Source organism: Toxorhynchites rutilus, chromosome 1, assembly GCF_029784135.1.
Source record: "Toxorhynchites rutilus septentrionalis strain SRP chromosome 1, ASM2978413v1, whole genome shotgun sequence".
Classification (NCBI taxonomy): domain Eukaryota; kingdom Metazoa; phylum Arthropoda; class Insecta; order Diptera; family Culicidae; genus Toxorhynchites; species Toxorhynchites rutilus.
Genome location: NC_073744.1, coordinates 81,160,394 through 81,285,262, shown reverse-complemented (window position 1 = coordinate 81,285,262; position 124,869 = coordinate 81,160,394). Strand labels below are relative to the sequence as shown.

The 124,869-nt window shown below is 39.5% G+C and overlaps 2 protein-coding genes across 7 annotated transcripts; both read left to right on the top strand.

Moving 5' to 3' along the window:
* Window positions 1-5,449: 5,449 nt before the first annotated feature.
* On the top strand, window positions 5,450-7,019 carry LOC129779005 (uncharacterized). The gene is made up of 2 exons (XM_055786240.1): window positions 5,450-6,642; window positions 6,714-7,019. The coding sequence occupies exons 1-2, from the start codon at window positions 5,569-5,571 to the stop codon at window positions 6,720-6,722; spliced, it is 1,083 nt and encodes a 360-aa protein (XP_055642215.1). The 5' UTR covers window positions 5,450-5,568; the 3' UTR covers window positions 6,723-7,019.
* A 12,659-nt stretch (window positions 7,020-19,678) lies between these two features.
* Window positions 19,679-108,337, top strand: LOC129778972 (sialin). Of its 6 annotated transcripts, none has more exons than XM_055786196.1 (5): window positions 19,679-19,791; window positions 19,856-20,410; window positions 78,743-79,192; window positions 105,862-107,183; window positions 107,430-108,337. In XM_055786196.1, exons 3-5 carry the CDS (start codon window positions 79,114-79,116, stop codon window positions 107,700-107,702), a joined length of 1,674 nt encoding a protein of 557 aa, XP_055642171.1. In that variant the 5' UTR covers window positions 19,679-19,791; window positions 19,856-20,410; window positions 78,743-79,113; the 3' UTR covers window positions 107,703-108,337. The 6 variants fall into 6 exon arrangements, with proteins under 6 accessions (XP_055642171.1, XP_055642179.1, XP_055642163.1 ...); XM_055786204.1 differs by having other exon boundaries at window positions 19,769-20,121; window positions 20,228-20,410; XM_055786188.1 differs by having other exon boundaries at window positions 19,769-20,410.
* The last annotated feature ends 16,532 nt before the right edge of the window (window positions 108,338-124,869 follow it).

The following is a 124,869-nucleotide window of genomic DNA, read 5'->3' as shown; positions in this document are numbered from 1 at the left end:
CTTCTGGCGGGTCATCACAGATGTGTGAGGCCGAGCGTTGTCCTGGTGGAGAACAACACCATTCCTATTAATCATTTCTGGCCACTTCTGGTCAATCACCTGCTTCAAATGGTCAAGCTGCTCACAGTAGAGAACCGAGTTGTGGATGTGGCTATAGTTGAGCAGCTCATAGTGGATGGTTCCCTTCCAATCCCACCAAACACACAGTAACCTTCCTGGCCGTCAATCCGGGCGATGGTTTTGGGCCGGCTCACCGCGCTTTGACCACGACTTTTTGACGTAGGACTACGTCTAACCGGAAGATATAGGGGGTGAAATGGAAATCTAGGCACTGAACAAGTAGGAAAAAATGCAAGATTTGGAACGCTTATAACTCGAGCATTTCTCAATAGATCGCAAAGGTTTTTGCATCAATTGATAGGAAATATATCTACGCATCTATCATAACGAATAACATTTCATTTTTCTTGAGATAAATAATTGAAAAATTGTGAAATATCAAGCATTGTCCAAATGCACTATGTGCCCATTTTTGATTGGTCCATTTTGTGCTCCTCAAATCGTACCGACCAAAACGGGCAACCAGAGCAGCAGCGAAATAGAATGAAGCACGATTGGAAAGGAAAAAGAAAAAAAAAATGAACGAAACATTGGTCGCAGTCTCACACATGCGTAATTCTCGAGCCAGCCAGTACGCTTAAAAATCCCCGCTCCGCTGCCGTAACGATCATTCTCATTCAAACCGTACACCACATCGGTTCGCATCACAACACATCAACAAACCAACCCAAGCAGCCATGTCTGGACATGGTAAAGGAGGAAAAGTGAAGGGAAAGGCAAAATCCCGCTCGAACCGTGTTGATCTGGAGTTCCCCGCAAGGGTAGCTAGGCCGAGCGCGTTAGTACCAGTGCACCAGTCCACCTAGCCGGCGATATATAGTTTCGGCCGCCAAACTGATCGAGTTAGCTGGCAAAGCTGCTCGCGACGATAAGAAAATCCGCATTCAAAACAGAACACATTCGGTTCGGTGGACATCAAGACAACAGGCTGTTGCAGCGAGTGGCGAGTGGCAAACGCAATCGCAAAACGGCAGCTGGTAGCAGAAGAAAAAAGTTTGTTCTTTATATAAACTGCTTTGGTGGCAAATCCAGAACAAGGCGGCATCGAGGGCGTTCGAAATGGTTTTTTTCAAAACCAAGAGTACTAAGTTTTCTAAATTGGAACCATTCCATAAAACAAGGCGCTTTTCAGGGCCATTAAACATTCCAAAAAAGAGTTTACGAAAAACAGTTCAATGCTTTCTAAAACATTATCCAAAATAATAATAAACCACAAATTGATTTTTTCATAATTTGTTTGCCAGGATCTGATGAGTATGTGAATTTGGCAGTTGTTCTGAGCTTATTGATAGTTGGGGACTTTCCTGATTATTCAATTTTCACCAATTCTTAAATTGTTTCCAGATTGAAAGTACAATAATTTACAATTAGTTGGGCGTTCGAAATGGTTTTTTTCAAAACCAAGAGTACTAAGTTTTCTAAATTGGAACCATTCCATAAAACAAGGCGCTTTTCAGGGCCATTAAACCTTCCAAAAAAGAGTTTACGATATACAGTTCAATGCTTTCTAAAATAATATCCAAAATAATAATAAAACACAAATTGATTTTTTCATAATTTGTTTGCCAGGATATGATGAGTATGAAAATTTGGCAGTTGTGCTGAGCTTATTGAAGGTTGGGGACTTTCCCGATTATTAAATTTTCACCAATTCTTAAATTGCTTCTAGATTGAAAATACAGTAATTTATATTTAGCTCGACATTTAGATAATTGGATGGACCTGTAATGCGACATTTTTGTGACCATAGAGTTCGGGGTCCAAATTATGACCCCACATTGAAAGTCAACACTGTACCAGTGTCATCGGAAATGTTCAATTACAGGTTAAAATCGCCTCCAATGCGACACTGAGTGTTTCTCCGGCACGTCGCATTAAATGTAATTTACTGAACAACATGTCACAAGCTGGATGGGAAGAAATTTTCCAACTGTGAAAGCTGTGGCGAATGGCAAACGCAATAGCTAAACAGGAAGGTTTAACCGAACAAGATGGGAATATCGAGTGATAACAAAAACACAACACCACAGGTTCTCTTCAGAACCATCAACATGTTCATAAAGAGTAAACAGTAAACTAATCCATTATTCAGGTAGATAGGTAGGTATTCACGTAGGATAAGAAAATAAAACAATATATTTAAAATATATATTTAACAAAAGCTGTCCCCTTTGTATAGTCCTACGTCACTCCGGTTATGTCCCCGACATTACCCACCCGTCTTTTTTTCGCTTTAGGTTATCGTACGTGATCCACTTTTCATCACCAGTCACTATCTTTTTCAAAAATGGGCCGAGCTCGTTCCGTTTCAGCAGTGCATCGCAGGCGTTGATTCGGTCTAAAAGATTTTTTGTGTCGACCCAGCAAACATTAAATCGTATAATTTTGCACGTGCCAAGTCTTACAAGAAATCCGAATAAATCAGAATCGCATATAATATCTATCAAAGTATGTATCGTTTTATATACCATGATCAAATTAAGTCGCAATTCGGTATAATAAACATCAATTTTATGATGTATATTGTCGTAAAATATATTTAATCCGCATCATATGCGTATATTACGCTGATGCAGTTTATGTGTCGTATAAGCGTATAATTTTAATCGATTCAGTACTGTAGTAAATCGTGTTGCATGCTGAAGAAAATCATGGAACAGTAATCATATTAGATCCTAATAAAGAACATATTACATCATATTGAAATGTCAATGAAATGCTGATGCACTTGAAAGTTTTAGCCGCTGTTGTTTTCTATGTCTGTAATCAATCGTATATGAGTATGGTAAAAGTCGTATTTGGTGCTTTGACAATTCATGAATATATTCATATTAGATCGCAATTCAATTCCAACATAATCGCTATTATAGCCGGTCAAAGTTGCATATTCATCCAAACAAATTCGGTAAACATTTGCAATGTATGTATATGGCCTCCACTTTTGCATGCATATGCCAGTTAGGCGCATTCTATGCCAACCAAATTGTAGGGCATATGATGTTATATATACGCTTGTTATGCGATTTAATGTTTGCTGGGTACACCAGAACGAAATTGATCAAATCAACGCTGTGCTGTGCGAATCGTTACAGTATCGGGTCCATAAACTACACGAATTTTTTCGGCCGCCTTCGTTGCAGTTTTACCTCGCAGGTAGTAAAAACATAAAATATGGCGAATTTCTTGCTTGGGGGACTCCATCTTTGACGCGCTATTACTTGAGACTGAAAAGGACAACACTGTCAAAACGACACTTGTAGCACAGATTGTCGTCTTTAAATAGCCGTATAGTAGGACCAGATGCGATAAGTACAACACAAGATATGTTTAAGTGTTGCCATATATTGACAATATACGACATTTCCTTTTCCCCAACCCAATATCTTCACATATAATAGAAAAACAAAGTATTACAAGTATTTCAAAATTAAACTCATGTGAAATATTTGCTCTGTTTTTCTACTCATTTCTCTGCCATAAACCTCAATGTACCACAGCAAAGCGTGGCAGGATACAGCTAGTAAAATTTGAAACAAAATAAACTTAAATGGTGTTATGTTTATTATCGAATTACGGTGTAACAGCAGTGACGGATCCCTTGCATAAAAGGAAAGAATGGAAGAAAGAAAATGATTTGGAAAAACTCATTGTATACTAGAGAAGCGAAATAAACGGGAGCTATTTTATAATCGGGATTAAATTCAGTATTTTATTTAATGTAATATTGGCGATCGAGGATCGGATTTCGCAAACACGAAAACGTTTATTCGTGGATTAAATTCGTGGTCGAAAATCGAAGCTTAACGGTGCGCGGTTGTTAGGAAGAACGTAGAAGTTTTTGAGAAAATACTCCAAGCAGTGAAGACACCATTTAGTGATTTCCGTGATCTCCGTGATTTCAATGATTTCAATCCTCGTAAATGATATGTTAGTAAACAAATGACGCCATATTGATTTTGATTTTGGGTAGCCTATATTCAATTGATGTCTAACCCCTGGTGACAAGTTGACGTCGGAAAGAATTAAGTGCGATTCACATACAACATCCACGTTACGTCCACGTTCCGTCACGTCACGTTACGTCAGTTATTCTACCATGCATTTCTTATGGAAACATTCACATACACCGGCAACGTAAGGACCCGTATACGTTCATCGAAAACGACCGGCAGGATTTGTAGAAAAGAATAATTGACGGAGACGGACGGCTCGTTTGGTTTTGACGTAGGCCTACGTCTTTCATTTCTATACCGGGGTGTAAAATCAAAGTTTCGAAAACGAAAGCGTTACGCCGAAGACCGAGATTTTAAGCGTTAATAGCTCCTAAACAACTGAACGAAATGGTATGATAAACACTTCATTCGAAAGATAAAATGTCTACGCGTTATATACTTGTTACTTTCTGATCCAAAAACTTGTTTCAGTAGTCTTAAAATTGCTTTCAAAACAGGCTATTGAAATCACCAATCGGTATATAAGCGAGCGCCGCTCGGAAATCCACTCAGTTCAAATTGAACAGCGATGGGAGCATGTTATCGCTGTTGTGGTGAAGCTCTTCGTTTATCATGAAAGCGCTGATGAACGGTGTCACCAAGAGCCTGTTTGTGCACCTTAGGCCAGAAGGGAATCCATCAGGAGGAGAGTGATGCCACAAACGGTTCCCCGGGAAGATCTCGAAGCAGCCGCTACACACACACACACACACATACACGCGCGGAATTCTAATTCCGGAAAATAATCTGCCAGTTCCTCTGGGAATTTAAAAATACATTCATGTGAAAGAGTTTATTTTAATGTTTTCTATCCATGTAACACTGTGACCAAATACATTTGGTTTTGTGATTTTTCAATCAATCGCAATTAACAGGATAGTTTCTGAAGATTATTCTTCCCCATCAGTAGGATATTTCCGTATCCAATATTGGATGCATAAAACCTTGTGCCTCCAACGTAACGCTCTCGTTTTCGAAGTCCCCCAAATATTCATTCATTCAGAATGAATTCAGATTCAACTTCAAACAAATGATCTCTAAATCAACGATAGTCCTATGTCACCCTTGCGGTTATACCATAGATATAACCCACTTCCTGTTTTTGTCTGGGCTTTTGTTTTGATTTGGTTGTACAGTAATTTATATTGTAATATGATTTTATGGCCAGATTGCCAATTTGTATTCCGCGTGTATTCCGACTTATTCCGTTTACGACACCTTTCCGATGAGTGTGTATTCCGTGTGTTTTCGTGTTGTTTTCGTTCAATGTGGTTGCCGCTCTTTCGAAACGTCACCGGTGAAAAAAACCCAGATTGCATCATTCGTGTTCAGACAAGCCTACCTCGTGGACGGAAAATAAAACGTTTTAAAATTAAAAGTGTCAGTTCAATTATTCTTTGATATATTTGACCTCTTTACAATTCAGAAGTGGGATCAATTTCGCGCATTTACAATAATGAGTCGTTTAAGTCGCGATGAACTCATTGAGTGGCTGCAAGAAAATCAAGTGGAGTTTCCCCCGACTGCGACCGTGACACATCTGAGGACGCTGTATGAAAGCACCAGCGGGGCCCGGGGCGGAGCGCCCATCGACAAAAATCTCAACTCGCAGAAGCAGCTGCATGTGGTTCCTGAAGAAGAGCTTGATTTAGAATTACGTGCCCTGGAAAAACGAAGGAAGATCTTCGAATTACGTCGTCAGTTAGCGGAGGAGGAACGATTACTAAGAAAACAACCGGAAGTGAAGGATGTGATCGGTTCCGTTACGCGTTTTTCGAGCGGAGATACGTGTGATGCAACACGTTGGCTTGCTGAGTTCGAATCTGTGTGCGTAGATCAAGGAGGAGATGATGCATTTAAGCTTCGATGCATTCGCCAGCTAATGGAACCGGGAACCGAGGCAGAGTGGTTCCGTAGAGTGGATAATTCGCCCAACTACCAAGCATTCCGAAGAAATTTTTTGGATAATTTTGGTCATCGTTACTCGGTGGCAGAAATCATCGATAAATTGCGCAGGGCTATTTTCGACGGATCGAAGATGTCTGTTACGGGATACATACTGAGAATGCAAGAGATAGCATCGAGAGTCAATATCGAAGAAAATCAGGTCGTCCAGTTGATTGTTGATGGATTCCAGGACAGGTCAGCAAACATCGCGGTCCTTTACCCGGCCAGGAATTTGGCAGAGCTGAAACAGCTTTCGCGTCGATACATACAGCTGAGGGATATGCACTCCGTTCCAATCCAACAACTCAAAATTCCGAAAACAAAATTGGAAAGGAAAGACGATTCAGTGAGATGCTACAACTGTTCGGGCATCGGACATCTGTCTGCAGATTGCAAGGAGCCACGGAGAGTCAAAGGCTCATGCTTCCGTTGTGGATCAACTCAGCATCGGTTGAAGGACTGTCCTAAACCAGTGCCACGGAACAGCAACCAAGTGGCTTTAGCAGACGACTTCCGTCGGATTGCCAGAGGAGATTCTCTGCCAGTCGAAGAAGCGGCAGCTACACTGTCGGAACTTAACCTTGTAAGTATTGCTTTTTCATCTGATATTAAGCGACAATGTAACACTGTGGTTTCTTTATTTGACACTGGCAGTCCAATTAACTTCGTGCGTCGTTCAGTGGTTACTCCGTTGTACAGATTGAAAACACCAACAGATTCCGGATACAAAAGCATAGGTAATCATCCCTTACGCACCTATGGAACTGTTAGCGCGGTTGTGACATTCCGTGACCGAGAAACATCGATTAAAGTTCATGTAATACCCGATAATTTTATTTGCGTCCCCCTACTTTTAGGACGAAGTTTCTTAGAGAAAATCGGTGTGAAATTGGTTGACACTAAATTTATTAAATTTAACAGAGAGAAAAATAAAATTGAACTACGTGAAATTGAATTACTTAAAGATAAAATAAAAATTGATGAAAAAGTGTTACATTGTGCGCTTGATTTCTCGGTTGACACGATTGCACGGGACATGCCTATTCCGCCTTCTTCAGAATCTTCTGATAGAAAATTGCGAAAATGTAATCTTCAGACCTCAGAGTGTCGCGATACATCGAGTTCCGATTCGTTCCGTCAACAAAATTATTCTGCTCCGAGTAAACGTATTCCACCCATTCGAAATTTCGCAGTGCCTGACGTATTTCTAATTGATATAATTGATAATGTGCATGATTATAATATTGACCCGAGCTTAGATTGTCATACACGAGAAAAGATTTGTCAAATTATTGAACAAGATTATTCCGATTGGCAATCCATTCCGGCTGTAAAGCACAGTTACGAAATGAAACTTAGATTAACTTCCGATGTTCCGATTAGTTACGCTCCACGCCGACTTTCATATTCCGATGAAATAGAAGTCGATCGAATAGTCGATGGCCTTTTGGAGGAAAACATAATAAGACCTAGTGATTCTCCTTATTCATTTCCGATAGTATTAAGAACTAATAAATCAGGTGAAAAACGATTGTGTGTCGATTATAGAGCATTGAACAAAATAACCGTACGTGATAGTTTTCCGATTCCGCTTATTGATGATTGTTTAGAACGCTTAGAGGGCAAGAAGTATTTTACGGTCTTGGATTTCATCAGGTCAACGTTTCCGAAGATACTACTCCGTATACTTCTTTTGTGACACCAAGTGGACAGTACGAATATGTTAAGATGCCGTTTGGATTACGTAACGCTCCGGCGGTCTTCCAATGATTTATTAATAGAGTGTTCGAGCCTTTTCTGAAGGAAGGTTCCGTTACGGTTTATTTAGATGATGTAACGTTAGCAACGAATACTAATGAGGAACACCTTCAGCTCTTGAGACGAGTTATGCGACGTTTGGCAGAATATAGGTTGGAGATAAAGTTTAAGAAGTGTCTGTTTTGTTACACGGCAGTTGAGTTGCTAGGCTTCACTGTGAGTCAAAAGGGTATACGACCGAACAACACACATTTGGAAGCTATCAAGAACTTGCCGTTTCCGACAGACTCTAAGGAGGTGAGTAAGTGTTTAGGTCTGTTCTTGTATTTCCGCCGATTCGTCCCATCGTTTTCAAGTATTTCGCATCCACTACGTGAGTTGGTCAAACCTGGTGTAAAATTTCTCTTTGATGAGAAGTGCAAGAATGCTTTTCTGTATCTCCGCGATAAATTAGTTTCTTCTCCGATTCTGGCTCTGTACTGCCCTAATAAGGAAACAGAGTTGCATTGTGATGCCAGTGCCGAAGGTTTTGGTGGTATATTGCTACAGAAACAGGAAGACGGGAAATGGCACCCAGTTGCGTATTTTTCAAAGCGTACCTCTTCTGCTGAATACGTTATCATAGTTTTGAATTGGAAACTTTGGCTATCATATAATCACTCCGTAAATTCCGTATATACCTTGAAGGTATCCAATTTAGAATCATAATTGATTGTAATTCCCTAACTATGACATTGAACCGAAAGAGTGTTAATGCGAGAATAGCTCGTTGGGCTTTAGAATTAGAGAACTATCATTATACTATTCAACATCGTAGTGGTAAACTTATGACGCATGTCGATGCTCTAAGTCGGTATCCTTCATCTTCCGTTCAAACATGTGAGAATTCAGATCAAATAATTTCAGCTGTCAGCCCAGATGATATCCTCTTCCAGCTGCAAGTTACGCAAAATCGAGACGACCACATCGCCAAATTACGTAGTGAACTAGAGAAGGGCCCGGTGAAGGGTTTTACACTGGAGGATGGATTGGTATACAAACGGTCTGATGATGAAAATATTGATAAACTTTTACTTTATGTTCCGAGTGAAATGCAGAACAATGTAATACGCTTAGCTCACGAGAAGATATGTCACATGGGAACAACAAAATGCATTGACCAAATTAAGCTACATTATTGGGTCCCAAATATGAAAGACAAAGTCGCTCGATATATTCAGAATTGCATACGTTGCGTTATGTATTCCGGTTCACCTAGTAGTTCAGGTCGTAATTTATACAATATTTCCAAGAAGCCCACTCCATTCGATACGGTGCATGTTGATCATTTCGGGCCTCTTCCGTCTATTATATCGAAAAGAAAACATATATTAGTTGTTGTTGATGCATTCACGAAGCATGTAAAGTTGTATGCAGTTAATTCGACCAGCTCAAAGGAGGTACGTGCATGTCTTGACAAATATTTTGAGCACTACAGTCGGGCGAGAAGGATTATCAGTGATCGTGGAACATGCTTTACGTCATTAGAATTTAGTTCGTATCTCTTGGATAACAATATTGAACATGTCAAAATTGCTACTGGTTCCGCCCAAGCGAACGGGCAGGTTGAGAGGGTTAACAGAGTGATTAAGTCGATGCTTGCTAAACAGTCTGAACCCATTCAGCATTCTGACTAGTCGAAGTTGTTGGTTAACGTAGAATACGCGATAAACAACTCTGTTCATTCCGCTACTCGTCAGACACCCAGTATGCTATTATTTGGTGTGCATCAACGTGGTCGTGAATTAGATTTATTGTCCGAATTCTTAGAGGATACCCATTTTCCGGATTCCGCAAAAAACTTCGTTACGGAAATCTGCTTCCGAGAATATAAGAACATCTCAAGATAGGAATTCCGCTCAGTTTGAAAGAACTCATAGACCTCCCTTGAGTTACTCCGAAGGAGATTTTGTCGTAATCCGGAATATTGATACCTCCGAAATATAAGGGTCCCTATCGCATTCACAAAGTACTTCCGAATGACAGATACGTTGTGAGAGATATAGAGAACGGACAGATTTCCCAATTGCCATATGATGGTATCATCGAAGCCTCTCGGATGAAGCTATGGGTTGATTGGCGTTGATTGTACAGAAAATTCCGAGCAGTCGTGTCAACTACTACATTCCGACGTAGATTCTGATTGAAAAAGCAATACTCTTTGTGTGTATATGTACGTCTAGGTATGCGTCACTTCAGTGTTTGTGCTCTATCCTTTTTATTAATTGTACACTTACCTTCCCGAGTCGACCGCGGGATAAATACGGTCCCTTTTCCTTGTGTAATAATCTTTGTGTTTTGATACGTATCGAGTCGATCTAAAGTCAGGAATGACCGAGTTGTAATATGATTTTATGGCCAGATTGCCAATTTGTGTTCCGCGTGTATTCCGAATTATTCCGTTTACGACACCTTTCCGATGAGTGTGTATTCCGTGTGTTTTCGTGTTGTTTTCGTTCAATGTGGTTGCCGCTCTTTCGAAACGTCACCGGTGAAAAAAACCCAGATTGCATCATTCGTGTTCAGACAAGCCTACCTCGTGGACGGAAAATAAAACGTTTTAAAATTAAAAGTGTCAGTTCAATTATTTTTTGATATATTTGACCCCTTTACAATATCTAATTCGACATTAAGCTAATTGAACAGATCTGTGATGCAATACGTTTAATTGGAAATTTTTATCTCTTATTGGACATTTTTGTAAACATTGAGTTTGGAGCCCAAATTATGGCCCCACATTGAAAGTCGCCACCAGTCGCGAATGTCCAATTACTGGTCAAAATCGACTCCAATGCGACACTGAATGGTGCCTCAGCATATCGCATGATAAGTAACATACTGTACTTTTTATGCCAACATATCTCTTAGCTCCAAATTTCGGAGTGAAAATCAGTCGCGACTAGCTGAGAGAAATAGGCTATATACTATTATTGTTGAATAATGGTCGGGACTAGGGGGTTTAAGCATTTAAATAATTGAATTCAATGATTTTCATTGAATTTTTCAAAATTTAGAACTGATTAGAATTGTTGTAGTTGGTGACACCATGAGTAACATTAAATAAATCATTCGTTTGACATATGACGTAATGGTGCTGGTGCAAGCATTGACTGCATGTGTGAATTGGTGGAGACGTTGACGGAACGTAGACGTTCTTCTCCGTAACGTTCTATGTGAATCGCACATTAATGATGAATCCTGGGGCAGGAGTACCACCGTTTGATTCGGACTACACGACCAACATTAGTTCGAGGTGGAAAAGGTGGAAGCGAGCATTTGAAATATTTAAAGACGTGAATAATGTGGCGCTTGCCTCAAGAAAATAGGCATATCTGGTGCATTATGCTGGTGAAGGTGTGCAGGACATTCACGACAGTTTGGTGGGAAACGAAGAGCAGGAAGTACCGGTTGGAGGCTGTTAATGTATTGGATAAGCACTTTTTACCGATGAAGTGCTTGCCTCAGGAACGTCACATATTCCGGAATTTGCAGCAAGAATCTGATGAAAAAATTTCAAAACTCGCTCTGCGTTTAAGGGAGCAAGGTAAGAATGGCTCGATGAAAATATAAAAGAATAAATTTTCGAAAAAGGATCATCGGATGAACTTCGGGCAAAAATATTAACGAAACCAGGAATGACGTTGGAGGAGATCATCAAAGAAGGGCGTTCTCTAGAGACGATTGAGAAAGTTAGACGGCAGTTGTAGCAATCATCAGATATTAATAAACTTACAACATGCAAAAACAAGTGTTTCCGTCGTGGACGAGTAGGACATTTTGCCAACGATGATTGTTGTCCTGCGAAAGATAAAAAATGTGAGAAGTGTGGTCTGATTGGGAATTCCGGCGATGCTGTAAGACGAAGGAACATGATAAATATTTTTTTGGTGCACAACCTTAACGCCTGCTTCGCCATAACGTCAGTTTAATGCATTAATGCATTCTCAAAGGCACCAACGAAGCTCTTATGATGACGGTTATGAACAAACAATGTTAACTACTTGGAAAAAGACTGAACTATGCCGCACAGCTTGTACTCTGCTGTAACACCCATCGATGCGAATTCGCTGATGAGTTTGTCAAGAGCGACCGCCTTCACCACCAGCGGGGGGAGCTTGATTTTGGTTGCTGCCTGGGTAACGGCGTTTACATTTTCGACCGACGCGCCAAAGTCGCCTACTTCGCTGTTGTTCTATGCGGTGTCACACTCGCGAAGGCTTGGTTCAGTGCGAGCGCTTTTCACTGCACCAACATCGCGTGCATCATTAGATGACACTTGCCTCGAAATTTTATTGCCCCTGGCAATGCGTTCGATTTTTGCAGGGCTCGAGCCTGCCTTCCTCTTCTTCTTGCTCATCACACACTACGCGAAGCGTCCAATTTATGACGCGGATGGAAGAACACACGATACGAATAACTCGAAAAACGAACAGAAAAACCAAACGACGATATCCAAGTTGGATTACCACTGGTGGGGTCCAATCTTAGATGTAAGCGCAGCGAAAGCAAAGTGAACTGGATTGCTCAACAGTCCGATGCCGAATGAAAGTTTGCCTCGGCGAGATCCACTGTTTATACTCTAGGCAAGTATTCCCCTCCATTCTTCTACTTTTCCTTTGTTCACGGAGACTTTAAATCCTACGATTTCCCCTCCGTTGGTCGTCGATAAGTTGCTCGTTATTGACAGTTATTGAAAGCACACAAATGGACAGAACAAATGTATGGGAAAATGGAAACGCTTAAAGTTTTCATGAATTTTAACCATTTACAAACCAGGGGATTCTAATGTATATCATATTAAACAAATCTTACGGAATTTCCGATTCCTTTAGAATGTAAATCGACAAAATCCGTTCGCGACAAAAATAGTTATTAACGTTAACATGAATTTTAACCATTTACAAACCAGGGGATTCTAATGTATAGCACATTAAACAAATCTTACGGAATTTCCGATTCCTGTAGTATGTAAATCGACAAAATCCGTTCGCGACAAAAATAGTTATTAACGTTAACTTTATTTCATAAAAACGTGACCTGTTTTCTGATTTGGCACCCTTAATGAAAGACGTAGTTCTACGTCAAAACAAAATACAACTTTACTTTACTTAAATCATCGTCTCAGACGTCACCGTCATCAGCAGGGATATTTGGCGGAATATTGGCAGTCCTACGTTATTGTCAGCAACGGTGAAGGCAAAGACGGCATCTGGGTGCATACTGTCGCTCGATGGGGAATTCGAGTGCGACGTCACCATCGCTAGCAGTACGCGACGCGAGCTCATTCGTGTCACCGAGAAGCAGCTGCAGTTACTCGGATCGGATTTGTTTGACAGTTTCCTACGAACACCTTCTGTTGCCACGTGTCTGGATCGTCAGTGTCATCAAGTGTACTCAAGTCGTCTTTCCCAGGGATCTTCAGCGAGAAGATCGACTTGTGCATCAGAACAAAAGTGAAGTTGTGGCTAAAAGAAAACGTTCGACCCGTCTTCTGTCCGAAGCGTCTGGTAGCTTACGCTATGTGTGGCGTCGTTGATCGCGAGCTCGACCGGTTAAAGAAGTTTAAGATCATCAGCCCGGTCGATTATTCGTAGTGGGTCTTGGGACTACCATCATCCACAGGTACCCTGATGGCACCACCAAGGCGTCCAACACGCATCCAGGGTGTTCACGAAGGTAGTACAGGGTTTCAGTCAGTCCGATTGCGAAGGTTTAGTCATCACCTTCGCTTCACGAAGTTCCACAAAAAGTTCTTCGGACGGCACTTTTGGTTGCAGATCGATAATCGTCCTATGCTTCGTATCTTCGGTTTCAAGAAGGGAATTCCGGTGTACACAGCAAATTGCCTGCAACGCTTCGTCCGTTTCCATTGAGATATTAGGCAACGCAGACCTGCTCTCCCGGTTGATCCCATCAAACCTGAAGAGGACTACGTCATCGCGAGTCTCCATTTGGAAAAGGATCTTAGGTCAACTGTAACTAATACAATTAAAGTGTTGCGTCTCAATTTCAAAGTTATCGCGCAAAGTACACAAACAGATCCGCTGCTCATCCAAGTCCACCGCTACGTTCAGAACGGCTGGCCCAAGTAAACACCAGATGGGTCAGAGCTTCGCCGGTTCCACTCAAGGCAGGAATCGCTTTCTTTGGTGAATGGGTTTATTTTGTTTGCCAAACGATTCGTTATTCCGTCGCTGCATCGGAAACGGTGCCTCGAACAGCTACATGGTAGTCATCCGGACATGCAGCGAATGAAGGCTATCGCTAGGAGCTATGTATACTGGCCCAGCTTGGTTGCCGTCAAGCTTCGTCAAGGCGTGCCAACAGTGTGCGTAAGTTGCTAGATCACATCCTCACTCTCCACCGGTGCCGTGGCCCAAATCGAACGCTCCATGGCAACGCGTCCACGTCAACTTCGACGGTCTAATCGAAAGCGAATACTACTTGCTCGTTATTCTATTTGTTCTCTAAGTGGCCTGCGATCATCCGAACGACTCACATTACCTCTGCTGCGACCATCAGCATCTTGCATGGGATATTTGCGCAGCTTACGGGGCATACCCCGTAACCTTGGTCAATATCAACGGTACCCAGTTCACCAGCGTCGAATTAGCCGATTCCTGAGTTTCCAACGGTATCGAGCACCTTACACCGCACCGTTCCATCAAATGGCCAGGCAGAACGATTCGTGGATACCTTAAGCGGGTCGTCAAGGGAATCCGAGAAGGAAGAAGATCCACTGAGGAACCACTGGATGGTTTCTAGCTGATGTACCGAAGCACACCTAGTCCTGCTCTATCGGATCAGGAGTCGCCATCTGAGATTATGTTTGGTTGCAAAATCCGAGCGTGTCTCGAGCTTCTGTGTCCACCAACGTGTCCCAGTGCCAACGAACGATGACCGCAAGCAACCGAGGTCCTTCAACTTAAACAAGGTCGTGTGCGTCAAACTACATGGTCAAAACGGTTGGAAGTAGGCTCCCGATGGCGCCGTCGAGGTGATCAGAGTTATGTACAACGTGTGGGTCGAAGATCACTGATTGCTACGCTCGCATGTCCATCCAGCCAGCTTCGAAGTCGCCTTGCTGCTGGCACTACATCTAAGCACCCTGCTGAACATGCCACCTCGAACCAGCATTCGTTGCCGCTGGAGATTTTGCCGGGTGCCTGGAATCTCTCAAGCCAATCATCAGGTCCATCTTCACCCGCATCAGACTCTGTCTCCAGTACTGAGAGAACCATGGTAGGTTCCAGGCCTACTCGTGCGACGTCAACGCCACGTCACGAGATCTCGGCTGTGTTCCCTGTCATCAACATCATCATCATCATCAACAACAACGCCAACATCGACCCAGTTCGAGTCCGCTGTAGAAGTGAAATTGATTGTGAACATCCCAACGTGTACGAGCGTGTAAAGAGTGACAGTTGCATGATCTTGCAGATCTTCTAAAAATCTTCTATCTGTTTTCATTCAGAGTTTTCGTTTCAGCAGAAGAAGCTTTTGCGTTGCATCCCAACAGCTTCAAATCCGCGGATTGTACTCTGGTACTATTGCTCATGATGTTCAATAAAAACAGAAGTCATCATCCCCGGACTCACTACATGAATCGTCCGGGAAATATCTTCTTCATCTTCTTCAATGGCACTAACGTTCCTAGAGGAACTTCGCCGTCTCAACGTAGTATTACTTGCGTCATTTTTATTTGTACTTAGTTGAGATTTCTATGCCAAATAACACGCCTTGAATGCATTCTGAGTGGCAAGCTCTAGAATACGCGTGATCACAGTGCAAGTCGAAGGAATTTCTTTGACGAAAAATTCCCCCGACCAGAACGGGAATCGAACCCGAACACCCGGCATGTTAGTTATGACGCTAACCACTCGGCCAAGGGAGCACCCGGGAAATATGCTGTATGAATAAATTTAAGTATTTTGGCCTCTAGAAGTGCAAAGCACATACAATGTGTTTTCATATATTTATGTCTCGAAGAATTGCAATGGTTTGGTAATGATAGTAGCTATGACAAGTGTCCTGGGGTGAAATTGCGCATTTCGAAACTAGTGATTTTGGTTCGTTTCGACCACTTTGCTAACAACTTTTTTAAGCTTTATGGCGGGTTTACATTAGGGAGATCTATAGCTATAGATGGATTTATTCACGTGAAAATAGGTGTAAACGGGTGAGAATAAATATGATACACTTATTCGAGGTATATATAACTTGAATAAATCCAGCATATGTAAACGCTTGTGAATTTCTCACTGGTGAGAAATCACTAAAGTTGGATGCAGTTCTACTTTAGGTGAATAAATTCATCGAAAATATGAATATTTTCATTATAGAAGTTCATGCTAGTGTAAACGGTTGATGCGATTTCTATAAATCTCATCATATTTCTTCACATGAATATATCACTAGTCTAAACCCACCCTTAGCTTTGTTTACGAATCCAAAAATTTTACATTTCTCTACTAGACAAATTTTGCTCTAAATATAGTACACTGAAAATATTAACTTGAAAAACAAAAGTGAAGTTGGATACATAATACTAAAATCAATTCGATTTGAGTTTGAATTTTCTCGAAACGAGTTACTCGATGGAGATGATGCGCCGCAACGGTTTTGTGAGAGTATTAGTGTTTATGCGCTTTTGAAAGCTGTAAATGCAGTAAGACAATAAGAAATGTACTCTCAGGTGAGCCAATACGTGAAAACCACTCTGCGGTCATGTAGCTGCGGATACTCGAATTCCATCCAAATTGTCGAGAAATGCAATATTTCAGACGTTTGTGATCAACTTCTCTCTCCCTCTCGCTCAGATAAACATCCCCTCTTCCGTTTTCCACCATTCTGTCTTTATATACCACCCCTCTAATCCGCTTACTGTCCAAACAGTTGTACCTTGTACCATAGACTCGTCTTGCATCCGTCAAAAAATATAATAATGGCAGCTAGTGAAGCCGTCGAGAGCCGCTGAATGTGTTTTACATCAAGCTCCTGCTGCGACTCGTCATTGCGACAATCGCGCGGGTGAGCCGTCTAGTTTGTTCCCACGCTTATGGAAGAAAATAAGAGAGATAAAAAGTGAGAGAAAGAGTGGGAACAAAAACTATCCGCGAAAAACGAAATAAATGATGACGAATGCTGCTTGAGACAACTTTCTATTCGTTCAACTCCACTGCTTTCATTTGCTATCTGTCTTCGCTTACTCCCATCAAAATTATTATTCAAAAGCCTCTGTCCAACATGCATCACTCTTATTACGTTAATCTCTTCCTTTCATATATAAACACAGCATACTACTACTATAACTTCATTTTCTTTTGTCTCCTATTTTTATCTCTCTTATTGGAGAATGAATAATAATAAATAATAAATAAATAATGGAAACCTTTTTCACTTTCTGCGCAAACAACTTACGATAAAACACGACAATACGCCCATTAACCCTTTCCTGTACAACGTCGAGTGTCACTCGTGGTGTACTTGCATAACACAGGGCGCTAGAACGCTCAGCAGAGTAGTGAAATCACTTGATGCGATACATATTAAATACTACGGGAAGGGGTTAAACTCAATGAAACGTCACGAATTCCTTCGCGAACAAGAACAATTAAAATCGAAAAATAAATCTCGGACCAAATGTCCCCTAAAGAAACAATGGATTGGGCAAAGCTTAAGAGTGTCGAAATCAGACATGCATGCTTCCCACATCTACGACACTAATTCAAGCTATCAAAGCCATCACAAAATCTTCAATGCACGAGATCTGGCTGAAAATACCACTTTTTCTATCACATTTTCTTTCACGCATCCATACTCGATGACTGCTCACGCCCGGAGTTCTACAGGGTCTTTCAGATTAAACACTCACGCATCAAATTTTAATAACTTCTGCAAAAGTGAACCGATTTCTATTTTAAAAAACCAAAATAAAGCTTATTTTAGGACATCTTCGATGGTGGTCACCTTTTTTCGATAACGCGTTTTTAACGGTGAACAAAATTCTTCATGCATAATGTGCGATTCACATAGCACGTTACGGAGAAGAACGTCTACGCTCCGTCAACGTCTCCACCAATTCACACATGCAGTCAATGCTTCCACCAGCACCGTCACGTCAAATGCCAAACGAATGATTTATTTAATTTTATTCATGGTGTCGCCACCTACAACAATTTTAAATTGCAATGCCCTCTTTCAAATCAGCATGCCTAGAATCAGTTCTAAAATTTGAAAAATTCAATGAGAATAATTGAATTCAATTATTTAAATGCTTAAACCCCGTAGTCCGACCCTTATGCAATAATAATAATAAATAGAATAATTCTTTTAACTAGTCGCGAATGATTTTCACTCAGAAATTTGGAGCTAAGAGATATGTTAGCATAAAAAATACAGTAAGTTACTTATAAAGCGATATGCTGAGGCACCACTCAGTGTCGCATTGGAGTCGGTTTTGACCAGTAATTGGACATTTGCGACTGGGGGCGACTTTCAATGTGGGGCCATAATTTGGGCCCCGAACTCAATGTTTACAAAAATGTCCAATTAGAGGTAAAAATGTCTAATTAAACGTGTTGCATCACAGATCTGTTCAATTAGCTTAGTGTCGATGTAGATGTAAATTACTGTATAAACCAAATCAAAACAAAAGCCGAGACACAAAGCCCAGACAAAAACCAAACGAGCCGTCCGTCTCCGTCAATTATTCTTTTCTACAAACCCTGCCGGTCGTTTTCGTTGAACGTATGCTGACGGGTCGTTACGTTGCTGGTGTATGTGAATGTTTTCATGAGAATTGCATGGTAGAATCATTGACGTATCGTGACGTGACGGGACGTGAACGTGACGTGTATGTTGTATGTGATTCGCACTTAACTCTAACATTACGACTTCGATGCTGTTAAAAATCCGAGTTATTTTTTCTTCATGTTTCTCCAAATTTTGTGGCTTATTAACATAGCAACGGACCTTCACGTACCTAGAGACGAATGAACTGAAAAAGTTTAAAGTCTCTATAATACAATACCATTACCATTCACGTACCCCCAGAGGGAGTAATCGAAGACGAGAAATGTTGAAATTCTTACCATAAGAGGACAAAGTTCATTAAGGCTTTGGTTGCTCAAGTAATACGATTTCACTAAAAATACACGTTTTTGTATTATTAAATTGTACATTTTGACACTTAAAACCATCCGATCAGACTGAACGAGTAGCCGAATATTATTCTCCCGAAGTGGGGAATGCAGTGTCGCCATCGACGGAGCGAAAAAAAATTATAATGAGCCATTCTATTTTTTTTTGCGTTAGTGTTTAAACTGAAAGGCCCTGTATAATGGATTTCTCTTTTTTTCACTTTGTTCACCTATATAAAGTGGAACAAAATAACTATCCATAAGCGTTTGTCCCAAGACTTAAGAATTAAGAATTATTTGATCTACACATAACACGTCCCGTTCCCGTTAAGTCAACGTAAAGGAATGAAACATTAAATATTTTTTTACAACTTATTCAACATACTCACAACTTCGACGTTGGTAAAATAAGTCCAAGATAATATTTGACGGAACGGCGACGGTAGCGTTGTATGTGTATCGCAGTTTTTGTATATTTCCATACTTCCGCACCTGAAAGCATTGTTAATATCATTATTTCTGTAACTAAAACTAAAGTAAATGTCGCAAGGCGTTGAAAATTTAATGAAAATTCTATAAGTTCGAATTATGTTGGTTTTCGACGTTTTTGGCCAAACCCACTGTCAGCGATAACGTTTGCTGTGGTGGTATGTGTGTAAACGTCAGCAGCTGCCTGTGCTGTCATGATAAAGAAAGGCGGAAAAACATTTTGGGAAAACATCAACAAAACCACCCCTTTTGATAAAACTTATACGTGTATGGGTTGTGCAGTGCATTCATCTGTCAACAAATAGGTACTTTGCAGAAAAATACATATCCCTTTCTTGGTCCCACTCAATTTTTATCCACCGGTTTCAGCTGGTGTTATGCGAGATGTACCGTCAGTCTTGTATCATGACTAGTTAACTTAAGGTCGGGTTATTGTGTGATGTTGAAGAAAAGTTGTTAGTTTTACTATTCTTGTGCCATCTTTATAGTGGAGAAGAACCAACGAATGTATCTTTTCGATTAGTTTTTTATTCGATGCACAGGGTTAGAAGTTGTCCAGAATGTGAAATATTAATTGGTGATGAAAAGAGATTACTACTAGTGCCCGATGGAGCGTTATGAAACGGTGAACAGATGTAATCATTTCGTCCTAGTTTTAAAAATCAATATGCTATGGAGATATCGGTTCGCTGTTTGTATTCATTGTTAAATGTGTATTCTAATGATTTTCTTCGAGGGCAGTATTAGAAAATGACAGTGAAAAACTGCTGTAAAATCAAATCTTTTTCAAGGACATTTGAGTGGTTTGGCTCGGTGGATGGAAAAGGTCGAGCGAAATTTACCTCGTGATGTCCGGAAATTAGCGCAGTCGTTAACACATGTACAAACAGGAGTGTAAGAAACAACACAAATGAAGCAATAACGGTGAGTAATGCGAAAATATATTCAAGTACTGTGCGAATATTATTGTAAGATACTGGTTACGAACGATTACGTTTCATAATTGCATTTGATTTACTCAGTTTGGTTATACAGCTAACTGCACACCAGTTGCATTTGCTCAAAAAAAAAACTCAAAAACCATTGGAAACCTACAATTCCTAGGAAAATACGATGACTTTCTTTCATAACTGGATCGATTACGGCAAAGTGATTTTTCACGCAGTTACATATTTAATTAACACTAGCTAACCCGGCAAACTTCGTCCCGCCCATTTACTTGATTAATTCTCGAGTAATGCAGAAATTTGTGTTTTATTTGTATGGCAGCCACCCCTAAGAGAGGGGGGGAGGGGTATCTAACCACCATAGAAACATTCATTGCACCCTAAAGTTTCCATATGCCTAATTTGGTTTAATTTGCTTGATTAATTCTCGGGTAATGCAAAAATTTGTGTTTCATTTGTACGGCAGCCCCCTCTAAGAGAGGGGGAAGGAGTATCTTAACACCATAGAAACATTTATTGCATCCTAAAACCTCCACATGCCAAATTTGGTTTCATTTGCTCGATTAATTCTCGAGTAATGCAGAAATTTGTGTTTCATTTGTATGGCAAACCCCCCCCCCCCTTGAGTGGGGGAACGACTGTCTAACCATCATAGAAACATTTATTGCACCCTAAAACTTTCACATGCCAACTTTGGTTTCGTTTGATTGATTAATTTCCGAGTAATGCAAAAAATTGTGTTTCATTTGTATGGCAGCCCCCTCCAAGAGAGGGGGAAGGAGTATCTTATCACCATAGAAACATTTATTGCATCCTAAAACCTCCACATGCCAAATTTGGTTTCATTTGCTTGATTAATTCTCGAGTAATGCAGAAATTTGTGTTTCATTTGTATGGTAGCCCCCCCTTTGAGTGGGGGAAGGACTGTCTAACCATCATAGAAACATTTATTGCACCCTAAAACTTTCACATGCCAACTTTGGTTTCGTTTGCTTGGTTAATTTCCGAGTAATGCAGAAATTTGTGTTTCATTTGTATGGCAGCCCCCCCTTAGAGAGGGGGGAGGGGTCTCAAAATATCACGAAAACCTTCCCCGGCCCCAAAAACCCCTACATACCAATTTTCATGTCGATCGGTTCAGTAGTTTCCGAGTCTATAAGAATCAGACAGACAGACAGACATCACTCCATTTTTATATATAGATAGTTTCCACCCACAAATGTTAGATGATGATGTAAACAGTTCTAGTAGCCATTATTAACGCATCTGGTATTTCATTTTATTTTTCACATTTCATGAATAACATTCAGTCGGCATACACAATTATTTGCGTTCACAACTTTTTTTTGTTGCAGAGGCCGAAATGTTAGCACATTTCAGGTCGTGGGTTCGGATTCGATACCGTTCTGGTCGGGAGCATCAGGCTCCGGCTAAGAAAATACGATCCACGAATCAAGATTGTGTCGTCAATTTACCTGCCATTTGCCATCGATCGAGACGATTCTATGGTTCATGGTGCGACTGTTTGGTTGATAAGTATGTTAGGGAAGCGGTATATGAAAGCAGTACAGAAGCAACCTTTATTCGAAGATAAACGTTTTGCGTATAAAAAAGACGGAACGTTTGCAAATGTCGTATTGAATACAGTTCACAAAACCGTGAATAATCGTATTGTGTTTTGTGTACAAAAAATACTATATTTTAAAGATTGCTGGAGAGGGTTTTGATATATTGGCCCACCTTGTACAGTAAACATTCACTAACTGGGCAATAAGGGAAGACCAGTTATCGAAATTCGCGTTTTCACTGGTCCGGCATGTTAAACGTCAAATAAAATCGAGGGGAACTTCAATGAATTGCTTGATTCGCGTTGTTCATGTAATTGTATAAAAAAAGGATTCCATTGTATTTTCGCATTGAGTGCGACAACAGGTATGAAATAAAATTTGAGAAAATTATTTTTCTGTAGTTTAATCAATGTTTTTGTCATGCGAAAGTAATGTCAATTTTCATAACATTTCAAATTACATTCGAATGCCCCTCACAGCAAATCTTCCATTTGAATATGACGTCGATTGTTTACGAAATTCTGCTTTTTAGCTGGTCCGTGGTGGTGGTTTTCATGGCCACCACGGGCACGCTTGCAGAAGTCCAGACGCTGAACCCTGACGCTGAATTTTCGACGGCATAAATCGAACGATACTGCTGCAATCACGTTCGATATTCGTACGAAGTTCGTCGCTGGACTCTTGGCATAGACCATAGACTTGACGTAGCCCCACAGGAAATAGTCTAACGGCGTCAAATCGCACGACCGAGGCGGCCAATTGACTGGGCCATTTCGTGAGATAACACGCTCACCAATCATGATTTTCAATAAATCGATTGTTAAATTCGCTGTGTGGCTTGTGGTGCCGTCCTGTTGAAACTACATATTATTCAAGTCCACATCATCCATATCATCCAATGTTCGGTTATCATTGAGCGGTAGCGATTCCCATTCACAGTAACGTGCTGGTCTTGATAATCACGGAAGAAGTACGGCCCAATTACGCCGCCGGACCATAAACCGCACCAAACCTTATTTTTTTCGGGATGCAATGGTGACTCATGGAGTACGTGTATATTGCTGCCGGACTAATAACGCATATTTTGTTTATTGGCGGAGACATTCAGCCAGGAATGAAACTCATCGCTGAAGATGATTTAGTTTCTTAAAGTTGAGGTCATTGACTCCGAATTTCGGTAGTAAATTTGTTGTTGGATCGTATATCTTTCCATTGTGAAATGGCAAACCTTACTGAATAGAAATGTCAATGGGCGAGAAAAAATGTGACGTCGTTTGCTGTCCTTATCGGTCTACTTTTGTAGCGTCCCTATTGAAATACCCGTTATATGGATGCTCCAAGGGTAGGGGGCATAGAAAACTCAATTCGGTATGAGAATGATGCAAGTAATACTATGTTGAAACTGTGTACGAGAGCAGTCCGATAAGTGATGCCTACAAAAAAACATTTTTTTTGGAAAAGTGGCGATTTATTTCTCAACATAGTCTCCTTTTAGCTCGATACACTTGACCCAGCGATGCTCCCACTTCTTCAATCCATCTGAAAAATACGTTTTCTCGAGGTCTGCAAAGTAGGCCTCCTTGGCGGCGATGATCTCCTCATTCCACTCAAATGTCTGCCCGGCGAGAGACTTTCATGGAGGCACAAGGTTTTGAGCCTTAAATCAAGATTGTCGTTTACTTTGTGCACAACGTCGTCGAACAACTTGTGTGTAGCGAAGGCAAAATTTTCGGAAAAAGATGCAGTCACGCAAAAGTAGTGCGAAATTTATTCCTCGCTTTCTCATGTTTGCCTTAAGCCGGGTTTAGACGGTGCGAATCGGTCTAGTCAGTTACTGCAGTACAGCTACTCACACCGTGTGAACACATCATGCCAGTTAGTGTCATGTGTGATTCGGCGTGCGAGCTACTTCAAAGTTTTTTTAATTAACTCGCACTCGCATCCCTCAAAACGTCAAAAACAGAATTTAGCGCTCGAATCAGGGATGCCAAATCTTTACATTGTCTTTGCATGTCTCTACTTTTAAGATATTTGAAAATATGCGAAGATACTTATAGACTTGAAAATTATTGGAAAAACAAATAAAACCCTCATAGTTTCTAAGCGGAATCGTTGTTATTAAACGGTTTTATTTAGCTTGCCCTGTAATCTGTTTGTATGTTTGTATATTTGTATGTTTGTAACATGTTTGTCTGTAGCGCTGACCCACATTAATAGAAATTTGACCCCCTTCCTGTTGACCGATTGATCTGAAATTTGGAACACACCTTTATCTCTGTAGTCATTACAAAACTGCGTATTTCATGATCTTGAAAATCCAAGATGGCGGCCGCTACAAAATGGCGGATCTCTTTCTTCTTCAAAACCTCATCAATGTGGGTTTTCCAAAACCCCATCAATATGGGTAACAAATGAAAGGGCTTGACTAGCAGAATACGGTTTAAGAAAAATGCAAATCCGAGATGGCTGCCACTACAAAATGGCGGACTACATATTTTCTCAAAACTTCATTAATATGGGTATCAAATGAAAGGGATTGACTAGTAGAATACGGTTATTTATGATAAATGTGCATCCAAGATGGCTGCCACTACAAAATGGCGGACTACATATTTTCTAAAAACCCTATTATTATGGGTATCAAATGAAAGGACTTGACTAGTAGAACACGGTTATTTATGAAAAATGCAAAACCATCAAAATTCTACCAAATGGTGGACTACATATTATGTCAAAACACCATTAATATGGGTATCAAATGGAAAGGCTTGAATAGTAGATCACAGTAGATCATGAAAAATTAAAACCCAAGATGGCCGCAATCACAAAATAGCAAATTACTTCATTAAACGGTTTTATTAGGCTGTCAAAAAAGTCCTGCGGTATTTCCGCGAGGTGTCGTTGTAAGCGCGTAGTTCTAGTTGTATTCATTGTATCGAGTCATACTATAGCTTGTTGGAGAGGTATTTTTGCGCGCTATAACAGTGTTTTGTTTGGTTAAGTCGTTCGTGAGTTATAGTGTCGCAAATATGGAGCAAAATAAAGAGAAAATCCGACATATTTTACACTACTACTATGACAAAAGCAAAAATTGCATCTCAAGCTGCCAATAAAATTTGTGCAGTTTATGGACCCGATACAGTTTCCATTTCCACCGCACAACGATGGTTTCAACGTTTTCGTTCTGGTGTAGAGGTCGTCGAAGATGCGCCACGCTCCGGAAGGCCTGTCGTCGAAAATTGCGACAAAATCGCTGAATTAGCCGAGAAAGACCGGCATAGTAGCAGCCGTAGCATCGGCCAAGAGCTGGGGATATGTCATCAAACCGTTGTTAACCATTTGAAGAAGCTTGGATTCAAAAAGAAGCTCGATGTATGGGTGCCACACACGTTGACGCAAAAAAACATCTTTGACCGTATCGACGCATGTGAATCGCTGCTGAATCGCAACAAAATCGACCCGTTTCTGAAGCGGATGGTGACTGGCGATGAAAAGTGGGTCACTGGTGGCCAAGCCCTCATTAACGGCCAGGAAGGTTCTGCTGTGTGTTTGGTGGGATTGTCAAGGAATAATCTATTATGAGCTGCTTCCCTATGGCCAAACGCTCAATTCGGACCTGTACTACCAGCAACTGGACCGCTTGAAGGTAGCACTCATGAAGAAGAGGCCATCTTTGATAAACAGAGGCCGCATTGTCTTCCATCAGGACAACGCCAGGCCACACACTTCTTTGGTGACGCGCCAGAAGCTCCGGGAGCTCGGATGGGAGGTTCTTTTGCATCCGCCGATTTTATGAACAAATGAAAATTCAAAAAAAAATACCGCAGGACTTTTTTGACAGCCTAATATTTAGCTTGACCTGTTCGATGTATGTTTGTATGTCTGTAGGATTGTCCCACATTAATAAAAATTTGACCAATAGGAACTGACCGAATTTATAAAATACCTTTATCTCTGCTATCATTTTAAAACTGCTTATCTTGAAAAATCCAATTTGGTCGCCGCTACAAAATAGCTGATTCCATATCATCTCAAAAAAAAACAGGTTGATTGAGATATGTATATCAAACCAACGAACTTGACTTAGAGAATACACTATGTATTTTCTGCAATCCACTCAATATCGGTATCAAATGAAATTTTTTGACTGATAGAATACAGTACAATGCCTTTATTGTAGAGAAATATTCTAATGAAACTGATAATGTACTAAAAACTAGAAAATAAAATGAGTTAAAAAAAGACTTTTTAAATTAAACGGTTTATTTGTGATTAAACATAATAATGTACTAAAAGCTAGAAAATAATTAGGCAAGTAGCAGTTAGAAGTTATAACACCTCTCCTTCATTAGTCTAGGGTATTGATAAGACTAAAATAAAATCGTGGGGCACGTTGGATTTCCATTATCCACAATTAGTAACTTCATCATATGTCCCACGATTTTATTTTAGTCTTATCAATGCCCTAGACTAATGAAGGAGAGGTGTTATAACTTCTAACTGCTACTTGCCCAATTATTTTCTCTAGCTTTTAGTACATTATTATGCTTAATCACAAATAAACCGTTTAACTTAAAAAGTTTTTTTTTACTCATTTTATTTTGTTTTGCACGCTGGTGGGGCACGTTTTCTTTTTGAGATAGTTTTCTTGGGATTCTAAATATAAAATCATTATCGGGCACAATTTTCATTCAAAATTCACTCACAACTTGCAAAAAAAGTATTGTTCTAAGAAACAGAATACATATTCGATTTAAAAAAGGAGATTTTCATTCATTTTTTTTTTGTTTTTGAGGCGTATTTATTCCTCCTGCAAATCTACTATCATTTTCATTTCACAAATTGGTACACGAAGCTGCTGTCAAGGCGAAATAAATCAAATATTGAAAAATCTTTTAGACTGCCATTTGTAGCACCACATACTTTCGGAATTATTTTAGCTATGAATGCTTTCGAGATTCTAAAAAAATATCGACAATAATCTGAACGATATTCCAGAAGAAAGGCACAACATTTCTAGTTTCACTAATGTAGGTATAGCATCCCTTATGAGTGTATCTTGCGTTGTATTTGTGGAGAAATTAAATCCAACAGTTTTTTCACTTTTTCAGGTGTTATTCTCAACACTGCTCTGTACTCTCGGGGATCATCATCATAGAGTTACTTCAATTTTGTATTAGTTGCTCGTTTTCTTTGCATCCAATTCCTGGCCCGAATCCTTTTTTCTTTCTGCTTTTTCCAGATAGTACCTTCAGTTCAAAGAAATTCAGCACAAAGTATTTTTAAACACGGCCAGCGTGTGTTTCGCGATAAAATTGTGTAATGATAAATTCAACTGAAAACCTAAGACGAAAACTGGGAATAAAGAAGTCGATTTCGGATCAATCATCTGACAAATTTGGATCTGATTGCTGTTTCTGACTATTTGATGGACATTTGAAAAATCACCTGGCATCGCTGGAAACCCTTTGCCGTAGTATCTTGTTTCTTGCCAGCAGCTCACATTGTGTGAACGGACAATGCGAGTCAACCATTTGTCAAGCAAGTTCACCGGGTCAGTAGTTGCTCATTGTGAAGTCAGCTACTAGCAACGTATAAATGGGCCTTTATACACAATACATTGCTTGTTACCAAGGCGCCTCTATATATACCAGGTGAAACAATCATATGAAATGCACTTTCAGCCATATTGGAATTGCTGTCGGTATTGTTTACAAACAGCTCTGGTAAAAATCTCTACCCGGTCGGAAGAACAGTTTAATAATCAGAACGCTGCCGGCGGCTCTCTACAAACTGCTACGACGCTTATTCGAACGATGCCTACTATGTTCGGCTTTCGCGAATTTATGTGAAAAAAAAGGAATGATTTTGTAGAATTTCATTCTCATTTCCACTACTCTCGCATGTGGAAATGCAAAAATGGCGTATCCTAGCAATAACAAAACAAACAACCCCCGCTTCACAAACCGTAATCCCTTTTTTTAAAATTTTATTTATTTCGCCTTGCCAGCAGCTTCGTGTACCAATTTGTGAAATGAAAATGATAGTAGATTTGCAGGTGGAAGAAATACGCGTCAAAAATTAAAATAATGAATTAAAATGGACTTTCTTGAATCGAATATGTATTCTGTTTATTAGAACAATACTTTTTTTTTGCAAGTTGTGAGTAATATTCGAATGAAAATTGTGTCTGATAATGATTCTACATTAGAGATTCTCAAGAAAACTATCTCAAAAAGAAAGCATACCCAGCCAGCGTGCAAAACAAAATAACAACGATTTCGTTTAGAAACTATGAGAGTTTTGTTTGTTTTTCCAATAATTTTAAAGTGTACAAATATCTTCGCATATTTTCAAATATCTTAAAAATAGAGACATTTCTTTACATTTGGCATCCCTGATTCGAACGTTAAATTCTGTTTTTGCCGTTTTGAGGGATGCAAGTGCGAGTAAATTCATAAAACTTTGAAGTAGCTCGCACGCCGGAACACATATGACACTAACTGGCATTATGTGTTCACACGGGTAGTAGTAGCTGCATTGCACTGCAGTAACTGACTAAACCGATTCGTATGCTTACTCGCACCGTCTGAACCCAGCTTAATTCTCAAAATCATTTCCCCCTTGGAGTGTGATAAAATTTGTATATTATTTCCATTAGACAACATATCTTTCAGTCTACATAAATGTTGCATTCGCTTTTCCAAGCGGGAGCCCAACATCTGCACGGAGCACCGGCATTTTTAATCAATTTTTTTTAATCTGTTTGTATTGATATCACTCAACTGAGAACAACTCTATTTTGGTTACGCGTATCAGTTACATGACATCTAACCTGGAGAAAACAAAATAAATCCCTATATTCCCAGTGAAATTGAATTGAAGATTTTTTTTTCAAGGTGGGTTTTCAAGTGGGAGCATCCATACCTCTCACGCAGTTCAATTCTCACTCCCGACATTCTTCCAAAAATGGAAGTAAAAGTGACGAACCAGCCGAAATGTGTTGAAAATCACTATAATAGAAAAAAAACGAAAGAGCGATTCAAAAGTGAACTGCTTTGCTCAACTTTTATCCATGGTCTGGTTCCATTATTCGTTCTTATATGTTTGTTCGTGACAGACAAGATGAGTATTAAGAATCGTTATATATTTTCCGATAGCAACACTTATCAGAATCAAAGGAGAGGAGATGGCTTGTATTCAGAGAATATAGAAAATCTTTAGAAGGTTTCTGTTAATTGCACATGATAAAAAAATTCAAAACAAAATGTACGAGAGCAGTCCGATAAGTACTTAGGCAACAAAAAAACAAATTTTGGGAAAGTGGCAATTTATTTCTCAACATAGTCTTCCTTTAGCTCGATACACTTGACCCAGCGATGCTCCAACATCTTTAATCCATCCGAAAAATACGTTTTCTCGAGGTCTGCGAAGTAGGCCTCTTTGGCGGCGATGACCTCCTCATTCGATTCAAATTTCTGCCCGGCGAGTGCCTTTTTCAAGTTTTGAAACAAAAAAAAAATTGTAAGGCGTTGTATCTAGGACACGACCGCATGTTTTTGACGCAGAACTACGCAATTATATTATACAATCCACTTGTTCACCACTTCGATTATTTTAGAATGCATCAAAATTTTTGTAATTGATTATGTTCTTCGTTACAAATAAATTTGATGAATGTCCTTTCACATTTGATATGATGCCTGGGACTATCAAAATAGGTGAACGGAAAAATTGTCAATCGACATTTCATTTTTAGACGAAAATCCAAACCTCTTAACGTCATTCGCATCTCAAAAGAGTTGACACAGAAATTTTCCGAAGTTACCGAGATTACTCGGATGGGGCCAGACAAATTACGAGTTGTCGTCTCCAGCAGAACCCAAGCGAATGAAATAACGCGCTGTGATCTCTTTGCGATTGAGTATCGCGTATACGTACCCTGTTGCAACGTTGAAATAGACGGTGTAATAAACGAAAAGGGTTTGACTCGAAAAGAGATACTCGATGGTGTCGGTCGCTTCAAGAACTCTTCACTTAAAAGTGTGAAGATTCTTGCATGCGATCGACTGAAATCTGTGTCACTTAAAAATGACAAAAGAGTTCTCAATCGGACAAACTCTTTTCGTGTGACATTTGAGGGTTCCGCCCTTCCAAACTACGTTGCAATAGGTGCACTTCGTTTACCTGTTCGGTTGTTTGTACCCCGGGTAATGAAATGCAACAAATGTATGCAACTCGGTCACACGGCCGCCTATTGTTGCAACAAAAAACGTTGCGCAGATTGTGGAGAGAGCCATTATGAGAATCCTTGCCCGAAAGAGCGCAAATGTTTTCATTGCGGCGGGACTCCTCATGATCTTACTCAATGCCCGGTGTACATACAACGAGGGGAAAAAATCAAGCGTTCCTTAAAAGAACGTTCCAAGCGGACTTATGCAGAAATGCTTAAGAGTCCCGTTCCAACGACTCAGGACAATCCCTACTCCATTCTGCAGAACGACGAGCCTGTTGCTGACGCTCCCAATGCAGGAAGTTCCGATATATCGCAGGGTGCCATCAGGAAAAGAAAAATTACTTCTTTTCCATCACTCCCCAGAAAGAAAACCGAAACTTCCCAAGTTGGAATGAAAACTCGAATAGAACGTGCTGAGAATAGACCGAAGCAAGTACCTCCTGGTTTAAGCGGTTCTTCTACGCACCAGGGGTCCTCAGCACTTCCCGGAGCAGCACCCAACTCCTCGTCTGCTCCTTTTTCGCGGTCGAGGCAACAGCCACAATCTGGCTTGCTTGCGCTTTCTGACCTGGTGGACAACATTTTAAATGCTTTAAATATAAACGACCCTCTTAAAAGCATAGTATTATGTTTGCTTCCGATTGTGAGAACATTTTTGAAAGAAAAATGTGGTTTTTTGGCAGCGTTCATTTCCCTCGATGCCTGATTCAGTGCAAGAGGTCAAGGATTTTTTTTTTATTTAAATCGTTTATTTTTACAGTCTCAGTTACATAGGTTTGAAGAAGCCGAACTCCTTACTGTATTGTTACTAGTATATAAACATTTTTCCTTAATTCTAATGTTAATAATATAGGAAACCGATTACTCGCGGTCGACTCGAGTTTAGAAGGGTTACATATTTTCTTCAGGAAAAGGAGGGGATATGAGGATATATTGACAATGATCACACTCACACTCTCAATCACACTCATCACACTCAATTCTTAAACCTATCTTATATCTAATATGTATTTACATTTCATCTTATTCTTAAGAAGGGATCCGATCTCTCACAAAGGAAAAGGAAAAGGAAAAACTAAGGGTGTAAGGACAATCACACACGAAGATCGATAGCTTTAAGGAATACATATATTTGGGACATGTAATCAAGGTCTAACCGAGCCAACACGTCTCTCACCGGCATCATGGGCTGCCTTCCTCGGGCCCGAAGGGTGACTACTAAATTCGATCTGGCGACAAGATACAGCTCGCACGACCAAACAACGTGCTCGATGTCGTGGTAACCTTGGCCACAAACACAAAGATTGTTGTCGGCAAGATTAATATGAAAGAGTAGCGCATCTAACGAACAGTGATTGGACATGAGTCGGGAGAAGGTGCGAATAAAGTCCCGACTCAAGTCCAGACTTTTGAACCATGGTTTGAGGCTAACCTTAGGGATAATCGAGTGGAGCCACCGGCCCAATTCATCTTCGTTCCATTTGCGTTGCCAGTTAACTATGGTATTTTTGCGGACTAAAGAATAAAATTCATTGAAGGCGATTTGACGCTGATAAATATCGCCTTCAATTGCACCTACCTTTGCTAATGAGTCAGCCCTCTCATTACCCGAAATTGAGCAATGTGAAGGGACCCAGACAAAGGTAATGACATAACAGCGTCTAGTTAAAGCACTCAAAATTTCTCGTATTCTCTCAAGGAAGTACGGCGAGTGCTTTTCCGGCCTCACTGAACGGATAGCTTCGACAGAGCTAAGACTATCCGTTACAATGTAATAGTGTTCAACAGGTCGTGAGGCGACGCTGTCCAGCGCCCAGTGTATCGCTGCCAATTCAGCAATATACACTGAGCAAGGATTCTGAAGACTGTGTGAGGTGCTAAAAAATTCGTTGAACACTCCAAATCCTGTGGACTCATTCATAGAGGACCCATCAGTAAAGTACATATTATCACAATTGATATCCCCATACTTTGCATCGAAGATCGTTGGAACGATCCTCGATCGAAGATAGTCTGATGTTCCATGGATATCCTGCTTCATGGACAGAGCAAAATGCACAGAGGAATTGATGTAGTCAGGAAAACAAACACGGTTGGGAATATACGAAGAAGGATTAACCTGCATGGAGACGAATTCATGATATGAGCTCATGAATCCAGAATGAAAATTTAGCTCGATCAGCTGCTCAAAATTTCCGATCACCAATGGGTTCATAACCTTACACCGGATGAGGAACCGAAGAGATAATAAATTGAAGCGATCTTTTAGTGGGAGTAGGCCTGCCAAAACCTCGAGGCTCATGGTATGTGTTGAGGGCATACATCCCAACGCAATACGGAGACAAAGATACTGAATTCGCTCGAGTTTAATGAGGTGTGTTTTGGCAGCTGATTGAAAACAGAAACTGCCATATTCCATCACTGAGAGAATAGTTGTTCGATACAACATTATAAGATCTTCGGGATGGGCTCCCCACCAGGTGCCGGTAATTGTACGGAGAAAGTTTATTCTTTGTTGACATTTTTTACTCAGATACCTAATATGGGCCCCCCAAGTACATTTAGAGTCGAACCAGACCCCAAGATACTTGAATGACATAGCATGAGTGATCGGTTTACCCAAAAGTTGAAGCTTTGGTTTTGCTGGTCTATGCTTCCTAGAAAAAACCACCATCTCTGTTTTCTCCGTGGAGAACTCGATCCCTAGCCCAATGGCCCAGGTTGAAAAATTGTTCAAAGTATCTTGTAAGGATTCTTGCAGGTCGGACTCGTTTGATCCTACGACAGACACCACTCCATCATCTGCAAGTTGTCTTAGGCTGCAATTTTGTGTAAGGCAATTGTCAATGTCGCTTACGTAGAAGTTGTACAAAAGGGGGCTTAAACATGAGCCCTGGGGGAGTCCCATGTAAGAGACCCGACTTACTGCCGAATCTCCGTGAGAAAAGTTCAAATGTTTCTCACAAAGCAAGTTATATAACATATTATTCAATAGAGGCGGCAGACCCCGAGAGTGTAATTTGTCTGACAAAACCTCTATTGAAACTGAATCAAAGGCCCCCTTTATGTCCAAGGGTCAAGGATTTGACCACTGTAATACAGTGGAATTGCAGAAGCATCATTCCTAAACTAGATCAGTTTAAATTTTTAGTTCACAGCTCTAACTGTGATGTATTTTCTCTCTGTGAAACATGGCTTTCTTCAGCCGATGAGCTGAATTTTCACGATTTCAACATTATTCGCCTCGATCGAAATGACTCGTTTGGTGGCGTACTATTGGGGATTAAAAAATGTTACTCCTTCTATAGAGTCACTCTCCCACCGATGACAGGCATTGAAGTTGTTGCTTGCCAGACACAAATCAATGGCAAAGACCTCTGCATTGCTTCGATATATATCCCTCCCAGAACTACGGTAGGCCGCCATCAGTTCGTTGATACTATCGAGGCAATGCCGGAGCCGCGGGTAATCTTAGGTGATTTTAACTCCCATGGAACAGCATGGGGATCACTCTACGATGACAACCGTGCCACTTTGATTTATGATCTGTGCGACAACTTCAAATTGACAGTTTTGAATACTGGGGAAGCAACCAGAACAGCCAACCCTCCTGCACGGGCAAGCCTGCTAGACATATCTCTATGCTTTTCTTCGTTATCCCTGGATTGCATGTGGAAGGTAATCCAAGATCCCCACGGTAGTGATCACCTACCAATAATTTTATCGATCGCTAATGAATCAAGCTCTCGTGAGTCAGTCAATATTTCGTATGACCTCACGAAGAATATTGACTGGAGAACATTTGCGGAAATAATATCTGAAGCAATTGTTTCAATGCATGAACTTCCTCCACTCGAAGAGTATAACTTTATATCGAGTTTGATTTATGAAAGCGCACTTCAAGCTCAAAAGAAACGTGTACCGGCTACCACTTTCCGACGTCGTCCTCCATCACTTTGGTGGGACAAGGAATGTTCAATGGTCTACCTTGAAAAATCATCCGCTTTCAAAAAATTCAGGAAAACTGGATTAGTGGAATGGTTTCTGAAGTACCAAGCTCTAGAATCCAAACTAAAAGGTTTGATTAAAGCAAAAAAGCGTGGATATTGGCGGAAGTTCGTCAATGGTTTGTCAAGGGTGACAGCTATGAGCACTCTTTGGAATACGGCTAGGAAAATGCGTGGCTGGAACCATACAAACGAAAGTGAGGAATACTCTGACTGTTGGATTTTTAACTTTGCAAGGAAGGTTTGTCCCGACACCGTTCCTGCACAAAACGTCGTACGCGACATTCCACTTCAAAGCGATTATGAGAATTTTTCGATGGTGGAATTCTCAATTGCCCTTCTCTCATGTAACAATTCAGCTCCGGGGTCGGACAAGATTAAATTCAACTTGTTGAAGAATCTTCCCGACTTGGCAAAACAGCGTTTTCTGAACTTGTTCAACAAGTTCCTGGAGCTGAATATTGTCCCGCATGACTGGAGACAAGTGAGAGTGATAGCCATACGGAAACCCAACAAGCCGGCTTGCGATCACAACTCGTATAGGCCGATTGCAATGTTATCCTGTATTCGTAAATTGTTAGAGAAAATGATTCTACTTCGTTTGGACAAGTGGGTTGAAGCGAACAATTTGCTGTCAAATACGCAGTTTGGCTTCCGCCGAGGTAAAGGGACGAACAATTGTCTCGCGCTGCTATCATCTGAAATCCAAATCGCATTTGCTCGCAAAGAACAAATGGCTTCCGTTTTTCTCGATATCAAAGGGGCATTTGATTCAGTTTCCATGGAAATTCTCTCAGAGAAGCTTCATAATCGTGGACTTTCACCAATTCTTAACAATTTCCTGTACAATTTACTGTCAGAAAAACACATGATTTTCTCTCATGGCAGCTCGAAATCTTCTCGTTACAGTTTTATGGGCCTACCACAAGGCTCCTGCCTAAGCCCCCTCTTGTACAGTTTTTACGTCAATGATATGGATGATTGTCTAACTAGAGACTGCACGCTGAGACAACTTGCAGACGATGGAGTTATTTCCATCACGGGTACTAATACCGTCGTTCTGCAAAAGTCGTTGCAAGATACCCTGAACAATCTGTTCACGTGGGCCCTCAAGCTGGGTATCGAATTCTCTACGGAGAAAACTGAAATGGTCGTTTTTTCTAGGAAGCACGAACCCGCCCAATTCCAGCTTCACCTATCCGGCAAAACGATCCAACACTCTATGTTTTTCAAATACCTGGGTGTATATTTTGATTCTAAGTGTACCTGAAGGAGACACATTGCGTGTTTGAAACAGAAATGCCAGCAAAGAATCAATTTTCTCCAAACAATTACCGGAACATGGTGGTGTGCCCATCCAGGAGACCTCATTCAGTTGTACAAAACAACGATATTATCAGTGTTAGAATATGGCAGTTTTTGCTTCCGATCAGCTGCCAGGATTCATATTCTCAAGCTGGAGAGAATACAATATCGTTGCTTGCGTATAGCCATGGGGTGTTTGCATTCGACACATACGATGAGTCTCGAAGTTTGGCAGGAGTACCCCCGCTTACTCTTCGGTTCACAGAATTATCCTACAGATTTCTCATCCGTTGCAAGATCATGAATCCATTGGTGATTGATAACTTCGAAAATCTACTCCAGCTGACTCCTCAGTCAAGTTTTATGTCTTTATACCATGAGTACCTTACCCACGACGTGCACCGTTCACCAGGCATCTCCAACCAAGTTTGCTTCCCATACTTCTGCAATTCCTCTGTCATTTTTGATCTGTCCATGCGACAAAAAATCCATGGAATCCCAGATCACCTACGCTCCGATTCTATTCCGCCGATATTTTCGGCAGAATATGGGAAAGTTGGATCTGATAAAATGTTCTTTACTGACGGTTCATTCATAAACGGGTCCACTGGCTTCGGCATCTTCAATGAAAATTCCAGTGCCTCTTTCAAACTCAAAGATCCTAGTTCCGTGTATGTCGCTGAACTGGGTGCGATATATTACGCATTAGGGATCATTGAAACATTGCCCATCGACCACTATTTTATTTTTTCAGACAGTCTCAGCTCAATAGAGGCAATCCGCTCAATGAAAGTTGATAAACGCTCATCTTATTTCCTAACAAGAATAAGACAACTATTGAGTGTTTTGGTCGAAAAATTATTCAAGATTACCTTAGCATGGGTTCCCTCTCATTGCTCGATTCCGGGGAATGAGAAACCCACGACATCGAGCATGTTGTCTGGTCGTGTATCCGGTTCCATGCTGCTCGCTCTCAGCTCTCTAGAGTACTGAGAGCACAAGGCAGACAATCGGATATCCCCGTCCGGGATATCTTAGGTGGCCGGGATCCTGACCTTCTGCTTCATCTATACCTGTTCCTCAGAAACACCGATGTCAACGTTTAATGATGTTTCCTTCGTTGTGTCCCCGTTTCATATCCCTCCTATCCGATCGATAAACTTTTACTTAGTCGCGGCAATACATACACACACTCTTTACAGATGCACGGGCCGAAGGTTGAGCAGTCCACTGATCATTCAACAAGAGCCAAAGGTTGTACCGCTCATGACAACTCTACACGAGCTGATGATTGCGCCGGCTAGTGACCATTCTATCCTGGATTCCTCGAGTCGAGAAAGACGCACCACGCCAGATATGGGCTACAGACTAGGGGGGCGTTGCTGATTAATGGTCAGCTGCATCCCAATAGGAAGTATCCCGTGTCGGGCACACGTACAGAACATCGAAGACCGCGACATACCAATTATGAGAACACTTGTAATACTAACCTCGAGTCAACCGCGAGTAATCGGTTACATATTACTAACATAGTTGTAAGCAAACATTGTCAAAATATTGAACTCCCGGCCCCGTTAGTCTGACGCCATATGAGCCTTAATAAAATATATATTTTGGATAAAAAAAAAAACGATGACATTCATCGGTTTCTTCTAGGCGGGTATCACCAAACGACTTCGCATCGCGGATCATCCCCCCGCGGTTAATCTAGGTTCTACTGTACATTCTTTTTGTAACTTCTTCGATCAAGTGCGATAAACGTAATATCACGTCATTCGGAAACTTATTAGGGATACAAAGGATCTTGAGAAAAAGAATTCATTCCCGCTCAACGCTCGCCGGTAAACGATGTTCACTCAACAAATTCTCAAATAGGAAGTGGCTGTTGTGAGGAACATTCAATTGTCTGCTTAGACAGGACTTTTTTTCAATAACTGGGGGAAGAATATCTAGGAGCTACATGATTGTTACTTAATGATTGCTGAGCCAAGTCCAACGTCCTCTTTGCGGTTATATCGCAGAACCCACTAGTTTTTAAGAGGCTTTTAACATTGCAGTTCTCTGTTGGAGATTTTCAGAAGGAAGTGGTTCGATGTGAGGGTTTCTCCACTACTAGCCCTTAGGGGCAATACCGTTGTGGAATCACTCCAAAGAGCGCACTGCTTCACTTTAACGGTGCTACTTTCCATGACCTATGCCATCAAACGGTGCACCAAACCCGCTGTTTGCAATTCCGAAATTGAAACCACCTCCAGATTTGATCGCTCTGAAGTAAGCCGCCGTGGAGAACGCAGCTTTACTCGCATCGACGAGGACGTGGATTTGAATGTGTTTATAGCTGGTGAACTGGAGGAACAAAATTTAGCAACGTCCATCAGGAAGGTTAACAAAAGCTCTGTTTGGTCGATCCTTCTTAAGAATCTCTGTGAATGACGATCATGCTGAGCTGATCCGGGCCATTAAGCAACATGCAATTTTGGGATATTCCATCTATTTCAGCCGCAGCATCCCGAATCAATGCGGATTCGTCACTGTACTCAGTGACGATTCTCCTCGTACTAGCTTTTTCTCGGTCGCATGATGCGCATAATCTTTTAGCCAGCTCGGGATCTCGAACCATTCTCAACTCCTGTGCATCCTGTGCTCCAGACACGCGAAACGCTTAATTGCCACGCCGTAGCTATCCGAAAATTCTACGTGATCGTACCTCCACAGCATTCCTGTTCCAACTATGTTTCCCATCTGACGAGTAGTTTCTTCCATAATTCAGCTGACAGACCCTGGAGATAACGTTAACGTTGAGCAAGACCTTCGTTGTCAGACATTGACTAGGTAGAGTGAGTTCTTTTACGGTTCGAACGTCATTAAGGGAGAAGTGTTTCTTGCTATTCGTCCCTTTAATTGTAACTCAAACATATTTCGACTCCGATTTAAATCTGATGACATTTCCTGGTCACTCGATATTACTGGTGGCATACGCGTTGTGCAGGAGTTGGTAGCACAAAGACCGTCGACGTGTTAATGCAGTCTGCCTCGACAGAATCGACTTGAAACACATGCGAATCGCAAATGGGCGTTTCTTTGTCAGCTCAGCTGTTCGTACTATGAAAATGGGCTCTAATGCCTAGTTTATATCTAGTTTCGCCAGGCGTATGGAAGATTATAAAAGAGAGTATGAAAAGTAAATGCTTTGTTTTCTATGCTAGCCTCACTTCATGCAACAAGCTTTCAACGGCTATTACAGCGGTCCTCACAAGTCGCTGTGTATTTTATAAACTTTTCTCTATTTTATGTAGTTCTCATGGTGGACAACGAAATTGGCGATCCTCTGAACTCGCTTTTATGAGCACAATAAACTTATCCAATTATTTAGCACTTTGAAGCTAACTCCTTTTTCTTGTAGATGTCAATGAATGAATAAATAAATCAATAAATAAATAAATAAATAAATAAATAAATAAATAAATAAATAAATCAAATTTTTGAGAGTCGTTAGAAGCTTGACGGTACAACGAAATCCAGAGTGAAGCACTCCTGAGAAAATAGAGCATTGTCGTATCAATATTTTATGAAATGATATGTGCTGAGGGCTTTCTACTAATCGTAGGGAAATACTAAATTGCAGAAAAAAATAAGTCAATGCAAACTTGAAAACTATACAAACCTAATATGATTCTTTACTCTCCCGTTATTTCGCGTCTATAATATTTATAATCTTTATATATAAAAGAAGGATTTTCTCACGTACGTGTAATATATCATCATGGGAGAACGGCTGATCAGATCTGCACGGTTCATATATTTTTTTGAGTTTGTCTTCACCCAAATTAGAATGATGGAGTACATTGGAAAATATTTGAGATGATTAGAAAAATTCGAAAAATTGGCTATGCATATCTTTATATATAAAAGAAGTATATTTAAAATAAAAAGGGGAAATTCGAAAATGAGAGATACGCATGTGTATGTTTCGCTGTGGAAATCATCATTTAGATCAATTTTACAGATCCGAACGATAACATACAAACTCTCTTGAAATATATTCGTTATTTTTACTAACCAAAATATTATCTAGAAATAAATTATATGGCAGAACAACGTTTGCAGGGTCAGCTAGTATCTAATAAATTCCCTTTATTTATTTACAATGATTTAACATCCCATTGAGAGATTAAATCTGATTCACAACTTTTCGCCAATGAAACCGATTCATGGCTGCAGTTCCCCAACTCCAGGGCGCGCCGATTCTTGCCAAGTCCTGCTTACCTTAGCATGGGTTCCCTCTCATTGCTCGATTCCGGGGAATGAGAAAGCGGACTCGCTAGCTAAGGTGGGCGCTTTAGAAGGCACACTTTTTGAAAGGCAAATTGCTTATAATGAATTTTTCCACATTCCTCGTCAGTATACGCTCGTAAGTTGGCAACGCATGTGGAGTGGTGAGCGGTGAGTGGTGATCGGTCGTTGGTTACACACGATTATCCCTAAGGTCTCGACGAGTGCATGGTTCAAGGGATTGAATGTAGGTCGTGATTTCATTCGCGTGATATCTCGGCTTATGTCCAATCACTACAACCTAAACGCGCATCTCTATCGCATTGGGCTCGCAGCAAACAATCTTTGTGATTGTGGCGATGGCTACCACGACATCGAGCATGTTGTCTGGTCGTGTATCCGGTTCCATGCTGCTCGCTCTCAGCTCTCTAGAGTACTGAGAGCACAAGGCAGACAATCGGATATCCCCGTCCGGGATATCTTAGGTGGCCGGGATCCTGATCTTCTGCTTCATCTATACCTGTTCCTCAGAAACACCGATGTCAACGTTTAATGATGTTTCCTTCGTTGTGTCCCCGTTTCATATCCCTCCTATCCGATCGATAAACTTTTACTTAGTCGCGGCAATACATACACACACTCTTTACAGATGCACGGGCCGAAGGTTGAGCAGTCCACTGATCATTCAACAAGAGCCAAAGGTTGTACCGCTCATGACAACTCTACACGAGCTGATGATTGCGCCGGCTAGTGACCATTCTATCCTGGATTCCTCGAGTCGAGAAAGACGCACCACGCCAGATATGGGCTACAGACTAGGGGGGCGTTGCTGATTAATGGTCAGCTGCATCCCAATAGGAAGTATCCCGTGTCGGGCACACGTACAGAACATCGAAGACCGCGACATACCAATTATGAGAACACTTGTAATACTAACCTCGAGTCAACCGTGAGTAATCGGTTACATATTACTAACATAGTTGTAAGCAAACATTGTCAAAATATTGAACTCCCGGCCCCGTTAGGCTGACGCCATATGAGCCTTAATAAAATATATATTTTGGATAAAAAAAAAAACGATGACATTCATCGGTTTCTTCTAGGCGGGTATCCCCAAACGACTTCGCATCGCGGATCATCCTCCCGCGGTTAATCGAGGTTCTACTGTACATTCTTTTTGTAACTTCTTCGATCAAGTGCGATAAACGTAATATCACGTCATTCGGAAACTTATTAGGGATACAAAGGATCTTGAGAAAAAGAATTCATTCCCGCTCAACGCTCGCCGGTAAACGATGTTCACTCAACAAATTCTCAAATAGGAAGTGGCTGTTGTGAGGAACATTCAATTGTCTGCTTAGACAGGACTTTTTTTCAATTACTGGGGGAAGAATATCTAGGAGCTACATGATTGTTACTTAATGATTGCTGAGCCAAGTCCAACGTCCTCTTTGCGGTTATATCGCAGAACCCACTAGTTTTTAAGAGGCTTTTAACATTGCAGTTCTCTGTTGGAGATTTTCAGAAGGAAGTGGTTCGATGTGAGGGTTTCTCCACTACTAGCCCTTAGGGGCAATACCGTTGTGGAATCACTCCAAAGAACGCACTGCTTCACTTTAACGGTGCTACTTTCCATGACCTATGCCATCAAACGGTGCACCAAACCCGCTGTTTGCAATTCCGAAATTGAAATCACCTCCAGATTTGATCGCTCTGAAGTAAGCCGCCGTGGAGAACGCAGCTTTACTCGCATCGACGAGGACGTGGATTTGAATGTGTTTATAGCTGGTGAACTGAAGGAACAAAATTTAGCAACGTCCATCAGGAAGGTTAACAAAAGCTCTGTTTGGTCGATCCTTCTTAAGAATCTCTGTGAATGACGATCATGCTGAGCTGATCCGGGCCATTAAGCAACATGCAATTTTGGGATATTCCATCTATTTCAGCCGCAGCATCCCGAATCAATGCGGATTCGTCACTGTACTCAGTGACGATTCTCCTCGTACTAGCTTTTTCTCGGTCGCATGATGCGCATAATCTTTTAGCCAGCTCGGGATCTCGAACCATTCTCAACTCCTGTGCATCCTGTGCTCCAGACACGCGAAACGCTTAATTGCCACGCCGTAGCTATCCGAAAATTCTACGTGATCGTACCTCCACAGCATTCCTGTTCCAAATATGTTTCCCATCTGACGAGTAGTTTCTTCCATAATTCAGCTGACAGACCCTGGAGATAACGTTAACGTTGAGCAAGACCTTCGTTGTCAGACATTGACTAGGTAGAGTGAGTTCTTTTACGGTTCGAACGTCATTAAGGGAGAAGTGTTTCTTGCTATTCGTCCCTTTAATTGTAACTCAAACATATTTCGACTCCGATTTAAATCTGATGACATTTCCTGGTCACTCGATATTACTGGTGGCATACGCGTTGTGCAGGAGTTGGTAGCACAAAGACCGTCGACGTGTTAATGCAGTCTGCCTCGACAGAATCGACTTGAAACACATGCGAATCGCAAATGGGCGTTTCTTTGTCAGTTCAGCTGTTCGTACTATGAAAATGGGCTCTAATGCCTAGTTTATATCTAGTTTCGCCAGGCGTATGGAAGATTATAAAAGAGAGTATGAAAAGTAAATGCTTTGTTTTCTATGCTAGCCTCACTTCATGCAACAAGCATTCAACGGTTATTACAGCGGTCCTCACAAGTCGCTGTGTATTTTATAAACTTTTCTCTATTTTATGTAGTTCTCATGGTGGACAACGAAATTGGCGATCCTCTGAACTCGCTTTTATGAGCACAATAAACTTATCCAATTATTTAGCACTTTGAAGCTAACTCCTTTTTCTTGTAGATGTCAATGAATGAATAAATAAATAAATAAATAAATAAATAAATAAATCAAATTTTTGAGAGTCGTTAGAAGCTTGACGGTACAACGAAATCCAGAGTGAAGCACTCCTGAGAAAATAGAGCATTGTCGTATCAATATTTTATGAAATGAATAAATAATAGCGCCTGATGACGGTGTCCCTTGTCTCTCAAGCCGGTTCTTCAGCTTGCAGCTTGAAGCACATTTTTCAATAAATCAATGAATTCGTGTGAGATAATCCGTACAAATGGCAATTTCCTTGTCTTGCAACAGGCACATGTTTTCTATGTGGATGTGCTGAGGGCTTTCTACTAATCGTAGGGAAATACTAAATTGCAGAAAAAAATAAGTCAATGCAAACTTGAAAACTATACAAACCTAATATGATTCTTTACTCTCCCGTTATTTCGCGTCTATAATATTTATAATCTTTATATATAAAAGAAGGATTTTCTCACGTACGTGTAATATATCATCATGGGAGAACGGCTGATCAGATCTGCACGGTTCATATATTTTTTTGAGTTTGTCTTCACCCAAATTAGAATGATGGAGTACATTGGAAAATATTTGAGATGATTAGAAAAATTCGAAAAATTGGCTATGCATATCTTTATATATAAAAGAAGTATATTTAAAATAAAAAGGGGAAATTCGAAAATGAGAGATACGCATGTGTATGTTTCGCTGTGAAAATCATCATTTAGATCAATTTTACAGATCCGAACGATAACATACAAACTCTCTTGAAATATATTCGTTATTTTTACTAACCAAAATATTATCTAGAAATAAATTATATGGCAGAACAACGTTTGCAGGGTCAGCTAGTATCTAATAAATTCCCTTTATTTATTTACAATGATTTAACATCCCATTGAGAGATTAAATCTGATTCACAACTTTTCGCCAATGAAACCGATTCATGGCTGCAGTTCCCCAACTCCAGGGCGCGCCGATTCTTGCCAAGTCCTGCTTACCTTAGCATGGGTTCCCTCTCATTGCTCGATTCCGGGGAATGAGAAAGCGGACTCGCTAGCTAAGGTGGGCGCTTTAGAAGGCACACTTTTTGAAAGGCAAATTGCTTATAATGAATTTTTCCACATTCCTCGTCAGTATACGCTCGTAAGTTGGCAACGCATGTGGAGTGGTGAGCGGTGAGTGGTGATCGGTCGTTGGTTACACACGATTATCCCTAAGGTCTCGACGAGTGCATGGTTCAAGGGATTGAATGTAGGTCGTGATTTCATTCGCGTGATATCTCGGCTTATGTCCAATCACTACAACCTAAACGCGCATCTCTATCGCATTGGGCTCGCAGCAAACAATCTTTGTGATTGTGGCGATGGCTACCACGACATCGAGCATGTTGTCTGGTCGTGTATCCGGTTCCATGCTGCTCGCTCTCAGCTCTCTAGAGTACTGAGAGCACAAGGCAGACAATCGGATATCCCCGTCCGGGATATCTTAGGTGGCCGGGATCCTGATCTTCTGCTTCATCTATACCTGTTCCTCAGAAACACCGATGTCAACGTTTAATGATGTTTCCTTCGTTGTGTCCCCGTTTCATATCCCTCCTATCCGATCGATAAACTTTTACTTAGTCGCGGCAATACATACACACACTCTTTACAGATGCACGGGCCGAAGGTTGAGCAGTCCACTGATCATTCAACAAGAGCCAAAGGTTGTACCGCTCATGACAACTCTACACGAGCTGATGATTGCGCCGGCTAGTGACCATTCTATCCTGGATTCCTCGAGTCGAGAAAGACGCACCACGCCAGATATGGGCTACAGACTAGGGGGGCGTTGCTGATTAATGGTCAGCTGCATCCCAATAGGAAGTATCCCGTGTCGGGCACACGTACAGAACATCGAAGACCGCGACATACCAATTATGAGAACACTTGTAATACTAACCTCGAGTCAACCGTGAGTAATCGGTTACATATTACTAACATAGTTGTAAGCAAACATTGTCAAAATATTGAACTCCCGGCCCCGTTAGGCTGACGCCATATGAGCCTTAATAAAATATATATTTTGGATAAAAAAAAAAACGATGACATTCATCGGTTTCTTCTAGGCGGGTATCCCCAAACGACTTCGCATCGCGGATCATCCTCCCGCGGTTAATCGAGGTTCTACTGTACATTCTTTTTGTAACTTCTTCGATCAAGTGCGATAAACGTAATATCACGTCATTCGGAAACTTATTAGGGATACAAAGGATCTTGAGAAAAAGAATTCATTCCCGCTCAACGCTCGCCGGTAAACGATGTTCACTCAACAAATTCTCAAATAGGAAGTGGCTGTTGTGAGGAACATTCAATTGTCTGCTTAGACAGGACTTTTTTTCAATTACTGGGGGAAGAATATCTAGGAGCTACATGATTGTTACTTAATGATTGCTGAGCCAAGTCCAACGTCCTCTTTGCGGTTATATCGCAGAACCCACTAGTTTTTAAGAGGCTTTTAACATTGCAGTTCTCTGTTGGAGATTTTCAGAAGGAAGTGGTTCGATGTGAGGGTTTCTCCACTACTAGCCCTTAGGGGCAATACCGTTGTGGAATCACTCCAAAGAACGCACTGCTTCACTTTAACGGTGCTACTTTCCATGACCTATGCCATCAAACGGTGCACCAAACCCGCTGTTTGCAATTCCGAAATTGAAATCACCTCCAGATTTGATCGCTCTGAAGTAAGCCGCCGTGGAGAACGCAGCTTTACTCGCATCGACGAGGACGTGGATTTGAATGTGTTTATAGCTGGTGAACTGAAGGAACAAAATTTAGCAACGTCCATCAGGAAGGTTAACAAAAGCTCTGTTTGGTCGATCCTTCTTAAGAATCTCTGTGAATGACGATCATGCTGAGCTGATCCGGGCCATTAAGCAACATGCAATTTTGGGATATTCCATCTATTTCAGCCGCAGCATCCCGAATCAATGCGGATTCGTCACTGTACTCAGTGACGATTCTCCTCGTACTAGCTTTTTCTCGGTCGCATGATGCGCATAATCTTTTAGCCAGCTCGGGATCTCGAACCATTCTCAACTCCTGTGCATCCTGTGCTCCAGACACGCGAAACGCTTAATTGCCACGCCGTAGCTATCCGAAAATTCTACGTGATCGTACCTCCACAGCATTCCTGTTCCAAATATGTTTCCCATCTGACGAGTAGTTTCTTCCATAATTCAGCTGACAGACCCTGGAGATAACGTTAACGTTGAGCAAGACCTTCGTTGTCAGACATTGACTAGGTAGAGTGAGTTCTTTTACGGTTCGAACGTCATTAAGGGAGAAGTGTTTCTTGCTATTCGTCCCTTTAATTGTAACTCAAACATATTTCGACTCCGATTTAAATCTGATGACATTTCCTGGTCACTCGATATTACTGGTGGCATACGCGTTGTGCAGGAGTTGGTAGCACAAAGACCGTCGACGTGTTAATGCAGTCTGCCTCGACAGAATCGACTTGAAACACATGCGAATCGCAAATGGGCGTTTCTTTGTCAGTTCAGCTGTTCGTACTATGAAAATGGGCTCTAATGCCTAGTTTATATCTAGTTTCGCCAGGCGTATGGAAGATTATAAAAGAGAGTATGAAAAGTAAATGCTTTGTTTTCTATGCTAGCCTCACTTCATGCAACAAGCATTCAACGGTTATTACAGCGGTCCTCACAAGTCGCTGTGTATTTTATAAACTTTTCTCTTTTTTTTTTGTAGTTCTCATGGTGGACAACGAAATTGGCGATCCTCTGAACTCGCTTTTATGAGCACAATAAACTTATCCAATTATTTAGCACTTTGAAGCTAACTCCTTTTTCTTGTAGATGTCAATGAATGAATAAATAAATAAATAAATAAATAAATAAATAAATCAAATTTTTGAGAGTCGTTAGAAGCTTGACGGTACAACGAAATCCAGAGTGAAGCACTCCTGAGAAAATAGAGCATTGTCGTATCAATATTTTATGAAATGAATAAATAATAGCGCCTGATGACGGTGTCCCTTGTCTCTCAAGCCGGTTCTTCAGCTTGCAGCTTGAAGCACATTTTTCAATAAATCAATGAATTCGTGTGAGATAATCCGTACAAATGGCAATTTCCTTGTCTTGCAACAGGCACATGTTTTCTATGTGGATGTGCTGAGGGCTTTCTACTAATCGTAGGGAAATACTAAATTGCAGAAAAAAATAAGTCAATGCAAACTTGAAAACTATACAAACCTAATATGATTCTTTACTCTCCCGTTATTTCGCGTCTATAATATTTATAATCTTTATATATAAAAGAAGGATTTTCTCACGTACGTGTAAAATATCATCACGGGAGAACGGCTGATCAGATCTGCACGGTTCATATATTTTTTTGAGTTTGTCTTCACCCAAATTAGAATGATGGAGTACATTGGAAAATATTTGAGATGATTAGAAAAATTCGAAAAATTGGCTATGCATATCTTTATATATAAAAGAAGTATATTTAAAATAAAAAGGGGAAATTCGAAAATAAGAGATACGCATGTGTATGTTTCGCTGTGAAAATCATCATTTAGATCAATTTTACAGATCCGAACGATAACATACAAACTCTCTTGAAATATATTCGTTATTTTTACTAACCAAAATATTATCTAGAAATAAATTATATGGCAGAACAACGTTTGCAGGGTCAGCTAGTATCTAATAAATTCCCTTTATTTATTTACAATGATTCAACATCCCATTGAGAGATTAAATCTGATTCACAACTTTTCGCCAATGAAACCGATTCATGGCTGCAGTTCCCCAACTCCAGGGCGCGCCGATTCTTGCCAAGTCCTGCTCCACCTGGTCCAACCACCTCGCTCACTGGGCTCCTTCTAGTTCCTACCGGGTTCGATGCGAACACCTTTTTTTGCAGGGCTGCTGTCCGACAATCTTGCAACATGCCTTCTCCATACTCCGTTTTCCTGTACACCGACGAATATTGTTCTGAGCACTCGGCGTTCGAAAACAGTGCTGGTGAGTCCTCTTCAACTATCGTCCGTGGTTCGTGCCCATAGAGAACAATCGGTCGAATTACGGATTTATAAATGGTACACTTCGTACGGAGTCGAAGTTTGTTGGACCTTAAGGATTTGCGGAGCTCATAATAGACACGACTTCCATTGACTATACGTTTTCGAATTTCACGGCTGTTGTTGTTGTCAGTTGTTATCAACGAGCCATGGTAGACAAATTCTTCTACCACCTCGAGGTCGTCGCCGTCGATCGCAACACTACTGCCAAAAAGAATTCTGTTGTGATCAGTCCCTTCTGCTCGCATGTATTTAGTTTTGGACGCATTGATCCCAAGCCCAATCCACCTTGCTTCGTGTTTCAGTCGGGTATACAAGTCGTTTACTGTCGCATGTGATCTTCCGATTATGTCCACGTCGTTGGTGAAGCAGATAAACTGACTGCATGTTGGAGCCCGCTCTCCGCATAAAACCTTCCAGCGCCACGTTGAAGAGCAGACAAGAGAGTCCATCGCCTTGTCTAAGTCCTCTGTGAGTCTAAAATGATTCCGACAGCTCACCGTTCATCGTTGCCTGAATTAGTCTTGTCAGCTTTCGGGGAATTGTATCATATCCTTGAAGTCAACGAAGATGTTGTGCGTAGAGACCTGGTACTTGCGGCACTTTTGGAGGATCTGCCGCAGTGTAAAAATTTGGTCCGTCGTCGAGCAACCGGGCATGAATCCGGCCTGATAACTTCCCATAAATCTACTTACTATTGACGATAGGCGGCGAAAGGGGATCTGAGACAGAATTTTATAGGCACCATTCAGGATTGTGATGGCACGATAGTTACCACAATCCAGCTTGTCACCTTTTTGACGTAGGATTACGTCTTTCGGGAACATATTGGGGTACAAACTGAAAACCAAAAATCGAGCACATCGTGAAAATTGTCCAATTTCAAACGCTTATTGCTTATTATTCAGTGAGAGTAGCAGCGCTTTTCCGCTATTCCGCTGTAACTACTCCTCATAACCTAATGTGAGTACAATGAACCAGCCAGGATGATTTTTGTTCCTTCCCCTCCACAATAAAAGGAAATAAGAACATTATTAACTAACCTCGAGCCAACCGCGAGCAATCGGTTACATATTACTAACATAGTTGTAAGCAAACATTGTCGAAATATTGAACTCCCGGCCCCGTTAGGCTGACGCCATATGAGCCTGAATAAAAATATATATTTTGGATAAAAAAAAGAGCATTATGTCATCTTCAACGCACGGATTCCTCTCCCCTTTCCTGAGCCATGACTCTGGGACATCCTTGCCATCTGGTCCAGCATATTGTTAAATTATGTTTTCAACATGTTTTATCATGTGTTCAATTGTTGAGTTTTTTTCTAGTTCAAATTTTGATGTAGGACTACGTCTAACCGGAAGATATGATGGGTTAAATGTAAATCTAGGCACTGAACATGTGGGAAATAATGCAAGATCTCGCAAGCTTATAACTCGACCGTTTCTTAACAGATCGCAAAGATGTTTTCATCAATTGATAAGGCATATCTCCACGCATCAATCACAATTAAAACTAGTGGGTTATATCTTTCATATAACCGCAAGGTGGACGTAGGACTAACGTTGACTTAGCAACAATAAGTAACAAGCATGAAAATCTTAGACGTTTCATCTTTCGAATAAAGTGATTATCATACAACTTCGTTTAGCCGGAAAAGAATTATTAACGGTCAAAGGGGGAATCGATTTCTCCTCAGAAATACCCAGCACAAATAGTCCCATTCCCCAAGCCCCGATAATTGGAATCATCTTTGATCCGAAGCAGGATTATTAGCGCTTGTGAAGGAATGGATTCCTCCTCGAAATTACACAGAGAAAATAAGACCCCCTTCCCAACAATTTAAACTTCCCAATAACGACGATCGATTGCAGCATTCGTAAACAAAAAAAAATTATAACGCTGCTTGTGATTTGATTTTTTCGGTATGTAATATAACATCCACTTCGATCATATCCACTACACCGTATCATACCATATCGAATCCATAGTCAATCCGAGTACAATAGTAACCGCTGCTTGTATCTAATTTGCAATGCAAATATCCGCTGGCTCCATGGTTTTGAAATCTGTGTTAGGGAAACATTCCAATTTGCAGAAACGCAAACGAGTACGAAAGTACCCGCCGCTCACATCTATTTTGCAATGCCGATTTCCCCAGGCTGCATGATTTTGAAGTCTGTGTAAGGGAAACATTCCAATTTGCAGAAACACAAACGAGTACAAAAGTACCCGCTGCTTGCATCTAATTTAGAGATGTGCCATCCGCTCATGAGCTGTTCATTCGAATCGCTTCATCATAGTGAGCGGATTCGGATCGGCTCGCAATCAAAAAAACGCAGCTCATCAGCTCATTACGGAGCTGGAGCTGATGAGCTGATGAGCTGCTGAGCTGATGAGCTGTTGAGCTGTTGAGCTGTTGAGCTGATGAGCTGTTGAGCTGTTGAGCTGATGAGCTGCTGAGCTGTTGAGCTGAAGAGCTGTTGAGCTGTTGAGCTGTTGAGCTGTTGAGCTGTTGAGCAGTTGAGCTGTTGAGCTGTTGAGCTGTTGAGCTGTTGATCTATTGAGCTGCTGAGCTGTTGAGCTGTTGAGCTGCATAGCTGTGGAGCGCAAAAGCTGCAGAGAGTGAATTGCGAGACGCGAAAGGATTTTTCGTCTCCCGCGCTTCATGGCATGACGTCAGTTTGTTTTCGTGTATCCCTCTTCGTACTTTAGCTTTAGCAGAGATGCCAGATAGGAAAAAAGGTTTTTGTTTCGAAGATATTCAATCGTTCGTTACATCATTAAATTTTTCTTATATGGCCAAACAAAATAATAAACATTATTATATGTTTGTACATAAATTTTATATATTACATTGTTATTTAAACATTACTGTGGAAACACATACATTTATTTCCGCGTGCTGAATCAAAACAATTCAGAAAACCACCCGGCATAAATGTTGTTGATTGATACTGGTCCTTTTGTTACCTTTGTGATCGTGAATAATTATTTCTCGTTGCACCTATTAGTGGATTTATTTTTATATCCTTGGATGCAAAAAAAAATCTCGATGGTTTTTTCAAAAAACGTTGTCTCGGCTAATATTCCTGGAGGCATTTTATTTGGCTACTGCTGGTTTTTCTGTTGTTTAAGTTCAGCATATCCTAAGCATCTTCTATGTTGGATTTCAGCATTCAGTATTTGTTGTATATTATATTATTAGAATTCATATCAGTTCTAGTTTTTGTACTATTACAAATTAAATTCGTTTATGTTTTGCTTTCCGTCTATTAAGAAAATGCACACTATGCAATGTCCCATGGTGATTACGTTTCATATGCAATTGTGTGGACAACTGCAAAATTCAACTGAGCTCAAGAGCTGTTCCAAATGAACAGCTCACTTGTATGAGCTGAACGGCTCTGAGCCGCTCACCATGATGAGCTGATTTGCCCATCTCTAATCTAATTTGCTATGCTAATTTCCCCTGGCTCCATGGTTTTGAAGTCTGTGTTAGGGAAACATCCATCCGTTCCAGCGATCGTACCTCAATCGTTGCGCAATTATAACTGAGTGGATTTCCGAGCAGCACTCGCTTATATACCGATTGGTGTGATTTCAATAGCTTGTTTTGAAAGCAATTTTAGGGCTATTGAAACAAATTTTTGGAGCAAAAAGTAACAAGCATATAACGCGTAGACATTTTATCTTTCGAATGAAGTGTTTATCATACTATTTCGTTCAGTTGTTTAGGAGCTATTAACGCTCAAAATCTCGTTCTCCGGCGTAACGCTTTCGTTTTCGAAAGTTTGAACTTACACCCCAGTATAGAGATGAAAGACGTAGTCCTACGTCAAAATTTTTTTTTCTTGAGATAAACATTTGAATAACTGTGAAATTTCAAGCCTAAACTCGCTAAATCCCACGTTTTGATTATCCCGATTTGTGCTCCTTAAATTGTATCGACCAAAAGTAGCAACTAGAGTAATAGCGGAATATGACTCCCCCAACACAGACTTCAAAAACAAGGAGCCTGGAGAAATCGGCATTGCAAATACATGCAAGCCGAGGGCACTTCTGTTGATAACCTTTTGCTGCGCTAGCGTGGATTGATTCTTCAAAAATCATTCAACGTACATGGTAAACCGAAACTGGGTGCCTGAAGCTCGTCAAATCAAACGAACAGATGTAAAAACTTCAGAGGGAAATGTAAACTACAATGATCGTTTGACAGTTCTTCCGTTCACACATTTTGGAAGTGATGTGGAAGATGAATTAATGGAATGAACAAGGTATTATGCCATACGTAAAAGGATAACGGACTGTCAGACTTATTCATTAAATTTACTAGCAACGAAGAACGTAATCTATCAAAATGCATGAATTGACCTAACATGTGATTTGTTCAAATTCCTTATTTACAATGTAAATATGTTGAGTTCAATTGCAACATATTTACATATTTGTTAATTGCCAATAATTTGACTATTCCAAAAATTATTTTTTGTCATTTTTCTTGAACATGATTCCCGGAATATGTCCAATCTGGAAGTCCAATTTTCGATTACTTTGTGCAACGATGAAAGACGTACATCAGTGATAACGTGGCGAATGTTTTGTACCAAAGCGTCGATCATCTGCGGCATATCCACGTAGACCAGAGACTTCACATAGCCCCACAAAGAAGGCTACAGTTTCAAATCGTATCTTGCAGGAAAATTCATTTCAATTTACAGTTCTCTATATTAAAACACTGTGCGCACAAGATCGTATGTGTGGTACCATTTACTATGAATAATCCAAACAATAGTAATAAAGTTACATATAGCCTATTGAATTCCTGAAGCTTGGTTGCATAATTTCAATCTACTAAAATGACATATATATGCAATCGACTTTTATTGGTTTATTTTCACATCATAGATTATACTTATCATCGTAACAAAAGTTGATAAGAACAAAGTTACGACAGCAAGAAACTTTAGCATTATCACTTTGCCTTCTGCTATAAAATACTCTTCCACAGCTATTGTGCAATGCAATTAAATGCTACACGCCCCCACGCAGAATATCAGTCAGCATACTATCTCTCAAGGCTGTTGAATTCGAACTGGAAGCTATATCCGTCATTGCCATCCTCATAAACGATGGATAAGTAGAATTCCATTAGTTGTTAAAAGTTGAACACGAGATAAAACTGGTTCGATGATTTAGTTAGAGTAAACATATACCTTTAAGTTTTTTTTTCTCTAGTGTTATTTTCCAATTGTTAAATCATAGTTGCAGCATTATTTCTTACCATAGCTCATTGCTGGAATTTTTCCCCGATTTTTTCTCCGGACTATTGACTGGATTCCACTTCTTGAGAACCGCAGTGACGCCATTGTCTTCTTACCACTGTATCATCCTGGCAACAATTGCATGATGCGATTCTCACTCTTAACGAAATACAGGGTGTCACGCAACCGATTTGCCCAAAAAAAATGTCTCATGATACAAAATCTTTATTCTCAAATAGAAAACAATACGAATTCGATAACTGAACCGCTTAGGAACCAACAACAGCTTGATAGTTGCAGCGCGATCGTAATTTTTTTTGTCAGAGAGCGTTGCGTGACTTATGCGCCACCCTGTATAGTGACGTTTCGAAAATTTGTACTCATAAAATAAACCGTCGGCAGCATTTTTGGTGAGTCCGGATTTTTTCGTGCTCAACCTTTACGTCACAAGCAAGAATCCCTTTCCACACTTCTATAAAATGTGCGATGTCACGCTGCGGAACTGTATTTTTTTTTGTTTTTAGCGGAACTGTATGTTCAACGTATAAATAGTCTAATTGCATTTTTTATTTCGTAACTTTTTAAAAGTTTTAGTGAACTTGAATAAATGCGTCACCTAGTTTATCTCACTTACATCCCAGCCCCGATAAGATAGAGGACACCTGCTTCCTACTGAATTGAGGTAAATAAAGCGAAACGTGGTTCGAGCCATGGTAGGTCAATGATGTTATCGTTTTTATTTTCAATTGATAACGCAAATCGACGACGACGACCAGAGTTGACTTGAGAATGACAAACATGGGGCAGCTTGGAATGAGAGATGGGGAAATATAAATAAATACATAAATTGGAAGGACATGCCCTCGTTTATTGATGAATGAGTGGGAAATTCCAATAGCTATTGTACGATATGTTGTTACTCTGCTCAGGACAATGTAAACGCTTGACATCAAGAGTTCCATAGTAAATCTATAGGTCTTCCCGAAATTTGTCAATGAGTGATAGGCTCATGTTCTTTTGTTTTGGTCATGGCTTTCGCATTATGTGGCCACTGATGTACACGTTCTTACATATGAATGTTTTAATCAGTTTGAGGCTTAGGCATTCCATTCCTAAGCCTCAAAACTAATAAAAAATTAAACATCTCAAACATACAATCAACATAGTTTTGTAGAGCAGACAGAGTTCTATCGAATGAATACTTCAAACAAATCGTTGTGAAATAAAAGAAATATGAAAACGCTATGAACTTATTCCCCAACACAATACATGTTTTTCATTATTTCTTCTTCTTCTTATATGGCACTAACGTTCCTAGAGGAACTCCGCCGTCTCAACGTAGCATTACTTGCGTCATTTTCATTAGTACTTAGTTGAGATTAGTACTTAGTTGAGATTTCTATGCCAAATAACACGCCTTGAATGCATTCTGAGTGGCAAGCTCTAGAATACGCGTGACCACAGTGCAAGTCAGAGGAAATTTCTTTGAAGAAAAATTTCCCCGACCAGAACGGGAATCGAACCCGAACCCCCGGCATGTTAGGTTTGACGCTAACCACTCGGCCACGGGAGCACATTCATTATTTACGTATTTGAAATTTTAGTTTCGGTTATAGTGCTAAAAGTTATATTTGAGCCAAGAACATGGTGTATTCATTGTATTAGGCCCAAATTGAGAACAAAAATCATTACAACTAATCGTGATTTGCGAATAATGACCGGCCCTCTCAATAATTACTCTTTAGCACTCTATGTACCGGTTAAATGTGTTGGTCAGAACTAGCACCGACGATCATTACGAATTCAAAGCTATTTCATTTACATTGTTCATAATGGGTAGCCGAGTACTAGAAGTTTTGATGTAGAATTACGTCTTTCATTAAGGGTGCCAAATCAGAAAACAGGTCACGCTTTTACGAAATAAAGTTAACGTTAATAACTATTTTCGCCGCAAACGGATTTTGGCGATTCACATACCAAACGAATCGGAAATTCACTAAGATTTGTTTGATATGATATACATTATAATCCTATAGTCTGTATATAGTTGAAATTAATGAAAATTGGAAGCATTCCCATTTCCTCATACATTTGTTCTGTCCATTTGTGTGCTTTCCCGAACAGAGTTGTCTATAACGAGCAACTTATCGACGATCAACGAAGGGGAAATCGTAAGATGTAAAGTCTCGGTGAACAAATGAAAAGAAAAAGAATGAAGGGAAATATTTGCGTAGAGTATAAACAGTGGATCTCGCTGAGGCAAACTTTCATTCTTCGTGAGGAAATCTACTGAACAACATCGTTGCTGGGCGAGCTGGACGGCGAGGGATCGAAAGCCTTTCTCAAGGCAATGGGGTGGAGGAGTAATATGATGGATAAAGTAAAGTTTTCCAAGGGCCTCTTTGAAGGTTACAGACGAATGAACTGAGGAAGCTAAAAGTATCAAGCAAGGAAGGAAGGCAAACTTTCAGTATCGTCCTGTATTTAAAGTAATGAATATCGCTTGTTCTTCCGTGGACGTGACCAAATTACTCACTCGTTGATGTCTCTGGCATTGCAATCATTGCATCAAACTGACGCCATTGCATTAAGGTTTTGAGCTACAAAATTGTGTGGGGAATCATCAAGCTAGGCTCCCCAAGAAAATAATAGTTCTGGAATTTTGTTTGTGTATTGGTTCCACATGACAGTAGCAAAACTCCCCACAATGACAGCTAAGCTAATCTAGACTGGCAATATTAACAGAAAGGGCTTCTGTTGAGAAGAGCGCAAAACGGAGATAAGTGTGTGTATATATAATTGCTTCAAGCCATCGATATATGGATGTTTGTATGCATACATGCGTGCTTCATAACCCGTACGTAAAAATAGTGCATCTTCGCTACGCTGAAACCCCATTTGTATCTGCTCCCGTGTGCATTGGACCTGTAGTGCAAATCGCCTATTTTTTTATGCTATGATTGATGATTGTTTGGTGTTGCAAATTATGCAGTCGTAATGATAAATATAAACAAGTAGGGGAGATAGCGGAAGGGAAATATTCAGGCTAGGGTATTTGTAATGAATCTCTGCTGAGGCAAACATTCAGCTTTTTTCGAAGCAGTTAACATTGTTTGTTTTCTGTCATCAATGCATTGAACTGACGCAATCGTGAAGCAGGTGTTAAGGTTGTGCACCAAAAAATTATTTGGGGAATACCAAGTTATTCAATAAGTTATATTACAGGGTGTCGATTACCTTGAAAATCCTTGAAAATCAGGGAATATCAGGGAATTCGAATAATGTCAGGGAAAGTCAGGGAATATCAGGGAATTGAAATTCCGTCAATTAGAAAGTTAATGATACCAAAAAAGTTGTGTTTGACTAGCTCGACTCTCTGTAGGTTTTTCAGTATATGTTGTTTGCTTTTGCCTGTAGGTGAACTTAGTTCTTTCGAAGGGTAAACAGCGCAAAAGTAGACGGCTTTTACATTCGCGATGTTTTACTGGCATTTTTGGCATCAGTATCTGCCGCTCAGCTTCAACCCATTCCCTTCCTTTTCTTCTTCGAAAACTAACGATAATTTAATGCTTGAAAATCATACTATGAAAGTTGAGCTCCTGTGGTGCCTGGAAACAGTTATGTAGCACAAATCACTCCACACTGCTGAAAAATACATTATTGTATTGAGAGGAATGTTTCGTGACAACCAGGAAGCTGAGAAGGTCTAACTAGGGCGTGATAAAATGAGCTTTATGACGAATTTTGGTTCGATGAAACTATGTAAGCTATACATTGTCTTTGGTTTCGGCGAGTCTTTGAAAAAGACTGCAAAGAGGATACAGATGGATCTGAATGTCAGATTTTGGTATGAAAATGAGAAGGATTTTGTAAATCTTGCAGCTTTTGAAGAAGGCATGGGAATTATATATTTGAACAAACTTCCTTTTATGTCGATGGTATAAACGTGAATTGGTCATATTACGCGAGCTGCAACTGGTTTTTCAAAATGAACATAATAAGCTCTTTTGATAGCTTTGAATTGCATATTTTACATGGTTCATCGAAGGATTAAAAAAAAAACTCGTCAAAATTTTACGACTGACAAATCTTGAATTTTCGTCTGAGATGCGAAGCACTGCGTTGATGTATCCTTGATCTTTCCATCATTGATTCCGATAAAAAATGGAGGAAAAACGATTCGAGAAGCTTTTGACTATTGACTTTTTGATATTTGACGGACTTTGGTCGTATCATTGGAGCTCCAACAGATTTATTATTGAAACAATATTGCTAGCAACATAAACAAGTTTGCTTACTATGATCCGAAAAATGAACGACTGAACCATTTTTGAAAAGGACAGGTTTACAGAAGTTTTACCCAAAGCGGTCTTCTATCTCTCATTAGAAACCCCAACGTTGAGAGGGCTTTTCCATTAGCGAATGTTGTTATAAAAAAAATATGTGGGAGGAAACGGTTGTGCTATGCGACAAGTTTATGATGCTATACTTCACTTTGGAAGGATAGCAGCAATGAGCTCTCTTTATCGTCATATGAATCAAAGTTAATAAAACGGCTACGGGAAAAAGAAGTGGAATCTCTGGAGGTAAAACGGAAAAAAATTTGGAAGACGTGCAGAAGGAAACCAAGACATTGCGAGATAAAGCATTTCGTTAAAATCGTAACAGTTTCATGAAATTGGTCCAAATCAAAATGAAAATGTCTCATTCTGTACTAGTATTTGAGACTCCTTCAAGATAACTTTGAACTGTATTAGTGAATCAATTTTTTTTAAATCTTTTAGGACCCTTATCAGTCGTCGTTAAACTCAATTAAAAATCACAAACAACTTATTTATTGTAGACTATCGACATACGTTCTTAAATTTCATTGTTTAAGCTAACTAAATGTTTTAGGAGCTACAGCTAAAGTACTTTTAGAGAATTTGATTACTAGTCTACACCTGGAATTTTTCTGAAAAATTACTGAAAAATCAGGGAATATCAGGGAATTTATTTTCGGATATTGAGTAGACACCCTTTATTAGGTTATTAAATTATTTGGGCTCGCCAGTCGCAAAACGCTATCAACTTGGATTGCACAAACAAAATTGTGTGAAGTTCACTTCAGCGCTTTCTCATTCAGGTCTGTAGATTATACATTTGCCCTAATCTTAATCATAATGAAGCAGTACTACTCTTTACGATATTGTTGAGATTAACAGATAGAGTTTATTTCGTTTATTTAGTCACCAAGAAAGTAAATGTCGTTCTGAAATGTTGTATGTGATTTGGTTTCGCTTGCCAGTAGCAAAACTTTCTCCACTAAGGATGACAGCTGCGCTTATCTCGAGCATAAGAATGAATCATCAAACAATTATCGTCAAATGATTCTACATTAAAAAACATTTCAGGGCGACCAAACTGGTAGAATGGTTATTTCAAAATTTTCGTTGCATAAAAAAATAATATCCGCAGTTATAAACAAGCGACTTGAATTAAACTACATCGTAGTTCTACGTTAACAATGCGGTCGTGTTTTGAACACAACCTCTCATATTTTTTTTTCTCCCGAACATGGAGGCTTTCAATAAATCTGTTTACAGTCTCGAGAGTATACAGTTGTTTCCGTGTATTTTAGGATGCTATTGTTTTCACCTCACATAATGATGATTACATAAGGTTGGCAAGAAAGTGTTATACTGATGAGAACTATATCTTCTATCTATATCTATAAAAATGGATTTCTGTCTGTCTGATTCTTATGCACTCGGAAACTATTGAACCGATCAACATTTTTCTCTAAGGTGGGGCTGACAAACAAATGGAACATAAATTTCCGCATTACTCAAAAATTAATCAAGCAAACGAAACCCAATTTGGCATGTGGAGGTTTTAGGGTGCAATAAATGTTTCTATGGTGGTTAGACATTCATCATCAATTTCTGCATAACATGAAAACTAATCAATAAAATGGAGCCAAATTTGGCATGTGAACATGGGGCACGAAACGTTTCTATGATGAGTAGACACTCCTCCCCCATCTCTAAGCAGGGGCTGCCATACAAATGAGGCAAGAATTTCTCCGTAACTCAAGAACTAATCAAGCAAATAGAGCCAAATATAGCATGTGAAGGTTTTAGGGGACAAGAAACGTTTCTATGGTGGTTGGACACTCTTCCCCCATCTCTAAGAGGAGTGGTATGTCATACAAATGAAGCATAAATTTCTGAATAACTCAAGAACTAATCAGCCAAACAGAACCAAATTTGGTATGTGGAGGTTTTAGGGGGCAATAAATGTTTCTATGGCGATTTGACACTCTTCCCCCTCTGTAAAGGGGAGGGACTGAATAATTCCAGAACTAATCAAGCAAATGGAATCAAACTTGGCATATAAAGGTTTTACAAGTGCACCCGTGGTCGAGTGGTTAGCGTTTCACTTTATATTGTCTGGTGTTTGGGTTCGATTCCCGTTCTGGCCGGGGGATTTTTCGTCAGAGAAATTTCCTTCTACTTGCACTGTGGTCACTCGTATTCTAGAGCTTGCCCCTCGGAATACATTCAAGACGTCTTATTTGGCTTAAGAAATCTGATGAACGTTTCTATGGTGGTTCGGCCCTCTTTAATCGGAGGCTACCATACAAATGAAACATAAATTTCTGCATAACTCGAAAAGTTATCAATCAAATAGAACCAAATTTGGCATGTTAAGGTTATAGGGCGCACGAAACGTTTCTATGGTGAATAGACGCTCCAGGACTGAATAACTCCAGAACTAATCAAGCAAATGGAATCAAACTTGGCATATAGAGGTTTTAGGGATCGATAAACGTCTCCATGGTGGTTCGACACTCCTCCCCCTCTCTAAGGAGAAGCTACCATAAAAATGAAACACAAATTTCTGCGTAACTCGAGAACCAATCGAGCAAATCGAGCCAAATTTGGCATGTGGAGGTTTTAGGGGACACAAAACGTGTCTATGGTGAATTGACATTCTTCCCCCCTCTCTAGAAGTGGGCTGCCATACAAATGAAACCCAAATTTCTGTATAGCTCGAAAACTAATCAAGCAAATAGAACCAAATTTGGCATGTGGAGGTTTCAGGGTGCAATAAATGTTTCTATGGTTGTTACATACCCCTCCCCTCCTCTCTACGTGGAAGGCTGCCATACAAATGAAAAAAAATCTGCATAACTCTGCCTTTTTCTCGCATGGTAAAACTTCCTGAGTGATAAGAAATTGGGATTAAGACAAGATTGTAGAAATCGATTACTAGAGTTATTCGCCAATATGGACCAAAACTTTTATGATAGAGGCTCATTTAGAATGGAACAATTATTACAACAAAACGGTGCATGTTTGATCCAAATCGGATAATTCGAATCATTCTAAATAAAGTTTTGAATTGAACGCAAAAATAATGGATTTATTTTTCCCTAACCTAATATATATGTAAGTATGACATTATGTCCTTCAGTATTTTTTGTAAAACTTAAATCGATACCTTATGTGTCAATTATTTTTACGTACATTTCCGGTGCGTTAGAACTCTGCTATTGCCAGCTTTTCACACGCTGACAGTAAACGATCCTTAAGCACGAGCCGCCAGTCGCGTTACCCTCTTAGCTGTCGATCTATCAGTTGAGCGTTGCAACTCTCCGAGACTTGACGACGTTTGAAAGTGACACTCATTGGAGACGATGTTCTCACCCGTTGTCCCACATTCTGTAGCGCGTTACGACGAGGTGAGAGTATCACCGGCGAACCCGGTATAATTCAGTGTCGTTTCCAACGCGACGCTAGTTTGTGACACGAGAGTGATTAAACAAAAGTACTTGTGTGGTTTAGTATAAAAATAAGACCAATGGCTAGCACTGTGTGACCGTTTAGTCGTTTGACATTATCCGTTTGATGTGGTGCTCCGTCGGTTAGTTGTTTATGTTTTGTGATCTTGAAATATGCAACTCATACTGTGTAGTCCGACATTCAGCTAACAACACGTGTGCTTATTCGTTTGTGTTTTGTTTTGAACTAATGATAAGCATATTGCTGCTCACGTTATGCTGTGCATTTTTATCTGTTCATGGAAGTAACGATAAATTATGATGAAATCGACGATATAGTTCACATTTTTTGTGCTGCATCACTGTTTCCTGAAGGGCTGAATGCGCCAATATGCTGCCCTCAATTGTGTTGTGTGTGAATGTGAAAACCAATTAATTCGTTCGGTCATCGGTTTCATCGGAGTGTGATGTATACAACTTTAATTTCTGCCTCGTTTCCTTGGCATGAGTGGGATGTAATGTTTGGGAGAAATGAGAAATAAAGAAATTCCAAAGAACAGCACGTGATGAATTTTGTGTTTTGTGAGTCGAGCATACAGCGCAAGAATTGTTATTACATTCGAATGGATTAGTCTTCTTCCAGTATGGGCAGTATTCATTTGTTCTTTCATGTTTCCGAAGTTTATTCTTCACATGAATGAAGAATATTAGAGATTGGGTGTATCTATTTTAAGGGTAAGTAATAATGCTGAAGATTATTTGATGTGTAATGCATATGCTGGATGCAAAATAATGCTTTGCAGATCATTCCTACTTTCCGTTTTCTATTGGGTGTTTGTATGTGACTCCGTTTTTTTTTGTGAATGTAACAATTTAACTAATTTGGAATGAAAGATATATTCATCCTTCATGCTACGGACGCTACTGTCAAGTTAAACCTGAATGTTTTCGTCGGTAGCTCTCCCTGTTTTTTGCTTCCTGAGGAACGTCTTGTAAACGTTTGACATTGATTGATCTATATTTTCTGTTACTGTTCCTGCGATTTTGTTTGACTGTAACTAATAATTCTTTTAATTCATAAATTTAAAATTTTTGGGTTTATGTTTTGACCTCATTGTTAAAATTATTAGTTTTTGTATCGTCGAAACTGTTTATGGAATGTTGACTTTGGTGAAGTACTATAATCTTTAGGAGGATATTCAAGTATTTCGAAACAAATTTCGGACCTTTTTTCGAGCTCTTAATACGATAGACCCCCGATTATTCGCAGAATAGCCGGGCTAGGTCACCGCGTGTAACGAAAATCGCGGATAACACATGAAGTGTACTATATATATATATATATATATATATATATATATATATATATATATATATATATATATATATATATATATATATATATATATATATATATATATATATATATATATATATATATATATATATATATATATATAAAGTTATATAAGTTTGTCGTAAAGTAGAAAAAATGAAATATAGAAAATCAATATTTATTGCTGTCTCCTTGTTAGAAAATACGTGCATGTGATTTTCAACATGGCTTAGTTTATAACAGCTTGGTCTCGTTCATAAATTGGAAAACAGTGATACGCCAGCTAACTTCAATCGGCCTGTTTGGAATCGCGTTATTTTATCGTTGTCATTCAATCGAGTATTCACATCGGTTATTTAAGTTTGAAACACAGCCATATTGCTTCCTTTATTCATGGATGTTTTTATTACTCTTCACCGATTTTTTTTTATATAAATCGTTTATTTTTACAGGCTCAGTTACATTAGTTTAAAGGAGCCGAATTTTTAAATATATGTTTTAAAACTATACATAAATAATTTTCCTAACACTATGGTTAGTAAGGTGGAAAACCGATTACTCGCGGTTTACTCGAGTTTAGAGGGTGACATCTTTCAGGAAAGGGATGGGATATAAGGGAATTGTTACAATGTTGATGATCACACTCGATTCTTAAATCTATTCGTATATCTATTGTATATTTACATTTCAACTTATTTTACTGTTTATACCAAGGGGGCCAATTGCTCGCAATGGATGAAAAGGAGGGTATAAGGACATAGGTACAATCACACACGAAGATCGATAGCTTTAAGGAAAACATATATTTGGGTCATGTAATCAAGGTCTAACCGAGCCAACACATCTCTCACCGGCACATTGGGCTGTCTTCCACGGGCCCGAAGGGAGTTTTCTAAATTCGATCTGGCGACAAGATACACCTCGCACGACCAAACAACATGCTCGATGTCGTGATAACCTTGACCACAGACGCAGAGATTGTTGCTGGCAAGATTGAAACGAAAGAGAAGCGCATCTAACGAACAGTGATTGGACATGAGTCGGGAGAAGGTGCGAATAAAGTCCCGACTCAAGTCCAGACTTTTGAACCACGGTTTGAGGCTAACCTTAGGGATAATCGAGTGAAACCACCGGCCCAATTCATCTTCGTTCCATTTGCGTTGCCAGTTAGCGATGGTATTTTTACGGACTAAAGAAAAAAAATTCATTGAAGGCGATTTGACGCTGGTAAATGTCGCCTTCAATCGCACCTACCTTTGCTAATGAGTCAGCCCTCTCATTACCCGGAATTGAGCAATGTGAAGGGACCCAGACAAAGGTAATGACATAACAGCGTCTGGATAAAGCACTCAAAATTTCTCGTATTCTCTCAAGGAAGTACGGCGAGTGCTTTTCCGGCCTCACTGAAAGGATAGCTTCGACAGAGCTAAGACTATCCGTTACAATGTAATAGTGTTCAACAGGTCGTGAGGCGACGCTGTCCAGCGCCCAGTATATCGCTGCCAATTCAGCAATATACACTGAGCAAGGATTCTGAAGACTGTGGGAGGTGCTAAAAATTTCGTTGAACACTCCAAATCCTGTGGAATCATTCATAGAGGACCCATCAGTAAAGTACATATTATCACAATTGATACCCCCATACTTTGAATCGAAGATCGTTGGAGCGATCTTCGATCGTAGGTAATCTGAATATCCATGGATATCTTGCTTCATGGACAGATAAAAATGCACAGAGGAATTGATGTAGTCAGGAAAACAAACACGGTTGGGAATATACGAAGAAGGATCAACCTGCATGGAGACGAATTCATGATATGAGCTCATGAATCCAGAATGAAAATTTAGCTCGATCAGCTCAAAATTTCCGATCACCAATGGGTTCATAACCTTACACCGGATGAGGAACCGAAGAGATAATAAATTGAAGCGATCTTTTAGTGGGAGTACGCCTGCCAAAACCTCGAGGCTCATGGTATGCGTTGAGGGCATACATCCCAACGCAATACGGAGACAAAGATACTGAATTCGTTCGAGTTTAATGAGGTGTGTTTTGGCAGCTGATTGAAAACAGAAACTGCCATACTCCATCACTGAGAGAATAGTTGTTCGATACAACATTATAAGATCTTCGGGATGGGCTCCCCACCAGGTGCCGGTAATTGTACGGAGAAAGTTTATTCTTTGTTGACATTTTTTACTCAGATACCTAATATGGGCCCCCCAAGTACATTTGGAGTCGAACCAGACCCCAAGATACTTGAATGACATAGCATGAGTGATCGGTTTACCCAAAAGTTGAAGCTTTGGTTTTGCTGGTTTATGCTTCCTAGAAAAAACCACCATCTCTGTTTTCTCCGTGGAGAATTCGATCCCTAGCCCAATGGCCCAGGTTGAAAAATTGTTCAACGTATCTTGTAAGGGTTCTTGCAGGTCGGATTCGTTTGATCCTACGACAGACACCACTCCATCATCTGCAAGTTGTCTTAGGCTGCAATTTTGTGTAAGGCAATTGTCACTGTCGCTTACGTAGAAGTTGTACATAAGGGGGCTTAAACATGAGCCCTGGGGGAGGCCCATGTAAGAGACCCGACTTACTGCCGAATCTCCGTGAGAAAAGTTCAAATGTTTCTCACAAAGCAAGTTATATAACATATTATTCAATAGAGGCGGCAGACCCCGAGAGTGAAATTTGTCTGACAAAACCTCTATTGAAACAGAATCAAAGGCCCCCTTTATGTCCAAGAATACTGAAGCCATTTGTTTTTTTTTCGGCGTAAGTCATTTGAATTTCTGAAGAAAGCAACGCAAGACAATCATTCGTCCCCTTGCCCCTGCGGAACCCATATTGTGTATCTGAGAGTAAGGCATTCGTTTCAACCCAACGATCAAGGCGAAACAAGATCATTTTCTCCAACAATTTCCGTATACAAGACAGCATTGCTATTGGGCGGTACGAATTGAAGTCGGACGCGGGTTTTTGAATAGCTATAACTCGTACTTGTCTCCAATCATCCGGAACAACATTATGCTCCAGAAACTTATTGAATAAATTCAACAAGCGATGTTTGGCCACATCGGGGAGGTTTTTCAACAAGTTGAACTTAATTCTATCCGATCCTGGAGCCGAATTGTTACTTGAAAGGAGAGCTAGAGAGAATTCTACCATCGAAAACTCGGAATCAAGATCGCACCTATCTTGTGGTATATCTCGAACAATTCTTTGCACGGGAGCTAAATCGGGACAAACCTTTCGTGCAAAATTAAAAATCCATCGATGTGAATGTTCCTCGCTTTAATTCGATGAAGAGCGATTTCTCATGTTTCGAGCCACTTTCCATAATTTTTTCATTGACGTTTCTCGTGACAAACCTCCCACGAAATTTCGCCAATAAGCACGTTTTTTACCTTTGATCAAGTTTTTAAATTGATTTTCAAGGTCTAAATACGTTTGAAAATTGTCAATGGTTTCTCGTTTCCGAAAAGCTTTAAATGCATTCGATTTTTCTACATAAAGCTTTGAACATTGGCTATCCCACCATGGATTGGGAGGCCTTCGGTGAATGGTGGAACCTGGGATGGGTTTCGTTTGAGCGCGAACCGCGCTGTCATGGATCAAGTCATGGATGTCATGGATGGATGGAGGTAAACCATCTCTGGAATTGATGGCTAGAGTAATCGCGTCCGCATATTTTTTCCAGTCAATGTGTCTTGTGAGGTCATATGCCATGTTTATAGATTCAGAAGAATTCGACCCAATGGTGATGGAAATTTTGATTGGCAAGTGATCACTACCGTTGGGATCCTGTATTACATTCCACTTGCAATCTTCTTCTTCTTCTCCAATGGCACTAACGTTCCTAGAGGAACTTCACCGTCTCAACGTAGTATTACTTGCGTCATTTTTATTAGTACTTAGTTGAGATTTCTATGCCAAATAACACGCCTTGAATGCATTCTGAGTGGCAAGCTCTAGAATACGCGTGATCACAGTGCAAGTCGGAGGAAATTTCTTTGACGAAAAATTCCCCCGACCAGAACGGGAATCGAATCCGAACACCCGGCATGTTAGTCCACTTGCAATCTAATGATAGTGAATTCGAGCAAAGCGAGAGGTCAAGAGCACTTGGGTTAGCAGGAGGTTTAGGCACACGTGTTGTTTCCCCAGTGTTCAAAACGGTCATATTGAAGCTGTTACAAAGGTCATATATCAACAATGAACGATTGTCATCGTACGGTTCCCCCCAGGCAGTTCCATGAGAGTTGAAGTCTCCCAAGATCAATCGTGGCTCAGGAAGGAGTGAGCACATGTCAATAAGTTGCTTGCGGCTAGCTGTAGCTCTCGGAGGCAAATACAAGCTGACAATACAGAGGTCTTTGCCTCTGATGTTTGCATGACAAGCAACAGCTTCGATCCCTCCAATAGGTGGAAGGTCATTTCGAAAAAATGAGTGGCACTTATTGATCCCCAATAGCACCCCTCCGTATCTGTCATCACGGTTCAAGCGTATAATATTAAAATCGTGGAAAGAGAGATCATCTCGCGAAGAAAGCCAAGTTTCGGACAGAGCAAAAACATCACAATTGAACTTATAAATTAAAAATTTGAATGTATCCAATTTAGGGATAAGACTACGACAATTCCACTGTAAAACAGTGATATCTTCGACCTCTCTATTTGAATTAGACATCAAGAGAGATGATCATTGCAAGGAGGGCCATGTTTGCATCAATTGCTGCAAAATTGTCTTTAGTACTGGAAGCATTGAGATGACAATGGTTCTGATGGAATCGGAAACATTAAAACACGTGAAGATTTGATCCACAAGGTCAGTCAACTTTATAAATCCCGATTGGGAAGTTGAGCTGGACGCAAAAAAAGGGACAGTTGGGGTTTTTGATGTCCCCTCGAGTGCTGGGTCGTTCGAAGGTGAACTATTCCCACGGAAGCCAGGAGGAACCTGATTTTGCTTGTCCGCTGCACTCGATATTTTAGGCAAGCTAACATGGGGTACCACCGATGGGACTTGTCGTTGAACTTTGGGAGTGGACACATTTTTGCGCCAGGAATTCCCTTTGAAAATAAACGGTGTGCCCTCGTTAGCTGTATCCGCTTCCAATTCGTCAACTGGCAGTGAAGCAAAGACATTGTTTGTTGGTAATGGTTGTTGTTGAGCCAGTGGGGGAGCGCCCTTTAAAATATCCGCGAAAGTTCATTTCGAGCGTTCCTTCAAAGAGCGTTTTTGTTTATCCCAGCGACTCTTGTAAGTTTCACAAGCTGAGAGCACGTGTGGGGATCCCCCGCAATATGGACATTTATGCTCAGTCGCACTGCAGGATTTCCCCTCATGTTGCTCTCCGCAAGTGGCACAGCGCTCCTTGTTGGCGCAATAAGCTGCTGTATGACCAACTGACTTGCATTTGTTGCAAGTCATGGGCTTTGGCACGAAGAGTCGCACCGGCAGCCTCAATTTGTCCACCATAACGTAGTCAGGGAGGGCGGCACCAGCAAAAGTGACTCGAAACGAGTCGTACGGCGTAAATTTCTTTTCTACTCCTTCCTGGGTAACTTTTCCAAGTTGGCGACATTCCAAGATTTTGACTTCCATCGAAGGAAGCCTCTTGAACCTGCCAACTCCCATACTTTCTATAGTTTTGCACGTCATACCCGTTTCAGATATAACGCCCCCAATTTCTACGTTATGGGAGGGAATAATAACTCGATATTCGAGGATGAAATGCTTATCAGCAACAATATCGTTCGCGTCCTTTCGGTTAGTCACGACAACTCGCAGTTTGTTCGGTCTTACTTTGCAAATTTCGGAAACAGAGGTGTATCTTTTCAGATCTGTCATAATCTGTACGACCCTCAAGGCTTTACCATTAGGTTTGGGCCGGAAAAAAACAACCCAAGGACCAGCGCCAGGCGCATCGTCCGGATAAACCCTGACACGGGGAGCGGATACAATAGGAGAGGAATTCGAGGACAAGGTTTGAGTGGGGACAGTAACATCAGAGGGGGGAAGGGATGTCGATGATTGGGTGGAAGTATTGGAGGAATCAGGGGAAAGGTTTGCAATCTTTTTTTTGGAGGGGGGCTTGGTAGTGTGAGTTGACTCGTCCCCAGAAGAAGAATCTTCGGGCATAGGAGTCCGTTTAAGGGACTTACTACACCCTGCTTGAGCAAGCGAGGGGGAGTCTGAAATGTCCATGTCTAGACCCCCACCCTCCTCCATTCTTAGAACGAACGATTATTAGCTTTACAATTTTTTTATCTCACTTGTAAAAAAAAATAAAAAAAAACTTAAATAAAATTAAAATAATCACATAAATTTGTTGTTCCGATATGCGCTCTGTTACCCTATTAAGGGAGACACAAAAGTCACGCGCTACGGAGACAACACAATAGCAGAAGTTTTTGTTGTACTCAACTGAGCGTCAACCACGTGTTGACGATGCCGTTATGGTTATTGGTCCACTACAGACGCCGATCCAGACCACTGCAGAGGCGCTGCTTCCTCGGTTCTGGCTGCTTTGGGCACTTTGGGCACTAATTCACCACAGAACACACGAGAAAAAAAAACCAACTCGTTGGGGAGAAGAGAAAAAAAAACTTCGAGAACAAAGCTTGAGGAGTGATGAATAGCACATCCAGCTCCATCAAGTTGTTAGCGAGGAATGAAGTCTTCACCGATTTGTAGAACTCAATATTCATATATGCATATGAGTGATCGGATTTACGGATTTTACAATCGACTTTTACACTCCTCAATTCATTCGCCTTGTCGCGAAACAATGGTCAAAATAAGTCATCCGTATTTGTGGTTCAATTTACTCTCTATCTGATCGGCATAATTCCGGAAATAATTCTAAATTGTTGAAATTTGAATGAAAATTATTATTCGATTTCTTTTTTTTTTTTTTTATCTGTATTTGAGTGACTTTCAACACATTTGGCTGGTTCGTCACTTTGCTTCCATTTTTGGAAGAATGTCGGGAGTGAGAATTGAACTCGTGACCTTTAGCGTGAGAAGTATGAATGTTACCACTACGCCAGATCGCCTCCATTATTCGATTTCGATTGGATGCTAAATTTGTTTTGAATGTGTTTGAATGCTAAATTTTGCGCGTTTATTCCACCCGAAAAACCATTATTATTTTTGCTTCATAGAAATGGAACATGGAGACCAATGTTGTTTACGTCGAATTGCGTGGCAAGGTTGTCACATTTGCTCAACTCGATTGGACTTGAGCTTGAACAGAATGCAAAATTGCGCTTTTTCCATTCAACAGAATACAACCAACAATATGTGGGGAAGAATACGATCGAACTTCATTTTGTGTTTGAACACACGCGCAATGTCATGACAATGTATTGCGCTTTGGCCTGGCTATAACTAAAGCTGTGTCGGCGTTGCTCATGATAGTGTCTCGCAAGTGAATGTATTATTCCTCGTACCGCTTTTGTTGATTGTGTAGTAAGAATTGCAGTCGTTCAATCTCTACCTTCGCGTATATGTCAACCATAAATTGTTGGCACAGCTTACGATATCTTGAATTGGCGTTTCTTGACCATGACAAATCACCATATGATAAACATAAAAATCCTTCGAGAGCGCCCTCTGTTTGTTTCGTCGCATGTTCATAAATATTAAATCAAAATGAGAAATGATGTTCATAATGATTTAGTATCTGTGACGGGGTTTCGTTGGTCTAATATTTATGCAAGAGATTTTTCGTTAAAGAAAACCTTCTGACTTGCACTGTAGTCACGCGTATTCTTGGGCTTGCCACTTCAAATACACTCAAGGCGTATTGTTCGTCATCGAAATCTCAACTATTTACTAACAAAAATGACGCAACTAGTACTACGTTGAGAAGGCAAACCTTGGGAACGTTAGTGCCATTGAAGAAGAACATAGCGAGGGTCGTATGAACGGTGTGTGTCAACGATGAATTCCAGATTATTGTTTTGACGTAGAACTACGTCTTTCATTAAGGGTGCCAAATCAGGAAACAGGTCACGTTTTTATGAAATAAAGTCAACGTTAATAACTATTTTTGCCGTGAATGGATTCTGGCGATTTACATACCAAACGAATCAGAAATTCCCTAAGATTTGTTTGATATGCTATACATTACAATCCCATAGTCTGTATATGATTTGAATTGATGAAAATTGGAAGCATTTCCATTTCCCCATATATTTGTTGTGTTCATTTGTGTGCTTTCCCGAAGAGAGTTGTCATTAACGAGCAACTTAACGACGAGCAACGAAGGGGAAATCGTTAGATGTAAAGTCTCCGCGAAGAAAGGAAAAGAAGAAGAACGAAGGGGAATATTTTCCTAGAGTATAAACAGTGGATCTTGCTGAGGCAAACTTCATTCTCCGTGAGGACACCGAGGGATCGAATGGTTTTCTCAAGGCAATGGGGGTGGAGGAGTAATATGAGGAAAGAGTAGAGATTTCCAAGAGCATTTTTGAAGGCTAGAGGCGAATGAACTGAAGAAGTTCAAAGTCTTTTAAAGTCAACAAGGAAAGGAAGGAAAGTCAAACTTTAAATATCGTTCTAGATACGAAACAATGAACATCGCTTGTTCTTCCTTGCTTTGCGCCATCATATGTCTTCGTTTCGAACTGAGCTGTGGACGCGACCAAATTACTGATGTCTCTGGCATTGCTATCATTGCATCAAACTGACGCCATTGCATTAATGTTTTGAGCAACACAATTTGTCAGTGATTTGGTTTCGCATGACGTTAGGAAGACTCTCTTCACAAAGGATGACAGCTAAGCTAATCTAGACTGGCAATATTAACAGAACGGGCTTCTGTTGAGAATTGCGCAAAACACAGATAGGTATGTGTATATTTAGATGCTTCAAGCCTTCGATATATGGATATTTGTATGCGTACGTGCGTGCTTCATAACCCGTACGTAAAAATAGTACATCTTCGCTACGCTGAAACCCCATTTGTAATGATAAATATAAACAAGGAGAGGAGATAGCGGGAGGGAATTATTTACACTAGGGTATTAATAATGAATCTCTGCTGAGGCAGGTGTTAAAGTTGTGCACCAAAAAATTATTTGGGAAATACCAAGTTATTTAATAAGTTATAATAAGTCATTAATTTATTTGGGTTCGCGTGCAGATAGAGTTTATTTCGCTTATTTAGTCTCCAATAAAGTAAATGTTGTTCTGGAATTTTGTATGTGATTTGGTTTCGCTTGCCAGTAGCAAAACTTTCTCCGCTAAGGATGACAGTTGCGCTTATCTCGAGCATATATTGTTCTGCGAGCACAAGAATGAATCATCACACAATTTTCGTCAAATGATTCTACAAATGAAAAAAACATTTCAGGTCGACCTGGAAGAATGGTTATTTCAAAATTTTCGTAGCATTATAAAATAATACCCGCAGTTATAAACAAGCGACTTGAATCAAACTACAGCGTAGTTCTACGTCAACAATGCGGTCGTGTCTTGAACACAACCTCCCATAATATTTTTTTTTGGTTTAAACTTCTTGTGTCACCGTGCTATCATGATTCCAGCAGCGCTTGTGCTTTGGATCTACACAAGTGCTCTCCAGCTGATGTTTTATCAGGGTTGATGGCAATAGCGTGATTGTCATTTTGTAATCCAAGCAAATGTGATTTGAAGAATTTCGATAACTCATTGTGCCCATTTAAAAAGGCTTCCAGCTCGTCGGAGATGCTCCCTGCTTTAGATGAATTGATGTTACTTGTGTATTTGTAAATGGATGTTCAACGAAGCGGGCGTTACGCCATCAGTCATTGAACAACTTAAATGAATGCGTTCTGTTGAAAAAACGAACAACGGTTAAATTATTAGAATATTTTTGACACAAAAATAATAAAATCGCAATTAAAAATAGGGAATTGGGGTCAAAATTTAAGGTTATATGTATGGTATGAAGTCAAATTTTTGAAAAAAAATATCCAGATCTTTTTTTCTGCATAGAGCCACCCTATTCGGTATTAAATGTATGGTTATCGGTATCCTACCGGTATCATATATAGTTTACAACCTATTCTCATACCTACCAAGTATTTTGAGTATAATTTCATCAAAATCGGTCGAGGTTCTACTGGAATAATTTCGCTCACTCTCAGTGTTTGTGTGTCCAGTAACTGAAATAGAACAAAAAAGAAAGCAATATAAAAAAAGGTGAATATTGTTCCCTTCACTTTCCATCATGCATTGGATGTGATTATGGATGTGACTGTTCATTTCTTTTCTAAACTTTACTCTTGTTTCGTTTCCTATAGATTTGTATAAGTATACCTTTGTGAAGCATTTTCAACTCTATGTGTGACCTTGTACGTGGGTATATACGTCATCCACTCATTAGCGTAGCTAATAGAGTGATATTAAGCCGGCTTAACGTTTCGTTATTTGCGTCGTTATCATCAGTGCTACTTCGAGACTTCGGATGAATAAATGCAAATCGTTCAGATGCTTCTCCGGGAATAAGGAATTAGCATCGTGAATTAATTATTCTCGTTCATGTTGTTTATTGATTTATAGAATTACATAAGCTGTTGCTGTTAATTATTTTGATCCTCATATTTAATAATGAACAAGTTGTAACAGAATTCAGAATTAAGGGAAAATAGATTTTAACAGTTCATTCTATGATACCTGGAGAACTTGTGGTGTTTTGAAGGAATCATTTCTAGTTTGTTCTAGGAGTGTTACAATTGGTTTTATTATTATAATTTATTATTTATTTATAATTTATAATTTTTTTTCAGTCAATATAAACGGCTCAAATCGATCCGTTCTTGATGCGCAAATAAACATTTGTGGTGATTGATTTGAATATTTAAATATTGAAATAAATTGTTCAATTTCAAAGTTTTTTCTTTCAATTGGGCCGATACATTATCGCCACATTTGTGCTCCCGTGGCCGAGTGGTTAGCGTCATAACTAACATGCCGGGGGTTCGGGTTCAATTCCCGTTCTGGTCGGGGGAATTTTTCGTCAAAGAAATTTCCTCCGACTTGCACTGTGATCACGCGTATTCTAGAGCTTGCCACTCAGAATGCATTCAAGGCAAGGCGTGTTATTTGGCATCTCAACTAAGTACTAATAAAAATGACGCAAGTAATACTATGTTGAGACGGCGAAGTTCCTCTAGGAACGTTAGTGCCATTGAAGAAGAAGAGATTATCGCCACATTTGATCGGATATGACAGAATATTGTACCATTTTTTCCGTTGATGCTGGTGATGGCGTGATCATTCGGCTCTACGAAATATACTGAATGTTCCTCGCTGTTTTTATGCAGTTTTGACTGACAAATGAAACACAAGCTGTGGGGTTTGCGATGTAGTTTTCGCTTTTAAGCAGGATTTGAACACCTAGCAATCTGCACCAATGCATGCAATATTCACTCGATTTAGTACAAATGCCACCGCAGCTTGATTATATGATGATGATGATGATGATGATGTTTTGAATAATAGAGGCTTTAAAAGGCCTATTAGAAAAACTTAAACTAGAGGTGGATGAGCTCTTCCAGATTGTCAAATCAAATCAAATGAAATTGTGTTGATATCAATAAATTTTTATTTTTACGTTTAATGAGTCTATAATGTATGTTTTAGCAACTTTAACATTGGTTAAGCAAATTGTATTGCAAAGCTCGGAAAACTGCCACGGCTGCCTCTGCTTTCAAAAATAGTAAACGGAAGAGTATTACATTCAATCTAAATGCCTCGACCAACGAAGAGAAGAGGTTCTCCATCGTGAATATGTAAAAAATACGGGTGGAGGGGGGGTGGTCAGTTTCGGACAAGGCTTGTAAAAACAAGTTGTACAATTTTCAACCAAATTAAAAATATAAGTAAGTTAGCAGCCCTTCCACCAACAGCTGTCATATGGTTTGACAGCTCCTGGCGTTTCGTAACTTTATAGCTTGAAGTTGTAAGTATTTTCCCAATACCTTTGTAAACGATTCAGAAATTAAAGTACACCATCTTAGTTAGTAACTAATATGAAATGAGAAAACATGCATACAACGGGGAAACAAAGGTAAATTTATTAGATAAAATTATGATTTGTCTTCGGTTGGTGCTGGGCACTTTCGGACATCGTTCACGGGGCACATTCGGACACTGTTTCATGCCACATAGAATTTATGTTTGATTGTGGTTCACTAACAAACAACAATTTCGTCTGATTCTCAGGACGGTACGAAACTTCAAAAAGAAAACCGATAAAACCAGCATTAACGAAGATGAGATGGAAAAAGCTATCGAACTAGTTTCGAACGGATCATCCAACTGGGATCTTTGGCTTTGTCAATTGCCCATCTAGCAGTTGGATGACGGGAAAACTTTTTTTGTGTTCATTATAGAGATTTTCAACATTAGGCTGGTTCATCATAGGATTGGAAAACTGTTTCTGAATGTTCTGGAACTTTTGAAAAAGGTAGCAAAAAGCAGCGTCAACGAATTTATTTTCATTGCATTTCGGAAACAATTAAATATTGCCGAGAAAATGGCATAATCCATGTATCTTTTCCACCTTATGCCACACATCGCTTACAGCCGCTGTTATGGACCCTTTCAAGCAATTACTCAGAGGTATAAGGACCCTCTATCGGAAATATTGTACCCTATTGTACCGGAATAGCTCAAAAATTTATGCCGACAACTTTCACCCGACTGTATCTATAACAGCAAAAAAGAGCTAACCAACAAAATTCTGTTCACCTAGGATGGCATAATAGGGAAATTTTTTATATTTAATTTTTTAGAAATTTCTAATTTCTCATTCATCACTGTTGCTCTATTCATGGCTATATTTCTTGAAAGAAATCTGCACAATTAATTCACATTACTTATCATAGTTTAAAAATTAAAATAACATTAAAACTCGCAGTTGCAGTCTTCAAAGGCGAAGTTTTCTCCAAAAATTCAGTTTTCTATTGATTTTTTTAACCTTATGCCGGATGTTTCCAGCATTTTCAATTGGTCTTTAACAAATGATATTCTTGGAGAAAACTTTGTTAAAATTGTTCCTAGTGACAATTTTTTGTTTTATTACAAATTATGGTCGTAAAACTGGATATTAAATAACTAACAATCTGAAAGAAAATATTAGAACGGAAACTTTAATGAAGAAAAACCTACTCTACTACTGATATGTTTTATTAAGGTTAGCATAGGCACCTTATAAAAAATTCACGGCAAAAGGTGGGATTATATATTTAATCCATTGCGTTTGGAGGTGACACTATCCTAAACCAGCTGGCGGGCGCCTAGGAATACCTAGGCGGGCGACCGGTAGATCGCGGACTACCGTTTGGCCATCCCTGCTATACACGATCTTGCAGGTATAGTTACACCGGCTTATAATGCTTCTTTCAATCCGAGTAATATTCCAGCTGCACCCAAACTAGCGTTGGCTGAAAACATTTCATCTTTGGCAGAAATAATACCATTTAGTGTGCTGGAGGGTCAAATGCACAAATAATGAGCTGTTTTAAAGGCTTACATTTTTTTTTGTATGAATGCGAGCAGACATCTCTTTCTGTTTTCTTTTCTCATTTCATTTGGGATTGTGCAAAAAAAACACGCGATGTCAATGGGAATCGAACCAAGGCCGGCTGGAATACAAAGCTACGACCACGCTATCCGTATAGCTGCCAGTGCTGTCAAACAAAAGCGTGATAATATTACACCTCATCATAAAATGAAGTTGGAAAGTGTTTTCTAGGAGGATTATAAGAACATAAACGAAACTATATCTTTCTCTGTCTGGACCGTGTATTTGGCAAACTATACGAAAAGCTTTCATATGCTTTCATTTAAATGTTTCGCTCGCATATTGGATCCAGCATATATATTATACAAATGATATACACGTATTGGGGAGTAGAACGTTTTCTGTTATTTCTCGGCTCATTTAATGCAATAAATCGGGATGCCATAACATGTGCTAAACATTAACTTTGGGTGTGGATTCAAAAGATTATGCATTCTCAAGAAACAAGTTTTTTCGGACAAGGATTTTGAATGCTCAAATGATTTCATCTACTGGAGCGGAAGTAGCAACTGACTCATCGGGTAATACAACAATGCTGCAAAACATTGCGTCTACAGCACAGAAAGATTTTACTTTGGCAACTTTGTCCCCGGAAAATGTTGAACCTTTTTCAACAACTTCAATGCAGAAAACCACCACTCGTGGACGGAAGAAAGCAAAATCACGAATTTTTATAAATAAATTTTTTTTTTCGTTGTCCGAAATTGCTCCAGGACTGTCCAAAACTGCCCCACACATGCGGTACATTCAGACAAAAAGACAACTTTCAAAAATTCGAATAAACCATTCGGAATTGCATCAACGCACATTTTCAACACGCATATATGATACATTGATGTTCAAATAACAACCAGGATGAATTCAGGATTGTTTTTGTAGTTTGCGAGAAATCTAGGAAAAAAGGTGTTCGAATGTGCCCCCCTCTTCCCTATGTAGACATCTCTCCATCTCACGTGTGCCAACACCTTTTTTAGTTGTTTAGATTGTTCGAGAAGCAAAACCACACATTAAACCCAAGCGTTCGAAATTGCGCAATTTTCGTGATGTGGCCGGTTTTCGTTTTCAATTTGTACCCCCAATATGTTTCCGAAAGACGTAATCCTACATTAAAAAATACGAAAAACATGGATATTGGCTGCGTATAATCACTTAACTGAATATCATTTTTATTAGTTCTTAATTTGTTCAGGCACCAACGGATTCATTTAAACTCAACCAGCACCACTTTCAAATTGATAATTAGCGCCTCGGTCATAATAGTACTTGATGGATCCCACTTCAATGACAATTGAATATGCAAATATCGGAATTAGAATAAGTTGTATACTGTAAACGATTTCCAATATCAGATTTCTTTTTTATATTATTCATGTATAAATAACTGAAAATTTCAGTAGATTATCAGAATCGGAATTATTGAAAATGGGAACGTGTTATCTTTCCAGTTCACAATCGAAGTGAATGCGTAGAAAAACGAGCAAGTAAAGTGTTACGTGTTTGCGACAAAGCAAATAATTCTATAATCATCATGATGATGCATTACAAACGCCGGAATTGTTGCTCTTTGCAAGCGACAGTGGTCATTTGTATTCATAAGGCCTGAAATACAATGTAATCAAAGCGTCCAATAAAATCGTAATAAAGATTGTGGCCGGCTGTATGACGGAACCCAGCGGGAATCACCCTCCACTCAATCACAGTAATAACTCCTAATTGATTCGCGTAGGAAACAGTCACAAAATGCCATGTGTATGTCAATGATAATTCTCGCATCTTGTTAGTAAGTGAAATATGATTGAGTACTGCACACGGAAAAATGTCGGCTGCTGGAGAACTGAGTTGAATTGAAGAAATAATTTACGGGGTAAGAGTTTGGGTGTTTGGTCATCTTGATATAAAATTTCAATGAACGAACGAATGGCCCAAGTTCATATTTCCGTCCCTTTTTATGGTATACTACCATGAAATAACCACGTTGGAACGTCGCAATATTAAAGTGGTCAGCGATACGATAAGATATGGTAAAATATGCAAACGTTTCGTTTGCAAGGTATTTTACTTGACACAGACGTTTCATAGATTCTTCAACCATTGGAAAAACTCGGGGGTGCAACAAATGTCAAGAAGCGAATACGATATTTTACGCTGCATTTCAGTTTTGTGTTTTGCGTAATCGGCAATCTGTAATTATGTACATACCTTCATACGTCGTTTGAAGAATTTGAATTTCCCTTTCGTTACACTCCGTTCCATATAACGTGCCATTAATGCGCGCATGGAAGTAACGGAGTGTACGAAGCCACTCTGGCATTGAGAAGCTATTCCAGAGTAGGTAATGTAAAATTGAAATGTTTAATTTCATAAGACGGTCGATTTTAAAGATAGACCCGATATCAAAGATTTCTGGAGCAGGATGGAGCACCATCCTCTTAATAACAACTTCCTCATCTTTTCACTATTCATAGAATATTTCGCAGATAAGTCAATTGTAAAGAAATACACTATTACATGAAACACAAAAACAAGCATTGGAAAATAAGTCATTTCGTGCGAGGGAATAGTATGAAGATCTACTCTTCTGCTCTGTGTATTTATATATTTTAATGTCTTCATTATTATCATCCATACGCTCGCCCATACAATAAGCACCTTGTTCACTGCTCACGTGAGTCACATTTCATCCAATTCGAAGTTCAATGTCTGGCTAGATGTCACCACGCAGAAACTGGATTTATCGAATCCACTGTTCATTGTTGTTGTTATTACGACACAATTTGGCATTGAATTGAGGGGGTTTTATATATCATCGACGCTGAGAATGAGTGCGACCTACTTAGTGCTGGTGTTAACAGTTTGACTTGCTTCATTTGATAAATGCACGTCAAGAAGGCGGAATTCCCCACATCATATGACGCGTTTTTTTAAATACGAGAAACTCCATCCAACGAAGCGTCGCAAAACATGTGACTAATACGGGTCTCTGACATTATTTGATAACTCATGAATCACTGATAGGTTTTTCTTCTTCTTCTTCCAGATAACTGGGGCGTGAGACTAAATGCAATTGTGGCCTGTTTTGCTTCAAGAATTACTGTAAATCAGAAGCATTAATCATCATTCCTCGCTACGCAGTTCACCCTGGGTTGCAACCGTATTTTCACGCTTCAGAATCTGCCCAATGTCGAGTAGATTCCAACAGAAGACGGTGCCAAAGCGGCCCGCCACAGCGAAACCAACCTCAAGCAATCACCAATCCAAACGAAATCTACCAAAGATTAGGAGCAGCTTCATTCGGAGTGCGTGATTTGCCCTTTCGCGATTGTTTTCGCGCTAACATTGGAGTCGAAAGTTTTACATTAATTTTAAGTTTCCCACGTCTGGGTGCCTGAATCTATAAGTGTTATTGAAATGGAGGACAGAGATACAACCTTCTCTCCGAAGCTAAGAACAAAGGTTCCGAAGGTGGGATGCTTACGGATGATTACAGGTGAGTTGGTAATTTCTATTAACAGTGGTATACGATAAGTACCTGGTCTATCTATACACTGCGTTTCGCAACTATAGAACCACACATTTTTTCTGAGTTTCCAGAGACATGTAAGAGGTCGGTTGAATTGAAGTATATAGTGTAGGATATAACAACTATCTTCAATTAATAGACTGTCCCTTTGAACTTAATTGTTGTGTTCAGGCGTGAAACACAAAAAACATAAAATTCCAGTATTTGATAACTATAGAACCAGATGGAAAAACTCTTACACCTTTACAAGATTAACGTCAATTTCACATGAATTATAATAAGTTTCTAAATCATAGGTCATCTTTAGTTCTCAATCAGTTCGAATAAACCATTTGGGGTGGTTTTGACCAAGTTGCACCATGTTGTAGTGTGTATCTCGTTCTACACAGAAGATATTGCTTATTTAAGCTCTTCAAATCACTCATACTGTTTGTAAGCTGCATCTACTATTCGTACGATCACTCTTCATAAGTTCTTGATGGGTAAGCTGACCAGTCCAGAATTTGAAGTATCTATTCATTAAACTATGCCATGATTTTCCGGATTTTATGAATTGATGCCAAAATACCCAATTATCACATTGTTTTTTTTATGTAAAAACAGCAGTAAATGATTCTGAATTACTTCTTTACACTTCTGACTGTTCATTCTTGTTGATGGTAAGCTACCTAAACCAGCCCTTTTTGAGAAAATTCTCTCCAACCATAAATATTTCATCTCCAAAGCTGCGGGTCCAAAAACTAATGTGGAAGCTAATGCCATGGGTTTCACCATTTCAGGAGAACTTCTCTGATAAAAAGAAATCCAACTGGAATAGAACTTCTTCATGGAAGGACTTAAAGGGTGTGTCACATCAAATTGCATCACGAAAAAAACGCTGTAGAAATTCGCCCAGTAGACCGATCCTTTTGAAAATTTTAGACAGTAAAATAAAAACTATTAAACAACTTTTGGCATTTTCTTTTTATTCATACTTCGAGCCCAAGTCCGTATGCTCGCACCTTCCTCTTTACCCCGTCCATAAGGTTCTGTACAACGTCAGGTTGTAGTTTTTTTTTAACAGAAATCCATTTTCACTTGAAGTCCGCCTCCGATTTGACAACTTTTGGGTTCTTCCGGAGGGCCTGCTTCATAATCGCCCAATATTTCTCTATTGGGCGAAGCTCCGGCGCGTTGGGCGGGTTCATTTCCTTTGGCACGAAGGTGACCCCGTTGGCTTCGTACCACTCCAACACGTCCTTTGAATAGTGGCACGAAGCGAGATCCGGCCAGAAGATGGTCGGGCCCTCGTGCTGCTTCAATAGTGGTAGTAAGCGCTTCTGTAGGCACTCCTTAAGGTAAACCTGCCCGTTTACCGTGCCGGTCATCACGAAGGGGGCGCTCCGCTTTCCGCAAGAGCAGATCGCTTGCCACACCATGTACTTTTTTGACAAACTTGGATAGTTTCTGCTTGCGAATCTCCTCCGGAACGCTGAATGTGTCCTCTGCGGAGAAGAACAACAGGCCCGGCAGCTGACGAAAGTCCGCTTTGACGTAGGTTTCGTCGTCCATTACCAGGCAATGCGGCTTCGTCAGCATTTCGGTATACAGCTTCCGGGCTCGCGTCTTCCCCATCATGTTTTGCCTTTCGTCACGGTTAGGAGCCTTCTGAACCTTGTATGTACGCAGGCCCTCCCGCTGCGTGGTCCACTGGACGAATGAACTTGACAAATTCAGCTTATTGGCGACATCCCGGACCGAACTTCTCGGATCACGTCTACACTGCTTAACTACGCGCTTGTGATCTTTTTCACTGACGGAGCATCCATTTTTTCCGTTCTTCACCTTCCGGTCGATGGTTAGGTTCTCGAAGTATCGTTTTAGTACTCTGCTGACCGTGGATTGGACGATTCCCAGCATCTTACCGATGTCCCGATGTGACAACTCCGGATTCTCGAAATGAGTGTATAAGATTAATTCACGACGCTCTTTTTCGTTCGACGACATTTTTCCAAATTTACGAAAAATTGACAGTGAAGCATGGCCAACGTGATCTATACACTCTTATCTGATTATAAGCGAAAGCTGAAGATATAATTCCTAAAAACAAAATTTCTACAGCGTTTTTTCCGTGATGCAATTTGATGTGACACACCCTTTATCAGATCACAACCATATCAAGAAGTTATGAGGAGTGATCGTACGAAAAGTAGATGTGGCTTACAAGCATTATGAGTGATTTAAAGAGCTTAAACGAGCAGTATCCTCTGCGTAGAACGAGATACACACTACAACATGACGCAACTTGGTTGTAATCACCCCGAATGGTTTATTTGAACTGATTGAGAACTAAAGATGACCTATGAATTAGAAAGTTATTGTAATTCATGTGAAATTTACGTTAATTTTGTAAAGGAGTGAGAGTTTTTCCATCTGGTTCTATAGTTATGAAACACTGGAATTTTGGTTTTTTTTTAATGTTTCGCGCCTGAACACAACAATAAAGTTCAAATGGCCAGTCTATTAAATGAAGATAGTTCTTATATCCTATACTATATATTAGGCTGTCCTGCGGTATTTCCGCGAGGTGTCGTTGTAAGCGCGTAGTTCTAGTTGTATTCATTGTATCGAGTCATACTATAGCTTGTTGGAAAGGTATATATATAGTCCTATAATATATATATATATATATATATATATATATATATATATATATATATATATATATATATATATATATAGTCCTATAATATATATATATATATATATATATATATATATATATATATATATATATATATATATATATATATATATATATATATATATATATATATATATATATATATATATATATATATATATATATATATATATATATATATATATAAATCGCTATAATATAGTCCTTGACAGTGTTTTGTTTGGTTAAGTCGTTCGTGAGTTATAGTGTCGCAAATATGGAGAAAAATAAAGAGAAAATCCGACATATTTTACAGTACTACTATGACAAAGGCAAAAATGCATCTCAAGCTGCCAATCAAATTTGTGCAGTTTATGGACCCGATACAGTTTCCATTTCCACCGCACAACGATGGTTTCAACGTTTTCGTTCTGGTGTAGAGATCGTCGAAGATGCGCCACGCTCCGGAAGGCCTGTCGTCGAAAATTGCGACAAAATCGCTGAATTAGCCGAGAAAGACCGGCATAGTAGCAGCCGTAGCATCGGCCAAGAGCTGGGGATAAGTCATCAAACCGTTATTAACCATTTGAAGAAGCTTAGATTCACAAAGAAGCTCGATGTATGGGTGCCACACACGTTGACGCAAAAAAACATCTCTGACCGTATCGACGCATGTGAATCGCTGCTGAATCGCAACAAAATCGACCCGTTTCTGAAGCAGATGGTGACTGGCGATGAAAGGTGGGTCACTTACGACAACGTGAAGCGCAAACGGTCGTGGTCGAAGCCCGCTGAAGTGGCTCAGACGGTGGCCAAGCCCTCATTAACGGCTAGGAAGGTTCTGCTGTGTGTTTGGTGGGATTGTCAAGGAATAATCTATTATGAGCTGCTTCCCTATGGCCAAACGCTCAATTCGGACCTGTATTGCCAACAACTGGACCGCTTGAAGGTAGCACTCATGAAGAAGAGGCCATCTTTGATAAACAGAGGCCGCATTGTCTTCCATCAGGACAACGCCAGGCCACACACTTCTTTGGTGACGCGCCAGAAGCTCCGGGAGCTCGGATGGGAGGTTCTTTTGCATCCGCCGTATAGTCCGGACCTTGTACCAAGTGACTACCACCTGTTTTTGTCCATGGCGAACGAGCTAGGTAGTCAGAAGTTAGCCACAAAAGAGGCCTGTGAAAATTGGCTATCCGAGTTTTTTGCCAATAAGGAAGCGAGCTTCTATAACAGGGGTATTATGAAGTTGGCATCTCGTTGGGAACAAGTCATCGAACAAAACGGCGCATATTTGACTTAAAACAGATGATTGTAACTAATTTTATGAACAAATGAAAATTAAAAAAAAAATACCGCAGGACTTTTTTGACAGCCTAATACTTCAATTCAACCGACTTCTTACATGTCTCTGGAAACTCAGAAGAAATGAGTGGTTCTATAGTTGTGAAACGCAGTGTATTAGGTGCCAATGAAGATTATCATCTCGAATTTCAAAAATCTTCCATTTTCATTTTCATTGGCACCCTAAACCATATGTTTTGCTTCGTATTCCGAAAAAAAGACTGAGTCCCAGAGTTTCGATTTTTGATAAAACTTTTTTTCGAGATGATAGTAGATCTCGACGTTTCATGCAATTGTAAGACATTCGGCATCAATTTTTTTTTGAAAACCCCGATTTTCTTTCTCCCTCCTTGGGCTATTTTTCGATTTACATGATACATGATTTTTTTGCGATGTCAAAATGGCTTAAAAATGTATAAAACGTAGAGATCCGATGTCATCTCGAAAAAAAAATTTTGGCCGAAAATGGACCTTCTGGGACATAGCCTGAGTGACAATGAATGTATGGAAAACATTTCATCATCGAATTCGAAGGACCGACCATGTACATTTTGTTTATTGGTCTAAAAAATGATCTGTGCAAAATTCCAACTCAATCGAACATGATTTAGGGGTGCCTCAAAGCACTCAAAATTTTATTTTTTTGGCCACTCAAAAGGTTGATTTTTGGCCAAAATTTTCGAGTTAACACCAGATCTCGACGTTTCATGCAATTTTAAGACATTTGGTACCAATTTTTTTTTTTTGAAACCCTTGGGAGATTTTCGAGGGTCAAAATACCAAAACTTTGAGCGTGTCTAAATCATGTTCGATTGACCTAATGAAAAACCCTTGAGACATTTTCAAGGACCAAAAATCAAAACTTTGAGCGTTTTGAGTAGGGATACCATCTGGTCGGAGTTGAAAATCAGGACACCTGTCACGGTTACGATTATGACCAGACCTTTGTGATTCTTTGAGATATCTACAGTCAATCGGAAAATTTAGTGTATAAACTTGGTTCGGTATTTTTATGTTTTTGGGGTTAAAAATTAAATAATTGAAAACGGCTTATATTAATGTATAATCGATACTTTTTACTCTCATGTAGTAATAATGAAAAAAATTAAAAGGTCACATTTTTACTTCGTGTTATCACCACCACCACCACCACGATAAAACCCACAAAAACCTTCAATTCAGACGTGGCGAAATTGAGTGTACAGTTCAAGATTTTTCATAAAAAAAAAGTTAAATCTATTCAGAAATGTTAAAAGATAACAAAAATCAATCCCCTAGTATTTCGTGTGGCCCTATTTGGCATCCAGCACTGCCTGCAAATGCCGTGGCTTCAATTCAGCGAGATTTCTGGTTGCTGTAGATGGAATGCACATTCCGATCTCTTCAAACGCTTTTTTGAGTTCTACTTTGTTCCGTGGATATGATATGCTGATATACTTTTATTTTTTAGTGAGTAAATATTCAGTCCACAACACGGACTATGAATACAGATAAATTCTGAATACAGATTTTTCTGTAATTGACTAAAGTGCTACAGGTTTTTGGGAAAAAATAATAACGATCAAACGATCCGGGGACACGCTGGCTTTTCCACTACTGGGAGTGTTTATACAATCGTTATCAATCCACCACATTCCTCAACATCGGCTAAACAATTTTTCTCTCAATTCAATCTTAATAAAACGAAGATTAAAAGTATATACTAGGAACAATAACAATCAAAGGAATGTTAGCTGCTGGAAATTATGTCGAGCTAAACAAAAAAGATACATATTCCACAGCAGATAACATCTAAATACATCAAAGCGATATATGAAACTTTTAGGAATGAGAATATTTAATAATCTTTATAAAGTTGTTTGGGAAGCCGCTTCAGATGAATACCAAATCGAAATTTTGATCAAGAATAATCTTCGGGGCACGATAAATAAATAAGCGGTTTTGCTACAGATACCTAAAACAACCGTTCATGTGGATCTGGTAAAACTTGGTTACGTAAATCGTTACGATGCGTAGGTTCCACAGAATTTGACAAAAAAACTTTTCATAGATTGCATCTCGGTCTGCGATACACTTCAAAAATGAAAAAAAACCGGTTTGAAGCGAATCGTGACGGATTATGAAAATAAATCATTTTAGTAGCATTTAGCGACTGAAAACTTTGGGTAAGCGAAATAATTAGCTTACCCCAAAGCCGATCTTTACCCGAAGAATGTCATACTCTTGGAGTGGTGGGATTGGGAAGGAATTCTAGATTATGAGCTTCTACCAAGCAATCAGTCGATACATTCCCACAACTACCGTTCCAGAATCAGAACGATCCAGAACCAAAGTCCATAATTAGTAAACGTGTATTTTTGTCTTCTTGACCACACTACAAATTATTTTGGAGTCTGGCTAGGAAGTGCTATTCCACCAGCTGAACTAATCGGCTATTGCACCTTCAGATTATTTTTGGATCAGGTTCAAGTCCTTGCAAAGTTTACTCAAAGGCAAAAACTTCGACTTTATGGACAGCAAAAAATACCGTGAACAGTTTTCGATGTAAAAGCAAACACATTCTGGGAGGATAAAATTTTTAAGTTACATGAAAGATGGCAAATGATCGTGCATTTATCTGTCTATAAAAACGATGCTTTTGTTTTCTCATAAATCGTCACGAATTTTGCGGACAATTCCATATGAGCTAACCGGATTTCTTCCTGATTTATGACAATTATAGTTCGCAACCGTGCTTAAAAGGTTAATTTGTTTGGAGAAATTTAGGGTGTATACTCAATTTTGCATTGCTCCGAATAGAGATTGTTTTCAACGTTTATTAATAAATAATTAGCAAAAAAGCTTTTCGCCAAATTTACTTGCGCGCATAGTGTGTTATTAATATGCATCAAAAGAAGAAATGTATTCTAAATATTCTGCGCCAAATAAATGGAGAGTATCGTCAAGTAGCATCTGTATACTCAATTTTGTGATTAATTGTAAATATACAAAAATAAATTTCTGTCTGTTTTTCTATCTGATTCTTATGGACTTATGGGAACAACTGAACCGATCAGCGTGAAAATTTGTATGTAAAGGTTTTGGGGGCCGGGTAAGGTTCTTATGATGGTTCGAGATCCCTCCTCCTCTCTAAGGGGGTGGCTGCCATACAAATGAAACACAAATTTCTGCATAGCTCGAGAACTAATCAAGCAAATGGAGCCAAATATAGCAAGAAAAGGATTTATTTATATAGCGATTTGACACTTCTTCCCATTTTCTAAGTGAGAGCTGCCATACAAATGAAATACAAGTTCCTGCATTCCTTGAGAACTAATTAAGCAAATGGAACCAAATCTGGCATATGGAACCAAATCTGGTATATGGAAAATTTAGGGGGCAATGTATGTTTCTACGATGGTTCGGCAATGCTCCCCCCCTCTCTAAGGGGGTGGCTGCCATACAAATGAAACACAAATTTCCGCAAAACTCGAGAACTATTCAAGCAAATGGAACCAAATTTGGTATATGAAGGTTTTAGGGGCAATATTTTTTTCTATGGTGGTTCGACACTCCTCCTCCTCTCTAAGTGAAGGGGGCTCGAGAACTAATCAAGCAAATGAAACCAAATCTGGCATATGGAGGTCTTAGGAGGCAATAAATGTTTCTATGATGGTTCGGCAATTCTCCCCCCTCTCTTAGGGGGTGGCTGCCATACAAATGAAACCCAAATTTCTGCATAACTTGAGAACTAATCAAGCAAATGGAGCCAAGTTTGGCATGTGAGAGTTTTTGGGCACGAGAAATGTTTCTTTGACGGTTTGACATACCTCCCTCCTCCACCATATTTCAACTAACCATATTCCAACCAAACATGACAAATGAAAATTTACGGAAAACTCTGAAAGAAAAAAAATCGAAAAACTCCCGCATGTTCTGAAATAACTTCGTGATAAGCGTTTTTAGAGGAAATGGATTTTCAGCTGAAAAGACGTACTTCTATATCTTCTAACTATATCAATAAAAATGAATCGCCAAATGTGTTGGTAAGCGCAAAATTCGAGTCCTGTTTGAGCTGTCTTAATTTGTAAAGTAAATTGTAAAGGGTCAATGAATAGTCCTGCGATTGAACCCATAAACGTTCGCTTTGTGAAGAAACGTGAATGTTTGAAAGTATTGATAACAGAAAATCCATTTTGAGCGAGACGAAGTTTGCCGGGTCAGATAGTAAATAAATAAAAAAACACGCGAAATTTATTCATTCAACATATTTCTTGGGCGGTCCATGCGGTGAAAATAATCCGGAGATGATGGCTTCTGTCTTTTTACGAGCACAAGAGTTTTTTGGCGGTTTCAGAGTCATCGAACATCAAGTGCAATAGTACCAAAGTACAAGCCACGGCTGTGAAACGCAAGAGCTCCTTGTGCAGGCCAAATTTTGTGAGCGGCTGGATTTCTGTACCACATAGTTCATCGTGGATGTGGAAATGGATGCAAATTGAATATTCTGGAAATGTTTCGGTGTTTAGATAAGCCTTTTCAAATCAGATCTGGACGTTTTATGTCTTTTTAGGTCATTTGGCATCGAAAAAAATCAAAACTTTGAGCGCTTTGAGGTACCCCTAAATCATGTCCGATTGAGCTGAAACTTTGCACAGGTCATTTTTTTGGGCCAATGAACAAAATATACATAGTCAGTTTTTGAAATTTGTTATGACAATTTTCGCTGTCGCTAGTATATATAATATTTCAAATAATATTACCAAAATAATGAAATTTGAAAAGATACCACTGAATTCCGAATTCGAGTCACTGTATGTGCTCCTAAAAATAAAAATCATTCCCAACAGAATGATTAAAATCATGTTTTCATTTGTTTCGATGAAGAGAGAGACGCCCGATGATACAATAGCAAAAAAAAAGTGGCGGGTATCGAAAAGTATACTGCGGATATGAGGCGACCCTGCGAACAATTGTTCTCAGTCTTGCCCGTGCATTCACAACTTGTTGGGTGAACTGTTTATCTTAGCACGATTGATTTCATCGTTCGTCCCGACAGTACACAGATTCCCACCATCAGCGTTCTGTCGATTGATGGATGGAAGTGGACAAGAGTGTGAAACCATACTTTTTGTTCTTGTTCGCGAAATAGGGATACTGAATGTCCCAAAAACGGTATTGTTAATGTAAATGTAATATATAATCGAAGTGTGAAAAGGTTTGGGAATTTAGACAAAAATATGCGAAGCAACAGTTTCCTGAACTGAAATACAGTAGAATCTCGATTATCCTCGGAACTGGGCGACAAAGTCACTGCGGATGCGATGAAAAATGACTAACTATGGAACTAACCTTCGCGGATAATCAAGGTTCTGCTGCACGTTGATTTGCTGTTTGAATAAATGCATCTTAAATGCAACTTCTGAATATTTAAGTGATGAATCAGTATGTGGTGACAGATTTCCTTATTTTACCATCGCGGATAGGTGAGAATTTCCATTACTTTGAATCAGTTTATGAAAAAATTATTTGGAAATGGCTCGGTTTGGAAAACGGAAACGAGAAACGTTCGACGATTGAATAGGTAAAAAGTGGCGGGAATCGAAATGTACAGCAAGTATTGAGACATCTTAAAAACAACATGGAATGTATCCGTTACTCAGTCTTGTGTCCTACCTTAAACGACTACTATTAGGAACTGTTTACCTTAGGTACGAATGATTTTTTCGTTCCACTCGCAGATACACAGATTCCCACCAATCATTTGTGCTGCAATTACAATTTTATGCGAACTTCCCCATCTGTGTTCTATCGTTCGATGAACGGGAGTTCATTTGTTATTTAGGTTTTGTTGTCAACTAGGGATATTGAACGCCTCAAAAGGAGCACTGATCCCTCTGGTGCTTTTTGTATATTAGATTTGCACAGCGCCGATACCGTAAGCAATAAGATACAGTTAAACCTATTTTTGTGGAGTATATGAAAAAAAACTTGTTTGACGAAGTTATCGGACTTTTAGCTTTTTTTCGATCTTCAATACGTATTTCATCGCACAACAAGGTATTGTGTTAGCCGATTACCAATCACATGATTTGTTTTGTTTGGTTGAACGTGTAAGTAGGCGTCACCCTGTATAGACTGAAAACTATAGCGAGATACCCTTCTGAATCATATTTCGGACGCATGTGATAGGTATGTGATGCAGAAAATAGATCTCAACTTTATGCACAGGTATTATTTGGTTGATATTTTTAATAAATTAGTTCAATATGCTTTTAAGCTTTCTACTTTGGTACCTATTTGATTGAAAACATAAAAAAACATCGAATAAAATGCTTTTAAAATCAAGCGAATAAGAATCAAACTTCGGACACTATTTATAAAAAAAAATCAAATTTCGGACAGATTAGATTCAAATTTCGGACACTTTATTTTGTAATTTTTTGAACGAAAATTACATTACACTTTACTATATTTTATAGTTAACTGCGAAACACTTACCAAGCAATCACAGTAACCTGATAACGATGATGAGAACTGATTTTTTTTTTATTAAATCGTTTATTTTTACAGGCTCAGTTACATAAGTTTAAAGGAGCCAAACTCCTGACTGTATTGTTACAAGTATATATAAACATTTTTCCTTAATTCTAAAGTTAATTGTGTAGAAAACCGATTACTCGCGGTCTACTCGAGTTTAGAAGGGTGACATATTTTCTTCAGGAAAAGGAAGGGATAAAAGGATATGTTGACAATGTTCACTCTCACATTCACACTCACATTCATTACACTCAATTCTTAAGCCTATCTTATATCTAATATGTATTTACATTTCACCTTATTCTATTGTTAATAAGAAGGGATTTGATTTCTCGCGAAGGAAAAGGAAAAGGAGAATATAAGGATATAAGGACAATCAGACACGAAGATCGATAACTTTTAGGAAGACATATATTTGGGACATGTAATCAAGGTCTAAACCAGCCAACACATCTCTCACCGGCACATTGGGCTGCCTTCCTCTAGCCCGAAGAGAGTTTTCTAAATTCGATCTGGCAACAAGATACTCCTCGCACGACCAAACAACGTGTTCGATGTCGTGGTAACCTTGGCCACAGGCACAGATATTGCTGTCTAGAGGTGTGCAAATCAGCTCATCATGATGAACAGCTCTGATCATATCAGCTCATCTAAATGAGCTGTTCTTTATGAACAGCTCTTCAGCTCAGTTGTCAGTGCCGACTTTCAATTTGGGTCCCAAACTCGATAGCCACGAAGCCAGTTTGAAAATGTTAAAATTCAAATGAAATTTTTCACACCATATTATTAATTACTTGAAACACGTATTCCAGACTATTATTTACAACAGACTCGGCGAGTACAACATTTCCGACATTTTTACTGAGGCTTTACATTACAATAGAAAGTTTTCTTCAACAAAAAAAAAATCTTATGAGATTTTTGCACCGCCTGCAAACAAAGTGTTTTTCATTGAAATAGAATACTCATTTGATACACAGAAGTTAATTTTCATTAATAATTTGAATTTTAAAAACGTGTTCATTCTGCCTGAGAGCCAATTATTATTTTTGGCGCCCCCTAAACTGGTAAACAAAGCTCAATGCCGTCAACGCGAATATAACAGTTGAAAAGACGAGGGACAAATGAAACTAAACTGATGTCTTAACACGAAGAGCGAGAGACGGTCAGTTCATTTGAATCTTACAGCTCACACACTCTCTTCAATTCTACAGCTCTTTTCTCTCCTTCATCATCATCAAAGTGAGCTGAAGAGCTGTTTGATTTTTTTTGCGAGCTGTTCCGCGTCAACTCACTTCAAAGAGTCGATTCTTCGGAACAGCTCATGAGCGGATGGCACATCTCTATTGCTGTCGGCAAGATCAAAACGAAAGAGTAGCGCGTTCAACGAACAGTGATTGGACATGAGTCGGGAGAAGGTGCGAATAAAGTCCCGACTCAAGTCCAGACTTTTGAACCATGGTTTAAGGCTAACCTTAGGGATAATTGAGTGGAGCCACCGGCCCAATTCATCTTCGTTCCATTTGCGTTGCCAGTTAACGATGGTATTTTTACGAACTAAAGAATAAAATTCATTGAAGGCGATTTGACGCTGATAAATTTCGCCTTCAATTGCACCTACCTTTGCTAATGAGTCAGCCATCTCATTACCCGAAATTGAGCAATGTGGAGGGACCCAGACAAAGGTAATGACATAACAGCGTCTGGTTAAAGCACTCAAAATTTCTCGTATTCTCTCAAGGAAGTACGGCGAGTGCTTTTCCGGCCTCACTGAACGGAAAGCTTCGACAGAGCTAAGACTATTCGTTACAATGTAATAGTGTTCAACAGGTCGTGAGGCGACGCTGTCCAGCGCCCAGTGTATTGCTGCCAATTCAGCAATATATACTGAGCAAGGATACTGAAGACTGTGTGAGGTGCTAAAAAATACGTTGAACACTCCAAATCCTATGGACTCATTCATAGAGGACCCATCAGTAAAATACATATTATCACAATTGATACGCCCATACTTTGCATTGAAGATCGTAGGAACGATCCCCGATAGAAGGTAATCTAGAATATCATGGATTTTCTCCTTCATGAACAGATCAAAATGTACAGAGGAATTGATGTAGTCAGGGAAACAAACACGGTTGGGAATATACGAAGAAGGATCAACCTGCATGGAGATGAATTCATGATATGAGCTCATAAATCCAGAATGAAAATTTAGCTCGCTCAGTTGCTCAAAATTTCCGATCACCAATGGGTTCATAACTTTACACCGGATGAGGAACCGAAGAGATAATAAATTGAAGCGATCTTTTAGTGGGAGTACGCCTGCCAAAACCTCGAGGCTCATGGTATGCGTTGAGGGCATACATCCCAACGCAATACGGAGACAAAGATACTGAATTCGTTCGAGTTTAATGAGGTGTGTTTTGGCAACTGATTGAAAACAGAAACTGCCATACTCCATCACTGAGAGAATAGTTGTTCGATACAACATTATAAGATCTTCGGGATGGGCTCCCCACCAGGTGCCGGTAATTGTACGGAGAAAGTTTATTCATTGTTGACATTTTTTACTCAGATACCTAATATGGGCCCCCAAGTACATTTGGAGTCGTAACAGACCCCAAGATACTTGAATGACATAGCATGAGTGATCGGTTTACCCAAAAGTTGAAGCTTTGGTTTTGCTGGTCTATGCTTTCTAGAAAAAACCACCATCTCTGTTTTCTCCGTGGAGAATTCGATCCCTAGCCCAATGGCCCAGGTTGAAAAATTGTTCAAAGTGTCTTGTAAGGGTCCTTGCAGGTCGGATTCGTTTGATCCTACGATCGACACCACTCCATCATCTGCAAGTTGTCTTAGGCTGCAATTTTGTGGGAGGCAATTGTCGATGTCGCTTACATAGAAGTTGTACAAAAGGGGACTTAAACATGAGCCCTGGGGGAGGCCCATGTAAGAGAACCGACTTACTGCAGAATCTCCGTGAGAAAAGTTCAAATGTTTCTCACAAAGCAAGTTATATAACATATTATTCAATAGAGGCGGCAGACCCCGAGAGTGTAATTTGTCTGACAAAACCTCTATTGAAACAGAATCAAAGGCCCCCTTTATGTCCAAGGATACTGAGGCCATTTGATTTTTTTTGGCGTAAGCCATTTGAATTTCTGAAGAAAGCAACGCAAGACAATCATTCGTCCTCTTGCCCCTGCGGAACCCATATTGTGTATCTGAGAGTAGGCCATTCGTTTCAACCCATCGATCAAGGCGAAACAAGATAATTTTCTCCAACAATTTCCGTATACAAGACAGCATTGCTATTGGGCGGTACGAATTGAAGTCGGACGCGAGCCTTCCGGGTTTTTGAATAGCTATAACTCTTACTTGTCTCCAATTATCTGGAACAATATTATGCTCCATGAACCGATTGAATAAAATCAACAAGCGATGTTTCGCCACATCAGGGAGGTTTTTCAAAAAGTTGAACTTAATTCTATCCGTTCCTGGAGCCGAATTGATACAAAAAAGGAGAGCAAGGGAGAATTCTACCATCGAAAACTCGGAATCAAGATCGTACCTATCTTGAGGTATATCTTGAACAATTTTTTGCACAGGAGCGGAATCAGGACAAACCTTCCGTGCAAAATTGGAAATCCATCGATGTGAATATTCTTCGCTTTCATTCGTTGAAGAGCGATTTCTCATGGCTCGACCACTTTTCATAATTTTTTCATTGACGTTTCTCGTGACAAACCTCCCACGAAATTTCGCCAATAAGCACGTTTTTTCCCTTTGATCAAGTTTTTAAATTGATTTTCAAGGTCCAAATACGATTGAAAATTTTCAATGGTTCCACGTTTCCGAAAAGCTTTGAATGCGTTCGATTTATCCTGATAAAGCTTGGAACATTGGCTATCCCACCATGGATTGGGAGGCCTTCGACGAATAGTGGAGCCTGGGATGGGTTTCGTTTGAGCGCGAACCGCGCTGTCATAGATCAAACGAGAAATGAAGTTATACTCCTCCAATGGAGGAAAACCATCGCTGGAATTGATGGCTAGAGCAATCGCGTCCGCATATTTTTTCCAGTCAATGTGTCTTGTCTGGTTATATGCCATGTTTATAGATTCAGAAGAATTCGACCCAATGGTGATGGAAATTTTGATTGGCATATGATCACTACCGTTGGGGTCCTGGATTACATTCCACTTGCAATCTAACGATAGTGAATTCGAGCAAAGCGAGAGGTCAAGAGCACTTGGGTTAGCAGGAGGTTTAGGAACACGTGTTGTTTCCCCAGTATTCAAAACGGTCATATTGAAGCTGTTACAAAGGTCATATATCAACGATGAACGATTGTCGTCGTACTGTTCCCCCCAGGCAGTTCCGTGAGAGTTGAAGTCTCCCAAGATCAATCGTGGCTCAGGAAGAAGTGAGCACATGTCAACAAGTTGTTTGCGGCTAACCGCAGCTCTCGGAGGCCAATACAAGCTGACAATACAGAGGTCTTTTCCTCTGATGTTTGCATGACAACCAACAGCTTCAATCCCTCCAATAGGTGGAAAGTCAATTCGAGAAAATGAGTGGCACTTATTGATCCCCAATAGCACCCCTCCGTATCTGTCATCACGGTCCAAGCGTATAATATTGAAATTATGGAAAGAGAGATCATCTCGCGAAGAAAGCCAAGTTTCGGACAGAGCAAAAACATCACAATTGAACTTATGAATTAAAAATTTGAATGTATCCAATTTAGGGATAAGACTACGACAATTCCACTGTAAAACAGTGATATCTCTGACCTCTCTATTTGAATTAGACATCAAGAGAGATAATCATTGCAAGGAGGGGCCATGTTTGCATCAATTGCTGTAAAATTGTCTTTAATACTGGAAGCATTGAGAGGACAATGGTTCTGATGGAGTCGGAAACATTAAAACACTTGAAGAGTTGATCCAAAAGGTCAGACAACTTTATAAATCCCGATTGGGAAGTTGAGCTGGACGGAAAAATAGGGACAGTTGGGGTTTTTGATGTCCCCTCGAGTGCTGGGTCGTTCGAAGGTGAACTATTGCCACGGAAGCCAGGAGGAACCTGATTTTGCTTGTCCGCTGCACTCGATTTTTTAGGCAAGCTAACAGGGGTTATAACCGGAGGGACTTGTCCTTGAACTTTGGGAGTGGTCACATTTTTGCGCCGGGGATTCCCTTGGAAAATGAACGGTGTGCCCCCGTTAGCTGTGTCCGCTTCCATTTCGTCAACGGGCAACGTGGCGAAGGCATTTTGTGTGTTGATTGGTTGTTGTTCTTGAGCCGGAGGAGGAGAAGCGCCCTTCAAAATTTCCGCAAAAGTGCGCTTCGAGCGTTCCTTCAAAGAGCGCTTCTGTTTATCCAAGCGACTCTTATAAGTTTCACAAGCTGAGAGCTCGTGTGGGGATCCCCCGCAATATGGACATTTATGCTCAGTCGCACTGCAGGATTACCCCTCATGTTGCTCTCCACAAGTGGCACAGCGCTCCTTGTTGGCGCAATAGTCTGCTGTATGACCAACTGACTTGCATTTGTTGCAAGTCATGGGCTTTGGCACGAAGAGTCGCACTGGAAGCCTTAATTTATCGTAGTCAGGGAGGGCGGAACCTGCAAAAGTTACTCGAAACGAGTCGGACGGCGTGATTTTTTTTTTCTTCCCCATTCTGGAAAACTTTTCCAAGTTGCTGGCAGTCCAAAATTTTAATTTGCTTCAAAGGGAGCTGTTTAAATCTGCCATCTCCCTCTTTTATTATTTCGCTCGTCAGACCCGTTTCTGTAATCACCCCCGCAATTTCTACGTTATGGCAGGGCACATATACGCGATATTCTATTACAAAACGATTGTCGACAACAATATCGTTAGCGTGCTTCCGATTAGCCACGACAACACGCAGTTTGTTCGGTCTAACCTTTCTAATTTCGACCACGGAGGAATAATATCTTGCCAGATCTTTAGAAATTTGAATGACATTTAGAGATTTTCCTTTTGGTTTGGGCCGGAAGAAAACAACCCATGGGCCAGATCCAGGTGAATCTTCTGGATAGACCTTGACACGAGGAGAGGAAACAACTGAGGGGGAAGACGAGGTCGATTGTTGAGCGGGATCAGGAACAGTAGGGCTGGGAGGCAAGTTCGGGAGTTGATCGGAAGCGGGAGCATGAGATTGAGGGAGTGAAGAGGAGGTTTGCAAATTTTCTTGAGGGGGGCTTGTTTAGGTGGCTTAACTCTCCCTCTAAAGAGACATCCGAGGGGGGGAACGCTTTTAAGCGACTTTCCAGCTCCCGTAGATATGAAGGAGTAGACAGTGGATTCAATCACCATGTCAACGGTTCCTTCTTCATCTGCCATTTAAAGTGGCAGATGTACACTTTTTAGTTAATTTTTCATTTTTTTTGTTTTTTCTTTCTTAACCTAATAAACTTAACCTAATAAAATTATTTATACTTATTATGCACACCACACCAGTGCGGATAATCTCCAACGCGTATCAATCCTTCGGTGCAGCTGAACCGGTGTATCGCACCACAGTACGATAATGGTGTCGATGACAAGAGGCGATAAATTCACCAGCACACAGCACACAGCGCCCGTGTTGTAGGCCTTCTTCCTCCTGCTTGTTGTGTCCGCTTCAATGCAATCCAGTTACAATCGAGGGAATCCCGTTATTGTGCACAATCACTTGACCAGCCACGAGAATAACGGTATCACTTCAACGATACACGATAACGAAATATATGCGTCCGGCGGCTTCGAACTTAGGAAGACGAATGAGCGCGCGCCGATGGGAACTGATGAAACACGAGAGAAATTTAAATATTGAGGAAGGGGTAAATTCTACGTTTTCACGCTAAGCAAACGTCAAACACAAACGATAATGAGTAGTGTTGTTTGATTTTCTCCTACTATGTAATAATTCAAATGTAATTCTCAAATGAAGTGACAGTGAAACCAAGGGATTACTCTAAAGAAGCAATTGTGATATTAATTTTATAGTTACATCATCAGTGCATTAAGCATTTCACGATATTAGAACAAAGTATCCGAAATATGATTCAGAATGGTAGATGTTAATCTAAAATAACATGTCTGGTGAAATTTATAATAAATTTATAATTTATAATCCACCATGATTGTTCTACCCGCATTGATAGAATCAGACGTTTGAATAATCGAGAAAGATTTTAGTAGACTCTATTAAGATTAAAGAATACTTAAAGTATAATGTCGGAAGATTTCGGAAGTAGAGACAGTAATATGGAAGGGACTCTAGAACATTCGAAATTCTGAGTCGCCGAGCGAAACAGTTTATAAAGTGAAAGATGAAGACAGATTTAAATAAAATCGTTGAAATTTTTTTTCGGAGTATTTTGAATAATCAATAACCGGAATCGTGAGTTGCGCGATTATTCGAATCAAGTTAAAGATTATTGAGTTCGTACAATTAAATAAAAGTATAGTTGGTTAGTGCAGCAGTGTGCTTTGCACCAATGAAAACGGAGCCTTGGTGGCTCCGTGTTTAGGTTATATTTTGCGTTTCGGCGATCAGCCATCGCCCGCGAAGTTGATGCTCGATCAATCCCTTGGAGTGGTCTATCGCCTCGTCATTGCAGACCACTATATAGACCATTCTGGAGCGCGTTGGTCATCGAGAGGGAAGCTCGACCCGTGTGTATCGCACGCCATACGCGACCCTACTCCGGAACGGTTGTACTCAGGCCGAAAAAGTCTTCCAACGCCAGCGTGATTTACCGAAACTCACGTCGGTGAGAGGTTTGGTATCTGAGCGGTGAAATCACCACGCTGCTTCACCTTTTGGATGCACCACCGTTGCTGCAAAGCCATACTGGTTTAGAAATTCGTATTTCGTGAGTACCCTGAAAAATAAATACGTGATAGCACGGACCACCACCACCGTTCCACAGAACACCAAACAAATTAGTAGGGACACCACATTGTACTAGTAGGAAAACTACAGTTTAGGTAACCACAGATAACAGAGTGACGTTACAATTGAAGAGAGTGAACCATGATGACTAGATCGTCAGCAAAGCCCACGACTTTGAAGCCTGTTGCCTCTAAGATTCTCAGAAGGTCATACATCGCTGGTGACCAAAGGAGATGTGATAGAACTCCTCCTTGTGGGCATCTTTTTGTTGCAAACACAAATACCGTTCCGAATCATATTTCGGACAACATCATATTTCGGACACTTTGTTCTAATATCTTGAAATACTTAATGCACTGATGATATAACTATAAAATTAACATCACAATTGCTCCTTTAGAGTAATTCCTCGGTTTCATTATCACTTCATTAAAGAACTGCATTTGAATTATTACATAGTCGAAAAAAAACCATCCAAAATCCAAAATCCACTCATTATCGTTTGTGTTTGACGTTTGCTTAGCGAGAGCACGTAGAATTTACCCCTTCATCAATATTTAAATTTCTCTCGTGTTTCATCAGCTCTCATCATCGTTATCAGGTTATCAGGTAACATATAATCAGGTGTAATGTAATTCTTGTCCAAAAAATTACAAAATAAAGTGTCCGAAATTTGAATTCAATCTGTCCGAAATATGATTTAGTGTCCGAAGTTTGATTTTTATTCGCTTCATTTGAGAAGCATTTTATTCGATTATTCGATTATTTTTTATGTTTTCAATCAAATAGGTACCAAAGTAGAAAGCTTAAAAGCATATTGAACTAATTTATTAAAAATATCAACCAAATAATACCTGTGCATAAAGTTTAGATCTGTTTTCTGCGTCATATCTTAAGCCTTAAGCGTCCGAAATATGATTCAAAACGGTATTGACGAGCCGGCCAGATCCGAGGTAATTTGTTTATGCGTGAGCATGCTATGGATCCGTTCGACTATACAGGCACCGAATTGTCCTCTTCTCATAGCATGTGCCTGTGCTTTTTCCATAGATTTCAACAGTATTGATTGGAAATTAATTGGTCTGGAACCATTTGGGAGTGATTTGTCACGTTTTCCGCTTTTGGGACGAAAACTACTTTGAAAAGTGTCCATATTGAAGGAATGTGCTTATCAGACTTTTCTTAAAAATTCTCGAATAGAGATGGAATTAGCTTTGATTATCCATTTTGAATCAGGGCTAGAAAAATCCCATCTGCTCCTGCAGATTTGTGGGGTAGACAGGATTCACCGCAATTTCTATTCTGGCCCTCGTGAAAACAATTTAGCAATTATGCTTGCGACCTCTTTCGCATTTTCAGCGCTTTTGACCAACCTTCGAGAGTATTTCGTGTCACGCTTATTGCTAATACTAGAATCAGAATGAGCAGATGTACATCTGTGGGAGTGAATCTTCATCAGTAAGTCTAACTTCTGAGAGGGTTTTTGTAACAACCCGTCGTCCTTTTTGAGGTAACCAAGCCCGTTCGAGTGGTCTTTTGCCATAGTCTTATTGAGTCTTGAACGATTGAGATATTTTCAATGCTTCCGCAGTTCTGTACCTAGGGGTTTCGTTTAAATCGTCTTAGTTCTCTGCTGTATTCGGTTAGGACTCTCTTATATCAAGTCCAGTCCGAAGTTATTTTTACTCTATTGAACAGTTTCCGTGCTATTTTGCGAAACCTCGAGCCCTTTGTTCCGCCAAGGAACGTTCTACGTCGAAGACTATTCTTATTGGACAATTACTGTTATAGGCAGAGACTATCGTTTTAAGCTGCTAAATCGACCTTACGACCTTATTCATGTATTGAGAGTTTTTGACTCGAGTTCAAGGGAATTCCCAATTGGCGATCTAACGCAAAACGTAAACGATCGGTGAGACATCTGGATTTTGTTTTTGAACTAAGAAAATGATGCTAATGTAACCTAAAACTCAAAAACAAATCACGTATATTTTACTTCCGGGCTTTCCAGGGTAGTTCTCACATGCAGGAATCGTACATTTTTCCACTTGTGTTCGATTGTGCTCTCGAATTTCCTTCTTTAATTCAACCATTGTCAACATTTTTATAATTATCACTACTGAAAGAGGTAAATAAATAACATGTTATATATAAAATTGCGCAGAATTAAATTTCTTCCAAACTCATCGCAATCAAATAATCTTTTATGATTATAACATTGTAATTTATGGAAAGAACTACAAACCTTCCATAAGCTCACATGGCAAAATTTAAAACCATCATCACTTTCACCGCAGCGCCGCCTAGGTGTAGATTTGTACGTTAGATCGCCAATTGGATGTTTTCTCTCTACTGTCAAGCCACCATCCCATTCATAAAAATATGTCTATGATCAGTCGAAGATGCTTCTTCCGAAACGTGACAGTTATGGTTTTTTTTCTGAAATTACCGATCTGCATAGTGTCAGGTCAGACGTCTTGTCGTTTGATCATTACCTAGTTAGCCATGTCAGTGTTGTTTGACGAAAGAAATTGTTAATGTCGGTACTTCCCCACATATTGTTACGATGATGAAGTTTTTGCTGGGGGTATATCTGCAGAACATTTGTGTTCCACATTAGGCTGGGTTGTCCACTCGTTCGGAAAATTTATTTAATTTATTCCTTTTTCTAGTATTCGTGTTCGTTTTGGATCTAGAATTTTTTTTCTTGTCGAACGTCTCCGACCTGATGGTTGTACAGTCTGATTAAAGGGACTTAATTCTATTCTTATATGCTAATCTACTGATGTTAAAATCAAACATTTCAGATATATCGTTGGAGACGCGACAGCAAGCGTCTAACGTCTAACGATGACTAGGCATCGCCAGGATTCGATGATAACGTAGCTATCGGGATGGTGCGGGTAGGATAAGGTTCAGAAGTAAATAGCTGCAATCAATTTTGTCCGTCAATAAGTCGAAAATAAAAATTCATTGTAGCACCAATCGTCAGCTTTCCAGGGTTTGAATTCTAATGAGCGCACAGCGCTGTTCATAGAGTGGTAGGTTGGTGGGATCATTCCAGGGCAGACCACGTAGAGCATACTTTACGAAGCGTTTCTGAACACGTTCGATGCGCTGAATATGTACAGCGTGATATGGGGTCCAGACTTGTGCTGCGTTTTTCAAGATGCTGTGGACAAATGCACAGTACAACGACTTCAGAGCGTAAATGTCATCGAAATGAGCTGTGTTGCGTCTCAGAAATCCAACCATCGCGTTTGCTCTCAAAGTTGTGACCGAGATGTGCTCATGGAAGCCCAGCTTGCTGTTAAGGAGAACTCCTAGATCCTTGATTCGATTGGCTCTACAATTAGGGAGCGAGAGCGTATAAATGTTATGGCCTTGCATTTTCAGCGTTTGTATGCATTCCATTTTCCTGGAACCAGTGAATCTTTCGATGTCAGCTTGCAGTATGCAACAGTCGAGATTTCATTTTATTACTCGGAAAATTTTCAAATCATCCGCATACAGTATTTTCTCTGAACATAGCCTTTCGCACAGATCGTTAACGAATAACACAAAAATCAGAGGACCAAGAATGCTTCCTCGTGGTACGCCAGAGGAATTTAGCACCGTGAATTTTAACAAAAGCTTTGCGGGATGATAAGTACGATGTTAACAGATTTATGGTCCAGGATGGTAAGCCAAGATGACCCATTTTCAGAATAGCAAGGTCATGGCGTACTTTCACTATTCTTTCCACTAGCCCGCTTGAAGTAATCGCTGAGATGATACCGATTGGCCCAGGAGTTGCCAGATTGTCAAGCTTCATGATTTGCGAGGATTTTCGCGAAGAATTTTCGCTATACCAGTAACGCTGACGTCTTTTCGAGCTTTTTGTGGAACCACATCATTAAAAATTAAAAATTAAATTAAATCATTTATCCGAGAAAGAAAACTCTCCGCTCTATTCTCTCATATACATAAGGAAGCGATTCGCATTATCGATTTTATAGTGTCGACGTTCGTTAAAATTTGAAGTTGGCGTGAATGGAAGATTCTCTATAAGAGCTGGCTGGCAGGCAGTTTCAAATAGTTATAATTTGATAAAAAACTGTTTTTATTCCACCTGAAATCCATTATGCTTTTTACTCCACAATTGAGGGGCTCGGAAGGAAAGGAGTGTAAGTGATTTGATCGATTTCTCTTCATCTACTTTCTCTTTAGTTAATCCTCCTGTACTCGCGTGCAAAATCATAACACGTATACTCGCGCACGGTGTCACAGACCGAAAATTGAACTTCTCTGTAATGTTGCCATTGTGTATTTTTCAGGCTTTATTGGCATTTATTTCAAGAAGAGGGTATGATTGAATGAAAAAACTTCCAAAAATATGTTTTCTTCCTCTTTATTATGTTTTAATAGTCATCTAATTCAGCCTCCTCAAAATACAGTAATTTTTGATACTCCTACACAAATAACGAATTTCGAATTTTTCACTGTTATTAATTAAAAGTAAGCAACTGAATATAATTCATGGAAGTATAAAAAGCTATAAAATAACATAAAAACGTATCAATCGATTGTGGTTTCATTGGAGTAAGAATCAGAACATAGCATAACTGAATGCTCGAAACAAACATATTTTTTCACACTTTATGCAGTTGTTGTGTGTTTTTCGGGTCTTTTATCGAAGAGAAGAATGTATAACAACTTTCTAGATAATTACTAGATGATAAAGGTTCTGGAATATAAAGTTTGCATATTTATAATAATACGAATAGTTAATATATGGATCCGTTCAATCCAGTTACAAAAGGGACTGAAATCAAATAAGAATAGTCCTGTAATGATATTATGTATTATATTCAATAAATATTCCACGCTACTAACATTATTTTATTCATTTCATTCAACAATATTCTAGAATATGAAAAAAGGCAATTGTCCAAAAAAGTTACTCCTATACTCGCGTCGGTGTGTCAGCTGCCATACAAATGAAACACAAATTTCTGCACCCCCCTCTCTAAGGGAGGGCTGTCATACAAATGAAACACAAATTTCTGCATTACTCAGAAACTAATCAAGCAAACCAAACCAAATTTGGTATGTGGAGGTTTTAGGATGCAATAAATATTTCTATGGTGGTTAGACACTTCTCCCTTTCTCTACAGGAGGGGGGGGGGTCTGAATAACTCGAGAACTAATCAAGCAAATGGAATCAAATTTTGCATATAGAGGTTTTAGAGATTGATAAACGTTTCTATAATGGTTCGACACTCCTTCCCCCTCTGCTAGCGGAGGCTGCCATACAAATGAAACACAAATGTTTGCGCTAACGAAATTCATTTTCGTTCGAAAATGGAAATGGATTTTAATGTGGTAAAACGCACTCCTACTCCACTATCGTCTTCTATCTATATAGATATGAATGGATCGCCGAATGTGCTGATAAGAGCAAAAGTCGAGAGAGGAATTGTTTGATTTAGGGGTGAACTTGAACGAGAATTGTGTTTGAGATAATCTGATATTATAATGACGAGTTTTGGTAGAAGTACTAGGAATTTTATAGTAAAGGGTAATTTTAAAGGTACTTTTTTTTCAATCAATGAACAATTCTGCGATTGGATCCATGAACAGCGCTTAGTAAGGAAACATGGATGTGATAACGAAAAATAAATTTTAGGCGGGACGAATTTGACTGGGTCAGCTAGTTTGCCTATAAAAATGGTGTTTATGTTCTTCCTAAATTCGGTACGAACTTTCTGGATAACCCAGTATAAACCATCCTGATTTCTTCTTGATTTCTTATTTAATTTTCCCTGATTTTTGAAAATTATAGTTGGCAACCCTGATGCCTATTGAACTAAAGACAATAACAACACCGTAGGAAAGTAATGACAATTCGCGTTGACGGCATTGAGCTTCGTATTACGGAATGGGGGAGAAGGCATGACAAAATGGGTTTGCAGGAGAAATGAGCACACTTTTAAAATAAAAACTATGAATGAAAATTATTTTTTCTAAGTTAAACTAGTACTCAATGTAAATGAAAATCACCTTATCTTGCAAGTAGTGATAAAATATATGAAAAAATATAAAATATCAATAAAAATTGTGTCTGAAGATAATGTTATATTATAACTAGTTGACCCGGCAAACATTGTTCTGCCAAATAATTTATTTCTAGAGAATATTATGGTTGATAAAATAACGAATACAATTTGTATTTTATCGTTCTGATCTGTAAAATTGATCTAAATTTTCTCTATGAAACATACATATGCCTACTTCTTATTTTCGAATTTTCTCTTTTAGTTTTCAATATCATCCCTCTTCTATATATAAAGACTAGCTGATTCGGCAAACGTTGTTCTGTCGTATAAATTATTTCTAAAGAATATTTTGGCTGTTGAACAAAACATAACCAATGTATTGCAAGCGTATTTGAATGCTTTTTTCTCCGATCAAATGTGGCAACCTTGCCTTGTTGCAAAATAAATGTCAAAATAATTCATCCGTATTCGCTAGATGTCACTCAATGTCGTTTAAACACTTTAAAGACATAGTCCTGACCTTAATTTAACTTTTTTGTGTACAAATTTCCTTGTATTTCCACCAAAATCTTATCCATGACATAAAATCATCGTCGGACACAATTTTCGTTTAAGATTTTTCTCTCAATTGCAATTGAATGTCTTGATTTGTGAAATTTGAGATGTGAAATTAATATCCATTAAAAAATTGTTTTAAAAGCGTGTTTATTCCTCCCGAGTATCCATTTTGCATTTTTGCTTCACAGAAAATGAACACGGAGCTCAATGTTGTCTATGTCTAATTGCGTCGCAAGACTGACATATTTGCACAACTCGATTGGACTTGAGTCGAACGGATTTCAGAATGCAAAATTGCAATCCGTTCGGATAATTTTGCCTCTGAAGCTGTTACGGCGTTGCTCATTATAGCGTTTCCCAAGTGAATGTATTCTTCCTCAAGCCACTTATGTTGATTAAGTTGTAGGAATCGCAGTTGTTCGCTCTCTACCTTCGCGTACATATCGACCATGAATTGTTGGAACAGCTCACGAAATCATATAATGACATCAAACGTTACACATGAAATCCATCGAGCGCATTCCTTTATTTTATTCGTCTGATATAGCTATTCATAAATATTATTTCAATATGAGTAATGATGTTCATCATGAATGGACTACCTGTGGCAGAATCATGTTGTCTAAGGGTGGGTTTAGACTAGTGATATATTCATGTGAAGAAATATGATGAGATTTATAGAAATCGCATCAACCGTTTACACTAGCGTGAACTTATATAATGAATATATTCATATTTTCGGTGAATTTATTCACCTGAAGTAGAACTGCATCCAACTTTAGTGATTTCTCACCAGTGAGAAATTCACAAGCTTTTACATATGCTGAATTTATTCAAGTTATATACACCTCGAATAAGTGTATCATATTTATTCTCACCCGTTTACATCTATTTTCAGGTGAATAAATCCATCTATAGCTATAGATCTCCCTAATGTAAACCCGCCATAATGTTTGTGCAATATTCATCGTGTTCTTTCAAAACGGTCGGGCATTTTTCGTCAAATAATTTTTTCTGACTTATATCGTCACACATTCTAGAGTATGCCACACAGAATACATCCAAGGCGTGTTGTTTGGTATAGAAATCTCAACTAAGCACTACTAAAAATGATGCAATTGATACTACGATGAGAAATCGAACTTTGGGAACGATAGTGCTATTGAGGAAGAACATGGAAAGAGTCGAATGTGCGTATGAGACGATGTGCGTTAACGATGAATTCCAGATTATTATTTAAACGACACAGATCTGATCAGCCGTTCTCTTGTGATGATATTTTACACGTACATGGGAAAATCCCTCTTTTATATATAAAAAAGATATGCAGAGTCAATTTTTTCGAATTTTTCTAATCATCTCAAATATTTTCCAAAGTATTCTGTTTTTCTTTTTTGGGTGAAGACAAACATAACGATATACGAACGACGCAGCAATTTTAGCAATTTAAAACTGTCTTAGGGCCGACTAATGTTTTAAGGGTTCGTTCTCACGAAGACACAAAACTGTCGAGTAGCTAATGGATAACCCTTAATATAAGTTCGCAATTATTTAACTCTATGCCTGCATATTTCCAATACTGATTCTATAATAATTTGTTTTGCAGATCGCATTCCGGCTAGGTTGGTGCTATACTTTTTGTCTTGGTCCGGCTTTCTCGTGTCATTCATGATGCGTAACGACATTAATTTTGCCCTTGTGGCTATGGTTCGAGACAATAACCCAAACTCATCCTCCAACGATAACTGTGTGTCCTCTTCGGCAGCATACATTCCAACAATGAACGGAGTTGACACTAACTATACGATGCTACTGAACAACACGGATGAAGCCGATCTACACGGAACGGAAACGAGAGAATATTATGGTGATTTCGATTGGGACTCGACGGTACAATCGGTTATCAAAGGATCGTTCTACTGGTGCTATGTGCTGTCCCAGGTTGTTGGTGGTGTGGCCACTCAGTATTTTGGAACGAAGAGTGTATTTGGCTGGAGCCAGTTTTTCACGGCCGCCAGCAGTCTATGCATTCCGTATGCCGCGGATATACACTATGGTGCCGTTATTATGCTCCGATCGGTTCAAGGTTTCGCGAGTGGATTAACTTGGCCCGCTATGTATGCCATCGTTGGCTATTGGATTCCACCGGTGGAACGCAGTCGATTTATGTCCAGTTTTCAAGGATTCAGTATTGGGATTGGTTTGACCTATCCGCTCTGTGGCTTTATCATTGCTTATTTCGGTTGGAGGCTGGTATTCTACACCACGGGAACAATCGGCATGATTTGGTGTGTGTTTTGGTATCTATTGGCGTATAATACACCACAGGAACATCCACGCATCACTTCAGAGGAATTGGAGTACATCGAGCTGAATGTCAGCGAGGACATCAAGAACGGACAAGGCATGAAAGTACCATGGAAAAAGATTTTCACCTCGGTACCGGTGTGGGCGATTGGGCTGACTACCTTTGGTCGCATCTGGGTCCACTATACCTTCATTATGTCCGGTCCGGAGTTCATGCAGAAAATCCTCTGCTTCGACATCAAGGAGAATGGTCTGCTAAGCGGGACGCCTTTCCTCTGTTCCTACCTGTCCTCGGTGCTATTCTGTTACATCGCGGATATTTTGATGGACAAGAAAATGATGACATTGACAAACGTGAGGAAACTTTTCACCGCTCTCTCGCAAATTGTTCCGGGTGTCCTTGTACTACTTGTTGGTTACCTAGGATCTAACCTAATCGCAGTGCTTGTCCTGTGGTTTGTGGCAGTTACCTTTATTACGGCATCGTATGCGGGTGCAATGGCGAATATAGTGGACATTGCACCAAATTTAGCCGGACCGGTGCTGGCATTTGCACAGACGATTCACATGACGGCATCCTTTCTACAGCCACTCGCTAGCGGAATCATGGTGACCGATGCGGTGAGTATTCGTTCCGTTGCTTGTAAAAATGTTAACTTTTGCGTTGAATCATTGTATCATATCATTGAACATCGGGCTCGGTTTTAAAATCTCATTTGAAATCGCACTGCGTTGTGTGACATCTTTATCGTACTATCATGTGTTTCTATTGTTTCACACTCGAAAACAAAAACAATTTTTTTTCAAAAATAGATTCAAACAACAATTTTCATGAAGTTTTTCCTAATCCTGTTACTTAAATTTCAGCAAAACATTAACCAGTGGCAGCATGTGTTCGGTGTGAGTTCCGTTGTGGCCATCAGTTCCTACTTGATATTTCAGCTGTTCGGTACGGCCGAGATTCAGTCCTGGAATTATCCTATACCGGACGCAGAGATCATATCGACGGACGATTCAGCAGTTATCGCGAATCAGCCCATGCTGAAGGTAATTGGCAGCAGTGGTGGTGGTGGCGGCCGTGGGTATAGATACCATGACGACGACGATAACGACGGTAACAGTAGCAGCAGTGACAACTAGTGTGTATGTTCCCATTCGGGGAGTCTAGTACTTGGTATTGTTTTATTAGGGTAAGATTGTAATGTAATGAGCAAACTTGAATCGATTCCAAAATAGTGTGAGTTGTTAGAGGCGAATGAACTGCAAAGTTTAAAGCCTCTTAAAAACAAACAAAGAAAGAAAGAAAGTGTGAGTTGGGAGAAAGTGCACAATGCAGTTATAATTTATGTACATTTTTAGTATACTATAATATAAGGAATACAAACATGGTGCACTCTAAATCTAAGAATGAAATGTATTAATAGTTGATTGTAACATTTTTATGCATAACCACTCGAAAGAATTCAATATGATATCTTGAAAGCAACTAAGGGATATGTGATGTATACATAATTCTATAGAAAGATTCAGTGATACACAATAATAAAGGTAGAATAATGACACTAAAATATATAGTTGATTACGGATAGTTGTTGTTTAGGCACGTTGCAAACAAGATCTCATCCTATGGGAAATTTATTAGTATACAGTGGTCTATATTATTACTGTATTACTGTATTCTTTATTTTGTACAATTATCTTGTCTTTTTCACAGAAGAGCGGAATCTCAATAAAATGATTGATGCTAAGACAAGATTATTACTGAACTGTTCAATTTAGAAGGCCCATGATAGAACGGCGACACAATTTATTATAAGAGCTACTACTACTTAACTGCTGGCGCTCTCATATTCTTAACCCTCCAAGACTTCTCAGTTTGCTCGTCTGCTTTTTCAACAGCTTAGTCTGTTCTTCTACCAATTCTCTGTGATGTGTTGGTAGTCGTGGGATAGGAAAAAAAAGGTAGATGCCTCAAGTTTGTTTAGCTGTGGGTTGTTGTCGACTCTTAGTTCATAGCAATGCATGGGGTGCGAAACATTAAAAAAACTAAAATTCCAGTGTTATAACTATAGAACCAGATGGAAAAACTCTCACGTCAATTTTACATGAATTACAATAAGTATCTAATTTCGTAGATCATCTTGAACTCTCAACCAGTTCAAATAACACATTCGGGGTAGTTTCGACCAAGCTGCACCATGTTGTAGTGTGTATCTCGTTCTACGCAGAGGATACTGCTTGTTTAACCCCTTTCAAATCACTCATATTGCTTGTAAGTTGCTTCTGCTATTTGTACGATCAATTCTCATGAATTTTTGACAGGAGTTTGATTTGGTAAACACGCTGAGCAGTCCAGAATTCGGAACCCCTATTCATTAAACCATGCCATGATATTCCGGATTTTATGTATTGATTACCCAATTAACACCTTGTTTTTGACGCAAAAATAGCAGTAAATGATTCTGAAGTACTTTGTTGCACTTCTGACTGTTCAACCGTGTTGATGGTAAACTATCAAAACCAGGCTTTTCGAGTAAATTCTCCTCAAACCATGAAAATCTCATATCCAAAGTGGGTCCAAAAACTAATGTGGGAGCTAATCCTATGGGTTTTTACTATTTCAGAAGAACTTCTCTCTAGAGGCGAATGAACTGAAAAGTTTAAACCCTCTTGAAGCCAAAAAGAAGAAGAAGAAGAAGAACTTCTCTGACAAAAATATTAGGTGTACCAGTAAGTTTCTTCGGTTTTACAACAGTTACGCCAACTTGATCATTATTCCAGTGAATCAATTTTCCAGACATTCGTTGGAAAGCTACTATTATTGCATGTCTTTTTCGGTATATTTCAAAAAGTTGAATCGTAAATTATAGTTTTTTGCCACTTTGAATATGTCGAATTTCGTACCAACGAGAGTGTTTTTGCGGGGAGTGTTACTTCATTACCTTAATATGAAGAAAAAAGCTGCGGAATGTCATCGCGAACGTGTCAGACGTGGTGTGCACGGTTTCAAAGTGGTAATTTTGACTTGGAAGACGAAGAACGTTCCGGACCGCCAAAAAAGTTTGAAAATGAAGAATTGGAGGCTTTACTCGATCAATATCCGTCACAAACGCAACAAGAACAAGCAGACACACTTGGAGTAGCTCAGCAAACTATATTCGATCGTTTAAAAGCAATGGGGAAAAATAGGACATTGGGTACCATATGAATTGAAACCACGAGACGTCGACGGCGTTTTTTCACGTGCGAACAATTGCTCCAACGGCATAAAAGAAAGGTTTTTTTTTGCATCGAATCGTTACTAGCGATGAAAAGTGAGTGCATTACGACAATCCTAAACATCGGGCAACGTATGGATACCCCGGCCATGCATCAACATCGACGGCCGCGCGGAATATTCACGGCCAGAAGGTTATGCCGTCTATTTGGTGGGACCAGCTGAGTGTGGTGTACTATGAGCTGCTAAAACCGAATGAAACCATTAAGGGGGACCTCTACCGACGACAATTGATGCGTTTGAGTCATGCACTGGAGGAAAAAAGGCCACAATACGAGCAAAGTCTAAACGGTCTAAACATACTTGGAAACGAAAAAAAAACGAAGAAACTTACCGGTACTCCTATTACTTCCGAAATTAAGTGACCTTCAATCAAAATCAATTGTGTATTTCGATTCTCTTTTAAATGATTTTATAATCAATCTAAGTCGACTGAGAACTTGTAGAGTACTGGGGTAGTCATGGGTTCTGAGCTACTGAGAGTTGCAAAGTCATAGTGCTGATATTTTCTGAGAAATCGACGAATTATGGATTTTGCGGTCTGTGGGACCAGCGCGCGAGTATAGGATCGTTAAGGATGGTAATTAATCAGGAATCAAATTTCTATTGCCAGGTTATAAGGGATAGATAATAAGAAGAATTCAAATTATAATTTAAAATATCCATTTATTCATTCATTCATTGAGAATTGATACAGAAGCAACATGTGACAAACATGGTAAAATAATAACATGATAACATAAATAACATAAATTCAAACAAATGATTACTAAGCCAACGGTAACCCTACGTCTACCTTGCGGTTATATCACAGATACCGTTCCGAATCATATTTCGGACAGCACTCTATAATAATATCTTGAAATGCTTGATGCCCTGAAGATATAACTAAAAGGTTACTCTAAAGTATCAACTGTGATAGTAATTTTAAAGTTTTATTATCAGCAGGGTTGCCAACCTTCTAGTTTTTCCTGTATATTACCAGTATTAAAGTATTAAAGTATGCGAGCGAAACAGCCAAAGGCCAAAAATCTCCAGTTTTTCTAAAATTTTCACAGTTTTATCCAGTTTTTTTTTTCGAGATTTTCAAGTTTTTTACTCTCTAAAATTATATTCTTTTCTTCCAGTTGTAAGAATCCTACTCCGCTTCACTCACATCGAGGACTTTTATGACGATTACCGTCTTTCTCTATCTATATATCTAGTATGAGCACACAGAAGTAAGATACGGTGTTTTCTCACAAATTTGCCTCACTTTTATTGATTTTCAGTCCAATCAGCAAAAGTATGCCAGTTTGGATAATGTTTATGTAGGTGCTGCTATGGAAATGTTGATCAATGAATATTTGTCAGTATGTAAAATTTTACACAACGCCGTAGCTGATTTCAAGACCAATTCGATAAAGTTTTATATTACACTCTGCAATCAAGGTCTAAAACGTTTTAATTTGAATGATCATCCTATGATCATCAACGTGATGATAATTGATCCAACTATAGGCATAGAAAGGAAGCAAATAGTTTCCTTCTAGGAAGTGCAAATATATGGGCATTTAGAGCTCGACAGTTATTCTCTAGACAAAAACAGTCTTAGACAAAGTTGTTACACATGACAGAGCGCTCGTTTTTATGTTATCAAAAATAGGGTGACCAAAATTGTCTATGAAATAAAAAATATAACTTTCTTATCTTTGTAGTTAGAGGTAAACATAGTTCGACAAAATTCAATTATTTGAGACATCTTTGTAGAACAAAGTTTTTTTCTATCTATGTTACGTTAGGGTCACCATGGAAAAACTGTTTTGACGTAGGACTACGTCTTTCATTTCTATACCGAGGTGTAAAACCAAAGTTTCGAGAACGAAAGCGTTACGCTGGAGACCGAGATTTTGAGCGTTAATAGTTCTTAAACAACTGAACGAAATGGTATGATAAACACTTCATTTGAAAGATAAAATGTCTACGCGTCATATACTTGTTACTTTTTCATCCAAAAACTTGTTTCAATAGTCTTAAAATTGCTTTCAAAACAGGCTATTGAAATCAAAAATCGGTATATAAGCGAGCGGCGCTCGTAAACCCACTCAGTTATGATTGAACAGCGATTGGAGCATGTTGTCGCTGTTGTTGTGAAGCTAATTTCGTTTATCATGAAAACGCTGATGAACGGTGTCACCAAGAGCCTGTTTGTGCACCTAAGGCCAAAAGGGAATCCATCAGGAGGAGAGTGATGCCACGGTTCCGCTTGAAACATCGGAGCAGCCGCCACACACACACACACACACATACACGCGCGGAATTCTCGTTGCTATCATCGTTGCTGAAAAATAATCTGCCAGTTCCCCTGGGAATTGAAAAATACATTCATGCGAAATAGTTTATTTTAATGTTTTCTATCCATATAACACTGCAACCAAATACATTTGGTTTTGTTATTTTTCAATCAATCGCAATTAACAGGAAAGCTTCTGAATATTTTTTTCCCCATCAGTGGAAATTTTCGTATCCAATATTGGATGCATAACATGAAAAACGGAAAATGTTTCACATCGCGAAAATCAAGTCATTTTCGAGCGATTATTTGCTTTCTACTCATATAATACTTCGACCAAATACATTTCGTTTTAGATTTTTTCAATCAAGTGCGATCAACGTAAGACCACGTCTTTCGGCAATTTATTAGAGGTGCAATGAATCTTTAGGAATTCCCGCTCTACGCGCACTGGCAAACAATGTTTACTCAACAATTTCTCAAACTAGAAATGGGTGTTGTGAGAGAGGATTAGCGAACGCGAAAACGACAAACGGGAGAAAGATACGTTTGGAGGTTGAAGGAAATTGGCAGAAAACTTCTTCATTCTATCATTCAAATAATGTGATTAATACCACATCGTTTTGCCAGAAAGAGATTATTAATGCTCAAAGGAGGAATCGAGTCCTCCGAGGAAATTACCCAGCGCAAATTAGAGTCGACTATCGATTGCGGCATTCGTACACAAATAATTTTTTAATGCAGTTTCACCAAAGTGATTTCTTCGGATATATTCACTACATCATGTCATGTATTTCATATTTTTCATAAGGAAATCCATATCCATGGCACCTATCGGTAACGAATTATTATCGAAACCACGATTTTCGCTAAATGCTCCTTTCAGTTCGGCCTGTAAAAAACTTTTCTGTACTCTAATCCATCAAATTTGGAGCCCTGAAAAGGGCTGTTGATTATATGCTAAGCTAATATAGCACGCTCTCCTCGGATACGATGGGCCAGCTGGATGTCCTTAGGCATGATGTGACGCGTTTTGCATGGATAGCACACAAATTGGTATCTTCGAATAAGCCTCCTGCAGCGTCATAACCGCGGAACTTTGGAAGCGCAAGTCGGTTTTGAAGTCCTGAGCAATTCCACGAACCAAATGCTGCAAAGGTAGCTTGCGGATCAGCAATTCGGTCGACTTCTGATAGCGACGAATTTCATGCGAAGTTCACGGTCGATAGCGATGTGGCTTCTCCACCTATCCTGCTACTGGTGCGCTTATCCGAGCTGACTTCGTGTGCCTTACCACCGAATGACTAACGAGCTGTCTGCGAAAGACTAACGAGCTCGAGTCCTCACGGTGCGAGAGTAGAGTAAGAAATGAACGAAAGCAAAGGAAGCGTCATTTTATAAACCATAAAAGTATAGAATCTAAATCCCACCCTTATTATATTCGTGAGTATACAGTAAGCTTATATAATAAAGAGGGTGGGGTTTACATTCGATTCTTTTATGTTTTATAAAATGACACTTCCCTTGCTTTCGTTCATTTCTTACTCTACTCTCGCACCGTGAGGACTCGTTTCATCGGGACTAAGCAGACAGCTCGTTAGTCCTTCGGTGGTAAGGCACCACGAAAGCAGCTCGGATAAGCGCACCAGCCGCAGGAAGCGTGAAGAAGCCACATCGCTATCGACCGGGAACTTCGCATGAAATTCGTCGCTATCAGAAGTCGACCGAATTGCTGATCCGCAAGCTACCTTTGCAGCATTTGGTTCGTGGAATTGCTCAGGACTTCAAAACCGACTTGCGCTTCCAAAGTTCCGCGGTTATGACGCTGCAGGAGGCTTATTAGAAGATACCAATTTGTGTGAACGCGTCACATCATGCCCAAGGACATCCAGCTGGCCCATCGTATCCGAGGAGAGCGTGCTATATTAGCTTAGCATATAATCAACAGCCCTTTTCATGGCTCCAAATTTGATGGATTAGAGTTCAGAAAAGTTTTTTACAGGCCGAACTGAAAGGAGCATTTAGCGAAAATCGTGGTGTCGATGATAATTCGATACCGATAGGTGCCATGGATATGGATTTCATAATGAAAAATATGAAATATATGACATGATGTAGTGAATATATCCCCATATCGAAGAAATCACTTTGATGAAACAGTTTACCGTTTGTCGTTTTTAATTGTTGGGAAAGGGCATTATTTCTGCTGACTAAATTCCAAGAAAAAATCAATTCCTTCTTTAAGCGTGATTCATTCTGCTTCGGATCAACGGAACAGTATGATAATCATTTCATACAAAAGATAAAATGTCCAAGAGTTATATGATTGCTATTTATTGAGTCGAAAAATTGTTTCAATAGCTTAATGATAGCTTCGAAAACAGGTTTTTGAAATCATTCGTATCCGTATGTAGCGCGTCCACTTGGATACCCATTAATCTTATTGGAATGCGAGATGGGGAAGCTCATACTTACGTCTATGCATTATGCTGTACACTACAGACTTTTTTTCTCCGTACTGATTAAGAAGCCGACCGAACTATCGGTCGTCAAGTCAGTCTGCAGTCGGCGGGGGCTCTTAATTTCGTTTTTGCAGGCCGAACCGATAAAATTTCAGTCGAGTTAACTCTTTTTTACAGTAATGCTTTTGAATCCGGACACTTTGCATTACATTCAATATCATACCACAGCCATAGCATTTTTTTCATGTTGAATTTATGCGATTAATAGTTGCTAATATAGTTACTGATAGTTTCTTGATAGTTACTTATCAATCGCATTAATTCAACATGCAGGAAATGTTGTGGCTGCGGTATGGTATTAAATGTAACGCAAAGTGTCCGGATTCAAATACATTACTGTATACTTACTTCGATGTTATTCGTTTCTCTCTCAGTGTAAGCAACGAATATAATAAGGGTGGGGTTTAGATTCTATACTTTTATGGTTTATAATATGACGCTTCCTTTGCTTTCGTTCATTTCTTACTCTACTCTCGCACCGTGACGACTCGTTTGTTTGGGACCAAGCAGATAGATAGTTAGTCTTTCAGTGGTAAGGCACACGAAAGCAGCTCGGATAAGCGCACCAGCCGCAGGATAGGTGAAGAAGCCACATCGCTATCGACCGGGAACTTTGCGTGAAATTCATCGCTATCGGAAGTCGACCGAATTGCTGATCCGCAAGCTACCTTTGCAGCTTTTGGATCGTGGAATTGCTCAGGACTTCCAAACCGACTTGCGCTTCCAAAGTTCCGCGGTTATGACGCTGCAGGAGGCTTATTCGAAGATACAAATTTGTGTGCTATCCACGCAAAACGCGTCACATCATGCCCAAGGACATTCAGCTGGCCCATCGAATCCAAGGAGAGGGTGCTATATTAGCTTAGCATATAATCATCGGCCCTTTTCAGGGCTCCAAATTTGATGGATTAGAGTTTAGAAAAGTTTTTTGCAGGCCAAACTGAAACGAGAATTTTCGTTTGGATGCCATACAGCATCGAGAAAATTCCGGAAAGATCTAATCGTTGCTGAAAAATAATCTGCCAGTTCCCTGGGAATTGAAGAATACATTCATGCGAAAGAGTTTATTTTAATGTTTTCTAATTATATGGCGAACACAGCGACCAAATACATTTGATTTCGTAATTTTTCAATCAAGTGTAATTAGCTGGAAAGCTTCTGAAGATTATTCTTTCCCATCAGTAGGATATTTTCGTATCCAATATTGGATGCATAACATGAAAAACGGAAAATGTTTCGTATCGCGAAAATTATATAATTTTCAATCGATTATTGCTCAGTCGCCGAAATTTTCATACTCAGAGAGTTCATTCTCCTCTAGTTTGCCTTCCAAATTGCCATCGTAAACCACACCTTCTCTCGATTCAATCACGCACGAAAAGCATACTGAAATGATATTCTGGTGGTGAAACCGATTCATTTTTCGTGAGGCGTCGTGCACAAATTACGTAACGCGATAAGGGGGGAGGGGGTAGATGTTGCGTTACTTTCTGTTTATTAGAGATAGGAAATTGCGTTACGAAAGGGGGGGGGGAGAGGTGGTTCAAAATTCGGATTTTTAGCGTTACGTAATTTGTGCACGACGCCTGAGGACATCGCCAAGACAACATCGTTACTGAACGAGCTGAACGGCGAGGGATCGAGGGATTCATTACCTGGCCTGACCTGACCTGAAATGCAATCAGTTTGTTTTAACTGTGAGGGAGCGCAGAAAAGCCGATGCTGATACTCTCGTGACCAAGAGAGTATCAGCATCGAAATACGGTTCCTCGGGAAGACATAGAAGCAGCCGCCACACACACACATACACGCGCGCAACTCTTTTCGTTTGCTGGTTATCGAGAGGAAACCTGGAAAAAAATGATCGTTGCTGAAAAATAATCTGCCAGTTCCCCTTGAAATTGAAAATTACATTCAAGCGAGTTTATTTTAATGTTTTCTATCCATATAATACTGCGACCACATACATTTGGTTTTGTGATTTGTCAATCAAGTGCAGTTAGCAGGAAAGCTTCTGAAGATTATTCTTCAGAACAAGGTTTTTTGTATCCAATATTGGATGCATAAAACCTTGAGTCTCCAACGTAACACTCTCGTTTTTGAAGTCACCCAAATATTTATTTATTCATTCATTCAGGATGGATTTAGATTCAACTTCAAACAAATGATCTCTAAATCAACGATAGTCCTACGTCACCCTTGCGGTTATACCATAGATATAACCCACTTCCTGTTTTTTTGTTCTAACTTTTATAGTTCAAAATCCACATGCAAACTGTTTTCGAAAGACTTCTAGAGCATATTAATACAAACATTTTTCGATGCAGAACTTGTCAATATCTCAACTTCACTCAAAGTTATTGATATTTCTTTTAAAAAATACGCTCTCTCCAATTGTTTGTCATTCTTTCTGGGGCAAACATAAACAAAGTTTATTGGCGCCATTAGAAAGATCCTGTTGACGTGTGATTTTCAGAGCTATGTTATTTTTTGTGTTTGAGTAAATTAAAATTGAAATCATGAGCTTTTGGGTGAAAATCTATCAATAACTTTGAGCAGGATTAAGATATTGACAAATTCTGCATCGCAAAATGTTGATATTGATAAGCTATAAAAGTGGTACGAAGACAATTTTGATGTAGAATTTTAAATACAAAAGTTGTCAAAATTGTCGATGAAATGAATTCTTATCTTTATAGAAAAAGATATACATAGTTCGACAATGTTGTAGCCCCAGTTATTTTAAACCACTTTGTAGAATAAAGCTTTTTCTATCTTTTAAAATAATCGATTTAGCGCTTTTTTCTAAGTTGCATTAGAGTGAAAAAACGGGTTCTTTCTGCTTTAACTTTTATATTTTAAATTCTACATCAAAACTGTCTTCGTACGACTTTTAGAGCTTATCGAAACCAATATTTTGTGATGCAGAACTTGTCAGTATCTTAATTCTACTCAAAGTTATTGATGGTTCTTTGCCCAAAAACTCATGATTTCAATTTTAATTTACTCAAACATGAAAAATAACAATGTTTTGAAAATCACACATCATGTAGAGTGAAATATGATCTTTCAAATGCCGCCATAAAACTTTGTTTGTGTTTGCCCCAGAAAGAATGACAAACAATTGAAGAGAGCGCATTTTTGGGAAGAAATATCAATAACTTTGAGTGAAGTTGAGATATTAACAAGTTCTGCATCAAAAAATGTCTGTATTAATAAGCTCTAAAAGTCTTTCGAAGACAATTTGCATGTAGAATTTAAAATATAAAAGTTAGAGCAAAAAAACAGTTTTTTTCATGGTGACCCTAACGTAACATAGAAAAATGCGCTATATCGATTATTTCAAGAGATAGGGAAAGACTTTTTTCTACAAAGATGCCTCAAATAACTGGGACTACAATATTGTCGAACTATATTCACCTCTATCTCTAAAGATAAGAAAGTTATATTTTTTATTTCATCGACAATTTAGGTCACCCTGTAACAACTTTGTGTAAGACAGTTTTTGTCTAGAGAATAACTGTCGAGCTCTAAATGCTAATTTCCACTTAAATGCATCTCCTGGACCATTGTGCATTGGCCTCACAATAAATTTCATTACAAAAAAATAACTTCATAATAAAAATAACGCTCCGGTGGCAGTAATACGTCAGTACCAATGCTACATACTGACACTGTCGCTGTATACCCTTATTTTTATTGTTAACTAGCTGACCCGGCAAACTTCGTCCGGCCCAAGATTTATTTTCCGTTATCACATTCACGTTTTTTTACTAAGCGCATGTTCATAGGTCCAATCGCCGAACTGATCTTTGATTGATTTTCTAATCTAACCTTTATAATTACCTTTTATTATAAAATATCTAGTACTTCTACCAACACTCGTCATTATAATATCAGTTTTTTTTGACGTAGGACTACGTCTAACCGGAAGATATAGGGGGTGAAATGGAAATCTAGGCACTGAACAAGTAGGAAAAATGCAAGATTTGGAACGCTTATAACTCGAGCATTTCTCAATAGATCGCAAAGGTTTTTGCATCAATTGATAGGAAATATATCTACGCGTCTATCATAACGAATAACATTTCATTTTTCTTGAGATTAATAATTGAATAATTGTGAAATATCAAGCATTGTTCAAATGCACTATGTGCCCATTTTTTATTGGTCCATTTTGTGCTCCTCAAATCGTACCGACCAAAACGGGCAACCAGAGCAGCAGCGAAATACAATGAAGCACGATTGGAAAGGAAAAAGAAAAAATATGAACGAAACATTGGTCGCAGTCTCACACATGCGTAATTCTCGAGCCAGCCAGTCAGCTTAAAAATCCCCGCTCCGCTGCCGTAACGATCATTCTTTGTGTGGACACCGACTGGACAACATCGTTGCTGGACGAGCTGGACGGCGAGGGATCGAGTGCCTTTCTCAAGGCAAGAGGGCGGAGGTGGTAGCGCTGGAGTAGAATAGAGTAGAGTTTTCAAAGGGCCTTTCTCAAGGCTAGAGACGAATGAACTGCAAAACTTTAAAGTCTCTAAAATACAATACCTTCCTTCCTTCCGTAACGATCATTCTCATCCAAACCGTACACCACATCGTTTCGCATCACATCACATCAACAAACCAACAACCAATGTCTGGACATGGCAAAGGAGGAAAAGTGAAGGGAAAGGCAAAATCCCGCTCGAACCGTGTTGGTCTGCAATTTCCCGTAGGTGTATTCGACAATTGCTCCGCAAGGGTAGCTAGGCCGAGCGCGTTAGTACCAGTGCACCAGTTCACCTAGTCGGCGTTATATAGTTTCGGCCGCCGAAGTGATCGAGTTAGCTGGCAAAGCTGCCAGCGACGATAAGAAAACCCGCATTCAGAACAGACCACATTCGGTACGGTGGTCATCAAGACAACAACAGGCAATTGCAGCAAGTGGCGAGTGGCAAACGCAATCGCAAAACGGCAGCAGGTAGCATAAGAAAAAAGCTTGTTCTTTATACAAACTGCTTTGGTGGCAAATCCAGAACAAGGCGGCATCAAGGGCGTTCGGAATGGTTTTTTTTTCCAAAACCACGAGTACTAAGTTTTCTAAATTGGAACCATTCCATAAAACACGGCGCTTTTCAGGGCCATTAGACCTTCCAAAAAAGAGTTTACGAAATACAGTTCAATGCTTTCTAAAACAATATCCCAAATAATAATAAAACACAAATTGATTTTTTCATAATTTGTTTTCCAGGATATGATGAGTATGAGAATTTTACAGTTGTTCTGAGCTTATTGATGGTTGGGGACTTTACCGATTATTCAATTTTCACCAGTTCTTAACTTGCTTCTAGATTGAAAGTACAGTCGACATTTAGCTAATTGAACGGACCTGTAATGCGACATATTTATTTGGACTTTTTTGTAAACATAGAGTTCGGGGTCCAAATTATGACCCCACATTGAAAGTCGACACTGTACCACTGTCATCGCAAATGTTTAATTACAGGTTAAAATCGCCTCTAATGCGACACTGAGTGGTGCTTCGGCACGTCGCATTAAATATAATTTACTGTACAACATGTCACAAGCTGGATGGGAAGAAATTTTCCAACTGTGAAAGCTGTGGCGAGTGGCAAACGCAATCGTTAAACAGGAAGGTTTAGCCGAACAATATGGGGATATCGAGTGATAACAAAACAATAAACTCTTTATATTAAAGATATTTTTGTGATCCTGAAAAGGATCCTTTTTAGCCTGCATGTGAATCCAACGAGCGAACAAATCGTAATGAATGTATTTTTTTGCCATCGCTGCTTTTTAACGCTCATTCGTTCGTCTCGTTGGACTCGCCCCTTTGGCTGAGTTTGCCAATTTGTCTCTATCCTGTAAGCGTGTACCGCTAAAGTACAAAACGCGCGGATCCGCTGAAAAATATATAATTCTCTTTCAAACCGTAAATAAGGGTGGTTGTATGGAATCGTTTCACATCACATCGCATCAACGGATTGGTGCCGGAGCACCAGTAATATACCTAATAGCGGTTATAGAATTTCGGCCGCCGGAGTGCTCGAGTTGGCTTGCGAAGCTGCTCACGACAATATGAAACCCCCCCCAGAGCGTAGTACATTCGGTTCGGTGGCAACAACTAGTTTCAGCGAGTGGCAAACGCAATCGCAAAACGGCAGCAGGTAGAAGAAGGAAAAAGTTTGTTTATACAGACTGATTTGGTGGCAAAACCAGCCACCGTACAACACGGTGCTTTTCAGGGCCATTAAACCTTTCAAAGAAGAGTTATTGAAGGTTTTCACAACACCAATGCATTCTAAAGTGACATAATATGACATATAATATAAACTGATTTATTTTGTTTATGCTTGTTCTTGAACTTATTGGTGGTTGGGGTCTTTTAAATTGATCATTCAGTTTTCACAAACCCATGCATGGTTCCCGAATTAAAAGTGGCTTCAAATTACACCACATTGTATGCAGGATGCCATTAACGAATTTTCTCGGTAGCAAGAACTGCTTTCTTTGGTTGATAACTGATGTTGAAAATTGACTGACGTTACATCTGCATTGTATAGAAAAATAACTAAGGAGCAACGTGATGAGCTATGTATTTCCTGTTGTTCTGTTCTTATTTTAAAGGACTTTAATCCGAATGTCATCCGTCCGTGTATTTACTGTTGGTTTTTCAGAACGCTTATAGCTCGTTTATTTCTCGACAGATCGTAGAGTTCGTCTCCAAAACCTCAGTTCTTTTTCATTTTTATTTACTTTGTTTGCGGAGATTACAAATCTTACAATTCATTCGTCTCCGAAACCACAGTTTAAGGTACGGTAATGTGCTCAATGGTGAAATATGTGATAGTGAATGAGCTGATGACCACCTATGCATTCCCTATCATTTAATAAGTACAAAGCCTTCAGAAAAAAATCAAGAATGTAAAAAATCAAATCAAGTTTGTAAAAAAAAACGCAAAAACACAAAACTAAAGGTTCTTTTCAGAACCCCACCATGTTCATAAAGAGTAAACAGTAAACTAATCCATTTGTCAGGTAGATTGGTAGGTATTCACGTAGGAGAAGAAAATAAAACAATAAATTTAAAATATATATTTAGCAAAAGCTGTCCCCTTTGTATAGTCCTACGTCACTCCGGTTATGTCCCCGACATTACCCACCCGTCTTTTTATTATCAGACATAATTCTCGTTCAAGATTTTTCAACCGGAGAACGGAGAAACATGTTATTTACAAGTTAACATGTTTCTTTGTTACATGGAATAAATGTTTGATACTGAAAATATGATATAATAAAGACAGCCCTAAATCGGACAATTCCTTTCCCGAGTTTTACTCTTATCAACACATTCGGTGATCCATATTTATTTATAAAGATAGAAGAAGATATAAGAGTGCGTTAACAAAAATTCAGTTGTCATGTTTGTTTGAAATGTGCGTATTATTTTTACGGGACCCCCTCTCCATTTCAGTGGAGGGAGGGGTGTCATACCATCATAGAAAAATTTCTCATGTTCAAAAACCTTCACATGCCAAATTCGGCTCCATTTGCTTGATTAGTTTTTGAGTTAGGCAAAAATTTGTGTTTCGTTTGTATGGCAGCCATTCTTAGACAGGGAGGAGAAGTGTCGATTCACCATAGAAACGTTTCGGGCCCCCTAAAACCTTCACATGCCCAATTTGGTTTCATTTGCTTGATTAATTCTCGAGTAATGCAGAAATTTGTATTTCATTTGTATAGCAGCCCCCTAAGAGATGGGTGAGGAATATCTAACCACCATAGAATCATTTATTGCTCCCTAAAACCTCCACACGCCATATTAGGTTTGATATGATTGATTAATTCTCGAGTAATGCAGAATTTTGTATTTCATTTATATGGCAGCCCCACTTAAGAGAATGGGGAGGAATATCTAAGCACCATAGAATCATTTATTGCATCCTAAAACCTCCATATGCCTAATTTAGTTTCATTTGCTTGATTAATTCTCGAGTAACGCAGAAATTTGTGTTTCATTTGTATGTCAGCCCCTCCTTAGAGAGGGGGGAGGGGTCTCGAACTATCGAATCTTCCCCGATCCCAAAAACCCCTTCATACCAATTTTCATGTCGATCGGTTCAGTAGTTTGCGAGTCCATAAGAACCAGAAAGACAGAAAGACAGAAAGACAGAAAGACAGAAAGACAGAAAGACAGAAAGACAGAAAGACAGAAAGACAGAAAGACAGAAAGACAGAAAGACTGACAGACATCACTTCATTTTTATATATAGATATAAAAAAAATTGAGAAAAATTTTAAAAAATAATTCTTCCAGTTTTTTTTCCAGTTTTTCGCAATTTTTTCCGCCTTTCTGTAGCCAGCATAAGAGAGTTGCCCCAGCCGGATCCGAATCGCTCGAAACTGGTCTGTGATGGGTAAAAAAATAACCCATCTAACCATCGGGCTTAGATGCCCATTGTCATTCTATATGCCCTCCTGGAATTTGTCGATTGGGTTTCTGCCTGTTTATGTATCTTTTGGCTTAATTTCAATTTTCGTAATCCGCCCTAAACCTTGCCACACAAATCCGCGCATAATCGAGGCTCTATTGTAATTTAAGGCGGTATTCTAGTCTAGAAATTTGAAAAACGAAAACTTTTTTCTTTATATTTATTTACCGAGTTACAGCAATTCTAGTGATGCGGTATCTAATATAGTACGGTCTTGAAACAAAGCATCAAACATGATTTTTCCGAAACTATTTTTTTAAGCTGGCGTACACGATATCTCGATTTCTACTGATCCGATTAAGAAACGGACGCTTTTTTTAAGTTTTTGGACTTGTCCGAAGTTCATACCATAGCGGTATCTTACTGATTCAGAATCTATTCGTTTTTTTTTGTTTAGGATAACCAGAAAGACTGGAACGGTGAACGCCATGGTACAACATTTTTTGAACCCCCTCACTTCAACAGCTTGTAACTGTTGTGATTTTGATTTTTTTTTCCGTTTAGTTCTTGTTGTATTGTTAAAAGGTAGATAACAACTAATGAAACAAATGATAGTGAAAATATTTTTTGTTTTATTTGTTCAGAGCTCCAAAAAAACGTCCGAAATTCGTGCCTCTACACTAGAACACCCCCTAAATAATGGGAAACAATAACGCACAAAAACTCTAGTCGAATATTTTCGTTCATCAATCGATAGATTTGAACTGGTGAATGAGTTATGGAAGTACACGAGACGCGTTTGCAAAAAGTGGAGAATCTGTTCTGTTTGCGATAAGGGCGATTTCTGCTGGCCCCGGTAGAAACTATCCAGTATCGGTTCGCTAGTGTTGTCGTCTCCCCTGACCCCCTATCCAAGCTCGAGCAAAAATTTCAAAAATACCAAAAAAATTGAATTGCAACAGATACCTTTGATTCTCCACTTTTTTGATACCATGATTTTTTTATGTTTTCTTAAAGTTTAAAGAGAAAACCATTAATATTATTAGCTTCCGGTGTAATAACAACGAATTATTGAAGCCATAATTATGTGAAGAGGAAACACGAAAACCCTAAGATAAGATCAGACAATAGGGGGTCTTTTACGGACCAAATTTCTGTCAGTCGTTCTGATTTCTGATTGGCTGATTTCGATAAATTTTGTAAACAAAGCCGATTTTTTCAGTGTTGCTAATAAAAATAAATTTTTTAATGAATGAGCGTTTAATGAATATTACGATATTTAGTTTAAAGGAAATGTGAAGGAATCATATGCATGTTTATGTATGTGTTTTTTCACAATGGAGTAAAGTGAACGGCAAAACACATATGTCAATTTAGTTTCGTTAGGTACCTGATGCGATTTCATATTTCGGAATATAATTTCCATTGCTAAGAAGTAATGGGAAGTCTCATCATTCACTATGCAGATGGCAGAGTTGTTAGCTCTAGCTCGTAAATATGCAAAAAGAGATGGGTTGATACCATCCAGGTTGTGTTTTGCTGACTACCAATTGTTACACTACTGTCATGTTCTTTCCCGCTGACTTATTTTGATGATGTAAAGAGCTACGAATTTTGTTCTGTTCTGTCGAGGAAAGTTTTCGCTTCATAGACGGTGTACTCATAGTCGAATTCAATATTGATGTCATCCACATTATCACTAAAATTAGATGAAGCTGAAATTCGATATGATGTCGATGCTGCTACACTGTCCATCAATTCCTGGGCTGAACATTCTTCTCGCCGCTTGTATTGCGAAGAG

Coding starts and splice junctions, on each gene's coding strand:
- LOC129779005 (XM_055786240.1), top strand. CDS start 5,569: ATGAGTCGTTTAAGTCGCGATGAACTCATTGAGTGGCTGCAAGAAAAT.
- LOC129778972 (XM_055786196.1), top strand. CDS start 79,114: ATGGAGGACAGAGATACAACCTTCTCTCCGAAGCTAAGAACAAAGGTT. Junction 79,193..105,861: donor ATGCTTACGGATGATTACAG/GTGAGTTGGTAA, acceptor TTTGTTTTGCAG/ATCGCATTCCGGCTAGGTTG. Junction 107,184..107,429: donor GAATCATGGTGACCGATGCG/GTGAGTATTCGT, acceptor CTTAAATTTCAG/CAAAACATTAACCAGTGGCA.